At 34.7% G+C, this 144,179-nt stretch overlaps 1 protein-coding gene across 1 annotated transcript; it reads left to right on the top strand.

Moving 5' to 3' along the window:
* The first annotated feature begins 58,244 nt into the window (after positions 1–58,244).
* LOC149065723 (lachesin-like) lies at positions 58,245–109,810 on the top strand. The gene is made up of 9 exons (XM_089253904.1): positions 58,245–58,633; positions 100,970–101,082; positions 101,290–101,497; positions 103,208–103,363; positions 103,487–103,618; positions 103,990–104,280; positions 107,412–107,477; positions 108,113–108,208; positions 109,331–109,810. Exons 1-9 carry the CDS (start codon positions 58,561–58,563, stop codon positions 109,480–109,482), a joined length of 1,287 nt encoding a protein of 428 aa, XP_089110030.1. The 5' UTR covers positions 58,245–58,560; the 3' UTR covers positions 109,483–109,810.
* The last annotated feature ends 34,369 nt before the right edge of the window (positions 109,811–144,179 follow it).

The following is a 144,179-nucleotide window of genomic DNA, read 5'->3' as shown; positions in this document are numbered from 1 at the left end:
GCATTTATACTGTTTTTTCCCAACTTTTCCCCATTTTTTTTAAATTCAAAAATACCTTAGTAAGTATTGCACTTAGAAACGTGGAATTTCTTGTGTGTTACCTCAGTAGAGATTAATTGATTTGTTAATTAAGTTATTAAATAAATATTAATTGAAACTGAAATTTTAATATTAATTTTTTTAATTTTGAATGAGATTTTTTTTTAAAAATGGCATAAAAGAAATATTTTTGTTGAAGAAAGTGTGCGTGCGAAAACACTTTACTTCATGTTTCTTACTTCACGCATAAGACCAAAATTTACATGCTTATGGAACATGCATAGCGAAGAACCGACGTCACGACGAATTGACACCGCGACAGATTTCTACCACCACAATGGCCAATATCACCGATATGGCCGGAGTTGATGTTTGGTGAAGTAGTCTAGAACTCTTTGGTGAAGTAGTATTCATATTGAAGTATAATGTCGAAGATTCCACTCAATGTAAATGAGTTGTAGTTGAGGTGCCCATAAAGAAAAGTGGACTCATCGCCGTCCATTTTTGAGCAAAAAAAAACACATTTACCGGCAGGGGATGTCTCGAAAATCATTAAAAAAGAGTTAGGGAATAGCCATTGGCTATATCGATGACACTGACATTATACGTTCACTCAAGGATGGCGGATAAGTTAGCCTAGTATTTCGATGAGGTCTAGCTTTTTAGTAATTTCATGAAAAATAGTCATAGAAACGGAAGCAAAAGTGTCAAGAAAGTATTGTTATATCTGAGTTTATTCCGTTTATATCAAGCAAGTCCGTTTATATTTAAGCAAAGCTCATTAACATTATTCACTACATGAATCAACCGGAACCTTCGATTATTACTGACGTCACAGCCATGGTAGCTTCAAACGATATTCACGGTATTTCATTGCATTTAAAACTTGATTTTTTTCCAACATATAGATATTTTTCTTTCATTATTCAAGTTCTTAAAAAGAAATATTGAATTGTACTGATGATGAAGGAAGAGAAAGAGAAAGAGACAGAAAAAAAAAATGGAAACGATTGTATTAAACTAATGTTTGGTCTTTTGTCGTTTTGGTCTATCTGCAACAGCCGAGAAGTTAATCTGTCTCGTGAACTTCCAGTGAGTTGCTGCTGTTTCGCTTACCGCATCAGAGCATCATCATCATTTTCAGCCATCCGTGAATGCAACCAGCAGAATAAGGAAACCTTGCGTGAACCATTCGTCTAATATCTTTCATTCACAGGAAAGCGTTGTATGAGCTTCTTTCGATTCCTATATACGTTGAAGCAAGCTTTCACTGACGGCACAGGAAATAGAGAAAGCTCGATAAAGAAACTTCCCCTACGGCCATCTCCGATAAAATCAGCCACCTTCTTCTATCTATATAAAATGTCGGCTAATCCACTTTCATATTAATGCATTATTCCATATATCGGAAAATGTAAGCTTTCTCACTCGTAAATTATAATATTTTGTCTGGTTTCAACCATTATTTGTCCATAAATTATGTATCGAAAATTATAATAATACATGTGGTACACCTATTTTGTTTTTCAATTTGAATAATATTTGGGATTCGATAAAAGTGTGAAAAAATACAGGGTGGTTCCAAATTCATGGGACCAACTGTAAGAGTCGATGTATAAGACACCTAAACAAGCATTTCTTATCATAAAATGTGGGGTCGATTCGCAATAGTAAAGGTGGTAGAGGATTTTTTTAATCAGTGCACAAAAGCATTTCACCAAAAGAAAATATGTTTTTCTGAATTATTTGCTGCGATATGCGCTATTAATCATTCGAGGGCGCAGAAATTGTAATGTTGTAGGCTTCCTCGTAGTACAGCCTGGGTTACGCAAAATCTACCACGAGAAACGTTTTGGCATTTTCTTTTTACTTTTTTAAGTGAGTAATCTCTCGTTCACGGCGCTGTTGTAGTGTCACAAATATGAACATGCCGTATTTTTATAACATTTTCATCATCTATAAGCTGAAAAATGGATTAAATCCAAGAAATATAGTTGTTAAATGATAATAATAATAATTTGAAGCATTTTATACTAGGATTTTTTTTAACTTGTTTTACATATTTTTTTATGTTGCAGTTATATTAGTAATAACGAAGTCCATGACTTCTAGAAGCTACACTTAATTCAAATTAAAACAAAAGTAATTCGATAATAATAATAAACAAAAATAATTAGGGGAGGTAGAAAACACAAAAACAAAACAGAATCACATAGAAATGTATGATCGGAAACTCCGACCTGATCAGCTGGAGGATCAACGAAGACGCAGAAATAACATGACACTCGATAACCTCGAGGTTGTCTAGTGACTATAATTAAACTGACAACTCGACAACCCCGAGGTTGATACCACTCGTTGATACTGAGTCAAATATGTCGGTATTATTTTTTTTTTGGTGAAATGATGTTGTGCACTCCCAAAAAACACCTTCTACCATGTTTGCTATTGTGATTCGACTATGTATTCTATGATCAAATATGCTTGTTTAGGTGTCTTAAATTATCGATTAAAGTTTGTCTAAAGAATTTATAGAATCACCGCGTGTATTGTAATATGTACCTATATTTGGATGTTGCAGTTTAAGCTATTGGGGTATGGAATTTGAGAGAATACCCCTTGATATATATATATATATATATATTTTTTTTTTTTTTTTTTTTGTGGAAATAAATGTTAATCTTTCAGTGGTTTTGCTAATGGAAGCAGCTAAAGCAATTTTGGGCATGGTTCATGATAGTAGTCTTTATCGGCTCGTGTTGAATTTCCCAAGTTCATATGTTACGATATTGTAACCAAGAAACTTCACATGTGTACAAGAACAATGGAAGATGGTCTCACATCAATATTGATTCCAGATCAGTTGCCAGTAAGTGAGGATTACTGCAGTATGAATTTGTTACTTTGAAGGAAAAGAAAGAATCCCCGAGCCATTTTTTGGAGGCCCTACCTACTACTGCTACACCACACATGCACCCCGCCCACCAATTTGGATACAATGATTGTTCTTTTCAACTCTACGATCAAAACTTTAATATACATCTGTTGTTCGGAATCCTCATTGCAATTATGCAATTGATGATATTGAAATTATACAAAATTCACTTATGTGACATTTGTATTTTAAGAAATTTAGAGCATATGATATCACAATTTCAACAACTTTCCTCCGACAAACTTTTTTAATTACCAGTCTCCAAAGGAGAAGAAATTTTATTCTTTTGAAATTTTTCTGGCAGTTACTTAATGGTAATAGATTGTTCTTTTCTGTTATCTAAAATATAATTCTTGGTCACACGGTACAACACAAGGTCAAATAAATTATTTCATATAACTCACTTTAGGACATCGATTGGTCTTTCTTGTGCTATAAACAGATTTTGTATTTTGTATAATAGTTTACCTGACGAATTTGATATATTTACAACACCTATTGGTAAATTCAAAGAGCTTCTTCTCCCCGATTGATCAGCGATATTTTCTTCTTTAAATGATGATTTCTTGTATATGACTTAAAATATTTCGGTTTTCTGGTTTATTTATTTTTTGTTACATTTTCAATCGTCGTGTGTTTTTATTTATTTATTTTCATTTTTAATTGATCCGCTGATTTTATACAGACCTTCATTTTAGGGTTGTTTTCTGTAGCTTGGTATATATTTAAATAAATTAAAGACAAATTAATGCAAAATAAATTACACAGGGTGGTTCTAAATAAACTGACCTACTCAGACGTATGTAGCGCCCATTCTAATGGAGGTATTCTGGTGAAACTTGGTATATAGGATATATGGAATATGGGGAAGAGAAAGATTTAATAAAAAATAGTTCAGTTTTATACCACCAGGAGAAAAAATGGCGATCTTTTATCGGAGTCATTTTTTCCCATGGTCCAAATAACGTATATGCCAAGTTTCAATGAAATACGTGCACCACAACGGGCTCTGCATATAGTATATTGGAGTAGTGTCAGTAAATTAAGCTGAGTAGGGTCAGTTTAATTATAGTGACATTGTCGACCTATGTAGCGCTTGTTGTGATGGACATATTTCATTGAAACTTGGTGTATACGTTATCTGGACAATGAGAAAAAAATGTCTCTGATAACAGAGTGCCACTTTTTCACCTGGTGGTCAAAAAGTGAACTACTTTTATTGAATCTTTCTTTTCACAAGGCAACAGGTTCCATTTACTTTGCATTTATTTGTCTTCGATAACGTTGTAAATATAATTTTTCCCAGAAGAAACGGCATCTGGTTTATACAAATGATCATGGATGAGACATGAGTCATGAAACGGTTTCAATCTGGTTGATGTGATGATAATGTAATCATAATAATGGAGGTATATAAATAGTAACTAAGAATAGCGAGAAACCCGAATCTTATCAATCTTACGTGGTTCAAGTTTCTTTTCTAAATCAAAAGATTTTAGCTGCTGAAGAAATCAGCCTTATGATGGTCAACTAGTGCAAGTTCCTTTCGATACAAATAAATGAAAGATAAGATGTCACGAAATTGAAATAAGCTTTACTTCTCAGCAGCAGAACGCAATACCACAGCTAGAGTACATTCCAAATTATACATTTTTAGATTTTTCAGCCTTTTATTGAAAAATTATCCGTTCGGATTCTTTTTTCAAGTATTCATTATGTGTTTGATGAAATTGAAAATTCAAGTGTGAATAAATAATCTCATTTTCGTTAGATTCGAAACATTTCGTATACGGCTTCGAGATTTCTTCAAGATATATACAGATAAAAATGAAAATAATAATTTGCTAATACATAACTAGATTATCGAGCTGTTCATATCCATAGGCTTTCGAAAAGAAAAATTTCTAAATGTCGATAAGCAAGGAAATGAATTTCTGTGATGTTTCACTCACACTAAAGTCTCTCGCCTCTTAATTCAATCAAGATGGCAAGCGAGTTTGGCTAAATGAAACGTTAAGTTCTCGATATCAGAAATCATCCAAAGTCAGTAATTACTTTATTCTGAAATCATATATATATTTCGTATTTTCGGAAATTTTGAAGGAAAATGTAAATGAGTTTGGTTTATTTCATTCTTCGTGGAAGGGAGAAATATATTTTATCTCCAGGGAGATATAAGAATAGGATATATGAAAAATTTGGAATATGTAAGTTTTTTGTTCTTTCAGTTAAGTAACAAAGTATCTAATATCTGTATGAAATTTTTATATAATGTGTCTTTTATATCTTTTCTCAGGGATAAAATGAAGCAAACCATTTATCGATTATGAAATTTCATTTTTATTCTTTTACATTGAGAAACTGTCCTGTTTATACAAATAAATCTAATGAAATTAGTTCATTTATACAGGATCATTCTAAGTTCATGGGATAAACTTTAAGAGATGAAACAAGACACAAGCAATTATTTTTGGTCATAGAATGTGTGATTGAATCGCAATAACAATGACGGTAGAGGGTTTTTTAATGAATGCACAATAGCACTTCACCAAAAGAAAATATCATATTTTCTCGACGTCTTTGCTGCGATATGTGCTATCAATCATTCGAGGGTACGTATGCACTTTCGGATTAGATTGGAAATTTGTTTTTTTTATTGGTGCAAGGACCATCAAGGTTATGCTGCGCCAAACAATGATCAAGCACTATAATGAATTGTGGTAGAATTTGTGTTTCCCAGGTAGCACCATGAGAGAGCCTACCGCATTAGAATACCCTGCACCCTTGAATGGTTGATTGCATTTATTGCAGCAAATCCATCAGAAAAATGTGATATTTGCTGTTGGCGAAGTGTTGTTGTGCACCCTCTAAAGCCACCCTCTATCACCTTTGCTATTGAGATTGAACCACACATTCTATGACCAAAAATGCTTGTTTAGGAGTCTAATATTACCTCTTAAAGTTTTTCCTATGAATTTAGAAATTACCCTGTATAGAAATTTTGAAAGTATTATTTTCGCATCCAAAATGAAAGAGTATCTTTCAAGTTGATATTAGCCTCAATTTTTTCTATGTATATGATCATAGTTTGTCGTTGTAACGTCTTCATTACTATGTATAGTAAATACCTGTTGAAATGTGTTATAATGAATGTTGAAAGTAGAATTACGAGAGATACAGAGATTTACGTCGTGAATCGTTCAAAATCTCGTGTTTTCTTTCCAAACCGTTTAACACTTGAGTTTAGATGCAACAGAATAACGCGTTCGGAACATATAATGAATAAGCTATAAATATTACATGTCCGCTATTACGAATGCGGAAAGCATCATCAGGAACTTACGCACTCGAACATTCTCACAAGGTAGTTGATAATAACATTAGTAGACGGAAATTTAGTGTCCTGGGCAAAATGTCAAGAAATTCTCAAGGTACCTTCAGCAAGTAGAAATATTTTAAACTGCATTCCAGCAGCCATAAAAGTTGTAGACAGAGTATGAATGTGAATCCCCCGAAGCATCAGCTACGGCTCATTCCCCAATGCAAGCACTTGTTAATCTCGGCAGCTCATCTTCATTAATAAAACGTGGTGCACAGCAAATGCGCAGAAGCAGCTGCAAATATGTTGGAATTCCACTTTGCCAAGTGAGAGTGCATAATGCAGATTAATAACGCTGTTATCAGGATACACCTCATAAATTCATGCAGAACGTCGAGCTTCAAATCAGCGTGAAACTCCATATGTATGTAAACACGATGAAAAATATTTACTTGTATAGAAATTCTATGCCGACAAAAAAAGTGTGTTCTAAAAATATTTATGCACATATTATTGATACAGAAGCAATCAACGTGATGAAGTATTGCAATAAACTAGGGCTGGGAATTGATTAAAATTTTTAACTGATTAATCAAAACATTTTGATCGATTAATCGAATTTTAATCGAATATTTTTCGTAACTATATAAAATATTAAATGATGATTAAAAATTGTTTCTATTCATTTCATACACCTATTCGTTAGTTTTAAACAAATATAAGGATAAATTAAAAGCAATCACACACAAGGCTGCCCGCATGAAGCCGAACGCTATTTGTCGAAATTTGGAGTTTCGTCACTTGGATCTTGTCATTTAAATTAGTTATTTTAGATTAATTTTTGAAAACTGATTTCGAAACTACTTCCAATCTTAATATTGTTGCTTCTTTTTTTTAGAAATTCTTGCCGGAAAGTATTTGTTGGAAGAGGAGGTGATGCTTCCCAAATACAAAGGCCACAACAGGCAAACTGGCCAACGAAGTGGCTGAAAAAAATTTCTGCAAAAATATGGATGTCAAAAATACATACGGAATACCGAAAACTGTTGTTTTCACTGGGGGAGACAATAAATTTTGGTCTTGTCTTCTGAAACGAACATCAAACTCAATTTGAAACTGAAATTTCTGTATCACGAAATATAATTAAATCGACATGTATTCCCTAATGCTAATAAATTTTATTAAATAAATTGATTCAAATATTTTTAAATATTGTCACTCATCTGAAATTCTATGTCTGACTGACTTACTGACTGAAATGGGACTTTGTGGGAAGTAACGGGCGTCTTAGAAATGCACCCCTGTTCGCTCCGTAAAGGGCACGGCTCCGTACGAGCTGGGGTCTCTAATTGGAAATTTTGGCTGAGAGAAATTTGAGTTGGATGTGAAGTGAAAAAGAGTATGAGTGTAAGTGTTGTGTGTGGGAAAAATGTTATGTATATGAACATAACATAGAAACATAATTTGAGACATCAAAAATCGGTTTCGTCAAATGAATCAAGCTAAATCACAAACTTTTTCTGCAAACTTTAATAGAATTTTAATCGCATTGATAGAATCAATTAATTTTCAACTAAAATTTTTAACTGCGAGTAACCATTGATTCCATTAACCGACGCGATTAATCGATTAATCGGAACAGCCCTACAATAAATGCATCAAACTGCTTCTTTTATATTCGTTTATTCAGAAAAATGGTCAAAACAGAAGTTGTCAAACGAAAGTATATAATAAGTTCTCCCACTAAAAAAAATGTTATAAGAAAACTGTATGAAATAAAAGATGTAAGGGGTAACTGTAGATTATATGTGTGTGTGTGTGTGTACAGTAATTTCCTGCGTATAATCGGTGGATTATACTCTTAGAAAACAAAAAAAATTTCTCAGTGCGGATCATATTTGCCGCGTCTTATCAGCAGCTATTAATTGCTTCTTCTGAGAGATTGGGATAGAAACAAATACTTTTCCCCTACACGAATACAAAGATATGTACATATATAGGGTGGCAACTATCGACCGTCCAATAATTACATACGTGATCCCTTGGGAAAAACTAATGCAGAAAAGTGTTTTTCATTTTTGATCGGGACGAATATTAAGTGAGTTATAAGATTTTGAAATTTTGTGGCGTGTCATTTTTTAACGGTCAGTTATGTGCCAAACTCCGAACGAAAGTGCATTTCCCCGCCAGCAGAGAGTTGTCACTTTTTGCAAATTAACTGAAATATTCATTCCCATTATAAGGCAAGTTCGGCCTTCTTCTTTCACGATTGGCGCTTTTTCTCTCCGTGTAGTGTGATATTATAACCTTGTTATTACGTATTAGCTTCGTCCCCTATGTTGGCAAATTTATAACCAGATTTTTAAAGTGTTAGCCAAATGAGATCTGTTTGAAAGTTTCTTTAGCCAAATCAAAACTTTTTTGCCAAAATGTGGCAATTTGTTTACCTTCAATATCAAGTCAAATTTTTTAAGGGAAGGTGCATACAGTGCGTACGTGTTTACTACGAGATCGTTATTTTACGTTGTCGTTTTAATCAGATTACATATTGATCAATAAAACGGTAATATTTTTTGAGGTTTTTTTAACTTTCATCGAAACTTTTACGCGTAGAAGGCTTCAATGAAGGATGTAAACATAGTAGCTTGATGAATGTGTGAATGGTGGAAAAAGTAAAATAATAACAACGATTTCAATCGGAAACTTTTAATCAAACTTATTATGTTATGAATTGACCTATTCGAAATATTTTTTTTGGTTTTGGATTTTTTCTATTGACTACACTACTCGATACTGATTTTGTTCTAAAAAAATTTCAGTGATATTAGGGTGCTATTGGGGCACTGATTCCGAATCCGACATTGGTTTTATCAGATCGGCTCTAGTTTTTGGGATGAAGTGAAGGTTGAATTTCAAGGGTAATACCATAAGCCAGGTGGTAAACTTTAGGGGTGGGGTGATCGATGTGATCACCGTCCCCCTAAGCAAAACGCGATAATTCATGAAATTTTCATAACTTTTATATGATAATATTGCATTTTCAATATATCCGTTGAAAATTACCTGTACAAACGTTTATGATTAAATAAAAAAATTCAAAAGAACTTCGATTAAAAAATAGAAAAAACCAGTATATTTTTTTCCAAAAATTCGGGACGGAGAAAAAACAGAAGACTATTCCAGAAAATACGGGACAAAATAAAGGTTGTATGGTCACCCTATTCACACTGTATAACTCATTTTATTTATTATTATTATTAATGTAATGATATGTTAAATAAGATAGGAAAGAGTAAATAAAAAGTTGAAAGAAAAATTTCCAAGCAAAAATTAGTGGCTGCGATAGACTTCAACCGCTCATCTATATCCCGCTATGAAAGTCAAAACTATGTCAAAGGACCAACATTTCTGGTTGACATAATTTTTTGACATAATTTGATTTTCTTCTGATAAAATTATTCAAAATGCCCTTCACCGCCTCTGACATGGACTTCTTCGAATCATTCCACATTAACAAAAACTCAAACCAGTTGGTCAACGACCTCACTAGCACACCACCCTTCTCAAAAATCTGGCAACAGTTCCTACAATAATTATTTTTTCTCCATAGCATCACAATCGCGGTCTCGTTTGTGATTGGCTCCGCCATTTTTCTTTTCTTTCCTCCTCGTTTGCTCTAGTTGCCGGTTCATTTTGAATTCGACTTTTTGTCTATAACAGCGAGCAACTCTCGCTATAAGCAGTATTTTCACTGTTCTTTATTTGCTACTGATGAAGGAACTTCGTATAGTTTCGAAACGCGTTTAGCCGTGATTTGTTTTTGCAATTTTGGGTCTACACACGTTGGTCTTTCCCTAGTATTATTTTTAGCATTTCCAAAAACGCCAAGTTATACGTTTGGTGAATTTGGCAGGATTTTGAAGTGACGTCATCAATTTTTATAGCGTTATAACTCATTAATTATGGGTCAGATCAAAAAACTGAAAACAATTTTTTAATATTTGTTTTTTAAGGATTCACGTGTGTAATTATTGAGTCGTCGGTAGTTACCACCCTGTACAAACATGTATGCAATATGCAAACATTATATACGTATACAAACATACAATACACACACTACTGAGGAAATTAAATGTCCTTTCAGCAGGTCTATAAGAGTTACTTAGTGATAATGTGTTGAGAAACACCCTTATTATTGCGGTTTGTACAAGTTGGTTATTGTTTCAGAGAGAAAGTATATAGGCCTATATATATATATTTAATTTTTATATTACTGAAACAAAGGAAATATATATACGGATGAGTTGTTATATTGCGTTGTTGTATTATTGCTATAATATATATTCTAGACTGTGTTTATTGAAAATATAAAGATATTGTTATTGGGTCTTATGTTTTAATTTGTATGACTGATTGATGATATAGATTCCTTATTTTTGCAACGGTAGGCCTATATCTATAACTCTTTCCATCTTATTTTCAAGAATAATTGATAAAAAATAATGTTTTGAAGATTTAAACATAGCGTGTAGACATGAGTAGAAAAATTGATATTTTTTCTATAAAAACGCGACGAACATGCAGTTATTTATTACCAATAAATAAAACTTTCACGTGACTGAATGTACGCAGAAAATTACGGCACAAAGCATGATGAAATGAGTGCACAAAAGCGTGATGAATAGAAAATATGTATAAACAGAAATACATGAACAGAACATTAAAATAAAATAATTAAAAAAATGGAAAAGAAAATATTCGGATGTAAGCAAATACGGTAGTTTGAATCCAATCAATTTATGCCTTAAAACATTTAATATTTTGTGAAAAAATCACATATCCAACAAATAATTTGCTTAATGAAAAACTACGAAATTGTTTTATTCGCATTTTTTCAAATAATTGTCAGGATATACAACAGATGCGTCTTTCTTTTCAGTGATAAAAAACTAACCATAGGTTAAATGAAATTTTATAACCTCATATTTTGTGCCGCAGTATTTTTGGAGATGGCTGAAATATGTGTCTAGAGTATGATGATATAGAGCAGGCTACTGAAAGGAGCAATTTTCTTTGATAAAACCCTCTCTTTTGGAGAACGTATGAGAAATTGCAGGCATCTGGGTTTCATGAAAAGCTCAGCTTTGTCTTCTCTAAAAGTTGCCGAAAAGGTTTTTAGTACCTGACAAAACATGATATAAAACGGGGAGATGCTATACTACTATTATTTAGACAAAGACGAAAAGGGATACAACAAACAAGAGCCATCACATCTCTGTTGGCTTGATGATAATACGCATCTCAAATATAGAAAACGGAGCTATTTCTAGCATGAAATTGTTGTTTGTTTTTTCTTCGACATAAAAGAACTCACCGAATTCCTCCAGAAAAAATGATCCAAAGTAATAGTTAATTAAATTGAAACATAAAAAACAAGGTACGATTAATTCTAATAATACCAGTAAAGCTTTATATACAGGGTGTCCTGCAAGTCCTAATGCGACCTATATATCATCTAGCGTTCGTTGTACAGGTATGGTTTCAACTTAAGAAATGCTCAAAATGTGTTCACAAATCACCCTCTTCCTGATTTGAGAGTTAAAATACAGTGTGTCACAAATATATGTATATATATATATATATATATATATATAAATTTTTATATGGACACTCTGTCGTAAAAAACCCAATTAAAAAGTTGTTGCTCTGTCTCTTTTGAGGCCAATAAAAAAATTCCACGCTTCGCCATTACAATATTCGTCGAGATATTTGAATTCAAAAATAGGATATAGGTTGAGGAAAGAACTGCATGAACTAACAGACAACGCTTCTGTCCATCATTTATGCTGTTCTTTCTTAAATTTTCTCCGATTTTTTAATTCAAACATCTCAGTGAATATTGCAGTTAGAAACGTGGAATTGTTCTGTTGGCCTCAGTAGAGACAGAGCAACAGTTTTACAATTGGGTTGTTTAGGTTAGGGTGTCTATATAAAAATTTATGTTTTTATTTTGTCACACACTATATTTTCACTCTCGAAACAGGTACAGAGCAATTGTTAAACACATTTTGAGTATTTTTCAACTGGAACTATAACTACATGACGAACGGCGGATGAGATAAAAGCCGCATTGTAGGACTTTAAGGAACCCTGTATAAGCGCTAATTTATTTACTTGAAAAACGTGGCTGGAATTACGACTTAGAACAATTTAGAACATCACCAGCATAAAAAAATTAAATGTATTACTAAAGCTTTTTTTCATTGACTCAAATAATTTCATTACGCTGCGTTTATCAGAAAAAAACAACAACAAATCATGTATTTGTATTTGTATTTGTATTTGTATATGAGCAATTTTTAGATATAAAAATCTTGTGTAAAAATATATTGGCAAAAATATGAATCCGTCAACATTTTTCTTCACGGGATTAAGGAATGTGTTGAAAAAAAAAAAAATGCGATGCCTTTGTGTGTTATTGATTTATTTTTTCATTCGTAAAAAATAAACCTATTTTTCTTCTCCTTATAGATGTTGAAAATAAACAAAATCAGCACGGACAGTATTTTTTTGTTCTGTGAAAAGAAAAAGACCAAAGTTCTGAAAACGCTGAAAAAATATATGTTTGAATTTTACCAAAGGGATAAAGTTGAAGAGTGGGATAGAAAAGATGCAAATTCGCCTACTGCCTCGAAAGAGAAAAGAGTACAGAAAACGAAATTTTGAGAGAGTTGCGCAAGCAAGATGTTTTCTGTCCACTCTGCTTGAAATAGATTTGAGAAATAAGAGAACGCACACACACACACACAGGCAAAAAGAAATAACAATTTACGCAACCATTTCCACGTACCGACACAGAAAATAAAACCGGATGGATGTGCGATAGCGAAAATTGCCGCTACCTTGTCTTATATACATATCGATAAGATTATAAAAATAAAAAACATGCTATACTGAAAAATGCCACATAATTCGTAACAGCAGAGCAGTCGGATATCATGCAATTTTTACTGTATAACGCGGGATCTATTCGTTGTGTATATATTTTTAGAACGATCTTCAATTTCAAAGAAAATACGGGTCCTAAATCTCAAACTTCAGTAGGGTTTGTTCATTGAATCATATGGTTGGTGTGAAATATCACACTAAAACCGTTTTTGTGTGAGCATCGACATTTGATTATAATCAATTACCACACTGTGACATGAAAAAAACCGTTTTCTTTATTCTAGGGTAAAAGTTGTGAGTTCTGTGTTTGCTCGGCCTGAATAATTATGTGTGTGTGAATATGATGATTATTCCCCTCAAACTTTGCTTTTGTGGTGAGGAGATCAATATTTGTGAATTGGTCATTTGATATTGACTGATTGGAATATCGAAATGACAAAAATAGAACTTCTCACGCTGATAATAATTTTAAAAACTGTAAATAACTTTTAGAATATACAGTCCGTCTCAAAAGTTTAGACAATATAGATTTTTTTTTTAAACTGCGGAATGGATATGGTTTCAAATTTTGATTTCCCTTTTTTTGCTTGTGATCAGATTGCAAAAACCTACTTTAAACTTCGTTTATTGTCGAGGAGGATGAGTTTTGGATATTTTAAACTCAAAATTTTGAAAAATAGCTGTCTCAAAAGTTTAGAAAAACTTCTGATTACATGCAAATTTCGAAGATTGCGTCTATATGGCGTATTAGAGACGTAATAGTATAAAAATAGAAAGCTATCGGATTGGTTTTCATAAAAGAAAATTGCCGAAGTCGTCGCATATTTTGTACGATGAAATGCTTCGAGTACTTCATTTGAAAGCAAAATGATAGACTGTAAAAAGCATTGCTATTGAGCAAGTCGAAATGGAGTTTCTGACGTGTATTGGCCCAACATGTATCCAAAAAGCCAAAACCTAGTTATGTAGGCAATGCAGTAAAAGTTTACGCGGAAACAAAACCGTTGGAAGATTGTCTTCAACGCAAAAAATTACCTTGTGTTTAAATTATGAAAGATTCTGGAGTGACATTTTTAACAAATACAGATCAGAGAAGCTTGTATTTGATTCATAACAGTGGTTAGAAAATTGCCTGTCACCAAGAAGCACCAAAGAGATATGGAGAAGAGAGACTGGAATGGGCATGAAATCATGTTTTATAGAGACAAATAGCTTATTTATCATATTTAGGGGCTATCATATTGGTAGGCATCATATTTAGTGGTACAAAAAGAATAAAACTCACATGTTCCAGACAGTTGTTTTCAGCAGACAGTAAGGTGGAGCTTCGATGATGGTATGGGCAGCATTTGCTTTAACTTTCAAAATTCGTCGTGAAAACAGTGATGCTTCAAGGAGATCCTCGAAAACAATTTGGTACTGTTTGGAGAAGATTTAGGAGAACCAAACTTGACATTTCCACTTTATAACGTGTCTATTAAAAGATCTGCTGCCACAAAAAAGCTCTTTAATCGCAAAAATGTATTGGTTTTAGACTGGCCATCGATGAGTCCTGACTTGAATCATATTAGGAATGTATGGGGGGCGTACTTACGATAAATGTGTTCGTAAATGAAATACAGTATTTTCTACTGTTGGTGACTTAAAGAGCTCTATGAGGGAGCATAGTACAGTTTTGATATTGAAACTCTACGGAATTTAATTAGATCCATGGCGGATAGTGTGTTTGAGGTTGTTAGAAAAAAATGGGATGTCCATATTAGCTATTAAAAGCCTGTAACTTTTGTAAATCTGAATTTTCTTTAAACTTTTAAGACAGCCATTTTTGTATCTTTGACACTATAAATATTATAAATGTTCTTTCGTATAATTTTGTTGCTATAAATGCAGAAATGCTTCAGGTATTATCCACTAAAACATTAATTTTACTCACCGTAATTTTTCTTGTTATTTTAAAGAAAGTGCATCATCCAAACTTTTTAGATTGACTGTAAGTCACGTATCCAGACGTTTCACAGAAAATAAAACATGAATTAAAATGAAATTTTAAATTTAAAAAATAATGGAACTTTTTCCATCATTGTTCCTATATGCACTTCATATTCCCCTTTTTGCTCCCAAAAATAATTGCCAGGATAATTTCGATGTGTATTGTCTTATATAGATGCTCCAATTTGAGAACTCTTGTGGGTGAAGGCGCTCTTTTGGGAAAGCACCCATTCTGTTTTTAAATTTTTCGAGATGAGCTTGGAGAATGCTGTGTGCCAATTGGTGGAACATTGGATATTCTATTTTTGTACAGATTTTTATATTTTTCTACAAGCTCAAGATGATTTTTGATCTAGCGGTTACCTAAAAACCTGCTAAGCATGCGAGCAGTTCTCTCTAGCTTCTTTATCGGTCGTTGACATTTTTGGGAAGTTCTTTGTATTCCACATTCTTCACTGTAATTGCAGTACATATGACGCATAGCATCATCCACGCTCATCTCGAAAAATTCGACGAAGGCATTGGTACCTACCCATACGAGCACCTTCACCAAAGAATTCTTGACTTGGAGCATCTAGTACATAAGAGAGAACACATTGAAAATATCTTGGCAATTAGTTTCGGGAGCAAAAAAGGGGAATATGAAGTGTATATGGGAACAACGATGAGAGATAAGTTCCATTATTTTTTAGATTTAAAGTTTTATTTTAACTCAAATTTTATTTTCTGATAATGCCTAGAATACGTGACATATATTATTTTAAGTTTTTCAAGTTATTATCAGTGCGAAAAGTCTTTTTTTGTCATTTTCAATATTCCTGTCACATAATCAGAGACTGGTAAATGACCAATTTAGAAATATCGATCCCCTCACCACAAAAACAAAGTTTAGAGCAAAAAAAATGATGTATTTAGTCTTTTTTTAGTCGTAAAAGTCAATGGGAAATGTGGTCTGCTAACCAAGAACAAAAATCTTGTTGCATGGTGCTATCGAACACGGAAAATCAAAGTTGTTGAACTTTATGTTATACTAATGTAAATGAAGGAAATTTAATAAGCTGGAATTTAAAAATACATGATGGACGAGAAGCTCTGGACACATTTTACAAGTACGGTTTGCACTAAAATACTTGTCGTGGACTTCAAGTACTTATCATGGCCTTGGAGTTTTTCTTTGATGAATTAAAAAAATACGTTCAAAGTTTTCAGCTCACAGGTTTGCTGTGAAATGCAAAACTCGACATAACACATAAAATGCAACACAAGCAGCGCATAATTAAAGCTTATGACTATTTGCGTTGCATAAAACTATCATATTTGAATATGAGCACCATTTTTAGCTCGGTCTATATTTAAACGGATGAAAGGGTGAAATATGGTAGTTTTATGTAACGCAAATTGTCATAAACATTAATTATGCACTGTTTGTGTTGTATTTATGTGATACGAGATTTTCGTTTTACAGTGCTACCTGGGAGTGAAATTCGTGTATGTGAACTTTCTTTTAATTCATAAAAAAAACTGTAATAAGTATTTTAGTGCAAGGCACACTTTTTACATAATTCGGTTGATTTTTTATTAATTTTTTAAATGTGTCCAGGGTTCTTCGTTCACCCTGCATATACAAGATGCGTATTAAAAATACACATAGTCTACAAAGATTATATTTTTTAACCAATACAATTTATACTTAATCACAAACTGGTAAGGCAAAACTAATTTATAACAACTAACAGTGAACTAAATTATTTCTCAAAAGAGTTTAAAGGGTCCCATACGTTTTAACATAAGTGTTCAATTCATGAAATGATGAAAAAGATTGAGATTTTTTTATTGTCTCAATCTTATTGAAAAGTGAACTTTAAATTTTTAAATCCCAAAACCAAAAAAATAAATAAATATGTATATATTTTTTTATAAACCAATTATTTGTGAAAGGATCTCAAATCCTTTTTTCATTTTATGAACTGAACATTTTTCAAAATTTTGAATAGATTTTTTTTCAATTACATTGATGTCATACTATTCCATCATGCGCGCAAGGTGTTAATAATGCATTTTGTTTTTAAATTAGCAAAATTTTGAGTGTTAGAGATATGCAAAATATTTTACTAGCATGGAATAGCATATGCAATACGTGTGCCAAGTTTGAAATAAATCAAGGGTTATATAAATAGTATTTTTAATTATATTTCAATTTTTCACCATGTAAAAAGGTACGAGACCTCTTTACGTTTATTGTAATTCAGAAACAGAAGTATCAAAGAAAAGTGAATGTATAGATTTCGTAAAACCGTCAATTGAGAAGTACACTAAAGATAGTCATTTACTAACCATCACATAAAACACCTTTTAACTCACTAATGCGACGCATCAAACATGGATAAAGTTGTAAAATCCCGACATTTTATGACATTTTCAAAAATACTCTGCATAGATTTAGCGCGATAACTCTAGCTATTCAAAATATAAATGTATGAATAAAAAATTTCATAACTAGGACAAATTCCTCCGCAATTTTTTCACTAACATCGTAGCCCCTCAGAAAATGACGATATTTTGACTCAATGCAGATAAATTACCTTGAGAGAGAGAGAGAGAAGGAGAGCATTATCCGACAGAACAAAAAAAATCAAATATGATGGAAAGGAAAACAAAAATGAGAAATAAGAAAAATATAAGTAAAAATAGAAGATTCCTCCGATATCCGGAAACATTAAAGAAGCAAATAGAGATTAAGCAAAAAAAAAAAACCAGCATATGGAGAAAAAAAAAAGGACGTGGATGGAAATAAATATCGTTAAAAGCATGAACAAACATGAAAATCCACTTCAAAGTATTTTAGTAAAATTACATACAGCCGGAGCTTCCCACTGCCCTAGTCATGCATGCATTTATATACTCCAAATACATACACAAGAAGCCAAGCATCGAAGAAATTCGATGTCATCGATAATAAACAGAGGGCATAGATTATTCAGAAGCTAAGAGAAACGTCGTCTTCACCGCGATGTCATTCATCAAGTACAGCGCTTTCTTTTTTCTTTCTTATACCTTTTCTTTTTCCTACAGAGCAATTCCGACGAGTAAAAATACCCGAACTCAGCCATTTGTTTCCACCGAGTCTAAATATTTGTCGTTCCGTTTTCCATGGGCGGCTCGAGCTTAGTTGCCGCCCTTAAAGAAGACTTTTGCGGGAGGCTGACAGGGCTTTACCATAGGGGACCATGAAAAATAACCCGATTTTTTTTTTGCAGTACAAAGACGCATGCATTTGTTTAACAATCAGAACCACACGTCCCGATTTAAAAAAATATATATATTGTCCTGGTTTTTGGTTTGGCATCATTTTACTGTTCTTAATTGTGCCAAATTTCTCAATTCACATTATAGCTGTTGTTGTTCATCATTGAGTCATCATTATTGACACTTATCCTGCAAAGAGGAAGTATATAACGAGGTGACTTATTAAAAGAAATATTTACAAAGGGGCGTTTCTGGTACGCCAAGGACGAGACTATTAAAAAGTCGAATTCTTAATTTGCCTTCATCTGACTGTTCCAGAAATGTTACTAGATTGAGACATTAAACGCCCACTTCCCTCACATTCTTGTTTCTGGTATTACTGTCCCAGGATCTGTCTTACTCTCAGGTTTTCTCAAGATCTGTGTCGGCAAGTTATGGCTCAAAAGCATGTTGTCATGTGCAGAGGTACATTTACAGGGGGACTTAGCCCATGGCTCTAAATTTGAGAAATGAGTTTCCATGAAAATTTGTATAAGGAGGGAAGGGCAAAGAAATTTGCAAAACTATGAACCCGCCTGTTCCCCGAGAGCAAGAGAACAAGGTTGGTGATTGACGAAACGAGTGGCCTAAAGTTTGCAAGCATGTTTGTATCCGAAAGAGGGGTCTAGAGAGTTTGCAAGATGTGAGTGACCAAACGAGTAATCTAGAGCGTTTGGAACCAATGAGTGACCAAAAAAGTGTGCATGTGAGTGACCGAAACAGTGTGCAAGCATGTGAGTGACAAAAAAAAAAAAGAACTACAGAATAAGGGACCAGATCGGTGAGCGACAAAAAGAGTGACCTAGAGAGCAAGGGATCAGGTTAAGAGGGAAAGACTGACGAAAAACGTAACTAAAAACAGAGGCACGTTTACATGCTAAACGGGCTGTAGCCCGGCAAATTTATAAAACAATTGGTCAAGAAAATTTGACTAGAATAAGAAAAGGGTGAAAAAATTTTGTAGCCCACAAGTCAGTTTAACCATAAATCCATCTCTGATCATGTGAATTTTTAGTATGTGAAGTTTTAAAAGAAAAAATTGGTGTCTAAAGTCTATGATGCCACCCCTTACAACCTGCCGTCCGGATGTACCGCACCCCTTGCACCCTCGCTTGAGCTCCATTTTCTATTATTAGTTTAAAATAACCCTAAATATGAATGTGGTTGTAACACTTTAGAATTTGAAACGTGGCTAAAAAATTGTCTTATATATGTGGAAAGAAATGTACTGTAACAACATTTATAAAATTTAAAATTTAAAATATCAGTAGATTAAAATGAGAAAAATCATTGTCAAATTGTTGAGCGAAGACGTTTTCGTTCCTAAATTTTAAATTTTAACACAGAAAAATGCGCGAATACGCATGTCTAATATGTGTATTACACTGCTCAAAACGATTAGGGGAAATGCTGGTTTTTATTTAATTGTGATTTTTAAGCATTTTAATTGATAAAATATTGACAAAGAACATTGATAGGTATTCACAAAGTGTTGTGTCACAAGAGTTAATCATCAACTAAATTTTAATAAATTTAAATAAATAAATAATACATATACCCTCATTGTTTGAGCAGTGTAATACGTCTAATACGTATAAACTTATCAATTTTACATTAGTTTTTTTTATTGTATGCAAATAAATTTTGAAATTGTTTTTTTTTTAGTTTTAAGCAAATCAATTTTACAGTAATTTTCTGAATTTAATGCAAATCAATTTTAAATAATTTTTTTCATTTTACGCAAATTCATTTTAAATTATTTTTTTAATTTTATGCAAATAAGCTTTGATTAATTCATAGAATTTTATGCCAATCAATTCTGTATTAAATTTATTCCCTAGTAATTTCTGATTTCTGGTATCCAATAATTAACAATCGGATGTGAACAAAAATTATAAGCGTATTGGTTGTTGATGCGAGTATAAAAAAATAGAAGGGTTTGCTGTTGGAAAGACGTAGCTCCAGTTTCATGACATTTTGGAATTAAAATAACTTAAAATTTATTATTTTCAAAAATTTCAGACTAAAGCTTGGAGCTACATTATTCTCACATCAATCTGAAGAAATTTTTAATCTTAAGCATGATAAAATGAAACTCGAATCACTTAAAATTTGAAGCAACATCCTTATTGCGCCAAATTCTCAATTGCTATGAATCAATTGTTACCTGTGACTCTGCTCCAAAAATATATATTTATGATTAGAAACTCGTTGTTGAGCTTGGATAAACTTCTGCCTGGAGATTTTCAATTCTGAAAATTAATATCGACACACACACACACACAGGAGATGCCGAGCAACAACTTTCTAGTTGTAAGTTGGAGGGCAGGAAGACCATATGGAGGTTTAGATCTTTTTGTTTTGTGACGCACTGGGTTTTCGCTCTCGGGACTGGAGCAGGGTAGTTTTTGATCGCCATTTTTGAGCATTTTGTGGATTGGAATTATACGTTTACGACGGATGGTTGATGGGATTAGGGCAGCATTAACACTTACAGGACACCCTACATATTGTTGAATTTCTTTTTGGTGATATATGATTTTATGTTGTGCATCTTGGTTATATTTGACATCCATATCTTTTATGGACACAATTTTTTCAGCCCCCTCGTTAGGCAATTTGCCTGTTGTGGTGCCTATTTGTAGTTCTACATTAAATATAATAAGAAATGCCCCCATATACCTTGTTACATACTTAGTCATAAATTTTATACAAACAAATCTTGACTTAAATAAGTTTTGTACTAGTATTGTACACCCACGCTGAGTTGGCCTCTGGCTACGTCATGAAATACCACGCGATGGGCGATTCCATTTATCTTCTTTCGGTAAAAAGGTCGCAGGGTAAACGAGCAGGTTGGTATTTTCAGTTGGCGTCTTTAGCGCTATTTTTTAGAGAGTCAATTGAATATGATGATTCCCCCCCCCTTGTTTATCCAACCATCCTCAATAAATAACTTCAGTACAAAATTCCTCGGTAAAAAAAAATTTCTGGGTGTTATTTTCTATTCTCACTTAAAATGGGACTACCATATAAATACCTAAAGTATTAAATTGAGATAGGCAACGGGCGTCATTGCTAACTTATCTTCTGGCATTCAGTGAAAATTAAACTCTTCCTTTGCAATGCTCTTATACTTCCTACACTCACTTACTGTCACTTGACTTGGGGTCGCACATCTTCCGGAAACCTAAATAACCTAGCTATCATTCAGAGACGCTTCCTGAGATCTATTCCTGCCCCTACCACACATCCTTTCACACTACTAAGATCCTTCCTATTCATATACTTCACAATTATTTCCTTTCAATTTTAATGTTTAAGGCAATAAAATTGCACATGTTCTCAGATATTATACAACTGACTTCCATTAATCCCGAATATAATACCCGTACACGTAATGTACTTTACTAAGTTGTAGCTCTAGCACTAATATGCTACTCACCAATATTAATTCTACAGGCCCACGCTGCCTGGAATATGCTGCCTACCTCTTTAAGAGAAATCAATAGCCTACGCACGTTTAAGACCCATTTTAAAATCTATTTATCACTACAGTCATAAGTGATTTGTTATATTTTGCTGAACAATTTTTTTTCATGATTCATATTGTCATTTCTTTTGTTATTCTGATTGCAATAGCCTGATGTTATATGTAGTTTTCTTTGTGGTAAATTAATTTCATTTTTTCGCATCATAAATAGCATCAATTTATGTTGTTTTTTTCGGACGTTTTCGTTTTATCTTTCCCCATTGTACTTGGCAACACCCACGGAGCTCGTCAGGTCAACTATATGCCCTATTCTCCGTGGTTCGACTGTACATCGACAGTATAATAAATTTGTATTATATTGTTTAATGCTCTTTGCCTGTATCAATAATTATATCAGTTTTACAATGCTTTGCAAATTTTTTCGTGTACGGAAATAAAATTGAAATTGAAATTTATGCTAAGATTCTTTGTGTAACCACAACCACGCGTCATTATCTAAGAATTGAAAAGGATATATATATATATATGATCCAGTTACTATTATATTTTCTTATAGTAAAATTATAAGTTTTTCCGATATAGATATTGTTTTTTTACAGACCTGCCAGAAAATATTAATGGAGAGATAACACTGTAACGCGACAATCAATGAGCAGAAAGGACTAATGTGTTACGGTCAGTTTTGGTAGTAGCCTACTGTTAACTGTAGCTACCACATATGTTTTGTAGAAGAACAACATACAAAAAGGATGTCGGGAGGACAAAAAAAAAAAGAGAGAGAGAAGGCTATTTATTCGCTATCTGAAAGTACTTTCATCAGCTTGAGGTCAAGGGAAACTGAGTGCGACTAACCATCGGTGAAATCTCCAACTAATGGCTCCAGTTAACCTCGATATCGGCAAACCATTTAGAAGAAAACCAACCGTTCGCAGGTCATTTGTTTTATTGTTGTTAACAGCAGCGTCAAAGCTGATCCGTCCACACACACACAAAAAATCACATAAGTACGAAAAAAAAGAATAATAACAGAACATGGCAAACGACATTGATAAGGAGACAAAAACATAGTTCTATACCTTAATCGTCACCACATAGTTTGTCTCGTCTTTTATGCCCTGCACTAATAGTTTCTCCCACGTCTAAAAGGCAGTTGTTTCGTCCGTTTTTATCGCGTCCATTGTGATTAATCCATTACATCAGGGACAAGACAAAGAAAACAAAACAAAGAGATTGAGAAAGTATTATACCATCCTTCCATATACATTTGTGACCAGCGACCGCACCATTCATCAATGTCGATGGCATCCTATCAGTTGGCCACTAACAACACAAAAAAGACACTCATCTCTGTTACGTCTTTTTATTTTTCGGTTAAGAGTTCAAGAATTTACGGAATGCTAAAAACTAAGAACCAATAATAACAGACAATTGTTAATTTATGAATCTTATAAATATGGGGGGTGGGGGGAGAATTTAATCCTGTGTATGGTACTGTGTATATTTGAATATACATTAGAAATACAGTTATAAAAAAAAATCCATGATACTGTTTCTTTCCTCAACTTTTTTTGGTATTTGGGAAAGCACATATTTTTAAATGCTATTTTGGTACAGAATACGGCTATATAAGTACAATATATATTTTTTAAATCTAGAAAAAGTTGATTCCTTTGCCGGTATCATTTTTCGAGAGCTTCTGAAATTTTGCGTGTTCAGAGATTTACAAAATCGCGCAAAACTCAGGGGATTGGGAATAAAATTCAAAGTAAAACCTATTCAACTTTGCTAAGGCCGGGATTACACTATCAAATTTTGAAAACTCTCTTTTTTTTAAATCAGTTGTTTTAGGTTAGTTCAGTGGTTCTCAAACTTTTGTCATCGACGGCTCTCTTTTGCCCAATTTGTGGTTCATTTGCGGCTCCCGAGAAAAGTTTCATGGATATTATGGGTTATATAAAATAGGTATATGGTTATATAAAATAACCACTTCAAAGAATAAATAGGCATACAAATCAATATCCCCAGCTTGCCGCGACGCACCTGAAAAAGATTGGTGACCCTCTTAGGAGCAGCGAGACGCACACTTTGAGAAACACTGGGATAGTCACTGATTTCGAAAGTAATTTCGATTTTCATACTGTTACTTTTTACACTTGAAACTGCTCTCAAAGTGTGGAGGAGACAGCTGATATTTTCCAAATAAGAAAAGTGCTGTCACAGTGGAAAAAAAAAATATTTTGGTCTTGTCTCAAAACTTCCACGAAACTTGATTTGAAATTGAAATCATTAGTTTTTGTTGAATCGACTCTTGTATTTAATCATGTCAAAATATTTGGTCAAAATATTGATTCAAAATTTTTAGATATGGACGCTTCTCTGAAGTATTATGCATAGAAACATAATTTGAGACATCTAGTCGGTTTAGTCAAATTATAAACTTTTAATAAAAACTTGAATCGAATTTTGATTGAATTGATCGAGTTGATTATCTCAGCTAAAATTTATAGTTGTGATTAAGAACTGACCGATTAACCGTCCCGATTAAACGAAAAATCGGGACCAGCCCTGATTATTTCAAACAACTCTTTAAGCTGTTTTTGAAATTTTCGGGATACGCATTATAACTGCCACATTGGAAGTTGCGAAAACTTCCACAAAAATTGCCACCTTTTTCAAGAAGAATTTCTTTTCCGATTGCAAGCTGATAACTCCTTTGAAGAAAATTGAGTGGGACCATCTCTTTTATTTATCTCACTATATACCGGGTGCCCTGTAAGTGCTAATCGGTCTTTATCTCATCAACCGTCCATCGCAGAAGTATGATTCTAATTTATAAAACGCTCAAAAGGTGTCCAAAAATTACCCTGTACCAGTTTCGAGAGTGAAAATACAGTGTGTTACGAAATAAAAAAATCCAAATTTGTATGCGGTCCCCTTGTCCTCCAACTTCCATTTAGAGAGTTGTTGCCCCTTGTCTCCTGAGGCCAACAGAAAGAACAGCAAAAGATGACGGACAACGCTCTTTTCCCTCATTTATGCTCTCCTTTCCCAACTTTTCCCCCATTTTTGAATTCGAATATCTCAGCGAATATTAGAAACCTAGAAACCTGGAATATTTTTAGTTGACCTCAGAAGATACAGGGCAATACCTTTCAAATTGGAAGTTAGAAGACTGGGGGAACAGTATAAAAATTTAAATGTTTTATTTTGTGACAAACTGTATTTTCACTCTCAAAACTGGTACGGAGTCATTTCTGGACACATTTTGAGCTTTTTTTTCATTGGTAGCATACCTCTACGACGGACGGTTAATGAGACAAAGGTCACATTACACTTACAGGACACCCTGTGTATTTTATATACGTTTATAAATTCTAGGAAGAGAGAAATACTTTTTTTTGGGGGTAACTCTATATATCAGCTCAGTGTTATCAACGCTGAGCGTATATTTACTGTGCTGAAAGAAGGGGGGGGGGGTAAACACAGTCTCTCTTTTTCTCTATCCTTCTGTTATCTGACTTTGAACAAAAGCTGACTCCGTCCACTGGCAATTAATCGATTGAAGGGGGGGGGGGTTATGAAAACACATGTTTGACTGTAAAAACTACTGCAACGCGTTTTTAGAAGCCGGGTTGACTGAAATAAAGCAGATCAAGTTTCGCGGGATATCTCAGGATTACCTCTGAAAGGGTTAAAAATATGATAATAGCATCTATTTACACCCGTTTTGTAAAGAAAAAAAATTTCTCGCTACGTTTTTGTAGGGGCTGAACCATAGAAGGTTAATAAATTTATTTTCTAAGAATTCCATCATTTTGAAAAGAAATGGCTAAAATATTCTGCATCTAGTTCTTATCAATCACTATCTCGTTCTTATGCCATGACAAGCGTATTTGATTCGAAGGGAACGAGAACTACACTACATCATTCATGACTGAGTAGCCTATATGTTCCATCGACAGATGCGATTACTGATCTCAAGTTCGCATGACAAGCATGTTCAATGGAAACTTCCGCATACGGATATACTGAGTCAATGGGAAAAATCAGAAGCTTTTTTCTATTTAATGTCTTAAATCAAGAGCAACTCAACCTTTGGAGAGTGCGGGCCACCTCGTGGATTTAGAAATGTGTCGTGGGCCACTTGAGTTACTTGGGAATGCGCCCCAAGTCACTCAGATGATCTGAAAGTGTGACGCGGGCCGTTTGAGTGATCTGCAAGTGTGACGCGGGCCGTTTGAGTGATCTGCAAGTGTGACGCGGGCCGTTTGAGTGATCTGCAAGTGTGTCGCAGGCAATTTAGGTGATCTGGAAATGCACATCGAGCCACTTGAATGATCTGGAAATGAACATCGAGCCACTTGAATGATCTGGAAATGAACATCGAGCCACTTGAATGATCTGGAAATGAACATCGAGCCACTTGAATGATCTGGAAATGAACATCGAGCCACTTGAATGATCTGGAAATGAACATCGAGCCACTTGAATGATCTGGAAATGAACATCGAGCCACTTGAATGATCTGGAAATGAACATCGAGCCACTTGAATGATCTGGAAATGAACATCGAGTGACCTAAGTGGTTTGGAGATGTGCCGCGGGCCGCCTAATTCATCTCAAATCATGCGGCGGGTCACTTTGCGGGTTTATTTGAAGTTAAATGAAATGAACGGAACCAATTGAGTGAACGCCGAAGCTCAAATGATCTGGAAATGCATCACGGGCAATTTAAATGATCTGATAATCTCTCGTGGGCCACATGAGTGGTCCACATCAGGATGACTCCGAGGGCCACATTTGGCTCGCGAGCCATGGGTTGAGCGTTTATGTCTTAAATTATCTGTAGAAAAAACGCATAAATGGTATTTATCAAAGAACAATAATCATCAACATATTGCTTCATTCTTTCATTACATTTGGGAAATACGTAAAAAAAAAAAAAAAAAATCAACTATTTTAAAAAATGATCATTTCCCACTATTCAAAGAAAAATTATTCCTTTCGGTTTTGAACCGAAAGTATTTGAATCGGATATTTATTGAGATTTAAATTTGAAAATTTTTTTATAAGCTCACTGAGAATTCAATCTTTTTTTTGTTCACTGCTTAATCACATGCACTTTTCATGTTAAAAAAAGAAGAAAAAAAGCAAGAAACTGTTTATATATATATATATAGTCTTAAGATTTCTTTCCTGAATTTAATTAAAAGCTTTCATCGCTTTCGGCTGCGTAATTGTTTCCGAGCTACAAAACTAATTTGAATTCGAATTCAAAATTAAAGAAAACGAAACATTTTTTTTTCCCCCCAACTTTCATTAAGAAAGTTCTAGAAAATACCTTCTGTCTCGCCAACTTCTAATCTCACAGTGTATTCTAAAATACGATCAAACGGCAATATGAAATCCATAATATTGAAAAAAAAAATGCGTGTTATAGTATTTTCGAAAAAGTATCAAAATTATTCATTCATTATGATAACGCAAGAAAAAATTAAAAACCTCACAGCGAATCGATTCACCAGCGATTCCATTACTGATATTTGTTTTATTATAATAAAAATTTTGATATAATTAATTTCAGTATAAATAATTCATAAATAATGGAATAATAGCGTTATGATTCGAGTAAAAAATTAATATTATATTAGATCAAAATCTGATAGTGTGTTTAATTCGACAAAGATGTTGACCATTAATTAATACAGGGTGGGCAAAAAGTATGTATAAACTTTAAAAATTCATAAAAACCGGAAAAAAATAACCGAAATAGAAAACGGTTTGCAGGGTTAGCATCGCTAGGTCACGGGAATTTTTTTAAGACAGCGAAAAAAAATAACTAAAAAACTGCCGATAGATGGCGCTGGTACGAGCGACTTCGTTGGAAATATGCAAATGAGACGGTTATAAGGACTTGCGCTCCTAATCCACAATCAGTTTACCGTTGTAAACCGTGTATGTGAACAAGGATGCTGAGTGCGAAGGATAAAGCTTCGTTGGTGAAGTTGTTTTATGTGAACTTGTAGTGATGGTCACTTGGAACACATATTGCTGTAATAAACGAGGCATTCTGTTTGTTATTTGCGTACCTTTCTGTGACTTGTGTACGTCAGCGCCACTTATCGACTGTTTTTTTTTTTGTTTTTTTTTTTCTTTGTCAAAAAATTCCCGTGACCTAGCGATGCTAATCCTGCAAAAACCGTTTTTTATTTCCGTTATTTTTCCGGTATTTATGAATTTTTAAAGTTTCCACGGACTTTTTGCCCACCCTGTATTTAAAATAATACTATACATGTTGTAAGAGTAATATTTTCATATAGTAATAGATTTGTTATGAATTTCAGAAAAGATTTAATTATTATTTACGTTTCTCTAGTCTAGTTGATGGGGAGAAAACATGTTGTTTTCAACTTTCATCAAGAAAGTTCTGGGAACACCTTTTGTGTCTCGCAAATTCCTAACCTCACTGTTTCATGTACATTATGCTCTTTCTCAATTATCCATGGCAATGAATAGATCTACATTAAAGCACGTTTCAACGATATCATTAACATATTCAAATCTATCACATGATTTATATATGTTTATATTCTCTCTCTCTCTCTCTCTCTCAGAAGACTGAACCTATTTTTGTCATAACAAATCGGTACGCTGCCATAAAAGCATGCTATCACAAACACAAACTTAAGGAATAACTATATTAGACATGAAAATTCTTAATTGGGTTCCAATGCGTATGTTTTACTATCCAAATCAAGTGACAGGTACTAGAAACTAGGACAATTTAAAACTAACTTAAATTAATAATTCGGTTTGAATTTATTCATAATGCCACGACGCATCGAAGAGCATATACCATGGCTCATGTCCAATTAGTTGCTACTTGGTTTAAAATAATGAACCAGTTCTCAGAATCTCTTATTGTATGTGCTTGTGTGTAATAACTATATCTTCAACATGAAATACAGCTTGAACCTCATCAAAATTACAATTAAATCTTTTGCTTTCATACTAATTCTACTTCAGCAAATTGTTACCAAAATCTAAAATACGATTAAACGGCAATAGGAATAATAACATCGAAAAAAATTGGGTGTTAGTATTTTCATTTCGTAATGTGTATAATTTCATAAAGATGTTAACCATTACGATGTACTAGTATGTTATAGGAGTAATATTTTTATCTATTAATACATCTGTTAGAAATTTGAGAGATGATTTGATTATTTTTTACGTTTTTTTAATGTCTAGTGATCAGGGCCGCTACTAGATGCTTGGTCACCTGGGGCAAGCGCGCATTTTGACGCCCCCTTGTAATGTTGAAGGAGAGGTTTCAGAATGAAATTTGCGCCCCCCTCGGGTCTAGCGCCCGGGGCATGAGACCCGCCTGCTCCCCCCTAGTTGCGGCCCTGCAAGTGATAGGAAAGGAATATGAAGAGTACGAGTTATCTTTTGATAAGATTTTTTTTTTCATGGTTTTCTTTGATTACAAATGAAAAGAAATAAAAATCACTCAAATATGTATAAAAGTACTTTTTTTTTAAATTAAATTTTAACGAAATGACATGATATGACTAATTTTAGCAAGAAGAATTTGGAATATATGCGTGGATGATTATTTTCGGAAACATGTGTTAACATTAAAAGCTTCCTATCATAATTATTTTATAAAAGCCTGCCAGTCATTGCAAAAAACTGAACTTCTAACATTATTTGCCTCTGTACATTGAATAATTTTTTTTACTCTCACCTGACTTTTAATTGAAATAAGAAAATTCGTTTGTGTGTGTGAAATCTCTCTAATTTGCACTAAAATCAAAATTTTTTGATCAAATTTTTTTTATTATAAAACAAATATTTATATTTGATTTTTTTATGTATAATGACTTTAAAGAAATTACGTGTTAGTATTTCGAAGAAAAGTATCAAAACTATTCATTCATTATGATAACGCTAAGAAAGATTAAAAACATCATAGCGAATCGATTCACCAGCAATTACATTACTGATGTTTATTTCATGTAACAAAAATTAATATACTGAACTTCAATTAAATAATTCATAAATCATGGAATCATGCTGTAAAGATTCCAGCAAAACAAAAAAAATTAATATTATTATTAGATCAAAATCTCGTAATGTATTCAATTTCATAATGATGTTAACCATTAATATTTAAAATAAAACGATACACGTTATAAGAGTAATATTTTTATGACGGTAATAGATGTGTTAAAAATTTCAGAAATGCATTAATTATTTTCTACGTTTTTCTAATGTCTAATGATGGGAATCGAATATGAATAGTACGCGTTACCTTTTGATGAGATTATTATTTCATAGCTTTCTTTTTAAGTACGAGCGAAAAGAAATAAAAATTACGCAAACATATGTAAAAATACGTTTTTTCCTTAGCTTTTTAATTAAATTGCAAACAAATTGCTTTTTTCTGTGACATGATGTGACTTGCGTAATTTTAGCAAGAAGTACTCGGAAGATACGCGTGGAAGACGGGAATTCCTGTAAAAGTTGAACTTCAAAGGAAAGTGGCGGTAGCAATGTTTTTCAAAGACACACAGGGCCTTGGTGTCTATTTTTAGAATCATGTATTAATATTAAAAGCTTTTTATCATTATTATTTTACAAAAGCGTAGCAGGCAATGTAGAAAAAATTCAACGGATAACATTATTTATCTCTGTTACCATTGAAACATTATTTTACTCTTACTTGACTTTTAATTGACATAAGAAAGTTCGTACGTAAAATCTCCCCAAAAGTTGGACTAAAATCAAAATTTTTTTAATCAATTTGTTTTTATTAAAAATAAAATATTTATATTTGATTTTGTTTATGTTTTTTCTGATAAAATGAAAATAATTTTTTTCTCAATTTTGTTATTTCCCGATGTCTTTTGCTACCACAAAATACTAATTGGAATCTTCATTTAAAATTGATATAGCTTATGTGTATCCGAGTAACAATTTGTTGAAGCGAAAGGAGTTTAAAAGCAAAAGATTTAATGGAATTTTGATTAAGTTCAAGCTGTCTTCCGTGTTGAAGATATACCTATTACACTATACACACAAATACATGCAGTAAGACAGAGATTCTGAGAACTGCTTTATTATTTTAAACCAAGCAGTAATTGAGCGGACATGAGCCATGGTATATGCTCATCGATGCGCCGTGGCACATTATCAATAAATAAAAACCGAATTATTAATTTACGTTTGTTTTAAATTGTCCTAGTTTCTATTAGCTGTCACTTGTGCTTTGGATAGTAAAATCCATGCACTAGAACCTAATTAAGAATTTTCATGTCTAATATAGTAATTCTTTAAGTTGGTCTTTGCAATAACATGCTATTATAATAGCGCACCGATTTGCTATGACATGTTCAGTTTTCCCCAGATGAGAGAGAGAGAGAGAAAAAGAGTGAGTGTGTGTACGAAATGCGAAATGATTCGAATCTTGAATCGAAATGATGCATCATGTGTATTTGTTTGTTAGATTTTGTAAAAAAGATCATTGTACACCACTTAGGTACAAAAGTATATGAGATATACAGTCAAACACGGTTATAACGACATCGAAGCTTATTCGAAGTTTTGCAGTTATAACGGCGTTATTACAGCCAAATTTGATGTTCTAGACGCATTTCAAATAGAAAAATATTATGATCAGATTTAATCAAATATAAAAATGAAGTTTTTATTTTACTACAATTAGGTTGTCCATATTTTATCGAGGAAAAATAAGGTAAATTGGGATCATAAATAAACATATAACTTGGCTAGTTCTTTCAAAATATGTTGCCAATTAACAGCGAAATTAACAAATATTTCCTATAAATAACTTTTTGAGGGAAATAAAGTTTTACTGTGTAATTCTCTGCAAAGAATCAAAAATTATTTTACTGAAATAATAAAGCTGTTTCATGACAAATTTGCGAGAGAGAGAGATGAATACTTATAATTTTATTTATATATAAATTTAAATGCAAACTATTCATTCCCGAGGAATTTTCTAAGAATTTCATGGGAAGAGAAAGCAAAATGACGATAAATGTGTAGTTATATCCGAGGTCGCTGCATTTTTATCGACGTTTTAAGCAAGGTTCATTGCTTATAACGAGAGATAGAATTATTGCTACTTCTGCATGGAAATCCGCCGAGGCCATCAAATATAGACGTTATAGCCGAGGCCATCAAATATTGACGTTATAGCCGAGGTAAAGGTTACAACCAAGGTCGTTATAACCGAGTTTAGCTGTATATACATGAATATATTGCCTGAAGGCTTGATAAAAATAGTTTTGGTGAATTGCCGAGTGCAATTTTAGTTTCCATCTCTGTTAAAACTTAGTTGGAGAAGTGTTGTAACTTGAATCAATTCTACATTTTTCAAAAAATCTGTGAAACTGCGCATTGGCAACAAAATCGTATTTTTCGCATCAAAAAGTCCAAGTCAATTCGTCCGAAGTTGCTCTGGCTGACACAAAAATGACAGGTTAATATAAGTGCGAATATAAAATAAAGAAACAGAATTTATATACAGGATGTCCTGTAAGTGCTAATGCTGCCTTTATTTCATCAACAGTCTGTCGTAGAGGTATGATTCCAATTTAAAAAATGCTCAAAAGGCGTTCAAAAATTACACTGTACTAGTTTTGAGAGCCGAAATGCAGCGTGTCACAAAATAAAAACAATCTACATTTTTATACGGTCCCCTTGTCTTCTAACTTCCAATTAGAAAGGAAAGTTGTTGCCCTGTATCTTTCGAGGCCAAAGGGATAAAAATTCGTGTTTCTAAGTGCAATATTTGTTAAGATATTTGAATTCAAAAATTAAAGAAAAGTTATGAAAGAACGCAAAAATCTCTCTCTAACGGACAACGCTTCTTTCCCTCATTTATGCTGTCCTTTCCCACTTTTTCGCCGACATTTGAATTCAAAATCTCAGCGAATCTTAGATACTTCAAATTTTTTTGTTTGCTTCAGGAGAGACATGGTAACGATTTTCTAATCGTAAGACAGAGGGACCGTAAAAAAAAATTAAATTTCTTATTTTGTGACACTGTATTTTCACTCCCAAAACTTGTACAGGGTAATTTGTGAACGCTTTTCGAGCATTTTTTTAAATTGGAATCATACCTCTACGACGGACGGTGGATAAGATAAATGCCGCATTATCACTGACAGGGCACCCTGTATATATATGAATCATTGAAGAGAATAATATTAGTTCTTTTTCAAATCAAAATTCTTTTTATGCTGATTTTTAGTTATTCACATTCCATGTAGTTATAAATAAATTTCATTAATTATAATTAAAGTTTGAAGAATCCCTCTTCTTGTTTCTTAAACATAAACTAATTCAAACATATGCCATGTTTATTTTTATTCAAATATATTCAAATGACTTCAGGATTTTATAACATCATAAACAATTCAGTTTAGTTAAAAATCAGTAAAATAAAATTCGTTCAGCAATTCGTTCAAAAACGTTCAGCAACTCCAAACATATAAATTTTTCAAAATTAAACTAAAACAAACGAAGTAAAGCAATTTTATTCTTTCCAATTAAAATGAAGTTAATTTTAATTTCTTTCTATTTTGTATGTCTCCTGTACGTTGAGATAATTTTAACGAAATAATCCGATACTTTGCTGATATTGACTCTTGAAATTGACATGGTTAAAAAACGACAATAAGATATATTTATATAAGCATAGATATTTCTACATTCTTAAGAGTGTGTGTGTGTGTGTTGTTGATATTTTTTTTTATCTGTGTACAGAACGCAAAACTAAAGCTTCACTTATCGTTCGTCGCCACTCATTGCGACAGGATTACAAGAGAAATAACAAACGTATTATGTATGTGCTTCAGGTAATTTAAGAGTAAAAATAAATTTTTATCACGCTCAGCAATAACTGAACAAAATTTCGCTTCCTTTATCGTGTTTCCTTAGAAAATTAAATCCAAACAACCTGTGTGTGCCACATTTGTTTTCTTAACGTTGTTCGAGGGTACTTGTGACCCTGCACTCTTTATAAAACTGGTCATATATATATCCGTTGTCCAAATTTCTATTCAAAACACCACGAATTTTCTCTCAAGTTGTTTTCTTTATCTTCCGTCAATTTGGAATATAATCTCGCGAAAGTTAAGTTTAGTAACAAAAAAAAATATGTATAAGCACCATTTTGTCGGCATGATAATAAATTTTCTTGCTCGGTTCCTTTTTAAAGCTTTTTATGAAACATATAAAAGAAAATAATGTTAATATCCTCAATTTATAAATTTTTTAGCATTTCCGGAAATTAATTTCTTTGTGCAATTTAGGCATATTGATTTCAATCATGATATATTATATGTTAGCTTCCAAGGAATGGCCGCGGTCTCAAGCAATACATTCCGGGCTTTTTCAAACGATAATAAAATGAACTTTATTGAACTTGGTACATTCAAAATGCGTAATCTCAATACCACTGCTTACTACGCCATTCCTCAATCAATCAATGCTGCTACTGTCTTACTGTTCGATTTACGTTCCCCAAAACTTGCTCGTTGCTCGGGCAAAAAGTCACGATACATTTTTTTCATTTTCAGCAGCTGCTCAATAGCTTCCTACACGCGGTCATCCTGACCTGCAATCGTCCCGATTGCCTCACAGTACTGGTCCTTACGTGTTAATATCTTCGGATTACGTCTTGGTAAGACGGACTCATCTTCAACTGAAATATCTTCATCATCGGATTCTGACTCACACCTCCAGGCCTTGAGTTGGCCTACAAGCGCTGTTGTCGGGTACAGATGACCTTTCATCGTTGACCCTAATCCAGTCACCCGATACGTGTCGTTCGTAACACAGCTGCAACAGTCATCGGTCCTCGATACTTCTGTTGAGTCTTCGTCGGTTGTCCCATGGGTCTTGGACTTCTCTTCATAACAACAACCTCACCTGGTTCGAACACTATTGTAGCACATCTGCGCTTATCGAAGCTGTTTTTCATCTTTCTTAGATTCTCTACGATTATATCTCGAGATTCTTTTCGTACTTCCTCTGGATTCGTCTCACTAGTTATTCTCTTCATCTGCTAACCGTCTCAGCAATCCACCATAATATCCATACAATATCTCGAATAAAACACCATTCGATGAACTGATCACGGAAACTTCCGTTCCGTCCTCTTAACACATACTCTCGTAATTCTTTTCCTTCATCTTTTATTCCTTTTCCGCCTTATCACCCTTCTCTCTTTCTTGTTTTCCATCTCTCGCAAGCTTTTCTCTGCTCGTCCTTCGACTTACATTGTTTGTTTTTCCGTGTCCATCGTGTCAACGGATCATCCTTCCGAACAAAGTTCTTAATGGATTTTCTGAACAAACTAGTCAATCCCAGACATTTACCCAGTTCATGCACATTATCAGGAATCGGAAAGTCATTGACAGCCTTCAACTTTCTTGGACCTGGCTGAATGCCTTCTGCATTGACAACGAATCCTAAGAACTCCAGCTCTCTTTTCCCGAATTCTCATTTCGTCAACTTCAGCGTCACCCTGGCTGTCCTCAGTCTGTCAAATACTTCTCTAATTCACTCCATTATATTTGTCCAATCCTTTGCTTGTCTCAAGATATCATCGAGATAGCACAAGACCTTCGTGTTCATGAGTGGACCCAACATTTGACACATCAGTCTTTGAAATTCCTCCGGTACCGTTGCTAACCCGAATATCATACGTTCAAACTGTCCTGTTTCATCTGCAGTGATGAATGCTGTTTTCAACTTCGCTTCTTCCGTTAGCAGTATCTGCAAGTATCCATGAGCTAGATCCAATGTCATAAACACTTTTCACCTGGCCAAATTTTCTAGTAAATCATCGATACGTGGAAAGGGGAATTTTCCTTTCACTGTCTGATTGTTCAATCGCGGTGTCGGTTCCCGCCTGTCTCCTTATTTACCAATAATACTGGACTAGTATACGGTGACCTAGTTTATGTGACTATCCCATTACCTTTACATTCTTTCACAATATCACTGATTGCCGTTCTCTCAGACCAACTTGCTCTATACGGTGGTAGACAAATAGGCTTGCTTCCTTATACTTCCTGTCCATGTTAGTCAACGCTGTACATCCAAGTTCCCAATAGAAAATGTAAAAACTTCTCTATACACATTCACCAATGTTCAAACTTAACGCTTTCTTTCTTTCCCAGTTGAATCGTTGAACTTTATCTCATCTAGACGAATTTTTCGTCTTTTACGTCCTCGTCTTTCACACGTAGTAGAACCTGCATTGGCGAACTTCTTATTGCGAAACTGTGACTCATCATGCAGTTCAACCTTCAACACCACACTTGACAGTTGCGCAGGACACTTCAATGTCCCTTGATCCTATAACGACCTCACTTACGCAACAGTTTGTCGAAAGTCTTACTACTTGATCCACTGGAACTTTTAAATTCTCACGTAGCTCATCACACGCAAAAGAGTTTCTGATTTCAGAGTTTCCTATAGTTACGTCCGATTCTTTTGGTTCCCTCAAGCTCAGTTCATCAACAACGCTTGATGCACGACCGATACACTGTCCTTCATGAAACTTCCCACCATGTTCCCCTCTTTCAAAATCGGAACATTCGTTTTCCCCTTCATGACTTCCAGCAAGACATCTGTATTTCCCTCTCTTCCTTTCATCAATACTAGTCCATCCTCGATGTCATCTTGGTATCAATGACATCCATTGTCCACTTCTTCTGGATTCATGGTCATCAGCTCTATCCTTTCATTCTCAGCTCCGATATTTTCTCGAACACGTGACAACTCACTTGCGTGCCACACGTGAAATCTCCCTTCACTCCCGTCAAACTCGATTTCCGGAGGCATCAGATAGATCCGTCCAACTATCAAGGCATACGATTGTACATTATCATCGACGACCAACACATCCACAACTGACTTTGCACCATCCACTTCCAAATCCACGTTAAGTTTCCCAAGTACAACTGCTGATGGCTTCACCAAATCTCCATAACCGAACTCAGTGCAATCTGCCTACCGGGTTGTGTGATAAATAAATAAATAAAATTCTTTCGATTTTGGCAGATACTTGAGCTCCAGCTCCTATACTACAGATTTCTTCAACAACGTCACACTACTTACAGTGTCGATTGTCGATCAACATTAAATGAGACGTCCGTCATTGATCCTGACATTTTTGATACGGTTCCCTTCATAATAATCAGCATAACCAGTTGCTGGCAAATTCACTTTGTTTGTTCAATCTGATCGCAATGTTTCTGAATATGTCCGGAGAATTTTTCATGCGTGAAAGTATTGGAAGTATTTCTGTACAACCAACGGTTCACCAGTAATTTACGGTTCTTGCTATTTTAGCTATGCACCCTGTATACCTAAATTATACAAAGTGATTAATTGCCCAAGAGTGTTGGCATAATTTATACATTGAGAACATTAACATTATTTTATTTTACTATGACCGGGATTACACTATAAAAGTTTGATAAAACCCCTTTTATAAAACTTGAAAAATCCAGCCAATAAAGCTCATAGGTTACATTCGAGCAAATGCAATGCATAATCTTACTGGTTGAATTTTTCAAAATTTATAAAAGAACTTTTAGAAAACTTTTATAGTGTAATACCGGCCTAAGATTCGAAATATGTTTTATAGAAAACTTTAAAAAAAGAAACGAGCAATAAAGTTTATTATGTTTCTCTTCTCTCTAATTGCTATTATTACTATTTTACCACCAAAACATAAAACAATGCTAGAAACATTACTAGAAGCGACAATCGCTTTTGTTGTCCAGTATGGAATACCTACATCAAATATCTGAAACAACGTTTAGGAACGAAAAGAAAAAAATAAATTGCATGAACCAAACACATTATTGTAGATTATATTTCATTAATGCAAAATTTGCCTGATGCTGAACAAGAGTAAACATGAAATGTAATTCATTGTATATAAACATAAAAAAAGGTATATTTTGTATATACAGAGCCACCCTTAGGGGTGTGCAATAGGTGCGATTGTGCCGGGCCCCGCATTTTCGGGGACCCCCACAATCACGGTAGTAATAATTTCTTTCATAAATTCTGAATTCCCACCATTTCTGGAATTCTGAACTTTTTCATCATATTTGGAATTCTGAACTTTTTCATCATATTTGGAATTCTGAACTTTTTCATCATATTTGGAATTCTGAACTTTTTCATCATATTTGGAATTCTGAACTTTTTCATCATATTTGGAATTCTGAACTTTTTCATCATATTTGGAATTCTGAATTTTCATCAGTTCTGGAATTCTGAATTATTTAAATTGTACAAATCATTCTTAAAATTTTCATCAATTCTGAAATTATTTATTTCATTTATTCTACATTTTCATGGACGCTGGAATTATTTTTTCAATGTATTTTCAGGATTTCTCCATGGATTAGAATTATTATTTTTATTTATTCTTTCATTTTCTGAATTTCCGATTCTCCTCCCCACAGAACATATAAAATCGGCACTATAAGGGGCACCGAAATTAATAAGATGCTTCTGGCCCCGCTATTAATTTCGCACTGGGCACCGCGTCTGGTAAGGGCGACCCTGTGTAAATAGATAGTATTTTCTGATCGAAATCAATGTATCTAAATTATGCAAAGAAATGGATTTTCAAAAATGCAACTAAATACAGAAATTGGGGATATTCACATTATTTTCTCTTTTATTAAGATTGCAAATATATTTCATAGAAAGCGTACGAAAAGATCCAAGCAAGAAAGTTTATATTTTTAGATTTCACGCATGTGAAAGTTGTTTCTATGTCTTCCTTGAGACCAACAAAAAGACCAACGTTTCTAAGTGCAATTATTACAGCAATATTAGCTGAGATATTTGATCTGTAAGATCGGAAAAAAAAATTGGAGGGAGAAAAACTAGATAAAGGGGGGTAAAACGCGTTTTGACCGAATTTATGCTGTTTTTTTCCCCAAATATTCAACGTTTTTTTAATCTACAATAATGTATTTGGCTGATGTGATTTGTTACGGTTTTATACCAAACCTAGGTTTAAAGATTTGCTGTAGGTAATATGTACTTGGCACATAAAGTAATTGTCGTGGTATTAACCCTTTTAGTAATATTTCTAGCATTATTTTATGTTTTGGTAGTAATAAAAAAAGGTAGAGCAATAGTAGTTAGAGAATAAGAAAAAGCTTTCATTGATCAATGATTGCGCATACGTGCGTAGTAAGAACGTTCACTTAAGCTGCTCACGTTTCGTCTCGACTATTAATGGCAGAATCAATGGCGATGAAGACTCGTTAACAGTAACACCTACAACTATTACATAGCATTTCCAAGTTCGTAGCATCAGATATCTGCTTCCGTTAGCGCTGGCTTTGTTACACACTTTTCTTATCACAAAGATACATCATTACACGTACTTTTTTGATAATTTTAAGGATTTAAGGGTCCTCCTAAATTTTCACACGGTACAAAAATTTCTTATGTAGAGAAATTATTAAAAATATTATTTTCCATTGATTTATTTCACATTTTTACCACATATATTTGATTCCGTATTGCTATGTCAGTACAAAATTTTGCATATCTCTAATACATAATTTTTTAAAAATTTGTAAAAAAATTCTTCATTAAAACAGTTGCACACATGATAAACTAGCATGAAATCAATGTAATACAAATATACAAATACAAATATACAAATACAAATATGCAAATACAAATATGCAAATACAAATATACAAATACAAATATACAAATACAAATACAACACCACAACAGGCAAAATGCCCAACGAGGTGGCTGAGAAAAAGATGCCCATAACAAATATGAATGTCATATATTTCAAAAATACAGCAACCCAATTAAAAATGTAATTAACAAAAATTGTAAACAATATATACACATGATAAAATATTATACAATGCCCATAAAGAATACTTATGGTTGTCTTATTCTAAGTATGGATAGCTTCTCGATTTACCCCAACATGTTTATTGTATTTCTTTTTAAACGTGTCAATTGTGTTACAATTTACTACCTCCGGGGGTAAGCTATTCCATTTATTAACAACCTTATTAGAGAAAAATACCCTGCGACACCATAACCTTGCATTGTCTCTCACCAATCGATACTGGTGTCCCCTTGTAAAAGCAGTCGATTGGCGGTGTACTAAAAGTTCATGGTCCATCCTATCCGTCCCATTGAAAATTTTGAACACTTCAATCATATCTCCTCGATACCTGCGTTCATCCAATGTAAACATATTCAAAAAATGAAGTCTCTCTTCATAACTCAAGCCCCGTGTGCCAATAAGGACACGCGTAGCTCTTCTCTGCACCCCTTCAACCAAGTCTATGTCCCTCTGTAGGTATGGTCTCCAAAACCTTACAGCATACTCCAGTCCAGGACGAACTAAGCCTCGAAAAAGCGGAAGAATGAATTTAGGAGAACGCGAAGAGACCTTTTTGAAAATAAGACCAAGCATTCTATTCGCTTTTTTGACCACCGCTGAAACAATGTCAGAAAGTAATTGAATAAAAAATGATTCAAAATAAAGAAAACTGTTCAGTTAACAAAATGATGAAAAAATAAAGAAAAAAACCGATAAGAAAAGAAATATCTCAGCGAATAGTGCACAAGTTGGAGGACGGGGGGGGGGGGTGTTACTGTATAAAAACATAAATTTGTAACTTTTTTTATCAATATTCTTTCTTCCCGTTTGAACGGCATTTAAGATGATGGGTGATTGAATCCTTTTTTTTTTCTAATTGAAAGTTGCCTCTAAAGCCAACGGTTTAGGAAATACCCATTGGACAACGATAACAGTGGACGCCCTGTATAATTAATATCGTTGTGATGGTTTGAAAATATCGTCAAAAAATATCGCTATATAACAGACGTCTTCAAACTTTTTCCATTCGCGAACGTTGCCTGTACCCATCATCAAAAGAAGAGCACCCTTACGGCAAGTTTAACACACGAACGCATGAAATGACGATGATTTCAATCCTTGAATGTAATTCATCGAAGGTGTTTCATTCAGAACGTTAATCAAGAGTGCTTGTGAGCACGAAATCGTACACGAGCACACATCGAGCTCTCTGGGTACTTCAGAGATCTCCGTGGGCTCGGGACCAACGGGTTGAAAATGCCTGTGAGAATGCTTTATTGAAGTAAAGGACGTCGTTGTATCGGAGAGGAGGGGGGTAAAAATTAGACTACAGGCAATTGCATGTAAAATTTGGAAAAAAAAACACTGTAGAGGGATTTATCGTTATATCAAATACCGTTGTAGCGAGGTTTCACTGTATTTATTAAATTTACACACAAATGACGCTTAGGTTTTATTCATATCGCCGGTAAATTTATCAAAACATTGATGCGTGTTAAATTCATTCAGTTACCGAGATGATTGGCGATTATGCATGATTGACCGATTTATCACATTTACATCACAAAAAATGATGTTAGCGCCGTGCTATGTATTAATTTTCTGTATTCTCTCTATTACAGCATTTCTCAATCCAAGGAACAATAAAATGTCTGAAACAATTCGACGGACCACTTGCGTCCCGTATTACAGGACATTTCTGTATTTTTAGTTGTGCCGAAATGTCCCGTATTTTCAACGATGCTTACTTAAATTTGTAACGTTTACTAAAATCGTGAATAAACGGCGATTTAATAACTTATTATGATAATTATAGCTGTAAATACAAATATTCATCATATTTGTCAGGTTCAATGTTTTTCCCAATTTTTCAGCGCTTTTAACGACAATAAGAGATTTCGTCGACTTATTGCAACGATTTTGATGGCAATTGGTGACGTCCAGTATTTTACCGTATTTAAGAGATATCAGTTCCCCTCATTTTTCTAAATGAAATATGACCATCTAATAATCATTTGAATGTATTTTTCGTGAAATAAATTTTTGTTTATTGCGATTTGCAGCAGTCCTTTATTTCCCTACCCTTCACCCATTTTTGCAGTAATTACACAGCATGTCGTAAATTTTATCTTTTGACTATAATTAGTACTGTCTCGTATTTAGGATCACAATTTTCAAAATTTTCCTTGACGATATAAGGTGAACCTGAAAATGAAGTTACATTTTTTTATTTGAACTCATATGGATATTATCAATATCAAGTACAACAAGTTAATAATTCAGTTAGAATCAAATTATAAAGTTTGTCCGCGGACCACCTATACCATCGTCGTGGACCTGAGTTGGTCCACAGACTATTAGGTTGAGAAACACTCTACTCTGTTTTTTTTTTTAAATTTAATTTTATTATTATCATTCATATGTATCATGTACATCTCGAAGAACAAATAAAATCACCAAGTGTTCATACAATCCATACTGATGATCATAGATGAAAAGGATACAATTCATTTCATGCACATAATTCACACAAATATAATACAATTCATCACGTATAAATGAAACGGTTGTTATATTGTTAGAATTTATTAGAAGATATATGAAGATGACAATTTTTTCTATTTGGAAAGAAACAAATAAATAAATAAAAACAAATGGAAAAATTTGGCGTAGAATATTAATACTTTTAATATGGGCAAACAGGAGTGTTAGTTTTAATAAATATTATATCAGTAAAAATAATATTATAAAAAATAAATTTGTATTATATTAATATAATATCATCTTTGATATTATTTACATCATTGATATTATTTCAGAATTAGAGCGAAAAATATATGCCAAATAAACAACAAGACGTCAGATACGATATTTTAAAAATATTGTTCAATATTAGTAATGGAAAGTACGAATTTTTTCAACAATGAAGGAGTATTCAATTTTTTCATTTTGGATTTCAATAGGTAAGCTATTATATTGCTTTGGGGTGTTTAAATAAAATATTTTTATTCGGTTTAGTAATAACTGGAATTTGATTTCATCCTATGGGATTAACGGCATTGCGTTTATTGCACTGAAATCGGTTTTTGTGAACTTCAATGCAGATTTTATAAAAATAAAAATGTCTGATGCATATAAGATGTTATGATATTATAATAGTTATTCATCATTAATGGCATTTCGAAAGAGAAAAACAAATTGGATGTTTCCGATTCCATTGAAAAAGAAAAAAAAAAACGGGAAGGTTTGAAAAATCCACTCTAAATAACTCTAAACCGGGTAAATGTTAGCCTCATAAAAATAAAGTAAGAAGTTTATTGTAGATCTCATAGATATATATTATACCTTTCTTTCTTCGGTCAAACCGAGATTAGAAGAAATCCGTAGTATTTCTCAAGTGATATTTTTTTCCTCGGGGACAACCGTGGATCAGTTCTAATCTCGCTTCAACTAAACTACAATCAAAGCACTTAAGAAAAGGTAAGGGACATTGGCCAGAGAATAAGAAAGAGGGAAACAGAAAAAAAAAATCCCCCAAAAAATGTTGAAAAGTAAGAGAAACGTGTAGGTTCCAGAAAAGTCAGAAAGAAAAGGCAAGAAAAGAACTCAAGAGGAAGAGGAATCGAATCCAAACTCCTTGTTCCTCAGCTGCCTTATAGTGATTGGACGGTTGAAGTTTCAGTACTTCTCCGATAAGGTTATCCGAAGGATTTCTAAAGATTTCAAGATGGGACCAAGAAAAAAAAAATAGAAAAGAACTCATTCTCTCTCTACTCCTTCAATATCGTACGTATCAAACGAGAAACATCATTGTATCAGGGAGAATTTTTCACATATTTCTAGAATGTTACAGTGATTCAATTTACCGAGAAAAAATTTGTTGCGTCCTCAAGACTTTAATGCACTGTCGATTTTTTTCCCTTCTGGTGGAATATGTCCTAAGTAGAGCTTTTTATACTTGTGAGTATAGAAGAGTATGAAGTATGTAGAGTAGGGGTCTTCAATTTTTCAGACAATTACAGGCCAAATTCTAACATTCCATGATGCCCGCGGGCTACTACACTGAGGTGTACATTCAGAATGGTATTGTGGAATCCAGATCCAGTTGTACAATAGTGTCTTGCCCAACGGATTGCCCAACAACTAAGTGAAAACAAGGGCCCGAACAATTGAAAATTTTCATTTATTCAGACTTATTACCTATTTATTCTTCTACCTATTCTGAAATTGTTTGTCACTACATCTAAAGTTATATTTCTCATCAATTCTGAAGTAATTTGTTTGACTAATTCTGAAATTTCTTTCAAAATTTCAAATTTGAAAATATTTCTATCACTAAAAAATTCTGAAATTTCTTTCAAAATTTAAAATTTAAAAATATTTCTATCGCTAAAAAATTCTGAAATTATTTTCCACTGATTCTGAAATTATTTGTCACTAAAATTCTGAAATTATTTGTCACTAATTCTGAAATTATTTGTCACTAATTCTGAAATTATTTGTCACTAATTCTGAAATTATTTGTCACTAATTCTGAAATTATTTGTCACTAATTCTGAAATTATTTGTCACTAATTCTGAAATTATTTGTCACTAATTAGTTTACTAATTGACGTTTTTATAAATTAAGGACGGGATGGAAACTTTCATTTTATATGTTTCGCCATTTCATGAATATTTTACATTATAGCTGATATTTTTTGGCATGTATATATTTTTTTAATTTTAGAATCACCGTAGGATTTTCATTCCAACGCGAGCCAAATGTGGCCCTCAGTGTCATCTGATGTGGCCCGCTTAGTACCATAAAGGTGGTACCATAAAGGTACTAAGTGGCACATTTCAGGTCACTTAAGTGACCAGCGGTGTAGTTCCACCTCACTTTAGTGGCCCGCGGCACATTTCTAGATCACTGGAATGAACCGTGGTACATTTACAGATAAATTTTCCCTTTTTGAAGGGGCGCTAAGTACTTCGATTCCCCCCTCGCCCCTGAACTTCAAGTTATCCATCTGTCTATTTCTGCTTCAAAAAATGCTTAATTAAAGCTGTGGAATTTCTTCAATATACTTTAAGGGCCCATAATCCATTTTAAACATCCTAAACTATATGAATTTATGCAGTTGAATATTAAAAGACAATAAGGAGACATTAATTTTCATGCTTGAGGAGATATAAAAAGTTGAAATCACTGTTGTTGCATGGATATCCAACTCAAAAGTACGCGTCCGGCTAATTAATTTATATTTATTTTTCTTGCCTTCGTATCTATAAGCGAACTCAATATTTCAAGAATCGAGAATTCAATACAATTTTTAAAATTATTGATGTGGCGGAAAACCCCACTAAATTTCCACATTTCTACAGTAAAATCGGCAATTTTAACACTGATTTCTATGGGGATTATTCTTTGCCTGACCCTCCAAGTGACGCTGATGATGATTCTGCCTTATTACTGGGAGAATTGAAAAAGTGGCAAACCATTATAAAGAGGCATAACCTATTATACATGTAATGGCAGCATTAAAGAAGTGACAAACCATTGTAAAAGCATATACACGCATTGTCTGAAACGCATTGCTAGGGAACCACGGTAACCAAAGTAAACGTTCCGAAAGTGATTGTTGAGTCCCCAAAAACTATTGTTGTCGGACAGTTTTTTACCCATTTCAGGCATTTACCCAGATCGGACAAACTTTTAAAGTAGCTATCGTTCAAGTCGGGTCCCCATTTGGTATATATGCAAAATTTGGAAACGATCGATCTAAAATTGTAGATTAGTATAGAGAACACACACAACACAGACAGAAATTCAGTTTTATATATATATATATATATATATACAAAGATAGATTAAAAATATTGAAAAAGTTTTAATTTATAAACACACAATTCTGAATTATATATCAAATTGATCGCGATAGTAAATTTAATTTAATTTTAGTCCTAAAAGAAATATTTTGTTGGAAAATTTCACGGACGTGAAAAGAAAATGTTTTTCGTTGTTATGTTTCCTTGCAGAATAAAATTCAAAACATAACCATAAGGAGATAGAAAAGAAAACCCCTTCCGTTTTTTTTTAAATTTACACTTTAATTGAAAGTTCATGTCGATTTTTACCCCCTTAAGAATCGTTCTTGATATATTCTAGCTTTATTCCTTTCTCAGAAAACAAGCTATATCGTGTGAAAAGAAGGTGAAACAACACGTATAATATAAATTTTTTTTCTCTTGTTTCATAAGGGTTTTGAGAGGAAAAACTAAAGTGAATGGAATTTAAAGTTACGTTTTGGTTGGAATATTTTCATTTTTATCATCCGAAAGTGTAGCGAATGTTTCTTTATAAATAAAAATATATTTTTAAATATTTTTTCCCCACCAAAAATAAAGTAAACAGAAAATCGAACTCGTGATCAAAACTTTTCTTGTATTCGCCGACATTTCGTAAAATATTTTTACAAGTTATTGTTTTTTATTATTATTATTATTATTATTATTACTATTACTTTTTGGAAGGAGTTAAAAGGCACTACCTATGCCTTAACGCTGTAGGCGAAAACTGGAGAGAAAAATATAAAAATAAAAATAACAATAAAATAGTATAACAGCAACAAAATGAAAAAAAAAAATAAAAATAACAATGGTATTGTTTTGGTGAAGAAAAAAATATTTTTCGTTTATGTTCGATGTTTGCTGGGAAAATAGGAAAAAGGATGATTTGTATTCCGCGGACTTTCGGAATTTTATTTTCCGTCTGTTTCTCTCGGGATATATTGTGGCTTGAAGAATATATATAAGACGCAGTGGAGCCAAGATTGTGGATTGTGGTGAACGTTACACCAATTCTTATTGTCCTTCTGTCGAGGTAGTTTCATTTTTGTTTTGTTTTCTTAGTTTTGTGTATAAGAACACATTGAAACCGAGAATTCTTGACAACTGGAATCCCATTAAATCAACTTTGATTCATAGAATGTATTTTATATTTTTCTAAAAATAAAGATTTTTACCGTTATGTTTGTTCTTCGAAGAAAAATATTAGTCGGACTCTTTATCATCTAATTTAGTGCTTTAAAATGAATCCGCAACGGGAATTATCAGATGCAGAGGAAATATCTTATCCGTCTTTTCAATGGAATGATGATTACTCACACGATACTGAGAGATAATGTATTCTGGAGATGTTTGAATAAATGGGGATTGGTGCACGATCTTGGCTTCCTATGCTTTCCTATGGGGGAAAAACCCCTGCCTTTAAGGAACATTTACAAATTTTCTAATCGCTTTAAGCCATCAATTTTTTATCTCAAATTCTGTGAATACTTTTATGCAATTTAACGAGAGATTTTAGGATTTTAGATATTGGTTATTACTTTTTTTCGTATTGTGATTTCTTCAACATGTAATTTCTTCAAAAATTACCAAAATTTACCCATATTTTGTACCATTGAAACTTTTCAAAACATTTTAATAAGAAATCATTTCGCCAGTGCTGAATGACACACAAAGCTTCAAGACATTCGAAGCAAGTGGTGTTTTAATAAAATGTTCCTTATCTAACAAAAAACATTGTTTTGAGAGCGTTCTAATAGAAAATATATTTGCACATGTAACGCCTTCCGGCGGTTTGTATTAATATATACAAAACTACTAATAATATAATTAATATATAAAAATACTTCTGAAGCAAGTAAAACAAAAAGTCAAACGCAGTCAGACGCAGGACATTTTATAATATTTAAAAACTTAAAAACATGTTATCATGTCAAATTTTCTTTCACCAACCCTCTTAAATTTATTTTGATGTTCTACATCTTTTCTCAAAGTTTTTATATTTAGAACTGGGAAAACCACCCCTTCTAATTAATAGAATTTAATTTAATTTTAGAATTTAAGAATCATATTCCGATTATTTTCCTTTATTAGAAAACAGCAGATCGAAGTTTTTGCTGTGATTAAAGATCAAATATAGAAAAATAAGCAAGTATGTATTTCTGATATGGTATGGACTTTAATAATACGGCTGATGTTTAGTTAATTAATTATCATTTTTTACGAATAGTTTTTGAGATGAATTATTTGTTTGTTTTGAGGCTTAATGAGCAACTTTCAAGTATTTTTTCCTATTTTTTTAGTATAATAATTGAAAAAGAAGATAGGACTAGCCTTGAAAATGAAACTCTTTGTCTTAATATGCATAATTTGTCTTCTGTAGGAAAACCGAAAATAATAAGTACAAGTAATTAAATTTCCCGCATAAAAATATATGTTTTTGCTTGGTTCTCCATTAATCATTTATAAGAATGTTCATTTTGAAAAGAAATATCGGTGTAGCTGCAAATAATTAGTAAGACATTAAACCTTAGAATAAACCCCATTAGGTGCGTTTGTCTTGTTGCAATGAACGTATAAAAAGTTAATTATGTTTTTTTAGAAATTTAAAAGTGCGTGATTTAATACATGATTATATGATACAGCATGCTTGACTCATACGAATAGTTTGTCGCCGTCGATAGTACTACGCTGGTAGAATGTAATAATTTGCGAATGTTCCCTCTCATGGCTCCTGAATGGGATGGAATCGCTGTCAGGGGCAACAAAAGGTAGGGGCGGAGCAGTAGTTACTTAAGCAGCCAATTAATTATTTTAAATAATAGATTTAAAGAGGAGCTCGTATGTAATTGCAGGAAACGGCGATCAAAGATAGCACGTTTCGCGATAGCAGCTACAAGAACAACACGCGTTATCGGCGAGAAGCTAGTGATGGGTTGCCGAGACCTCTTCACGGGACGAACTATTCATTTTGTGCTGCTGGTTTGCGTAAAAAGCACTTCAAAATACATTGATGCACAATGTAATTAAGGGATCAATCGAGCAAGATTTATTACTCTCGTACAAATACTTCGTAAGCGAACGAAAGAACAGCTTGTGCTCCGCGAATTGGTATTCCAAAGTTGATTTCCGATTTTACGAGAATTCCCAGTGCTCACTTCCTTACCGAAGAAAAGATGCTGATTACACAAACGGGTAAATATACAAAATCGAAAAACAAATTAACAGCAATTCTCTTAAATGTTTTTGGTCCCTCAGTACTTTAGTTCGCAACTTGAGCTTTTCTGGAGAACGAATAGGAAAAAGCAGAATATATACAAAATGTGCAAATTCCACACTCTTAAATCAAAGTAAAAATGAATAAATGTAATGATATTAAAAGAGTTCACTGAAGTCACTTATCATATTTGTTGGACGTGCCGAGATAAAACTGACGGAATACTTGTGTGGATGCACTCAATTTTTACTAATAAGGTTCTATATTTAGAAATAATTTAATTATGGTGTTAAAATGAAAATTCGATAATCATTGCATATCTCGCGCGATGAATTTTGATTATTTCTGGTACCATCTCTTGACGCTGTTTATTCGGTATGTCCGCGGTATAGAGACTAACGCTCAATGCTTTCAATTTAAAATTTTGTCATACTCTGCACACTAACGAAAACCCCTAACTCACAATTAGTTTTTCCTATTCTTTTTTCTTTTGTAATAGTGAACCAATAACTGTGCAGTGATTCTCTTCGGGGTTATATTCATTTTAGATCATAGATGAAGGTTACATGCATTTCAGTGGATGATGCGATAGATGATATTACCGAATATAGAGATTACCCACAACACTCTTTGTAAAGTGGACTCTGCATCATACGAAAATAGGCGTCATATACACGCTCGCATTATTTTCTTACGGTTTTGTTTGCATTTTCTCAAGGTTAATATTATTACATTTTAATTCTTATTTCGCTGCAGTTTTGTATTTTCGTTTGACTGCGTCCAATTTGGCTCGATATAAAACTCGGCCTGTAATATATGTTTTGAATCGCATTTTACTCAGCTAGATGAGCTCACTGATTTAGCTAGCCTGAGTATGAACTGAACCTTAGGTTTTGGCGCCCGCATGATACTATTAAACCGCACATGCAGCTCGTAATTATTTCTCTGAGAAACTGCTAACAAATTGATGCAAGTTGGAATATGCCCTATACATGTTGTGTACCACTTCACGTTTGTTTCTGAGGAACGCGTGTCACATGTTCTAAAAGTACTGCCATCCGTTTTCCAAAGCAACCAACTCGGCAATTGATTTTGCCTGTATCGGGCACTACTACACGCAAATTTCAAATGTTGTTCGTCTTATTGCTCTCTGTGGAGAGACTTTTTTCGAATGGGAGATTCACTCGAATTTGCACCTTGAAATTTGGAAATCACAGAAAAACAAACTTCAGCTAATCCCGTCTTTGCTATGTTCAAAAAAGCTGCTGCGAAAAGTGTCCCAAAGCAGCTGTCGACTGTGCGTATCCGTAAATCTGGTAGAAATCTTGGGGGGAAAAATCAGAGCAATCTCCTATCGACGAAGCAGCCTTTTCATTACTTGGCATGTATGGCTCTCTGAGTGTTAGCTATTATTTTTTGATAACTTTAGCGCAGTGCGTAAATATCAACTGTTTTCGATTCAGAAAGTTTATGATCGAAAGTAACGAAATTCTTCAAATTCTTTCGTGGCATGATCGAAATAATATATTTCCAGCGTTTGTGTGCTTTGTTAATTGCATTTTTAATTGGGTCGCTATATATTTTTTGGAAATATATGACATCCATATTTTTATGGGCATCTTTTTCTCAGCCACCTCGTTGGGCATTTTGCCTGTTGTGGTGTTGTATTTGTATAGCTATTCATTAAAAATCCCAAATTTCCTTTCAATATTTCAATTCTGGTTTTGAAACGAAGTTAAATACCTGTGGTATTTTTTAATGTTTCACTTTGTTATAAAACTCTCGTAAAAAAAGTTATTTCATTTGTTAAAAATTAAATAAAGTGAAGAATAACTCGATTTCGCATACTACTATCATTTTTTATCAAGACGCCAAAAAAGTCGATTTTCCGGTATAAAAAAAACTCATATATTTCACGTTAAAACAGACCTTTGACTATTTTCTGTCTTTTCAAAATATTCCAAGAAAATTTTTGCTCCTTTTAACGTTTTTTTATAATTTCTCAAACGGCCTTCAGGAAAAATTACTGAAGCTTAGCATGGCATATTACCCTCAGATATTTCATGAATATTTTCGAATTCTATATTTTAGAGTCTCCGTTGTGTTTCCATCTTTCGAATGAAATATGAGTTTACGTATTTTCGAACATTCGATCAAATTGTCAAGTTTCTCTAAGAGCAGTTCGTTTCTTTTCCTACTGTAATGTTTTGTTGAGCTGTTCATATCATATTTTATCCACGTTCTTCTGTTACCAGCGAGTATACTTCCAAAAGATTATAAAAACAAAAAGAGAAAACTGTGAGAATCCAACAGCATCTTTCGTTTTATTTTATTTTTTCTTAGCCGTTTGTTTGTTCAACGTTATTGCCGTCAGGAACAATCGCTTCTTACACCAGATCTTGTGCTCTCAATGGAACGGCATCTGGAAACTAGCACCTTAGAAACGGACGGATGACCCATGTGAATTTTTGTTTTGGACAGACTCGGATATCCTTTCAGCATATTTATATGCCATGCACGAACTGCATGCGATATGTGATGTCTCTATACGTGTTTTTTTGTGAGTTTACGATTTCAAAGGGTTTTTTTTTTCATTTTATTTTTGTTTGTATACTTTTCTTCTGAAATGGTTTTTGTGAGATATTTCCGGAATTTCACATTTTATCTTATATGTGAAAGAAACATTTTGCTGCGATAGCTTGTGAGATTAGGCTCCGGAAGATCAACTCAATTTAGTTCATTTCATCAGTAAATCCATAAATGCATTTAAAGATAAATAATATTATTGGTGATTTTTTTAGAATATCACATATATATAGAAAAATATTGAGTTATAGATTGAACTATAGTTTTCCCGATTGCCTTTCTAAATCGTACGATAGTGTAGTTTTATTTTAGATTTCAAAATGGTCAAATTTGTGTGACAGAATCTGAAAAGATTACGTGTGTTAGAAAGCAGTGCGAGCAGCAACGGACTAGGAAAGGGCATAAAAAGGTATAGTCGCACCGGACCGCAGGATATTAGAAGTAAAACGAGATTTGAATGCATTTTGACTCCGTATTTAAACTGAAGAGCCAAAAAAACTGGTACAGGCATGCGTATGCAAATAAATAGATATGGAACCAATCAGAGTAAGGCGCTGCGGTCGGCAACGCCTATATAACACAACAGGTGTCTGGCATAGTTGTTAGATCGGTTACTGCTGCTACAATGGCAGGTTATCGAGATTTAAATGAGTTTGAACGTGGTGTTATAGTCGGCCCACGAGAGATGGGACATAGCATCTCCGAGGTAGCGATGAAATTTGGATTTTCACGTACGACCATTTCACGAGTGTACCGTGAATATCGGGAATCCGGTAAAAAATTAAATCTACGACATCGCTGCGGCCGGAAAAAGATCATGCAAGAACGGGACTGACGAGAATCATTAAACGTGACAGACGTGCAACCCTTCCGCAAATTGCTGCAGATTTCAATGCTGGGCCATCAACAAGTGTCAGCGTGCAAACCATTCAACGAAACATCATCGATATGGGCTTTCGGAGCCGAAGGCCCACTCGTGTACCCTTGATGACTGCACGACACAAAGCTTTACGCCTCGCCTGGGCCCGACAACACCGACATTGGACTGTTGAGGACTGGAAACACGTTGCCTGGTCTGACGAGTCTCGGTTCCAATTGCTTCGAGCTGATGGACGTGTACGGGTATGGAGACAACCTCATGAATCCATGGACCCTACATGTCAACAGGGTACTGTTCAAGCTGGTGGAGGCTCTGTGATGGTATGGGGCGTGTGCAGTTGGCGTGATATGGGAACCCTGATACGTCTAGATACGACTCTGACAGGTGACAGGTACGTAAGCATCCTGTCTGATCACCTGCACCCATTCATGTCCATTGTGCATTCCGACGGACTTGGACAATTTCAGCAGAACAATGCGACACCCCACACGTCCAGAATTGCTACAAAGTGGCTCCAGGAACACTCTTCTGACTTTAGACACTTCCGCTGGCCACCTAAATCCCCAGACATGAACATTATTGAACAAATCTGGGATGCCTTGCAACGTGCTGTTCAGAAGAGATCTTCACCCCCTCTTACTCCTACGGATTTATGGACAGCCCTGCAGGATTCATGGTGTCAATTACCTCCAGCACTACTTCAGACATTAGTCGAGTCCATGCCACGTCGTGTTGTGGCACTTCTGCGGGCTCGCGGGGGCCCTACACCATATTAGGCAGGTGTGCCAGTTTTTTTGGCTCTTCACTGTATTATTGACTTTGCTTAACCTTCTCGGTGGCATTTATGCGATACCTCGCCTAACTTGATGTTTTGTATTTCGGTAATTACGAGATACAGTAGACCATTATGTCCCAAAGCGGGCAATGGAAAGGTCCAGGGAGGCGATAGAAGATACGGGGTACAACATAGAATCCTGTGGGTTTGCTTCAGTTGGGGGGGGGGGCGATGAGAGAAAAACTTTTTCTGAAGAAGGACGCGATGGAACAAAAAGTCTCGGAAACTATGCAGTAGACGCTCGTTTTTACGAACCCATAGGGACGTAAAAAATAGTTCGTAAATAGAAAAGATGGTTATACAAAAATACAAATATAAATACAACGCCACAACAGACAAAATGCCCAACGAGGTGTCTGATTAAAGGAATAGTGTATTGATTGGGACCAGAACATTGACACCAACTCTGGCCATATCGCTATATTGCAATTTACTGCCATCAATATATTGGAATATATAATGTATTGGAATATTATATATGGGTTGGAAATGAAGGCGCAATCCATCAGTGGTAGCCTTAAGCTAGGGAAAATATCTTATCTATATCCTCCCCCGGGTTTGAATCTGGGGCCGTGACGGCAACCTTCACGGTGGTAGACAAGCATCTTACCTCCACGCCACTCGCGCGCAAGCTACAGGACTGTAGCCAGAAATTTCTTCCTTAAGGAAACAACTTGTATTTCGGGGGAGGACAGAACCTATAGCACAATAGACTTAAACATGTGATTCCACATGTGTCAATCATTTGATCTATCATAATTTCTTTCTTAGCTGAGGGTATCATACACAAGCTATTAGTGGAGCTTATTTTATATTTTAGTTGCTTATTTTAATGTTCAAAGTGAGTGATTTCTGGTTCATAGTGTCGTTTTAGTGTCAGTAGTGTGCACATGTGTGTGGGATTTCGGTAATTCACTATGATTATTCTTACGTTGATTAGTGATAAACAAATATGAGTCGTTCTGCGATTGGCAGGCCAGTCTGGACATGGGCTCACCAGAACCCGCTAAAGATGTTCCTGAACAAAGATATAAAATCATAAAACGCGACAGGTATACCATATTCTATGGCCAAGAGCGAATTCAGGCCGATATTTCGTGAGAGAGAATTGATGGAAGTAAAGGGCATACGATGAATAAACGTTCCATATTTTATGGGAAAGTAGAACGATTATTTTCCTTTGTCTTTTTGGGTCTTGGGGGGAAGGTATCCCACACCTCTGTATCCACGCTTGTTTTTGGCCCACGAACGGTTTCCACATCGCACTTCTTTCTGGTAATAACGAAGTCAACGCTTCTAAAAGTCACAGCTTATTTAATTGAAACCAAAAAGACAACTAAAAATTATTAGAAAGCTCAATGGGTAATTGAAATTATCTGTGTCGAGAGTTGGCTTTCACTCAACCAAATAAAATGTAATTAACGTTCGTATTTAAACTGAAATGGACTCGAGAAAAGTATTCTTTGTATAGTTACCTGATCAAAAATAATGAAATTTCTTATTTTAAATTTTTAAATGAAGCAAAGAAATGAATATGCAAATACTAATGACAGTGATGAAAAAGATAATTTTGTAAATAATTCAGTAAAATGGGCAGTAAAACGATTGCAAACTATCGTAATTAGCAAGGCAGCAAAGTGGGCTTACTAGGTTCTGTCAGAGCAATGACGTCACGCATTACGTCAGCTGGTACTGACTCCGGCGCGTCATGAGACATCATTTGTTATATAGTCCTGTTCAGTAAGCACTTACCGGAAGTCCCCTCCATGCTGAAGATGAATACAAAAGTATAACATGACTTTCTGTCGAGAGAAGGATTTCCGACCCAACTTGATCGGTAATATATTACTGCATGGGTATGTGACTGGAGTTGGTTGGTGATCTGTGTAAAGTGTAAGAAAAGTTTATCCTCCCTATTCTCCGTCCTCCTGACTATGGCCTTACTCAGTGTCTTGATTCCATTTCTTTTATACAGAATGATATATATTTTAATATTTAAAAAAAATTGTGTCCACATTTCACCAATGATCGAGTAATTAATTAGTCATTAATCGAATGTGCGTGACCTATGAATAAACAAAAATTATAGAGCCACAAAATGCTTTCGCCTGAACCTGAATACGGAAATTCAGATCTCTCATGGATGTTTGAAACTGGAGTTATGAAGAAATACAACCATCGATCATGTAACATAACAGCATAAAAGAGAGATACATAAAAATTGTCTCATAAAAATGATCTAAGCTTTCATCAACATTCAGACTGGGATCCATGAACAAGTATTATATATATAAACCTCGCAGCAGTACTAATCAATGGAGACTCTGGGCTTTTTGATGTTCGCGTGAACTTTTCGTGAAGAAGAAAAGAAGCAATATATCCTGTATACATATATATTATTCATGGATTATTTCGCAGCTAGGATTGTCACGTGCATATAATAATAATACGATCTCTCGTTCGGCAAAGAAAAACGAACAACGTAGATGCATCTTTTTCATGTTCTTTCGGAAAAGACTTGGAAGAAAGAAGAACAATCATCAGATAGATCTATTGCATCCCTGTTACCATGGCGACAACTCAAACTTCTTTCACGTGCTCCTATAAAAGAACGCCGTCTCGCGTTATTTTGTCTCTGACACAGGTAGCCAATTTGGCGAATTATCTGAAATACTTTTACTTTACCATTTATGGAGTTTTTTCGGGTGCATTTTAAAAATGTTCATCTACATCTCTAAAAAAAAGATAACATTTATGGCTTCTCAGATACTGTCAAAAATCAATAATGTGGCTTTCCACTCATTCAAGACACTGATTGAAATATTAAAAAACAATTAAACTAAAGTCAATGTTTTTTGTTTTGTTTTTTCTGAAGTAGCATCGTCAAGATATGAATGTCAACATCGGATACGGCTGATTCAAAGATATTTGTAGATGTTCATAATTTAATGAATCCAAGTAGTATGTAGACGACAATTTAAGTAAGTCCACGACATTTTCCAAAATTAATATTAATCCAGACAATTCGCGTATGAGTGCACATTCTACAGTAAAATGTTTGCCACGATTAAGAATTTTATTTAAAAAAAATTAAAGAAATTAGTTCAAAGCTTCACGTACAGATGAATGTACTGAGATCATATGTATCTGGTTAAAATTCAGTACATATAACCACAAAGAAGGCCAGTTATTAAGATTCTGTAACAATCCGTGTTGGCAAATACATAAACTGGAAATTAAATAGCGTTTAGATGTGGCTGAAGCTGCATTGAAATGTGTTAAAATTAAGTGGAAAAGAGAAAGATGTTGAACTAATTTGTACTATAAATGCTTGTACAAAATTTATGCTGCTGCTGTTTACGTGTACTACGGTATAAAGGCATGTTTACAAGAAATTTTGAATATTCTTTTATTCCTACTTTTTTTTTACCATAACAAGCATTTTACTGCCCACCGCATTCTCATACGCTGATTTGCCAGTTTCATATTAATTTTTGAAATATGTCGTGTACTTTTGGACCATCCTGTATTTGTTAACATTTCCGCGGCTTAGTATAAATCATTAAACTTCTTGTAAAATATCATGTCTTTTTTTAAAGAGCAGGCTTTCTTCTGATTTTCAGCAAGTGCAAAGAAGTATAGGGAAGTAAAATGTTCCATATTGAGAAATTAACTTTACAAAATATCAAGGCTTCTCACAATGCTCAAATGAGAGGTTCCAAAGAAGGCGAGATATCTCGTCAAAATGTTAGGGAGGGTTAATGATACGACATTGTATAATAATGACAAACTATATAAAAACTCGATAAAAAATAGTCACATACAATTGAAAATATTGGAAACAGAACCAAAAAATTAAAATCTTAGCATTCTATATAAGCCCAATATTTTTAAACCTTTTTCAGCCTATGGTCCTCTTTGGACCGTATTTTTTTTCCTTCTCTCCCCCGTTTTATCCAGGGCCCCTACCTCATTCAAAAAGAGACCTTTTCTACTAATAATAAGCAAAAAAAAAAAAATGTATGAATAAAAATAAAATTGATCTCTGAAACCCTGAGCCAAGCACTGATCCAGAAGCGGAGGGATGAGGTGATCATCCGAATATTGGAAAAACTGGTCTGGTGAAATACGGGACGATTCAATCAACCTACGCAATGAATCATTCTACCCTGGATCCACATCTATGTTAAGATAGTACTGGTCCTATGAACAGTTCTGCTGGATTCTGAAAGTTGTCACATATATTTTTTCCTACAATATTTCACTTGAAAGTTATACTTCTCTAAGCTCTTTGTGGTGCCTTTCACCACTTGTCGTGGCTCCCCCGTCATTTAGTTTTCACCTGTGGCCCTTAGAATATCAAAGAACCGCAAGGGCTTATGTGCAGGTTGAGAACCACTGTTCTAACCAATTGGTAATTTGTTTTGTTTTTTTTGTCTACGTGTGTGTGTTCCAAACCGAAGAGAAACGCAATAATATTGTTGGTTATACAACCATAATAGTACTATACACGATAACTACATTATTTTCCTTTTATATACCAAAACAGGTATTTTTAGTAACTTTTTTTTAGGTAGATACAGAAAATAACCACTTGGATAAGGCAATGACTAAAATGCGTACCACCACTTTATTCTTCGAATTGCTCACCACCACCCGGAGGTTGAAAGGAACAATCGCGAAAAAGAAAGCAACCCTACCCCCCCGAAGCAATTTTCGAGTTGGGGTTGAAGCCCCAAAAGAGTGAGCAATATAATCGCCCTTTCCTTTCCTCTCTCTCACCGCGCGTCCATCACTAAACCTGTTATCATGATCATCATCATGATCATCCATCCCGACGAGGAAGGATGGAGCCGCGCGCGCGGCGAGTGTGGGCGTGTTGTGGCAGCCAGCACAAGTCCTCTGACAACCTCTCAGCCGATCTCGCCAATAAAGACAGGAAACCAACAGGAATTCTAAGAGATGGGGGTGTGACGGCCGGCCACACTGTGTGTATGGTTATCGCGTGTTGTATTGTTTTGCATGTGACAGTGCGACAATGATGATGATGATGATCATCATCATCACCATAAAATTCTAAGAAAAGATGTTTTCTTTTTCCCGATCGATAATTCATGTTCTCGAACAATGACCAACGTTAAGACAACGCTGAGAAAACGTATTTTTCTTCAAGAGAAGGTAAACATCAAAAACTGTATTCTTACCTACTGACAAAAAAAAATATATATAAAACAAGAATATATCCACAGGTACTCTCTCTGACAATGTGTCTTCAGATATTAATTCTCGTTCTCAGTGGATATCTATGTTTCCAAGTCGAATCCACGCAAGCGAAAAGTAAGATTTTCTTCCTTATGATAATTATTGATATTAATTATTACGACTGATGATATAATACGACTGGGATTTTTATTTTATTGTATGATTTAAAAATATATCCTCTTTTAAATGTCTGTTGTTCAAGAGCGTGAAAAGTAAGATGTGGAATTTATTTCGAATGAGTTTATCGAACGTGTCTCGTTTGAACATATAATTGGCTAACATGCAATAACCACGTGCTAAAATCTCCTTTCCTCCTCGACCTTGCTGCGCAGGGTACGTATCTATCTATATATATCTATATATATATGTGTGTGTGTGCGTATGTAATGTGGCCCGTTATTGGAGCTTGGCTATAAGGTATCAGTTTTAATTAATGGGAAAACCTTTTGCGTCGGGTCATATTCAACGGGACACAAACGCGACTTGTTGATGTCCTTACACAAGAATTTAGTCTGAATTGATTTATTATTTTTACAGTTCACAGACAGAAAATTTATCATGAACTAATTATGAATGGAATAACATTTATTAATGAAACTCAGACTGATATTCAACCTGTGGAGCAGAATCATATACTGTAATGTGAAGTTCATTCTTCATTTACAGTAGAACTTGGTTAATTCGAACTTTCACGAACTCTCTTTGAGCTTTCTATTTTAATGTTATGTTAAATTTTTTTCTTTAATTTAAACGTTTTCGAATTTTTTGGATAATTCGAAGTTGGAGGGAAAAAATCATGATTTTTGTATGAGCAAATTTAGTTTGAAAAATTCTATATGAAGAAAGGCTTTTTGTTTTTCTCGATCAAGTTGTGAAAAACAACATATTTATAAAGACTAATAAAAGTTTGAAAATTCTGTTTTTTTCTACTCTTGTTTTGTTAATTTAATGCCCATTTTAACATTGTTCAGCTGGGTGCATCGAGACTATGTACTACTTAATGCCGATTATGCTTTTCAACCTAATGGATCAAGATGTAGCATTCAAAATTCCAATCTTTTTGTTGTCATTAAGAGTACAGAAAGTGACGGAAAGTTGAGATTGGAATTCGTTAATAAAAGTATAAAAGTAAATTTCCTTGATAGCATAAGAATACTAAGCAAAATTTGGGACACAGTTTCATAACGGATGATCATGAACACTTTTCTGTAAATCAGGCTTTCAACATGGTCTAGAAATTCTACAGTGATACTGATTCCAGAATAGTGAAATAATGTAGCAGCTAAGATCAATTATTATAGTTATAAATTATTAAAATTTGAGGAACAGTTTCGTAACTGATAATAAAATTTCTAGTTTTCTAGTAAATTTATATTGTAGTTATTTTATTTAAAAAAGCTATTCAGCCCCCCCCCCCATCCCTTCCCAACTAGAGGGTTTGTGAGCTTTCTTAATCATTTATCTATGGGCGGAACTTTAAAGTACCAGGTTAGAAGATAATTGCTTGAGAAGCAGTATCGTTTTTACTTTTTGTCTTTAAAGAGAACTAAAATGACCTATACCAAATAATTTACATAATAATTATTTATTATTTATCATTGTATTTATATTTTTATTCTACATTCATATTTATATATATTATATTTTACATTTTTATATTTATATATATTATATTTTACATTTTTATATTTATATATATTATATTTTACATTTTTATATTTATTTATTATAATTTTCTTCTTATTCTACTTTTCATAATGTAGTCGATAAAAGATAAGATAATTTGAGAAACTAAGATGCAAAAAATGAGATGATTATTTTCTTATGATAATTTTTGAAATAAGATATCATCATAATAATAAGGTGATAATAAGTGCATTTTGATAGTGAAATATATAGAAATATACAGCCAGTTTATATAAAAGGGATTTAAATTTCCCATAGCTGTATACCTTACGGCAGGATTTCTTGACCTTTTTCAGCAGTGACCCAAAATCAACACCAAGATCAGATTCGTGATCCATAAGACTGTTCGAAATTAGTGAAACAAGTGAAGCAATAAGTGCGTTATATAACAGGACTGTAAGTGAATTTGTACAACTCATCTATGTGAAGCCCGAACCAAGTTTCAGTTCCAGCTCTTCCGGCTCTTGAGATCCTGGCTGTTAGTATATTTTAATTTATTACCCATCTCGGAAGCCACTGCGAATCAAGTTTGGGTCGTGACCATAGCTCAAGAATCCCTGGCTATAAGTTGTATGACCCATCAACCGATAGGTTGAGAACCCCTGTTATACTATATTTCTAATACTGTACTATATGTGCAGAATTTAAGCCTTTAATGCATCACGTAGTTCAGTGTTTCCCAACCTCTGGTCAGCGGACTCTTGAGGCGGACCATTTTCATTCACTACCTTTCCATGAATGACGCATCAAATGCTGTGAAATTATTATTTATTACATCAATTTTTCATTATATGGAAATTTACACAAAACGATACAGTTTGGATTTTATGGGAGGGGCTCAAAATTGTTCTTCATTGCAGGAGGGTCAGCGGAAAAGTTTCCTTTACTATAAGGGATCCGCTCCACCAAAAGGAAAGATTGAAAACACTGATGTAGTTAATGAGCTAAAATCGATTGATAACCGATTACTGTTTAAAGAATTCTCTTGCCTTGGAAATTGACGAAAAATTTTGAACTTTGAAAGTGGTAAATTTTAGATTAAAAACAAGATGCATGCATTGAAGGATTAAATAACTGTTAATGAGTTAAGAATTTTTGTTTGAGTACACTTGGAGAGAAATTGAACTCTTTTCAAATGCGCCTCACTTGAATAATAGCCAACATTTTGCTGAAGAAATCCAGAATTCGACTCACTCATCTTGCATTTCAATGCATCTTCCTTGAGATAACATACTGAAGTTGTATTCTAATTTAACGCTTTGAATCTCAGAGTTCCAGCGTTGAATGTTAATGCAGTTTATATGCTTGGTACAATACAGATAGTGGGAACATTAACTCTCGGGTTAACGACATCGTAATCAATATTGACGTAAGAGACTTACTTCCTCAAGAATTCGTACAAGATGAGAGACCCCCTCCCCGCGGCTACTATCCAACTATGTGGTTAATGAAAGACCAAAATTGCATAAGGTAGCGTATAACAATGATATGCATGCTCATCTTATGCATAAGAGAACAGCAAACCACTGAAAGACTCGCAAAACTCTTAATTATTCTTCTCGTATTTCTTCCGATTCATGCACTAATCTGCATGGAAATTCTAGGATATTCACCGACTTCAAATGCTCTAAAAACACAATACCTTCATGAATATCCCCGGGTCGTCTTTAGAAGTAAGAATTTTGTGGTAATTTAAATAAAGTCATGGTACGTAACGCAAAGCTACAAGAAAGTTAAGCGTTAACATTCCTTGTTTAAAGTAACTATGGCATAATCCAATCTACTTAATAGAATGACATTAATTTAAACTGTATTTAACCTGTAACTTCTCTGGATTTTTTTAATGCTCTACAACTACAATAAAGACAATCTTTACATACCACGTGGTAAATCAATATACTGTATACTCCAAAAGCACAGTATGAATGGTTGTGTGTGATTGGACGATCAGTATTACGTGCCAGGTGAGTGGTTTAAAAGAGGAAGTACAGATTTCGCGCGTCCAAATGCTGAAGTCATCGCAATATACCAAGGTACAGGTTTATAGAGCATGTAAACTCAAAGGTAAGAGTGGTTAACGGAATACTAAATGGTCCAAACCAATCATTTACCATGCGCGAGCAAGTACTTTAAATTATGAGCCAAAGCCACTTCGGGGAAGGCCACGTACAATTACTGCGACTAGACACAGGTGGATTGATCATTTGATCATTTTCGTCGCACCACGTTCATTTGCTGCACACGAGGGCTAATTTTAGACCGAGACCTACAATTTATTGCCGATTCCAAGCGGCAGGCTTGTTTTTTTATACTCATTCGAGATGTTGGTGCTCTAACCCCTCGATGGGGGACTCCCTGCGGTAGCAATTTTTTCTGTGATCATGTCAGCGTTTCTGTTGTACCCCTGTAGCAGGAAAGTTTTCTGACAAGGACGAACCGGGTATCGAACTCGCGACACCTCTAAACATCCTTTGGTACTTTAGGCGAGTATTTTATCGACCTGGGCTACCGCGCCTACAGGCGGATTGTAAGAAGTGCATCTAATGTCTTCGCGTCGAATAAAAAGCAGCATTGATCACAAAATTGTGTTTCAATAATTAATCACCGAATCAAAAGTGGATAGAAATCCACATGATTTTGAAGAAATGATGACTCTGCCTAAAATCAACCCATATAAATGATAGATTAAACTGTGCTAGCAAGTACGCGTATTATGGGGACAAATGATTACGCGATTTGAGTAAGGAAAAACAAAAGTGAAGTTTAGATGTTCCTGATGACTATAGAAAGTATTAGCATGACCTACGGAAAAATTGGAGGACAGTCGGCAGCTTTGTTTTGCTTTTCTCTATTCTCCCCCCCCCCCCCCACGCAGAGCGTGGTTGCGATCGCAGCGTCATAGCCTTCGTTATACAAAATCTAAGAGGCGGAACTCGACTCGTTGAAGTACCGACCATCCGTGGGTTCTCACAACCTTTACGTTCGTTTAACGTATGCTTGGCTCACGATTTAATATTTCATGACATCCGTACACATTAATGGAAAATTTCAGCAAACCACTCAAGAACAAGCTCATTGCACGCGGAAGTAGAAGCACATTTATAAATGCAGACATTTATCTAGTAGGAAAGTATGTGATATATGATACAGATATTTATCTAGTAGGGGGGTTATTTTAACTCTATCAGGCCACAACAATGGGAAGCAATGTCAATCGTTTGCTGGGCTGAAAACAGCTATAAAGTAAAAAAAAAGCTAGAACTCCTTGGATCCAGAAATTTTCCAAAATCTTGAATTGTCCATGGAAAAGAGGCTTTTAGAAGTGATCTAATGCCGATATCTATATAAATATGAGAGCATTTTTGTGAGTGATATAGGTTATTTGGAGACATTTTTTTTTCGATTGTGCCTGAACTCAGAGCTGGAACTAGTGGGAGGAAGGGGGCATTTTCCCCGGGTGGCAAAATTTAGGAGGCGGCAGTTTTAGGTGGGAACAAAGAACACCGTTATAAAATTATCGAATTTTAAATTTGTTGGGTGGCAAAATCATGTTATCCCCAGGCGGAAGAAATTATATTTACGGCCCTGCCTGAATTTTAGGCGCACTTGTTTTTTACACATGGTTCTGTTCAACCAGTGTAAATATTATTTTTTTTAAATTCGATTGCTATGTGCTTATTAATTTCTTTAAATAAACTCGAAAGTAATTTTCCCCCTTTCCTTCATCTAGTTCTGCGTTCATTGCAATTTTCTTACTGTACCTAAACTCAGGGCCGCCTTAAGAGTACTATAGGCCCTACGTGGAAAATTTTCGAAAAATTTCAACCAGTTTTCATTTCTGTGAGGCGGGAACACAATGGGCCCCCGGGTGGGCTCGTGAGTTAAGACGGCACTGCCTAAATTTTTGAACCACAGTTTAATACGATCACTATAATACCAACTATTTACATGCGAGTTATTTCATTTGGTTGTAGAATAACAAGTTTCATACATTATACATTGTCCTGCTGTTTCCAGAAACGTAATATACATTATACAAGGTGTTTATAACTAAGGTTCCCGTACTCTAAGTAATTTTTCTCAAAATCTACTTATCCGAATAAAGCCAAATTTTCAGGATATCTTAATGAGACCATGGGGAAATTTTTGTGCAATAGATTTCCTGGATCAGGTCTCGACCGACGACATAATAACCAACCTTAATGGCCCCACAATTAATTAAAATAGTATCTTCCGTTTTTTCGTGACATTTGTAATTTTCGTTTTTTTTTGTTTGACTGACGTCCCATACACAATCTTCCAAGCGTATTTACTGGAACTTATTTATTATTTTGCCCATGCAAATAGTTTTATACTTACTAATTTTTATTTTGTGTTCATATTTATACAGGGTGGGCATAAAGTCCGTAGAAACTTTAAAAATGAATAAAAACCGGAAAAATAACCGAAATAAAAAACGGTTTGCACGGTTCACATCGCTAGGTCACGGGAATTTTTTAAGACAGGAAAAAAACCCCTCAAAAATAGCCGAAAGGTGGCGCTGGTACGAGCGACTTGGGTGGAAATATGCAAATGAGACGTTTATAAGAACTTGCTCTCCTAATTCACAACCAGTCCACCGTTGTAAACCGTGTAGGTGGACCTGCTGCACTCTGCCGTTGCTGGATGTGTGACTCGCGTACAATGTGTTATCCCCTGTGGTGGTGGTGGTCATGTGGAACACATACTCCTGTAGTAAACGATTTGGAGGCATTCTGTTCGTTATTTGCGTATCTTTTCTTTGACTTGTGTATGTCAGCGCCACGTATCGGCTATTTTTTTAATTATTTTTTTCTTGTCTTAAAAAAATTCCCTTGACCTAGTGATGCAAACCGTTTTTTATTTCGGTTATTTTTCCGGTTTTCATGAATTTTGAAAGTTTCTACGGATTTTTTGCCCACCCTGTATCTTGTTTTTTCTAATTTATACTTTTTAATTCATGTTTTTAGTATTCTCGAAGCCCTATTGTTATTGCCACTATATTTGTGTTACCATGGGTCCATGCACTCAAAGATTTTGATTAATTGAGTGATTGATTTGTGAGATTTATGCAATAAAAAAATAGGTCAATTTCGACCACCAGTTGAAAAAGTGGCACTTTTTATAACAATTTTCTTTTTCCCCAAGGTTCATATAGCATATATGGCAAGTTTCAATGGAATACGTCCGCCAGAATGTGCGCTGCATATTTCGGCAGCAGTGCCGGTATACTAAAACTATTCGGACCTATGTAGCACCCGTTCTGATGGACGTATTCTTTGAAGCTTGGCATATGCATATACGCTATATGGACCACGGGGGAAAAAAGGAAAATGCAATAAAAAAGTGTCACTTTTTCAAGTGGTGGTCTAAAATCGAACTATTTTTGTATTGCATAAATCTCTTTCCCATGGTCTCGTTAAGATATCCTGAAAGTTTGGCTGCATTCGGATAAGTTACTTTTTGATTAAAACTATACTCAGAGTACGGGGAATTTAATTGTAAAAACACCCTGTATATATTTTATTCCACTTCAATAGATTGTTTTACATCACTACTATGTGTACTATTTGAGGAGGGGATGAGATATTATTATTTATGGAACTCATCGTATATATAAATTAACAACAACTATATTATCTAACCTCATACAGGCAACCACTGAGTACTGATCGAGAATTGAGTACTCAGCCATATCCAAGTGGGTCGTTCCCAAGCAAGTGCAGCTTTCAGCACTTATAATAGCAGCAATACGTCTTTGTGTTATAATATGCTAAAACAAGAGGCATTGTACAGCTCTATCACCGTATTTCGACACAGCCCAACAACCAAACTCAACTGATCAGTAATCAAATCTGTGTCGAACCGATAAGCTATTAAGAGATAATTAGTTTGGCGGTAGGTTATGACAAATGTGACTATCTTGTTTGCATTAGATCGCGTTAATTTAATTTATCGGTGATATATGGTAAGCAACATGGTCCCAATGGTCTGAAAATGTTTATGTGTCTCGAAGTATGAAGTCACTTGTTTTGTTTCAGTAAAAGATTATAACTATAAGTTATTTCTGGGCATAGAAATAATTCAGAGAAATAATTACGGAGGAAGAAACATGATTTGTTTTTACTTAGACATAACATGTGATGAATTTATTACATCCGTGTTTATCATTTGTTTCTAGTAATTCCCGGAAGAAAGTATAACAACCCAGTCGTTTTATTATCAATTGTGATATTTAAATAAAATATTATGTGATGTATTTTTTCGAAGGGGGTAAGTAAGGATTCAGCAAAACAAAATTCTATGTATATGTTTGATCTTTTATTCTGTGGCACTACAAAAATGTGTATACGCCATTATATACAATCTATGTTATACAATGTAATATAAATTGGCATCATGTAATTACATTAAAAATAGGAACATCGAAGAGAACATTTTTATTGTGAATGACTTAAATTCCATTTTAAGAATAGAAGAAAAAGCCATCCTGCATAGCAATTTAATAAAAAGCCTATGTATAAATGGTTATTAATTTTATACCCATAGTTTCATGTTTCGATTATGTAATTAAAGAACGGCTATATATAGTGTTTACACACCAGGCGGAATCAAATATTATACACATATTTTCATGGGTTTATATTGTTGCTAAAAAGGTAGGTTTACTCATTTCTCAAATGAAAATGGCGATGGATACCATAATCTCGTTCAATTTATGTAAGTACAATATATATGTTACGGTGAGTGTGATAAATCAGTGATTATTCATAATCGCAGGTTATTATGCATAATCATTAGTCATCTCGGCAAGTTTGACAAATTTTCTTACATTTATCACTTTTGATGAATATGCATAATTCCCGAATGAAGTTGGTAAGTATGATAAATATGGGAAATATATTTTTTGTTATGCGGAAATATTACTCGAATTCAACCACTTGTCGGTATCTCCCGTACGTGATGGGTACACTCAACGCGTTCTGTAGCAGAAAGCCTACGCGCAAAGCTTTGACGTCACTGAAGTCGTACAATTCACCTATTGTCATTGAATATAATGCAAAAAAAAGGTAACGATTTCGCATACGTCAGACTGCTATATTCAATGGCTACAGGTGAAATGGACGACTTCAGTGACGTCAAAGCTCCGCGGGGAGGCTTTCTGCTATAAAAGGTGTTGCGTACACTGCACGTATTTTGCCATAAAAATTAAATGAAAATAAGTGTTACAAGAATAAATTATTACTAGTTTTGTAATGTTAGCTTTCTTGATATTTATCAACACTTTTTAAACATAATCACCATCACTGATCGAACCCATCATCACAGACTTTGAAATTTAAGCAAAATGTCAGGTAAATTTGAGCAATTCTTTGACGTTCATCATATTCACCAATACGAGCTGGGAATTATACATAATTACCGGTAAATATGACAAATTCTAACTTGCCCAAATAGTCGGTGATTATGCATCATCGGATTTATCACATTTACCGGAACATATATAACTCATTCACTTTTCTTATTAAAAATATTTAAAATATGAATTAAATCTATAAAAGCGATTTATTGCGTTAAAGAAAAATATATCACATCATACTATAAATTAATTAATCAGAACCAAATTGAAGTATGTTTTGTATAGTTTTATATTATTAGTTCGATGACTTATTTATTTATAGCCCCTGATAGAGATATTAATTATCCAAATTTCTATCATAAACATAAAAATATCAAGAATCTGAAAAAAAATTGTCGTATCTAATTAATTTTAGTTACTCCAGAACAAGAATATGTAAATTAATGCTCTATATGTTCAAACGTATTCGCACTCAATAATCTAGAAACATTAATTAATTTTCTTCCGGGAAATAGCTGTTATGTTACATGGTTGGACAATAAAGCCGATTACATCTCACACGAAATACACGTATATAATCAATTTCATTCACCAAATTAATAAATTCTCTGGTTACACTGTTTCCCGTTAATTGGCTCCATTGGCAATAATTAAGTAGTTCATGAAAGGTGTGGTTAGAAGTTTCGTGTATCGATAGTTGATGGTTACCATAATCAGAACGACGAGAAAATAAGCGTAATTGGAAATTCAAATCGAAATTAGTACCCGGTAATATTATAAAGAAAAATTTAATAACGTTTATTAATAAATATTATATTGATATTGAGATTGTAATATAATCATGTTATTCTATAATGGTAATATATCAAAGCTACGAACAAAAACGTTTTGAGAGTTATTTCTTATCTCAATCCCCCCGACCGTGACCGTATAACGTGTGTAGCCATACGTCATTTCATTGAGCACAGTTAATTTTTTATTTGTTATTGTTTTTTTGTTTAAATACAGTGAAACGTCGATATAAAGTTGTAAGAATTTCGACTAGGAAGAGCAAGGGTTGGAGGAAGAGACGTTCACCGCGTAGTAAAAGAGGAGGAGGATATGGAGAAAAAATGACCGGAGGGGTTCTGACATGGGGGGTACGGAAGTGATGATGATCCCTCCGCAGAAGAGGGAAAGAAAAAAAATAGAGAAACGGACCAATCAGCAGATAGTGAAAATTAGCAGATCGAGCTGAAAACAAACTGGATTGTTCGAGTCACTCACCTCGTTGACTGGCCTCTTTCTCTTCTTTGTCTCGCTGCTCGAGTATATGAGGTGTAGAACAAAACAATACAATTGTTTGTTTTTTTTCGTCGCTAGTCCTTATTATGCATGCTCGTACCTCATGGTTGCCTGACTATATGCTCAGTTCAGTTACCATCGCAGTGTCAGGTTTTGATACCAAATTGATGACATTTCGCTTGGTGAGATTTCACTATTGCTGTACAGCACCCTTCGAAATAAAACCGTAATTTCGAATACTTCTGCATATAGTCACAGAGATGTAAACACACACCGGTTTGGAATCAACGGCTAAATTTTTTCTTCCTATATACGGTTATAATTTTATTCCAAAAATGCCAACAGAAAGCAACTAGGTAATCACAAAGCATATCAGAGGCTGAGATAAACGCATGGAAAACAAAACTTTGCTAGCCATTTATTGATGATAGTTGGCCTAGTGTACTCGTTTTCAGTCTGAATGGAATAAATACACAGTAGTCAAAATTTACTCTAACTTGTTTGGACGTATTTACAATTTAACTAACCGATGCATGTTTAGAACGATACGTGTTTCGGAGTGGTTTTTATATGAACAATTTCGAGCCTTTTATTAGTTATCTGGAAAGAGTGTTTGAGTGTTTGTAATATGTACTATATATTATGTATAATAATATACGCAATCAGGGCTGGCGCAAGGCATGAGGAGGCTGCCTAGGGCATCATGTTTGCAGGGTCGGCATTTTTTACGACAGATTTTCAATGACGATGTTTTCACTCTCGCAGATTTTTACGCATTGAAATCATTTTGAGGGCAAAGCGCAAGTGAGTAAATGAGAGCTCTCAAATATATTCAATACTTTTGAAATGTTATCCAACTCTTTGCTTTTGAATGCCTAATTCTATCTCAATACACCTCTTTTCCTGCACTTCTAAAAAGTGCCGCTGGTCTCTACACAAGGGCCAGACTACTTCTTTTCCAGTTGCACCTATTTTTCGGGAAGGTTCGAAATCGCTTGAGTGCATATGGTTATTATGGTCATGATCTCTACAGAAGCTGGTTTCTGAAATTAGATTCAATCTCTTCTTTGTAAAGGAGCTTTTTACTCTTTACCAACATTTTACCAGTTGACTTCCTTTTGTTGAATCCCTCAACAAGTTTGGATTTCTTGTTCATTTCCGACAAATGCCCTTTCGACCAACACCCTACTACAGATAGGCCCATCTCTAGTGTGGTGCTATTTCGGCTCAGGAATGTCTCGACTGCTCGTTTTCGTATACCAACGGTCCTCAAAGTGAACATCGTGGCTCTACGGGGCGTCGCCAACTTTTGTCAAGGGCATCGATATGAGCTTACGATATTCATTCGTGCTTGTTCGTTGCTTTGAAGTGGTTATTAGACTATTCCAGGAAGCAATGGATAAAGGTTTCCTAGGGCAAGGGTGCCATGTGTGACGAAAGTTTGAAAACCACTGTTGTAAACCTGTATGTGACATTGATGTTTGCCTATTTAGTGCTGTGGAGTGTTTTTTTAGACTATTATGGAGAGCTGCGGATGAACGTTGTCATGGCAAGGGAGTCACGGACGGCACAAGTATGAGAACTTCAGCCCTAAGTCATCAGTGTGACCCATTCTCTCCAGGGAGTGAATGTGCGATTCACTGTATTCACAGTGTGTGATTCACACTTTTGGAGCCAGTATTAGACTCAAAAAAAGAAAACTCTTTTCAGATTGCCCTCTCCAAAGGGCGGTAAAAAATTATTCACCTCAGGCGGCAAAATTTCTAAGACCGGGTCTGTATGTAATAATAATTGTCGATGGTGCTTTTCGGCCCATTCCATCCTCAATTGCTGTGACATGCACATTGTATGCAATTTCATGCATTTTCCGTGCAAGTTCCTATCAAACATGTGAAAATTGGTTGTGTGGCTTTCATAGCACTTCTGGGCATTGGGAATTTCCAGTTTTTTCACGGTTCAACGCAGGCGCCACCTAGTTCTAACAGGAGAAAATAGCGTCTCGCAAGTCTCCAGCCTCAGAACCAGTTTCCAATCTGAAAAACGTATTCCTCCAGGTGATTTGGTTTCCAATCAGTGAACCGAGAGACTTTCTCTCATGACGACGAGCAATAAACGCCCCTTTTCACCAACGTGTATTTTACTTGGAATTATGAATTCAGAATTGCAACCAAGGAGATATATTCTTAGATTCATTTTTTTTCGATAGTTTCCATATGAATTGATAAAATCAGTATTTTGCAACGAGAGCATAGAAATCGGGAATTAATTTCCGAAAAAAAAACTTTCCGACACACATCATTTTCAGCGTATTAAATAAGTTTCCTCGTTAGACAAGTCTCTGGTATAATAGCATTAGAGCTCATTTTTCCAGGAATCTGCTGATAACAGGATTTTTTTTTCCTAGTATTAAATACTGAAAAATTTTCGCAGATAAAAATATGTTATGAATTTAATAGGTGAAGGTAGGTGTCTCTCCCTTTTTTTTTTTACTATTGGAAACACATCGGTAAATTACCATCGGCGACGTAAGTCGAAATACGCGAGGTGTGATTCGCTGTTAAATACCTTGTCACAGACGTTTCTGTATTTGAACAGCGTGTCACAGATTATAGCTTCCGTTGAACGGGAATTACGGTCTTTCAGGAAGGGAAATACCAAGCGTGCGCTCTCCGTAGACACAATAATTTACTCGTCTCTCAACGTTCCCGATTACTGGAATTCGGATAGAAATCGGGGAGGGAAAAGTAATATATCAAGACAATATCGGCCATGCGTAAAATCGTTGACTTAGAGTAATAAATGACTCCTGATGCGGAAATTGGGTTCGAGCATCAAGCTTCTTCTCCCCGACCGACGACTATGATGACTCAGCAAAGTGATCGGGAGAGCCGCTTCCTGCTGCCTCTTGCTTGGGGTCCCCGCTTAAACAAAACGGTCCACTGCAATCCTTTTTGAAATATCACTCCATATGCCAGCGTCAGGGTAGATAACTAGATGGCTCATATACGGGGTCCCGGATGTATATCAGGAATCCGTTTTCCAGTACATTCTTCGATTGTGATGTTTTGGTGGGGGGGGGGGGCGGTCCTCCTACACGTTTGGGTTTATGTATCTAGTTAGATGTTTTGGCAGATACAATAAGCCCTCTGCGGAATAGAAACTCAGTTCTGTCAACAATTATTGTATTTTAATTGGGTCCCAAAAAGAGAAAGGTTTTTTATACATGGATAATTTATAGATAGAAATCATTACTCAATTCCTTGTGATTTACGATAAAAGTGACTCTGATGATGATTATTAGAGCCTGGAAGTTCGAGCAAAACGGCATAAATGCCTTTTTTTGCCTATTTTTAAACCTTTTGTAAGAATGTATTTTTTAAATTTTTCTTGCCGTAAATGCATATTTCGACATTGTTCCACGTTTGTCCTTGAATCTTGGAGGCTTTATTCTGTGAAAGTCAAATATTTTATTTAAACATTATAGTCATTTTTTGGACCCTTAATATCTCGATTTTCACTAATTTTTCCCTTAACAAAGAAATCAACTTAACAAAATATCTGGGATAACCGTTAAAATAGCTTTATCAATGCTAAAATAAGAGGCTTTCAAAGAGATGAGATACTCGGCAATGTGCCTCTTAAAGGTTTGAAACTGTAAAATCCTTCATTAGCGATGAAATATGTATGTCGGAGAAATATTTATGTTTTTTTGGATTCCATAGAACATCTCGTGACTATCAAAGTCATTGAGAACTAGAACGTATCATTCCAGCTGTTTACTCTTTTGATTATTATATCAGTTACATTTTGTACTCAGAAACATCCTATGATAATTTAGGAGAACCATTGTGTTGTTAAAACACTGCATAGTTATCACTAATTTATTTATTCTCACATGCATTAAAAAATAATTTCATATTCACAATAAATAAATGTTTTACCCAAATCAGGCAAACTATTAGTAGAGATGTTTCTGTGTTAAAAATCGCCATATACTGCGAATAAACACGTACAAGATTCTTACATTATAAGAAAAAATAGCGTTTAATCACGTCGGATGATACACCAGTTAATACGTCGAATGCGGCTCAACTCTGCTAAGCTTGTAAGCTGCCTCTGGTAATATCGTATTATTCTGTTTTGTTTACTGGAGTCAGAAGTCCAAGAACGCAGTCATCGTGAAAAAGAAATGAGTCCCTGTCTTATGTATCAGTATTCTCTTATAAGCACAAAAAGTCTTTATCGAACGCGGAAGACTAACTATAATCCTGCATCACAATCTAGAGATCGTTCGCTTCCTTTCCCTCACTTCAGATAATCTGATAAAAGAAATAGCGACACTACGTAAATTTTATACCAATACCTACATTGTTTGTGTGCATTTTGCAGAGCCGTATTAGATTATATAAGATGAATATTAACTATATCAAACTCTCTGAATGCTTTGTAAATAATACCAAAGATAGCAGATATGAGCAAAGTGTCAAAATATTTTATTTATAAAAACCATGAGATACGGAGTGGTTGCTATCGAACAGCCCAATAATTACACACGTGATTTCTTTTGAAAAACTAATATGGAAAAGTGATTTTTTCATTTTAGGATCAGACGAATAATAAAGGAATTAGTATGACGTTTTGAAATTTTATGACGTGTCAGTTTTCTAATGGCCAGTTACGCACCAAAAACCCAACGAAAAAAAAACTTCCCCATGTGCAGCGGGTTGATGCTAATTCAAAATGAACTGAATGCCCTTTAGAAGCCGAATTGAGTTCTTTTCTTTGACGATGAGTGTTTTTTCCTTTTCGTGTAGAGTTATGTTAATCATGTCGTTACGTGTAACCTTCGCCCCACTATATTGTCAAATTTATCACCAGATTTGTAAAGCGTTCGCCTAACGATCTATTGGAAAAATTATTTTCTCAAAATTAACAGTTTTTTGCCAAAAAAGGAGGTAATTTTCTTTCCTTCACTGTTAATTCAATTTTTTTGATAGAAAGGGCAAGGAAAAAAAACTGGTTTGCACAGATTTAGCTCTCTTGATTACTCTCATGGTTATAACATTGCCATCAGCTTAAAAACGCCGAGTTATACGTTTGGTGCACATTCGGTGAATTTGGCAGAATTATAAAGTGACGTCATCAACTTTTAATGAGTTATAACTCATTAATTATTGATCAAATCAGAAAACTGAAAACACTTTTCGTTATTAGTTTTTCATAAGGAATCACATGTGTAATTAGTAGGCGGTCGATATAGTATCCACCCTGTATAAGTCATTCGTAGACGCAATCAACTTGTACTAGTAATTGATTTATTTCAACCACGATATATTTGAACTTGTAGAGAGGCACAAATGACATAAGCAGTCATAGAATCGAGACAGTATACACGTCAAACTTTGAAAAGATATCATTCATAATCCTTGTGAGAAAATTAATCAACCCTTTTCGAATGCTTTGTGAACAGTACGAGCAATAGCAGTAGGACACTTTATCTATAAAAACATGATATAAACAATATTTTACATACCTCAGCGCGAGGGCGACAAAAACTTGAAAAGTAACACGAATAAAATAAGCAATCGTAGAATCCAGGAATTATACACACCGACTTCAAAAAGTATTCATAATCGTTGTGAGAAAACTAATCAACAATACGAGAATGTTTGGTAAACCTCCACTTGTGACCCGAAGACCAGAAACCTATCACCGGACTTTCCCGTCACCGAGATCTCTTCCAGCTTGATTTTTATGGCAGAGCCTCAATACCAGTGACAGGAGACCAAACAAAATGCCAGATAATTTTATCTTTCATTCTTAAGAAGGTCTCTTCACGTTCTCCTAAAGTCATTCTTCCGCTTTTTCGAGGCTTAGTTCGTCCTGGACTGGAGTATTCTGTAAAATTTGGAGACCATACCTACAGAGGGACATGGACTTGGTTGAAGCTGTGCAGAGAAGAGCTACGTGTGTCCTTGTTGGCAAAAATACTTCATTTTTGGAATTTGTTTACATTGGAAGAACGCAGGTGCCGGGGAGATATGATCGATGTGTTCAAAATTGTCAACGGGACGGATAGGATGGAACATGAGTTATTAATACGCTGCCTTTATTATTATTATTATTATCGACTGCTTTGACAACGGGAAACCAGTATGGATTGGCAAGGGGCAATTCTAGGTCGTGGTGTCGCAGGGAATTTTTATCTAATAGGGTTGTTAATAAATGGAATAGCTTACTCCCAGGGGGTTGTATATTCTAACACAATTGACACGCTTAAAAATAAATATATATATTATAATATATATATATATATATAAAAATCGAGAAGTCATCTATACTTAGATAAAACCACCATAAATATGTTTTATGGACATTGTATTATCCTTATACGTTTTATCATGCATAGATCATCTTTAGCTTTTATAATTGTATTTTTCATTGGGGGGCTGCTGTGTTTTTGAAATATATGACATCCATATTTGTTATGGGCATCTTTTTCTCAGCCACCTCGTTGGGAATTTTGTTTGTTATGGCCTTGTATTTGTATTTATCATGTTTTTGTTTGGAATTAAATCACATTTCTTATTTTTGTGTATAACACAAGATTTCAAAAAAATGTCAGATATTTGATGTGGTCAGTTTTTGATTCTTCTAATTCAACGGATAATATTGATACACTCATTTGTTAGCTTATAACATCAAGTTCATCACATTCCATTTTTGTTTAGAGTTGATTTTTTTTCATGTTCTTGATGGTATAAAACAGGATTGTACAACATGTCAGATATTCGAAGTGATTAATTTTTTATCTTGTAAGTCACGAACAGTGTTTATGAATTAATTTGATGGCTTCTAACATCGAGAAAGTTATCACTTTTAGATTAGAGTTCATTTATTTCAAATTCTTGTATATTCTTCAAATTCTTATATAAAACAGGATAAACACATGAGATATTCAAAGTGATTTAATTTTTTATCTTGTTCATTAACAAACGTTGTTACTGCATTGATTTCTTGGTTTACAAATGCACAATCTTATCGCTTTTTGTTCAGAATTGATTTATTTGATATTCTGGCTTATAAAACAGGATTAAACAACATTTCAGATATTCGACGTGATTGATTTTCTATCTTTTAATTCACAAACAATGTGGATGCGTACATTTGATGGCTTATAACATCGGCGTCACATTATTAAGTTATAACTACGTATATGGCTCGGTAATAAACTATAGTCTTTTCTATCGGCAGATACTTATGACCTCATGGAAAATCCTCTTTTCTTCTTGAAGACTTTTTCATGAGTAAGTTCTTTTTTTTTTGCAAAAAATAGGATTTTTTTCCTTTTATAAATCTTTTCCCGTTTTTTTTTCCGGGTTGGGGGGGGGGTTAAAGTTTCTTTCCTTATATTTTCTGCGCAGCATCTTCGAGAAACGTCATTCATTCTTACTGTTGAGGAACAAAATGTTCCAATGGTAGCCGCATCATGTGAAGAAATCCTTAGGTTTTCTTCTTCTTCAATCCCTTCTGTGATTTAAGTCGTGACAAAAGTTTGTAGCTCTCCTACGTTTGCTACTTCTCAAGAAGACTTTTATTTCTCAGAGGAATTTAGAGCCGTGGTTTCGCAGTGAAATGCCGATGTATGCACTGGATTCGCTCGTGAATTTGCCGCTTTCTTGCTTTGAACATAAATCCCGTAGGTGGACAAAATTCTCAACTACTTGTTTTTATGTGTACATATATATTCAGATAAAATAGGAAAATAAAAAAATATATATATATTTAGAGTTAGTGTTTAAACAAGAAACGATCTGTACGACATCGGCTATTTTGGTAGGAAAGGAAACAACGCAAGGGAGCAATGAGTAAATCGCCGTCGTGTTAGCGTGCAATTTAGTATTTGTGTACACGAGCTTTGATTCCGGCACTGAACAACATAATGAAGTGATGCCTTTCAAAAATGAAGTGATGCCTTTTTGTTGATTTCGTAATTTTAATTTCAAAGCATTGAATGGGGGATTTTTCTTTCAAGTAATTTAAATTTACATAAATCATTTCATCATTTTTATTGCCGACCGTTTTATGCACACGAGGTTGCACATTAATAAGACTCGACATACAGTTTCAAGCAAGTCTGAAGAATTACTTTTCCATAGCTGCCAAGACCCCTATATCCTACAGAAAGTTCTAAGCCATAATGTTTGGTGGGCCTCTTCTGCACATGATAATCTGTTTTCAAGAATATTTACAGTGTGAAAAATTATGGGAAAAGATCTATCCCAGAATCTTTGCCCAATCAGCTTCCCTGTTGTAGGTACCATGATTCCAACTCACAGGAATTTGAACCTATGCTTGTCGAATCTGAACCTTATGTGCCACCCATTCGGCTACAGTGTGACCAACCACATGAATAATATAACTATACCGGTTGCACAGTTAACAACATTCGTCGCATTTTACTGGTGAACCACATCGATCTTAGAGGCATACTTCGGATAAAAAACGGTACCCAAATAACGTGTAGAACTCAGCTACGCCATTTGTGTTGCAAAGGGTTTGTTTAATTATTAAAAGATAAAAATTAATATTTTATACAGACACTCTTTACTCAAAACCTAGTCAGAAAGTTGTTTCCTTGCCTCTTTTGATGGCAACAAAAACAATTCCACGTTTCTAAATGCAATATTCACTGAGATATTTGAGTTCAAAACACGGAAAAAGTTGGGGGAAAACAGCTTACATGAGGAGATAAAAGCATTTTCCGTTAGTTTTTACCACTTTTCTGCATTTTTCAAATTCAAATATCTCAGTGAATATCGCACTTGGAAACGTGGAATTTTTTTTGTTGGCATCAGTAAAGACAGTGCATCAACTTTAAAACTGGGTTTTTGAGCACAGGGTGTCCGTATAAAAAGTTACTGTTGTTATTTAAATAACCATACAACCCCTTGAAACATGAATGGCGTATCTGAGTTCTGCATGTTATTTTGGATACTTTTGTAATTGCAAGTATGCCTCTCTAATATCAACGGTTCGCCACTAAAACGCGGTCCGAGCCGTTCGCCATGTACCCTGTATAGGCCGAACCTATTTACTCGCATGGGTGAACGGGGCTTATGTCATGGCCCAAAAAATGATTAAAATATCTTTTTTCTTCTTGTTATTGAGTTCTTGAATCGTTTTTGTGAATTTTTTCAATCGTGTTTGTGAAATTAAACACTGCGGTAATTTTAAAATATTCAAATGCAGTAGAATATTTCAGAATCTATTTTGATAGCATTTATACATAATTATGTGTGTGTGTTACATTAGAATATTGCGTAACAATTATTCGTTTAAGAACGGTAAAATGTGGGACTGCGTTTCACTTTTGCTTTTGGCCCCAACTTTTGATAAACGATCTCAACTCACGCAGCATAATTATACAGGGTGATTCAAAACTCAACGTACAAACTTTTAGGGCAGGTAGAAAACACAAAAACAAAACAGCATTACATAAGAATGTATGACCGGAAACCCGGAGGATAAACGAAGGTGCAGAAATGACAAGCGAATAATGGGTGGAAATACTTTTTATTTAGCGATACGTTACACGAGGACGGTACGTCAGTACGTGTACACTTGTTGTGAAAGTTAACGTGTACTGTCCTCGTGTAAAGTATCGCTAAATAAAGAGTTTTTCCACCCATTATTGGCTTCTCATTTCTGCATCTTCGTTTATCTTCCAGCTGATCGGGTTAAGGTTTCCGGTCATACATTCCTATGTGATTTTGTTTTTTGTTTCTGTGTTTTCTACCTCCTTTAAAAGTTCGTACTTTGAACTGTGAATCACCCTGTATATTTGAAAAGTTTAAAACATTTTTCAAAAGGTAAAATATCTAACAAAAGTATTTATTCAGTATTGCCGAAAAATATCCAATACCAGATCTTTCAATGCTTCATTTATCCCACTTTTGGATAAAATTTGAGGATGTAATGCTCTCAAAGTATTGATGGAAGTTAAAGAAATGAAATTCCACACTGTGTGTGTGTGTGTGATGGTCAGACGGAGATGGAACCTTAAGAAATGGAACACGAGAAAATTTATTATCGAGGTCATACGTCAGAGACTCAAGAGAGATATCTCTGATAAAGAATAATGGAAACTGATTCAATCCGGAGATAGCTACACAATTTACAATGGTGATTGAAGTGACCTTGTTGATACGAATACCAGACTGCTTGTCTGTTCCAAAGAAAGTAATGATAATGCTTCTTGAATTTCTAGCATCTAGACCCAAAGCTAATTCGAAATGCTAGCTAAAATATTGTTTGTCTCATCAATTGAGTAAAAAGTTCCGAGTTTCTTGTCGGAAAATGTGAAATCGGAAAGGAAAATGAACCAAAAAAAACAATCCAATGGCAAATACTGAAAACATCAACGAGATCATTTCTTTCAAAGCAATATTTATTTTGATTCGTTCAGAAGCGTAACAAGACCTATATGCTGCTACTAAGTGTCAATTTCTACAAGATCTATGATTATATGCGTTTGCGTTGTGGGCGTGTAGTTTTGATGCATGACTGTAAGTGATACGACTTGACAAGGAACGTCATTCATTAATTATATCCTCTGAGCTTGGTTGAGGTTATAAAGCTTGATGGAGGTGCATATGATAATAAAGGTTGTCACATATGACGATCATTATGAATTTCAGATATTCCTAATTGCCTAAGGCACTTTATACTAACTTGAATAGCACTAATGTAACCATCATACATTTAAAAAAAAACGAGATTGTTAAAAACTTTTCGCGAAAGTGAAGGACGTCCAAATGACCCCGTATTCACAAGAAAAACATGATTCACAACAACGTTACCCAAGGTGATGGGAGTCACTATTCATGAATGCTCCAAGTAAAGAAAAGTATTTCATTTTTGTACTAGACCATATTTACACACAATATACAAAATTCCGGTTATCTCTGGAATGGATCTTACAACATTTCTGCTGTCAAGTATGCATCATTACTTAATAGCAAGCGGCATTGGCATACCCCATTGGGCCAAGATTATAGTGTTATTTTGCAGGAAAAACGTACCATTCCTCTTCAGAAGAAGAAAAGTGAACCCCCCATCCCCGAGAAATCCTACGTACGCCTATGGAAGCGAGAGAGTTATACGCATTATTATTATTCAGCAACAGCGGTTCTTACTTCAAGGTTCATTTCAGAGGTAATGTAGTTTGCGGACAGTTTGGCTCTCTGAGGGTCCGTTTCAGAATCGGAGGATCCTAATCGCCCATGTGAAGTGATGGTAATGAACAGTGTCTCCCATCACTAAAAAAATAGCCTTGTTTTTCCAATGTGAATTTGGTCAAGCTTTTTTTTTGGGGGGGGGGGGGTTGTGATACATTTTGAAGTTTTAATGTCTTCCCTCAACATTTTAACTTGTAATTTCGAATCACCCTGTACACCAACTCATCTCAATATCCCTTGTTCCCTTAATCCTTTATTAGAGAAAAGTCTCAGTTTCAGCAAAAATTTAGAAAGTAAAAGAGAAAGTAACGTTGTCTAATTTCACAAAATTCCTTATTTATGAATGAGAAAACAAAAGAAAAAGCGTTCTTGTTCAGTTTCTTCTCATTTCCATCCTTCTGCTCATGTTGTTCATCAAAACTTATTTTGTTTCGAAAAAAATAACAAAAAAAAAACAGGGAAGGGCTTTTCTGCAATAATAACAAACACTAAGCTCTTGAATGCGAAGAAAACATCGCTTATAAGTAACATCTTGAACATTAGAATAAAAGAAAATATGCAAGGATATATTTCCTTTGCATATTCAGCAGTTTTACATTGTTTTTCTCATTGACTTTCTTCAACAATACTGCAGTTTTAAAAGTGCCGAAAGATTCAGGTTTTGTAGATTCGAAACGAAATAGGGCACGCGCACACTTCATAATAAAAAAAGGAAAGGGAACAGAATGGCGACAAAAAATGATACCATTCTTCGTAAAAAAAAAAAAAAAAAAGAGAATAGTAATAAAATAAAATAGAAAAATAGAATGGGAAAACGAATAGCAATGTATTTTGTATCTGGGTGTTTTCTGCCGTCGTAAGGCTTTTTATCTGGTGACGGGTGAGTGAGTTTATTCTGCTGGCGTACGCATAAATTACTTACCGACAAGGCAAATTTTCGGCTCTCTTTTCTCACCGAAACGGTGATAAAAAAAAACGACACGCCAGAGTAAAGAAAAAATTGATCTCAGTTCCACTGCAAACAATATAAAAAAATACTAAAGGAGCTGGAAAAATAAAATATAAGAGAGTTTTAAAAAATTCAAACTGAGAGCAAAAGCTAAGACAAACATTCAGTCAAGGCTGAAAACTGAAACGTTGCAGATGAGCCGAGACAAAGCATCAGTGAAAAATTCACATAACGAGACCTTCATTTTGATGCATCATCATCACCATGTTAGACTTTCTTTACGTGAACATGATCTTATTCCTTTGCTGTCTGTATATATTTGTAAACTTTGTTTTCTTCTGTAAAGAATACTCATCTGTTATATTCGTAAGCGTCGAAATTTACGAGAGAAACATTTTAAGAGTCATTGATGAGGCTAATTTTTCGATATTTTCAGTTTTGCGATTGATTTATAAATGTGTTTGCATTAGCCGACGTTCTAGCTCATCTCACGAGTGCTCCATGTGATTGAGATCCGGAACAGACCAAGCTAATTCTCCAACATCTTTATAAATAGGCTAGCTTTGCACGACTCGTGCCTTGTAGACACGAATTGACTCGTGTTGGAATGAAATAACTCCCTAAAGGCGGGAACACACTATATTGACGTGACCTGTAACTACTGGCACGGGATCATATTAGACATTATATGGTGTGTGCACTGGTCTGATGTTTTAAGAGGTGCATTAAGACATGATGACGAATTTGTGAAATCTTATTCGTGGAAATTCTGCGACGTGGAATTCCCACGTCACTGAATTTCCCCGAATCAGAATTTAGCACATCTCTGGCCTGACGGGAATTCACGTCACGTCAGTGTGGTGTGTTTCAGTCTTTACGCCATCAGTCGAAGTGTAGTCAATGTGTGTGTTTGTCGTGATATGAGAGTCATGGATGTGAGACGTGTTTTTGGATGACCTTGATGTGTAAGACGAAGGAACGACTGCATTAATCGTTGCAGTAAAGTGTTCGAGAAGAATGTGCATGCATCCCATACAGGGCCACCTTTACCATGCATGGGGCCCATCACGAAAATAATAGCTGGGCCCCTTAGCCCCGATTTTTTTCTCTTCTGTGTGAGAGAGAGGAATCGAAAATTCATAAAATGAAAATCATGGAAATTCGAAATAAATGCAAGGAATTTTTTTTTTTCAGAATTGGTGAAAATATAGAATAATAGAAATGTAGTGAAACCTCGCTACAGCGTTACTCGATACAACGATAAATCCCTTTACAACAATATTTTTTCCAAGTCTTGCTCAGAAATGTCTATATTCGAATGTTAAACTGCTGCTTCTCGATATTTTAATAATCCCTCTACAGCGATATTTTCCCCAGGTCCGCAGAATATCATCGAGGTTTCATTGTAATTCCAGAACTGATGAAAATTCAGAAATTATTCAAAAATCAGTTCGAGATATGGTGGAAATTCAGAATTATTTCTTTCTAAATGAAAATGCAGATTTCCAGAATTTATGAAATAAACTAGTGCTACCGTAAAAGCGGGTCCCCGAAACGCAGGGCCCGGTGAAACCGCACTTATCCCACACCCTTAAGGGCGGCCCTGATGCTCATAAATGCAGATCGACAGCTGTCTGGCGAGCAAACGCCTTCTATAGCAGAAATCCTCCGCGCGAAGCTTTGACGTCACTGAAGTCGCCCATTTCCCCTGTAGCCATTGGATATAGCAGGCCGACGTTTGCGATTTAGACTTGTCGGGATTTTGACCCAGACCCGTTGGTAGGATCATACAACAGAGAATTTGACCGGACATGTTCGATAAGTTCCTCTTTCATCGTCGAAACGCGAACAAAAAACAAAATTGATCAAAACGCGAACGAAGCAAAAAAAAAAAAAACAAGAAAAACAAATATGGCATCTTCACATGCCATTGACGAAAATCTGCAAGGTTTGCTTTGTTTTTTACACCTAATGAGGCGTGTTACGGCGGATTTCATAATCCGACACATTCCTACGTCACGTCGGCACAGTGTGAACGTACCTACGGAAGACTCATAGATGTAATTTATATCGCACGCATTTCTACGTGGTCCCACGTCACGTCACCACCACCAGACCAACCGTGAACCCCGCTCTGTCCCACTAGGAGATATAAGCTGGTCCGTCTCAGGAGACGTGGGCCACGGTGGAAAAATCCAATGACATCCAAGACCAGCAAACCACCCACACCAAGCCATAAACCAACCAACAGCAGGATCCCTCACGTCACGTCAGAGTAGTGTGCACGGATTTTTGCGTTCTACGTCAGATTACATCACAAACTTTACCACGCCACGTCAGCACAGTGTGAACGTCTCTACAGAAGACTCATTGGTGGAACTTTATATCACACACATTAATGTGTGGTATCCCGCCACGTCAGCGTAGTGTGTTTCAACCTTAAGATGGAGGTAAAGGCGTCATCCTGGAGCTTTATGACAGTACCAACGGCTAAGAATTGGATTCCAATTTAATAAGAACTAGCCCTCACACACACAATACTGTGATAATTAAATTTGTACTCAGAATATAGCCACCGTGTCTAGTTTTTTCCCAGGAAACAATATAATCTTTGACTCACAGAAAGAATTCGACTCTATAATGTTTCCTATACTAAACTTTAATATGTCTCTGTAAGTAGCATTTTTTCAGCATTCTCCAAACATACACTCACTTAGAATACTGCCAGACAGCGTTGCTTGATTCGTCGCTTCACAACGGATGCCAGTATGCGCATGGCTCCACTTTCGTCGACATTTAATATATCTCTCGCTGACAATAAATAAAATGATATTACGTGTCTTGACACAGCACATTAGAGCGTAATTCCTCTTGGTCGGAATGCCTAGGATGCCTAGGTAAAAATCTCAACTAGGAATATGATTCATGATGTGTGAGAAATACTAGTCGTAAACCTGAGAATGAATGCGTTTAATACACATAATATATATACAATTTATATTAAGAATAGTAGGTTAAAGCTTGATGTTTTTAAATTTTTAGTTGGTAAAATGAAAAAAAAAACAAATCTCACTTATATAAGTAAATATATATATATATACTATATATAAAAGAGATGATCGGTGAGATATTTGAAATCACCAGCGGAAATTGTTCACAAAATCATCTCACCAAAAATTAGCAGATAAGAAAATTTTTGGCGTCTTTTCTCCCCGCCCTAAGAAAATTCAATGGTGGTGATTGCCACCAGCAGAAAATAAAGCGTCAATCTGTAAACTTTAATTAAGAAACTAGAAGAAGCAATAAAACTTCAGACTTACTCAAAGGAAGGAAATTATGAAGAGATGCTAATTTTTTATTTTTGTTATTTATATTTATTTTGTTTTTAGAAATTGCGTATCGGATTTCAAAGCGAGAAAATTTTCCAGCAAATCTCATTAAAGTTCTGTGATGCAGCAAAGGGCATATCTCACGCTTGATAGGGCTTGCATATCTAGGAGTCCCAAAAATCTAATTACTCCACAGTTCTTCCCCCCAGAAACAAAAATCGAAACATAAAACTTTGAAGTAATGGGAAATAAATCGCTTAAAGAGTATCTTCAACAGCAGGTCTTATTTCACAAGAGGTGGAATTCGTTGGAGGGAAGTTTGGAGTTAGTATAGCAATGTCCTATCCATACACACAACCAACCAACCACTCTGTTCTCTCCACTCGAAAACTCCACCGCTTTCATTCAAAAATAATGATCAAGGAAGGTGCGGCCAATTTGCGAAAAATAACTGAATAAGAGAACAGGATGAGAAAGAAAAAAAAAGAGATGAACACGACATCAAACTCCCCTATTTATAATAAAAGATAAAAATTTTATCATTTTCCTCCCAAAAACATAAAGTAAAGAAGTGAACCAATTTACCGCCGCTGTTGTTAATGGAATGAACGGAAAATTATTTTTCCTGTCGAATTTTTCATTCCGCATCATTTCCATTTTCAAAACTGACGTGTATTGTCTTTACCAATTCTATGAATTCATGCTACGGAAGTAAAATAATCCTGTTGACAGGAGTCAAATAAACCGAGAGGGAACAAACACGTCAGAAAAATTTAATAAGCTATGTATAAAAAAAATCAATTGCGATAAGAACAGAGATATTTAGATAACTGTATTAAAAATTTATGTCCTATACATTGGGATATTTAGAATAGTTTATTTTGGCAACAATTATTCATAGTCAAAAACTGTTGTTAAGTCGCCATTTCATGAAATTAACCTGCTTATTAGGTCAGAGGATAAATTTGGCTTTAAAAATAAGTAAAATTGACATTTTGAGTTTTACATATTCAGTCTTGTTATTTCGTTGTATGTCAATTATTCTGCTTATGTACGCAATCGCATCGATTTCTCAAAGCAACCAGTTACAGCAAATTTTATTTCATGGTTGTTAACGTGAAAGACTGAGCATTTATCATTGACTAATGATGTTTTACACGAAAACAGTGTAACTACCGTACTTAATATATCATCCATATATAATCCTTAATATATCACCATATGTTCTGCCAACCCGCCTTTGCAGGCATACGGCAAGGTAAGTTCGACGCAGCGATCGTAATTTTACACCGATACAAGCAAACAACACTCCCGACAATATACTGAGCTTAAAAAAAAGTTAACAAAAACATACAAAACTTCAAAGTAAACATATGAAAATGAAGTAAATTGTTAAATAAAAACACAAAACATTGAGACTAAAATTAAAAGTAAAAACGCTAAACATATAAGATTAAAAGCAAAATGAAGGATATATATATATATATATATAATATACATATTAAAAACCAAAAAACGTTAAAACTTAGAAATTGAAATATAAATCTTCTAAGCATACAAAGCTTTAAAAAAACAGACATAAAAATTGACAGATTAAAACGCAATAACATATAAGACTTAGAATTGAATTTAAAAGTTAAAAGAACAAAAAAAGGCGAATAAAATATAGAATATGAAATCAAGACGGTTCGAAGACTGTGAATTCTGAATATGCACAACATACATATATGGTATTTCGACGCACATACAAAGACATACGATCATTAATATATTGATCGATCATATTCTATAGTTATGTGAATGTCTATAGTCAAATCAACACTAATCTAACCAATCAATCTAAACCAAGAAACTCGGAAAATTGCGGTTGTCATCGTACTTATTATAGTTATCTGTATCTTGCAGCTTTTATGTAAGCTTTAATGTTATATATGTATGCTTGGTTAGTAGCTGAGATGTTAATAACTTCTTGCTAGTTCAGCGGAGCGCACATACATCTATAAACATCTAAGCATAAACTATGTGCGTATATGTACAGACATCTCAGCTATCTGTCAAACGAAACACCAGAAAGCTGAAGAAAAAGAGATAGCATCAGTGATTTATTAATGTGCGGTAAAACAAGAAGAGATAACATGCCTATAATCTGTCAAGCCAACCACGCGTATACAGCATCAGAAGCTGTGAGATAGATCGCGTACGCACATCGGGTACTGTAAATACTAGGTTTTCATGTAAAACACCATCTATTAATAATAAGTGCGCAGTCTTTGGTGTTAATAAATATAGTCAGAAAGTTGCTACGACTTGTCGATTCGTGAAATGAATTTTCGTTATCGGATTAGACTCAAGATCAATCATTCAAAGACTCATTTGATTGATTGATCAAATCAAGCCATATCGTTGAAGATAACTTGGACCGTACATTTTTGCTTCAGTGGATTGGAGACGGTGGGTGTGTTTGGACCTCAATGCTTTGTTAAACGAAAAATGATTTTTAGTTTTCTGTTATCCATTAGCGTGTCTCACATTAGTTTTAAAACACCCATATACTAATTTAATATAAAAGAAAATGAATATCTGAAGTTTTGAATTTCATTTGTTTGATGGAACTTTTTCAACAATCGATTCCATAAGCCTCACAAACTCAATAAAAGTAGATAAAAGTGGAAAATTTTTTGGGAAATATAATTCATTTTCTGTTTCCAGTTTTGAAAAATCGAGAGAGAAAGATAAAATAAGAGAGGGGAAAAAAATGTGGCCCTTTCATTTTTCCTTGTTAGAATTCAGTGATGGCTACTCATGCGTCATAGATCTTGACGAGTCCTAAGCGTGAAATGGTGGTAACCTTATAGAAGAAGTAAGGACCCCGCAGTCGTAATTCGATTACGTGGTCCGCGTCATTCCTTCACTCGTCTATTTATCCTCCCTTTTCCTGATAAAGGAAAAAAAATCACGAGGGAGATTATTAACCGGAAAAAAAAAGATCCGGATCCGAGCGCCCTCGGGCTGAGGCTCAATAGCTGAATAACGGCAGGAAACAGTTTTTATTGAAGGAATGGAACACGTGGTGAAATTCGATTTTGTTCCCTCGTGGACCCTATAGGTTGTTTCTATATATATATTTTTTTTTTGTTCAGGATGCTCCTTCACCAGGTTTATGAGAGTTTCCTTTTTCCAGGGTAAGTGCTTTTTTCTCCGAGGGTATATGGTTGCAAAAGGATATTACGCATCATGGTTTCGGTGTTCGAAAACTGGACCTCGTATTTATTTTATCACGTGAACGCACAAACCTATCCTCATGAAAATACATGAGAGGTTTATCTCACATGATTCTCAAGCGTTTGAATTATTTCATCAATTTTTAGGAAACCTGCTTTAAAACATAACTTATTTTCATGTTGAAAGAGTACGTACCTAAGAGTTCCGCTCGTATGAGACACTGGTTGACCTCTAGAATTTTTGATAAAAACTGGTTGACATCTAGAATTTTACATCAACGCTTAAAGCGCTGCATGGAGAGCTGTGGTAATGTCTTCTGGTCATTATCCTTATAGCTGCTTGTGATTTGATGCATCCTCGTCCTGTGGACACTGCGAACATAAAACAAGAAGGAAAAAGGTTATCAACGGATAGGCACGAACGATTCTAGAGCAGTTCGTCCTAAGTTCGTGACACATTTAAACTTTGGTTCAGAAGCGATTCACAAATGTTCAGTTCGCTAAAGAGTACGCACCCCATCAGTTGCCACACCGTTTTGGCATCAATGCGTCACGGGCGACTAATGGCTTGACGCCAGCTGGATAGGTCACAACAAGAGACACGAGGTTACAACGAGCAACGTTTTCGAAATTGACGTTCCATCACAATTTATTCATTCTCATAGTCGGTTTTTTAATCACGACGCAACCCAATATCTAGTTTACGAAAAGCGGATTTCCCTGATGGTATAAATACAATGCCATCAGTGGCTCCTGGATCGTTGTTCTGCCTCTACGTGTTCTCGTTGATGTAAGCAAGGAGTGATGGTAATGTAATGATTTCAAGATATATAGCGAAGAGTTCTACAACGTATCTTCGTAAATATTTTGCAAAATGATATTCTCGTGGCTATATAACGGCAGAATGATCAAGATAATTTCATTTTTCAGAAACAAAATGGAACCTATCGTGCTTTTAAATGAGATGCAATCTTATGTGACGAAAACAATCATTACTATCCTAATAAAGATGATTCATTTCAAAATTGTGTTAAAACACTATTGATGCTAACACGAAGTAACTGCGATGTAAGATTTTCTAATTACGAGCATTGATCATTACGTGAATGAAATACGCTTGAAGGAGGAAATAAATTATTAGCCGATAAGTAAAAATTCATTGATAAAGCACCCTTTTAGGGAAGAGGAATATCCTTTATATCCGCGTTGTTAAACTATATCCGCTTCTTTATTTATTTAAGTCGAAAACAAGTAAGCTTTTGGAAGCATAGAATCATCTCTTAGTCTTCAATTACCAAGCTCATCAGCGGTAAACACTTTAATTAAATTCTACATGACGGTAGTTGAAATTCGTACGAAGTTAGGAAATGAAGAAAAAAACATTTTACGCTGAGCATGTTAACAATCTTAGAAAGAACTAAAAGAAAAAGGAAAAGGTTTTGATAACCTACACATTCAAGATTGTGTCCTGTTGGGGTCTGCTGTCTTGTTTTACGGTCATCTAAACAGATCAGGTACGAGTATAAATTGCGAAGACATAAAATATGTATGTTTTATATGTATAAGTTATTCGAAATATGCATTCCCCTTGTTGTTTACGTATTCTCTATTATATATTCAATAAAATGAAATTAGCAAACCTCACGGTTGAAAAGATAAGGATAATACTTTGTGGAATGTATGTTATGCTTGGCTTCTTAAACTTTAAGATAACCGAAATGATCACGCTTACATTAGAATCACATTGTTCTTTGCTTACGGGGAGAATTCGGAGAATTCATACGGATATGAAGACGAAGCTGCTGACTCATTAGATGCGCGACTACATAAGTTTCATTGTTATGTAGTTTGTCTTTTTTGCGAGGAGTGTTTCATTGCATTTCACTTTTCAAAAACTTCCTGTGCTATTATTAACGGGAGACTCGCGACGATATTTGCGTTCAACGTCAAAATAGTTATCCAAAATAACGGCTTTCTTACCTGTTTCGTAATGCATTTCGCTTTCCCAGCACTGATTTCCGAGAGAATATTTTCCTCTGCCTTCCTTACCAACGTGGGCAATAAATTCCAAAGAAGTTTGTCTGCTCGAATAGCGGTAAAAATATAATGTGAAGATAAAAGTAGATACGTCTTGCTTTTTTTTTCTTTTGTGTTCATCGTGGTTACCTTTTATTCAGTGTGAGCTTCTCGTCCAATTTCCTTCGATATCTACGTATTGTTTGGGCACTTCCATTAAGTCCGAAGTCATTTGGAAGCCCGTTTCTTACGAGTAAAGTAGAGCCGTAGAAACCACTTCTTATTGATCCCCATTCTTCCTGTACTGATCTCCAAATACATTTACGCCAGGATAAGCTCTTAGAAGTGTTCTTTAGCTAGGATTAAGACTCTCCACTTATTCCACACCAAACTCACAGGTACACCCACCTTCGCAGAGGTACATGGGAAGGCAACACCCAAGTTCGAAAATTTTCGTGTATTCATGAATGGAGTGCCCCTGAAGTTTATTAGCGAAGTCAAAGTTGAGCTTGATAGCTCTGTATTCTAATTTATTATACAACCACTAGTCCAGCAGTTCTCAACCGGTGCTCCGTGGAGCCCTCGGGGCTCCTTGTGCACTCTCCAGGGGCTCCGCAGCCGCTCTAGGAAAATAAATAAAAAGGAAACACTAAAATTAAAAAAAATAATTATAAATATTTTTAAATAGTAAAAATAAATCAGTAACTTTAATGAATAATTAAAAATGGGCTTACAGGGCTCCGCCATGGAATTTTTTTACTAAAAAGGGCTTCGCTAGTCAAAAAAGGTTGAGAACCGCTGCACTAGTCTATGATCTGAAAAATCCATCTTTTCAAAAGTTAATGTGATAAATAAAAGACAATAAACGTTATAGCAATTGCTTTTAATAAAATCTATTCCTAAGTACATTTCCAGCCGACAAAAAAATCATTTCTCTGAAATATAAATTGTTCACAACTCAAGCATAGTGTCATCCGCAATTCCGTAAAATAACTAAATCTGTTGTTTGGAATGGAATATATATATATATATATATATATAAATCAGGGTTTATAGTGGAAAAAAAAAATTCAGGCTTCAGGTTCCAGCCAGATTTTTTATAAGTCAAGCACTTTCTTCCCAAGGAAAAAGTCCAAAATCAATTTTTCCACCCGACTTTTCAAGATTTCCGTGATTTTTTCCCTGGTAGTAGACACAATGAATGGTTTTTGAAATGAATTCAGAAAATTTTGTGTCCCTCATGTTCCAATTCAATCACACATAAAAAAAATTTTAGGCGCCAATTCCATTTTTTAGTCGCCATGGTGACCTGGCTCTTGGAATTTTTCAGTCCCTGGAATAGACAGTTTTTATTTCTCTAGTTTTTAAATATTTTTCGAATCCATCTCGCCTAAATTGTAGTCTGTTCTAGTTTCTAATATTTTTATTTAATTATACCGAGTGAAAACTGAAAATAACTCGTAAAAGCATTTAGAAACTCTTAAAAAACCTGCATAAACCAATAGACAAGCACATTTTACGCTCATATACTGCTCTTTCCCTTATTTTCATCTCGGTATGTATACGGTCCCTAGTAAAATGAATGACACTGCCAAGATGGGCACGTAATTTGAATACTTTTAGTAATTATAAAAGTATATTTCTATAGCCAACGGTTTACGAGTTATTTGAGGTGAAACGGACTTTTACCGTCTCAGTATATACCCTGTATATACAAATTACGATGGTGGTACATGAATGTTTGAATCGTGCAACTTGATGTATCTCATATTCTTTACATGCGCAAGTTAACTGCAATGCACAGTGAAATAATTTCTTCCGCCATTCTAAATCCTCAAAACCATAGAATTTAGCAACAAAATTAATCCTTAAGAAGGCAAAAGATGTTCTTCCTTATTCGCTTTAATACACAAAGGAGATCGACTAATGCTGATAATAGAAACTACAGAATACTTCAGGGGATGGTAGTTTTTGATCTTACCAACCGTTTCGTATTTTTAGAATACCATTTTTCATGTATTTAGTCGAGACGTCATCGCGATCTGTCGCAGTGCTATGAGGACACCAAACGAGGAAATTTCTTCAGCATCACTAAACCCAGCTGTTATCGAACTTCCAAAAAGTCACCTGTCTTAGATTTAGAACTGCATTAACCTAGCGATGGATAGTGTAATGGATTTCCTAGCGATGAAGGAAGAAAAAAACTAAAAAACTTTCAAAAAGTGGACGGGGATTCAGCCTCGGTATCTATAGCGCACTTGCAAGATTAAAATTGTTTGGCAAATTGGTAAAGGGAATGTGAGGACGAAAATAGAGAGGAAATGGATCGCAAATGACTTCGGTTAATAGGTAGTACCTCGGTTATAACTGCTGTGAGACGAGGTATTGATTAAAAATAAATCTCGAGGATTATAGTCGGTTTCGGTATGTTCAAGTTTGTGATGTCTTTTTCGGTTTCGTCTAACTACGATCAGACGTTTACATGCATTTTCATCCGCCTTCAATTCTACGGCATATGAATATATGAGATATGGAAGGAAAGAAAAATATCTTGAAGTGAATTTATATATTGGCGATGTAGTATTTGTTGAAAAACATGGAGCATCGTGAGTGAAAATAGTACCGTCATTGCTGCCGTGAAAAAATGTTTGAAATAGATAATTCTTATTCATGAAGAAATGTATTGTATTGATAATTGTATTATATTGATGCAAGATAAGACTAGCGTTCATGCAGTCAATCGCTGTTACACCATATCACAATGAAATGACCCGTTTGGTGAGTAAATAAATGAAAACTGCACCAAGAATACCACCTATTTAGACTTTCGACTGTCGAATCTTTAAACTGATGCATGTGTTTAGTCTCAATGGCGATTATTTCATGATTGTACTGGAAATGACTTAATTCAACTACTGTTAGATAATTGACCATTAATTTTTCTAAATGATAATGAATGCATTGATGTCCCGTTTTTGTCTGGAAATATGTTCAGCTTTCGCAGCTTGTATGAAATTGCTATTGGCCAATTACAAGCAGTTTTTATCAATTTGGATCACTTTCTCATCCGTTTGACTGCATGGTTTTTGTTCAAGCAGCCAAAGTGATACAATTAATGGAAAGCCAATGGGAACCCTGAGTAACAGTATCTCTCAACATATGGTCCGCGGATCAGAAGTGATTTGTGAAGATGTGTCAGGTAAGCCTCAAGTGGATTTGAAAAAAATTTTTTTTTTCAATGTAAGTTATTCAATTGTAAGCAACTGATATATGAAAAATAATACATAAGGTAAAATTAAAAAAATTAGGCTCGTATATATACAGGGTGATCACTTAATTCCTCTTGCCACACTTTACTGGCAAACCGTTTATCTTAGAAGAATACTTCCTATTAGAAAAATTATCCAAATAACTTGTATAGAACTCAGATATACGTCATTCATGTTGTAAGGGGTTTTGTATGATTATTAAAATGAAAAAATATCTTTTTATATGGACACCCTGTCCTCAAAAACTCAATTAGAAAGTTGTTGCCCTGTCTCTTCTGACGCCAACAGAAAATATTCCACGTTTCCAAGTGCCATATCCGCAGAGATATTAAAATTCAAAATCGGAGAAAAAAGTTGGGGAAAAACAGCATAAATAAAATTGAAAAAGTGTTGTCCGTTAGTTTTTGCTGTTCTTTCCCAACTTTCTTCCGGGTTTTGTAAATATTGCATTAAATATCTCAGTAAATATTGCATTTAGAAACGTGGAAGTCTTTTGTTGGCCTCAGAGGAGACAGGGCTTATAACTTTCTAATTGCGTTTTTGAGGGTACTAGGGTGAGGCATACAGAGTGTCCGCAGAAACGTTAATTTTTTTTTTAATTTTAATAACTTGCAACATGAATGACATATCTGAGTTCAACGCGTTATTTGGATAATTTTCCTAAGTGGAAGTATGGCTCTAGGATGAACGGTGCGCTAGTAAAATGCCGTTACGGGAATTAAGTAATCACCCTGTATATTACTACTTAACTGTGCATGCATCTCGTCGTAAACATTTGTTTCCCAGATCATCATACATTCATAAGGATGATATAATTTCTAACGAACGAACTCGCATTTACCAGTGAATTAGTGATCTGACAAATTATTTCAATAATTTAGTGGTCATTGGGTTCAAAAATGTTTATAAACGCTGCTATATAAGATCCACCGTAAACGAATGAATGATCAGCGAACATACATAATTTTATCAAAATATAAACCGAATTCATTCACCAAAATGATTTCAAATCATACTTTAATAAAAAAAACTGCTTTTACAGTCAATTCTATTAGGAGGACAATGAAACTGTTTTCCTTGTAAAATAATGTGTAGAGATGGTCTCTCTCTCTGTCTCTTTCTTTCCATGAGACCAATCGTTGCATAAAAATAGGGAGAGCGAGGTCTCTTTTGCCCCCCTAAAAAGCAAGGGAATTACAAATTCCGAACCCTCGGGCCAGCAACTTGTGAAAGTTCTCATCGGCTATTTTCAGCGAAGAATAACCCATACGTGTGTCAGGGAAGAAGAACCAGTACAGCTGTTACACCGCCATGAAACTCGGTTATTTTCGTAGCATAACGTCTTACTCTATGCAAATCGTAACAATTTGCCGCACCTGGTGCACGGTGAAAGCGTTGCAAAACGTGCCTGCGATCATTTTAGTCTGCCTAAACTGTTATGTCTTCACTTGTTCTGCGCTTATTAATATTCCTTTTTTGCTCCTGTGATACAGTAATACTAAAAATATTCTGTGTTGCAACAGAGCAACTTATGCATGCATTTTTTATACATGCATATCAGGTTTCGTTTGGTTTTAGTTTATGTAGCATTTTTGAGAGGATTGGTAACAAGAATTTGTTTTTGAAGTCTCCTATATGTGTAAAAATAATGTAGTGTACCATGTTCATATTTAATTAGCCACCTGGGTGTTTAATGCTCATATTCATATTCATAATTTTTAAATTTTATTAGAGCTCGCGGAAAAATTGCCGAAGAAAACAAAAGCATCTTCTACATATTTCAAATGCGCATAGCAGCATTTATTATTTTTTCATTGTAGTTAAAATTGCATTATATTTGTTTTCAGTTTTTTCCCTTAGAATAAAGTTAATATAAGTATCATCCTACACAGAAAACGCTTCAACTTAAATGAAATTTATGATACAGGGTAGTCCAAAAATCCTGACAAGGATTTGAAAAAAATATTTTAAAAAAGCTATTGCTCACCTTAAAGTGACGCGGAAGATGTCAAGCCGTCCATAGCATTTCTTGCCATATTATTTGTAACATGGGTGTTACAAAGAATGGAAGTAAAATGGATGGAAGAAAGAAAAAAACTTAGCCTGATGTCACTAAAGTTTTTTTAATTGAATTTGTGAATTTTTTTCATTTTTTCATATCTGTACTTGCATAAAATTCTGAGTGGTCTAGAAGTCTTGATCAGTTTTAAAAAATATTCAAAAACTGTTGAAGATAGAAACAAACGACTTAAAGCATTTAAAAGAGAAGGTTTCAGAGTATTTTTTATTTCCACTCATTTTACGTTCATACTTACTTCCATTTTTTATAACACCCATGCTACAAATAACATAGCAAGAAATACTATACATAGGCTTGCCATCCTCCGCGTCAGTAACGGTGCGCACGTAGAAATTTTGTAGTAATTTGAGAAAAAACTTGGAAACTTTTTCTTTCAAATGTTTCAGATCGTTCGTCTCTATCTATAATAGTTTTTTTTTGAAATATTCTTTTTCAAACCATGTCAGGACTTCTGGACAATCCTGAATCTTAACTTAATACTTGAATGCAACATAATAAAGTAAAATTTAATAATGATGTCTCGATGGATACAAGTATTATTTTTTTGTCGATGTTAACGTATACGCTAGTATCGTATTAAAGTTTGATGACCATAAATTTTTGATAAATTCTATTTATGTACGTAATGTAAAAATACGTACTATATAAATTCTTCGTAAATAATTAACTTGATTTTAGAATTGAGTAGTTTTAAAGTCAGAATATCTATTCATCCGGTAGAGAATTTTAAATAAGTATTTAATTGCAAGACTTGACTTGGAAGTGAAGTTTTAGCTAGAGGTGATATTTCGAAACTTTGCATCATTCTGTTGTACCTGAATAATGTAATACAACGTCAAAACATACAGCACAGGATTCGTATACGAAATAGACTTGGTAAATATCGCCGGAAGAAAGTTTGGGATATCGTATTATCACTTTATTCGAACAGCAAATTCAGTTACATGTGAGAAATAGTCGATTTTATTCTAGGAAATCTGAAAATTCAGGTTTGTATGTGAACTGAAGGAAAAAGGAAACATTTTTTTTACACATTTGTGCTTCGAGTAAAATAATAATAAAAATCTGCTGACACATTTCCTATTACGAAATATATCCATGTTTTTCTTGTTCTCGCAAAGATTTTACGTATCTGTAAAGGTGAAAGTGAATTCTCGGATGATTCTAGATAATTTTTTTTTGCTTTTAAGACTTGATTTTCTTAAAAGCGCATTCAAAATCATTTGTAATTTGATACGTTCTATGAAATATTAGTTAATTTGTCATCAAGAATCACATGAAAACATTCGTTAGCAATGAATAAGATATACAGTCAGAAATGAATAATTCGAAATTTAAATACAAATACGAATAACTATATATCACAAAAAAATCAAAAATTCTAAATAATTATAATAATTTGTTGAATGCTATCACTACTATGCCAGTTTTTTTGTTGTTGTGGCAATTAGTGTTCGCATAAAACGTGAACGATCATCCAAAAATTATAAATTTTTACCCAAGCTCTACTGAAGAGAATGTGGGATCAGAAAAAAAATCTGGATGATACGACTTCATTCCAAAAAAAAAAAAACACATTAAAACACATTCTTACAAAAAAAAAACCGCATTATTTAGTGAAAATCAATGGTCATTGCGCGGAGAAAAACTGGATATGTGGTGAATTCTTTCTTTCGTTTGTCTCCAAACATAGAAAGGAACAAGGCCGATAAGCAATAAGATCCGTTTGTATCCCTTTACAAAAGACATTTCTGAACAGCATCGAGTTTTTTAATGAATTTTCTTCCATATCGCGTCAATGCCCCCCCCCCCCCCCTAAATAAAAAAAAAAGTAAAAAAAAGAAATTAAAGAGAGAAACATAGAAAAGTGCGAATAAGAAAGGTTTCCGAACAACTATACCTAATAATCAGCCCAATTTCCGTTGCTTCTATTACGAAGCCGAAACGGTTCTGGTTTTACCCACAGCCAAAAAGCCCTCTTTTCCCTTCAACTAAACTCCTTTCAATAAAGCCCGAATTGCAAATTTATACGTCTCCGTTGGAGCAGAATTTTCAATTATGTCAGAGGCGGAAGTTTTATGAAGCCAAACAAGGAAAGATAAAAAAAAAAAAATAAAAGAAAGAGGAGAGAGATATCGAAAGAGAATAAGATAGAGATAGAGATAGTGAGTGCGAGAGAGAGGACTGTTGTCATTCTGCTGACTTAGTGCTTGTAATTTCTTTCCAAGACCAAGTATTTGCTTGTTGGAAGGGAAACAATGTTCGGGGAGCTGTTTGGCTCCGGGCTATACAACGGCACAGCGAGCTAAACAAATACCAAACTCAAGCATAGTGAGTAATGGAGTTGAGAAAGATATTTCCCCTCCTTTTCCACTGAAATTCATGTGATCATTTATTTTTCGGCCATGAGAGGAAACTGAAGTATTCCACTACGACTTCTGCACTTTCTCATTGTTATTTGTTCCTCTGCATGTTTGAGAAAAAAATTCAATACTTGGCTAGTTTGTTCCCTAATAATCATACATTTGCGTCAAAAATCCTGTTAATATATTTTAGAAAAACAATCATGCGAATTTGAATCTTTTTAGAGCTTAAGGTTATTGCAATACAAGACTTAGTTACAGGAATTTTATTTTGAATCCCCTATCAACGGTGCCACGAGTTACAAGTGCAATTGGTTCCTAAAAGTCACTCATACCAGAAAAAAAAAATTCTCATTCAAATATCTTCAATTCATTAGGCTAGTGATTCATAAAATTTCCTCAACCGTGGCTTCATCCATCTTCATCTATATAGCTCCCAGAATAATCTAACAAAAACCCTGCAAAGCACCAAACACTCACATATGACTATCGCCAGCTCACCACGATACCCCTGACAACTGTGAGCGATGCCCTTAGGAGCTGCGATTCATACTTCGAGAAGCACTGCGTTAAGTACTTCCCACACGAACATGCTGATGTTGCGTTGATACCAGAAGACTCAGTATTCAGACGACCCAACAAGTGTATTTCTATGGCGCCACTCGAATGAGGGTATCAGAGCATCGGCTACTGGAATACCTACTTCACCAGTGACTTAGCATGCTAGTCTCCTCGTTACTCCAGTATCGTGACTGAAATGTTTCTTCATATTCTTTTACACATGCAGATGACGCGCACCCGCTCTCACGCTTATTTTTTTTTGCGTGGAATTTCCTCAATTTTAGTTAGTTGAAAGTGTGAAGATGTCTCTTCGTATCTTTTTCACTCTAATAAATGGTCACATTTTTAATAAATGTTTCATCTATCTTCTCACTATGTATTATTGACAAATATACTTGAGATCGTGTGAAGGTAAAGAACTAAACAATGCGTCATTTTGTTTCGGTCTCCTGGGTTCTGAAGTGTTTTTAGTAGCACCATGTGACGGAAAACGAGCAACTTAAGTCGTCGTTCAATCAAGCAGTCTCTTGATTTTCAGGGTTTGGGTATTATCGTGTGGGAAGAGTCTTACACAGCCCCGCGATGTATAATTCCGTGGTTCAATACGATATGTTCTAGCAAAATTCGAGTAGTTTTGTTTTGAAGATAAATGCAACACGGTATAGTCCGTCAATTACTGCCAGTTCCAAATTGTTCAAAGCACTCAAGCTTTAATGTATTGAATGAGCTTCTAAGAGTTTGTAATTTGAAATACTTTCAGTTCTACTCGTTACTCGTATTTAATTGTACGTCAAGACATTCACACTGCTATGTTTTTGATGTCGGGTCACATACGAGTGATCGGATTCGTATACGAATTAGTAACGTGAGAACGTCAAGCTATTTATTGAGGAATAAATATCTGTCTGTATGAGAAAAATATGTCATTCTATACTTAAAGGGACCGCCTTGTGTCTTGAAAAAAGAATTTGAAGAAAATAACTTATTACTAAGTACACGTATGTGAAATATTACTAAGAATTCCTTCCGTTTTTCCACGAGTGTAAGGAATTTAAGGAATTCGGCTGTTTTTTTTCAGTCTTTTATATTATCAATTGTTAGATTGAGATCAAAAGAAAATATTCTCACTCCTTTTTTCTTTGTACAAAACCCATTTGGTACAAATATATATGGATTTATAAATTGAACTGAATACATTCATGACAAAAGAAAATTCCCAAGATAAAATGTATTGTTGTCAGAAACCCTGGTCAATCTGTATCAATTATTTTAAACCTTTGAAAGATGCATAAGGTTCAAAGAGCGAACGAATCAATATGAAGATAGATGAGATTGTTTGAGCCATTGAATTCATCTCCGGTATCTAAACAATTATATTTTTGCTGGCCAATAAATAAAGCTCAGTATTTGGTCAGCAAAAAATAGTGAAATCTTAGAATGGGCGATGTTATTGCGCTTTTAGTTTGGGAGGAGAGCTGAGGCTTTATTTTATTTATTTATAGATCGGGTAAACGCAGTAATGGCGAGGAGATTCGTCTGATATTATCACCAGCAGAAACCTGACAGCTTTCTCTGATAACCGATTCCCCAGAGAGTTCCTCAGATGCTACTTTTCAAGTTAAGTGACATTGCTCTTGGCTGTCGAATTACGTGTTCTTGTTAAGATTGTTACTGTTCTGAATAACCGTCTCTTTTTCTTTTCTATACGAACTTACTACGGATATTCACAGAGACGATTCTTGCATCGCGTAATACTTTAATAGGGTATGAATTTAAATAACAAATAAGAAAAAACAATTGGAATTATGTCCTATGAAAAACTCCCCAAAAAAGTGTTTATATTTTTACCTATAATTTTAACAAATAAGGAAACGTCTTTTAGTATATACATTACATATTTCTAATGCAAACAACTTGTAGAATTTTAATAAGTATTTCAACATGATTTTTTTTTTCTAAAAATCTGTAAATTTTCTAAAGAGAGAATTTATGTGGTTTCAATAGTGAGACAAAATTAAAGTTCATGGATAGTCGTGGGAATGTGTAAATTAAAATATATACAGTAATCCCCTCCCCCTACGCTACCCCGAGTTGCGCAATTTCGGAGTGACGAAATTTTCTGTGAAAAACTCACAGAAAATTATGAAATTCAAGCATAGTCACGGGATTATTACTGTGATAGTAGAGATTATTAAATGAAATCAAATAAAGAATTGTTTTATTCGATCAGAACATTACATGTAATGAAATTAAACTGATTTTTGAGCGTCTGCAGTATGTAAAGATGAAAACTTTGCCGGAAATGGAAATTGAATCCCAAGGAAAACTATAGAAATGGAATCCCAAGGGGAAACACTATAGAAATGGAATCCGAGAGAGAGAAAACATGTTTGATATCTATTATTTTTACAGAGAAGGTAACAATTTTATACCTAATGAAATTCGAGAAGACATGTTTGATATCTACTATTTTTACAGAGAAGGTAACAATTTATCTTCTCTGTCCTGTTATACCTAAGTCCAATTTAAAAGATAAGTTGTTTAATGTATGGTTCTTTGATGACAAAACACCTGGTCTGCAACTTTCAGTTAACCTCATATCACTTGTGAAAGTTGTTTTCTTGCCTCCAAACTCGAAGCTCAATTCTTTTGATCGGCCAAGATGTTATTAAAACATTCAAAGCGTTTAATACATGATTTTTATTTGCCCAGATTTTAGCAAAATAGTCTGTTTTACCGGACTGGATTGCAGTCACAACGCAAGTTAGATCTTATGAAGCCGTAGAAGAGAACCATAGCATTATAGTCATAGTAAGAAAGAGAAAGACAGGTGTTTTTCTTAAAATTTGGTCCCAATTAACCAATATTCATATGTATTTCTATGCAAAACTGTACCCCGACTTACGCGGTTGTCGCCGGTCTATTGCGTAAAATGCATTGCGTAACTTCGGGGTATTACTGTAATTAAAACATTCAATCTATAATATTTGCATTCGATGTCATTAATAGTTGCTGGTTTCGTTTGATAATTTTAGGTCCATCCATTGGTATAGATCCAAGTTTCGCAGAGCCTATTCCGAATATCACGATAGCAGCTGGACGCACAGTTACTCTACCTTGCGTTGTTGATGACCTACAAAATTACAAGGTGAGCAAAGCACAATTTATATAAAATGACTCAGCACGTATGTATATTTTCATATCTCTTACCTTGGACAACCTCTCGAATAGTGAAATTGCTCGAAAAATGAATTTTATACGCTATGTGAATTGAATCCGGTAAAGTTTTTTTATTTTTTATTTTGAAAGCTTATATAAATATTGAAACTTTTTCGTATTCTCTCGATTATTTCAGGTAGCATGGATACATACCGACCGCCATGCTCTTCTTACTCTCCATGACCGTGTAATAACACGTAATCAACGTTACTCGGTTAGTCACAACAGTTTTCGCACATGGTGGTTGCATATAACAGATGTCGAGGAAGCTGATAAGGGCAAATTCATGTGTCAAATAAATACCTCACCCATGAAAAGTCAAGTCGGATATCTTACAGTCGTAGGTCAGCCATATATTTCATAATTATGCAAAATATCAACTTTTATTGTGAGCAGCATAGCACGAGTAAAAGTCATTTCTCCGATTAAATAACCAAATTATACTAATTAATGTACCTCTCTCAGTACCAGTTGAGTGAATAACTGGTTAAATATATAGCTGTTGTATATATATGATTTCTAAGATTTGTTACTAAATATACTGCTACCTATAAATTAAGGACAGCTATAAAATGAAAATTAATTATTAGAGCAATAATGACGCAGTTTATAAGATGCAGGTAAGTGAGTTTAAGTGATTAGAATTAGCTTAAGCATTAACAGACATATGAAGTATATGTTACTGTTTGCTTGACAATCATGTGAATTTTTGTCACAAGACAGCAAAACATTTATGGAACGATGATGAAAGCTGAAGCGATACAATGTAGAAATAGTTAACTTTCTTCAGTTTAACTATAAATAGCAGCAACTTACCTCAATAACATAGAATATATATCTAGGAGATCGTGGTGGAGCGCAATTATCCATCATGCAGCACATGAAACCATGTTATGGCGTTAAAACACACAGCAATAGTAAGATTTACCTCAAGATTTTCTGACAATTCCCTACCCCGAATTTCATTGTGTAGTGAGTAATAGAAATACAAACAGAAGACGCAACAGGGAAATTGCCCAACGAGGTGGCTGAAAAAATCGTGCCCATAAAAATATGTATGAAAATATATACTGAGTATATATACTGAAAATATATCCATAAAAAATGGACATATACAGGATGATTCGGAAAAGATGGGGGGGGGGGAAAGCAATGCGTTGGCGGGATAATGGCGCACTTTAGTAATACTGAAAAAGCAGACATGCATTTCATTTATGGAGCTTCATGGGAAGTACCACAGAGGCAGCACGAATATACGGTGAGCGTTTTCCCCACAGGCTGTTGTCCAATCCGAAAACAATTGCGCTTTTGCATCGTCAGCTGTGTGAAACAGGATCCTTTCTTGCTTCCCTGTACGATGCAGGTCCACGTCTTTTATTCATTGTGACGGAGATTTGCATACGGTTTCTTCTTCTTTCCCAGGTTACATTTGCATGCATGGTGTTCTTTTTATGTCGATAAATTTCGACAGGAATGCCGTTTTAACGTTTGCGGAGCGGCCGACAATTGTTTGTATTGGTGTATACTATCACCTCTTAAAGTTTTTCCCATCTTTTCTGAATCACCATGTATACCAGCTAAACTTTAACAAGGCACAATAGTTCACGTGGTATGATCATGTTGCTTCAGTCTAGACAAAGGAAAAAAATTATGTGTTTTGTTTTTGTTGCAATATTTTCACCCGTGTATTTTATGTAAATTTGTTCTTTTACGCTCTCAAAGTTCTATCGAGTTTTATTTTATAATAACACATTCATCTTATAGACCTCTGAAAAAATTGTTATTTTCCTTAAAAACTAAACTCTCCTTTAATTTACAGACATCAACGTATTGTCGGATAAAAGAAAACAAAAATTTTTTTTATTGAAATGTACATCTATATTTAAAATTCAGCATCTAAATCCTATAGAAGAGATACAATCGATCTATTTTTAGTTTGAGACGAAAATTGCACAATCCAATGCTGTATAAAAACAAACTCTGTTTCAGAAGTTTTTAGCGCAATTAACTTGATAATGGATTTAGTCTCGATATATCTCTATCTCTGTCTTTAGTTCCACCCAAAATAAATGAAGCCATTACTAGTTCAGACACTGACGTGCGAGAAGGAAATGACATTAGCTTAAGATGTGGAGCATCCGGATCTCCAACACCGAAGATCACTTGGAGAAGAGAAGACCAAAGAGACATTCCCGATGGTTTCAATTTAGGCGAGCATATCTTAACTTCAAATTATATATGATCGTCACAAAAACCAACATAAATATTCAACATCTATATTTTAAGGATGCCATTTCATCCTAATAAATAATTATATGCTTCTATTTATACAGGTTCATCCTCGTCTGAAGGCGAGTATCTGAACATAAGTAAGGCAAGCAGATTGCATATGGGTGCTTACTTGTGCATAGCATCAAATGGTGTACAGCCATCGGTCAGCAAACGAATTATGCTGAACGTTAACTGTAAGTGAAATTTATAAGTCAATGAATTTAATTTATATAATAGTTTTTCAATATTTATTCACAGGTTCCAGAGTAAGTCCGTGTTGAAATAAAGTTGATATCTTTCTTCTATCTCTTACTTCATTTCCCAGCTAGACTGACAAGTAACTTTCAAATTTCATCACTAAGGATGCCGTCATTGTTTCCAATGTCGTCTCCCCCTTATGTCAGAAACTTGAACATGTAAATTTTAACGGGTTTTTTTTTCTTTTTACTATTGATGGTCTAAACACAGTTAGACATCCCTGTTTTTTCAGCAATCAAAGAGATAAGGTTATTTCGGATTCAGTTCAAAATGTTTGCTCACGCATGTCTGGTTTTTTTTCCAACAGTTGCACCAATGATATGGATCCCGAACCAACTTGTTGGAGCTTCTCTAGGAACGGATGTCGTCCTAACATGTAATTTAGAAAGTCATCCCAAGTCAGTAACATATTGGACAAAGGATGATGGTGTCATGATAATTTCAAACACGAAATATGATTCTTTACTTGAAACTTCTGGTCTATACAAAACTCGAATGGAACTTCGGATACGAAATCTTTCGCCGAACGATTATGGATCGTACACATGCGTAGCCAAGAATTCCCTTGGAGAAACAGAAGGCAGAATAAAATTATATGGTCAGTTTATATTATTTTGTTCTCTTTTCAATGTTTGATATAATACGCTTTGATACCTCCTTGAGATGGGAAGCGGGGTGCGTCCGGTCCTTCAATGTTTGTTATTTCAGAATAAAAAGTATGGTAATATGCAGTCAAGTCACTACCTCCGATGTTTCACATGAACTGCGTGTAACGAAATAGTAGGCAAGAGTCGCGAGTTGGATGCGAATTTAAAGTGGGACGCATTCTAAAAATGAATCAGTCTTCACTGTTACAGGTGTGTTACACACAATGTATTTATCAGATTTTTGAAAAAGAGAAGTCTTTGCCGACTGATACTTGTGCAATCTACTGTCTAAATGAATGAGGGAGCTACCAGACTTGTCTCTAAAATGTCATCGCAGCAAAACTCTGCCATGTATGGTGCTCTGAAGCAGATGGATAGTTACTGCACCTTTGGTGAGGGAATTAATTCGGTATGAACACGATTTTAATTTACCAGACGGTATCATAATTCGATTTCTTCTGATTAGAAAAGTTTTGCCTCTACAAGAACGGTAATGCGGCATAACATCATGGGCGGAGATACGGGGGGGGGGGCGTCAAAGGTGGAGTCGACTGATCTAATGTATATATGTATATATGAATTGTCATCATCATCGTGACCCCCAGCAATAGTGACCGTGCCCCCCCCAGACTTAAAAGTCTATCTCCGTTTATGATTAACATGTAACTCTGAAATGTCTGAGTATTATAGAAAAAGCATGACCTTGACTTAAAAACATTTATCTGGTCCCTCAATACTCCAGAATTGAAACAAATCGAGTAAGTTCCACCCAAATCGTGATAATCATGTTCTGTTTATAAATTTTCCGCTGGTCCAGTTTCAACAGCTGATTCAGTCTGGTAAGAACCTACGATGTAGATAAATACAACAACCTTTCAGCATGTTAATTATGTCACTTCTAGACTATCTTGTTGCCTCCCGGACTTTTCTGGATATAAATTATGGTCGCATTCCAATTAGGAAAAATATCCAAATAACGTGGATCACAGATAGGTCATTAATATTGCAAGGTATTTCATATAGTTATTGGAATATAAAAATTAACTTTTTATACGGTCAACCTGTAGTCAAAAACCCAATCGAAAAGTTGTCACCCTGTCTCTCTTGAGGCCAAAAAAAAATTCTACGTTTCTAAGTGCAATATTCATTGATATATTTGAATTTGATAATTCGCAGAAACTTTTGGAAAGAACAGCATAATAAGCTTGTCCGATAGTTTATGCTGTTTTTGCTCAACTTTTCTCCGTTTTTTAAATTCAATTATCTCAATGAATATTGCACGTGGAGTTTTTTTTTTCGCCTCAAGAGAAACAGAGCAAAAATTTTCTCATTGGGTTTTTAGGAAAGGTTATCTGTATAAAAGATTAGACTTTTTTATTTTACTAACTCTGCAACTCCTTGCAATATGAATGACGTATCTGAGATCTACACCTTATTTGGATACTTTTTTGAGTTAGAAGTATGCCTCTAAAATCTACGGTTTGCTAGTAAAGTGCGTCCAAGGAACTTTCCTTAGCACCCTGTATATAAGCACTCTCTCACTACGGTAATTTCGGCTATGATAATTTAATTTAAACTATGATATATATAAATAATTTATTTAAACAATATCAAGCAGTGATTGGCGTTTGATTAGCGTTTTATTTTTTATACATTTTACATGCTCAAATTATTTTTAATATATTTCTTTTGTGTGTGATTGCATAATTAAAGTATAATGCAGGAAATAATAGTTATATACACTGAAGAGACAAGAAAACTGGTAACCTGCCTAATATCGTGTAGGGCCCCCGCGAGCCCGCAGAAGTGCCGCAACACGACGTGGCATGGACTCGACTAATGTCTGAAGTAGTGCTGGAGGTAATTGACACCATGAATCCTGCAGGGCTGTCCATAAATCCGTAGGAGTAAGAGGGGGTGGAGATCTCTTCTGAACATCACGTTGCAAGGCATCCCAGATATGTTCAATAATGTTCATGTCTGGGGATTTAGGTGGCCAGCGGAAGTGTCTAAAGTCAGAAGAGTGTTCTTGGAGCCACTTTGTAGCAATTCTGGACGTGTGGGGTGTCGCATTGTTCTGCTGAAATTGTCCAAGTCCGTCGGAATGCACAATGGACATGAATGGGTGCAGGTGATCAGATAGGAAGTTTACGTACCTGTCAGAGTCGTATCTAGACGTATCAGGGGTCCCATATCACGCCAACTGCACACGCCCCATACCATCACAGAGCCTCCACCAGCTTGAACAGTCCCCTGTTGACATGTAGGGTCCATGGATTCATGAGGTTCTCTCCATACCCGTGCACGTCCATCAGCTCGAAGCAATTGGAACCGAGACTCGTCAGACCAGGCAACGTGTTTCCAGTCCTCAACAGTCCAATGTCGGTGTTGTCGGGCCCAGGCGAGGCGTAAAGCTTTGTGTCGTGCAGTCATCAAGGGTACACGAGTGGGCCTTCGGCTCCGAAAGCCCATATCGATGATGTTTCGTTGAATGGTTCTCACGCTGACACTTGTTGATGGCCCAGCATTGAAATCTGCAGCAATTTGCGGAAGGGTTGCACGTCTGTCACGTTTAATGATTCTCGTGAGTCGTCGTTGGTCCCGTTCTTGCATGATCTTTTTCCGGCCGCAGCGATGTCGTAGATTTAATTTTTTACCGGATTCCCGATATTCACGGTACACTCGTGAAATGGTCGTACGTGAAAATCCAAATTTCATCGCTACCTCGGAGATGCTATGTCCCATCTCTCGTGCGCCGACTATAACACCACGTTCAAACTCACTTAAATCTCGATAACCTGCCATTGTAGCAGCAGTAACCGATCTAACAACTATGCCAGACACTTGTTGTGTTATATAGGCGTTGCCGACCGCAGCGCCGTACTCTGATTGGTTCCATATCTCTTTATTTGCATACGCATGCCTGAACCAGTTTTTTTGGCTCTTCAGTTTATATATATATACACACACACATATACAATAATAATAAAAATGTTGTTGCTTTCAACAAGATTATTGCAAAACTTTTGGTAATAACCAGTTACTGAGAAAAATATGAGATATATTTCGATTTACATTTTAGAAATACCAAGGCCAACAACTACAGCAACTACTCCGAATTATGTCAGCAAATCGAGCAAGACGGATGGTACGTATATTTTATAAATTAATTTATTCCCTATTTGAACGCAACATTCTATTGAGTATTTAGAACTTGATCATCATTTGACTATTTTCAATACTCGTGATGGTGAAAAGGTAAACAAATATTCATATCATTCTTACAAAATGATATTTCTGAAGTAATATGCGGGATATATATATTTTTTTCCTAAAAAACCTATAGAATTTAAAATAATTAAAACATACTGGATCTAAAAGAGCATAAACACTTAATTTATTACATCTCAGCCTCAATGATTTTGAATATAATTTTTTATTCCTGTCAATCCTAGTATTTAAATCAGCCTGATTCCATTTAAAGATATACTTTTTTAACAGCCAAATGTGGAAGCATTTCTGAATATTGTTTGACTCCCTTCCTTTAAAATAATGTAATAATAATGTGTAATGTTCTTCTGTTTACTTTCCCTTCAAAAATTCCCCGAGTTTGATCAGATATTTATCTTCAAAGAATAAGAGCTAAGAATAAATTTCAGACCTCTTTGTATTCATATTTCCGATCTCAATTTCAATAAAGAATTTCTCGGAAACATATGCGCATTTTGATATTTTTATGCATTTGGCATTCGATTGCTATCATTTCTTCCTTTTTGACGGCAGGATCGAGAAAAATAGAGCAGTCGATTGAATTGAACAAGAAAGGAGATCCAGGCGGAGCTACTTCATCTGCTGTTGATCACGGGTTCAGGAAACAAGGTGAGATTCTACATCAACTTTTTGCACATTAAAAATAAGAACAAAACTTCTGGTATGCCATATATTACAGTATTGCTCATAAATCTTAATACTAGACTATTTTATTCGTCTGCGGAATTCGAATCGAAATGTGCATCGCATTAACCGGACAGCTGAGTTCGGTTACTGTTCTCATTAGTTTAAATATTTTATAAAAACAATGTTTCTCACGAGGTTTGTACCAGGTAATTGTTGTATTTACTGTTGAGTTCATTGAAGGAAACACTTATTTCTGGATATTATGCCGAGGAGAACTCGGAAATAAAAGTGTACTGGCATCCGCTAAGGATCGAACCCAATCCTCTTGCAAACCGAATAACCGCACTATCCTGTATACACCACACAGGGCTATATAGTAAGGGTTGTTTCATCTCTGATGTTTCAAACCGACCATTTTAATAAGTTTGAAAAATTTTGCAAATTTGTCACATTTACCGATGATTTGAATAACTCCTAGCTCCTATTGGTATAAATATGATAACTCGTCAGTAAATTACTCAATTTTACCGGACATTTTTCTCAAACTTCAGTCTCGGATGATGGATTCGATCGGTGTGTGTGTGTGATGTTGATTTAAAAATGTTGATAAATATGGAGGAAGCTAACGTTACAAAACACATAATAATTCATAGGTTTTTATCCTTATACCACTTATATTAATTTAATTTAATTTTCATGGCCAAATGTGTGTAGTGCACCCATCACATAAGGGAGATACTGATAAGTGTTTGAATTCAAGTGATATTTCCGCATGATTTCTTCCATATTTATCACTTACCAGCGTCATTCGGGAATTACGTATAATCACCGGTAAAAGTGATAAGTGTAAGAAAAATTTTCAAACTTACCGAGACGATTGGCGATTATGCATAAGAACCGGTTATTTATCCCATTTACCGTAACATGTATATCAGACAAACTTTTACGCGGGGATACAAGTGGACACAATATATTTTGATTTTCATTTCGGAAGTTTTGTTGAATTTGCATTTGAAAAATACTGAATAATACTTTTGTCCAAATTAAAAAATAATAATAATGTATCTTAATTTTTTCGCACTATTCGTCGATTCTTTGTTACAGGAACGGAAACGGAACCAGAAGAAATCGAAGAAGGCAAGTCTTCATCTGGATCGAGTTATTTGAGGCCAAATCCCATGGACTGTCCGATGTTTCTGATCATTCTAGCAGCTGCAATCAAAGAGATGATGGGCATGGAGTTTTGTCGAACTTAAAAAAACAATCCATCTTTTTATATCAAGAAGACTACTTTCGATTGCGTGTCTCATAGTTGCATGTTGCACGCGAAATATGAATCGAAATTTATGAATGATGTGAAAAATCGTGCGTTGTTTGTTCTATATGATTATCCTGTGAAATTTACTGAGAAAATCAGTCGAAAAAATGTCTGAAAACAAACACATTTTTTTTCTACGGAATGAGTTGAGTATTTGTATGATTGAAATGAAGAAATGTTTACGGGGAAAGCTATTTTACGTATGTCTCATGGATGCCTATTATTAAGAAAATTAAATGCTTAAGCGTAATAAAGAAGGTACCGGTAACGAGATTCGGATCACTCAATTATAATCCCTGATTCTTTTTGATGGAACACAACCTGCCCCCATATCCTACTTGGGCATACGTGTTATGGTCATCATCTTCATGACAGTGTCACCCCGCTTATTTCATTTGAGTGATCTCATTTGATCGCTATGATTGAAATCGAAACCCCCCTGAATGACATCACAAGTAATGACAATGAAGTAAAAATCAGTGACAAATGCGAAATAATTATAGGTACATATAGGGTGTCCCACAAAAGACACCCAGATTTGAAGTGGAACTACTCGGAAACGGTGATCGATAGATGAATAAAACAAGTAGTATGTATATATATACATTTTTTTTGCCGCTGTGGTGGTCGAGTGGTCATAGTGACAGACTCACGTCGTGAGGTCCCGGGTTCAAACTCCACCGTCGCCACAGCGGTGGTCGGCTAGAGTTGGTGTTCTGTGGTTCCCAACTTCAAGGCGCGAATTCGAGCCGAGATCTCCCCTTAAAAGGTTTCGCCACAGAGAGCAACAGACCTACAAACAGTAAGAATGTAATTCGATCATAACACATCAATCACTTCACTTCTGAAATATAGATGACAGCACCGAAAAATCAAACAACACTACATACGCACTCAGACTGTTAGGTACACATCCGGCACAAGCCACTAGGTAGTAAATCGCCCATAGATGGTTATAGACCTGAGTTGTGCTCGGTTTGAAAGAAGTTATGGATATATTTTGAAAACCACAAAAATCTGATACAGGAGTTTCATAATTAGTCGCAAATTTTGCCGACAGGTGGCGCTGCGCAATGAAGTCGCAGTACGGAGTCCGAGAAATATAAAATGTCCTTTGCAAGCAGCCGTTGCAATCACATCACAATCGATTCAAAATGTGCATATTTCGCAGCATAGAGAGGGTACAAACGAAGAATGAAATTTCAGTCACCCTCTGTAGTGTCTCAAAGGAAATAAACGCACGTGCCTCACTGATGATATCTTGCAGCTCGCCCACAGTGTTGCAGGATTGTTCCGGAAAACAGTCCTTCAATTCATCGCTGAGAAACTAGTCGCAGTCAGGTTAGTATGTAGACTAGTCCATGCCTGTTCAAATGAATGTGGAATACAAATACAAATACAACGCCACAACAGGCAAATTGCCCAACGAGGTGGCTGACTTAAGAACATCATGGATCCCCGAGCCATTTTTTGGAGGCCCTACCTACTACTGCTACACCACACATGCACCCCCCCCCCCGCGGAACCCCCCAACGAATCTGTATATGCGGGAATGTGCGTGTACGTGTAGTGCAACCTGACGTAAAGTTTGTTTCTGTGTAATGCTTGTTATGTGTAGTGCTGTCATCTGCCCCCAGTTTTTCTAACTATGAGTGAAGTGTTATGGTTGAATGATTAACCGTTGTAGGACTGTTGCTCTCTGTGGCGAGACTTTTTAACGGGGAGATCTGCTCGCATTTGCGCCTTGAAGTTGGGAACCACAGAAAACCAACTTCAGCCGACCACCACTGTGGGGTTCGAACCCGGATCCTCGCATCACGAGTCCGGCACTTTAACCACTCGACCACCACAGCGGCGTTCAATGCAATAATTCCATTCCCGAAGTGATTTTCAAGAAAGGCAAAAACATTTGTGGTACGGTGTGGTTGGGCCTCATCTTGCATGAACCATGAAAAGTTTCGTTGATCCTCTAACCCAGGTCACAAATTCTTCCAAAACTGTAACATACCGTTCTGGAAATGATCATTTGCGCCATCTCTGTGCTGCTAAAGAGAGAAAGGTGCACATTTTGAATCGATTGTGATTTGATTGCAATGATTGCTTGCAAAGGACAGCTCATAGCCTATCTCTAAGACTTTGTACGCACCTCCAGTGTGCATGCAGTGTCACCTTCCGGCACCATTTGTAAGTAATTTCACAACTGCTGTATCAGATTTTTTACGGTTTTCAAAATGGACATACCACTTGCTTAACTCTTCTATCGATCACCGTCTCTGAGTTATTTCATTTTAAATCACAGAGTCCTTTGTGGGACACCCTTTAACACACAACGTCAAAAATTAATATTAAAACAAAGAAAACAACTTGATCGAACAAACCTTAGAGAAAGAGAGAGAGATACGAGATTTAAGAAAGTTCTACTAAATCTCTCTCAATTAGTAAAAATATTATTATACAATATATGAACGCAAGTGACGCGTTTATGCGCAGGCACAAGAGTTATTCATGGAAATCAAATTAATGTTTCTACACATAAACAGAAACCCAATTTGCACATTTGTCATGCATGGACGAACGCTAGCTCATGTGTTATTTATACGTCTGAATTCTTATAATGGTGATTCTTTGTAATTGTGATCAGATGTCACCAAAGATATATTGGTTGGGCTATACCTGCTGCCAGATCGACTCGTTGTATTTTTCTAGAAGAGGTATTACCGAAATCTCTTCAGTTGCCGTTCAAAATCCACTGTAATTTTAGCTTCGTGGGGAACCAGTACATATTTCAGCAGTAACGGTACAATCACGAAGGTTCCAATTTCGGGATATGGTAGATTGGCAGTTGGTCATTCGTTTGGCCAGCCAGAGATCGGCCAATATTCGTCCAGTCTCGATTTCTTCTCATGAGGACATCAGGTTCTTTATTACGAGAATTTGCCAAGTACTAGAATTTTAGTTGCGGCTGTAACGGCTCTAAAAATAAATGACATATTCGTGAATGTGACTATTACTTTATTGAAAGTGCTAGTCACGTATAACCATTGCTGATCACGTCTGAGAATTTACTGTATTTTAAAAATACTTGTGTAGACAATAAATTAAAAAAAATTAAATAAAAATTTATATTTCTTCAAAAAGTCCTTACGTATGCGCGTAGATCTGTCACTCGTCTTCATACATTGCTATAAAACTACTATTTTTTTAAATTAGAATTCTCAGTCATCACTTGAAATTTGTCTGTGTGAGTTCAGAATCAACATGTATAAACAACTTCAATGTTTTACACATCGTTTGTGTTTTATATATCTCTAAATGAATTTTGTTTTTAATTTGTCTTCTTAATAATCAATAATAACTCCTCTTTAATAATCACTGAGATGGATAAAGAGTGAGGAAAAATAATAGCAATTCTGATTAACGTATCAGACTTGAAAAAAACTTTGTTTTCGAATCTATTGGCATTTTAAAGAGTAACGTATAAATATATATATAATAATAATTTCAAAGAAATTTTCAGTCCTAAAAACTGCGTGAAATTTTTAGCCATGAATATAATGTAAATTCATTGGATGAATTTTTTTTTCAAAAAATAAAAATAGAGCAAAATGATTTTCAAAAAAATTCTGAATGGGAGCAAAATTAAGACAAAGGTTGAGTTATAGATTTGATTCACTGAAAAGAATGAAATCGTATTATACTGTATATATATATAAAAATGCCATTTTTATTTTATCTTGTCTCATGCAGTACATCAAAAAAATAAAAAATACAGTGTTAAGTTATCTTGTCAAACTACACTCAGTGACCAAAAAAAAATGAGGAACACCCCTCACTCACTCAAACTTCGACTGGCTCGTGCAGCACGTACGCTGAAGTAATAAACCGGATTTGCTGATAAAAAGCTTTCTCCTGGTCAGAAGCACAAGTTAATGTTGCAATTTGCCTCTTCATGGAAAAAACAAGAGATTTTAGTACGTGGCATGATTGTGGGCGCCAGAAGGGGCGGCTCCAGTATCTCCAAAGCCGCTAACTTTCTTGGCTTTTCTCGTACAACAGTATCTCGAGTCTTCAAAGAATGGCAGCCAAGCGAAAAAACTTCCAGTGGAAAGCGTAATAGTGCGCGGAAATCGCTTGTGAACGAAAGCGGTGCTAGGCGACTGACACGCATTGTGTACAGGAACAGAAGAGCCACAACGCAACAAATTGCAGCACAATACAACTTGGGACCATCGCAAAGCATATCCGTACTCTCTGCAAGAAGGATCTTAAAACGAATTGGGGTTTTAATACCCGAAGACCGACAAGAATCCATTCGATTTCGCTACAAAACAGAAGAATACGGCTTTTGTGGGCTAGAGGAAGCTGAAATCGGACACTTGATGAATGGAAGAAGGTTGTCTGGTCTGACGAGTCAAGATATCTTCGCCATGACGTTGATGGTAGGATCCGTGTATGGTACAAGCAGCACGAAGCCATGGATCCGGCATGCTACATGGTGACTGTTCAAGCAGCTGGTGGCCGAATCATGGTCGGGGGAGCATTTTCCAGGTATGCCCCTGGTTCCTTATTTCCGTTGGAAACATCCGTAAATTCCTGCACCTATCTCCATATCGTTGCTGACAACGTGCATCCGTTTATGGTCATGTTTCCTGATGATGATGGCCATTTCCAGCAGGACAATGCCCCCCCCCCCCCTGAAGGGGCTGGAATGGGTTTGAGAAACATGATTCAGAGTTTCAATTGCTTTAAGGGGGACACCCCCTTAATGTCCCCCTTGGGTTGAGATCCCACCCGATCTCAACCCAATTGAGCATTTGTGCAACGAAGTTGAAAGGTTTGTTAAAAGCTCCAAAACACCATCTTCTCTAAAAGCAACTTGTAGAGTCTATAGTTAGAAAAATGTCTGCTGTCAGAAAATCCAGAGGAGATCCCACACGATATTAGTGTAAGTTTCCTAATTTTTTGGCCACTGGGTGTATATTTATATAAACATGAACTGATTGAGCATGGATTGTATGTTCTCAAGCTGTGTTTTGTGTGTGTACATTTTTTTTTATATATTTAAAACTGGCATTATATCAGATGCGGATCGTGTTGCGGAAGATTTTGTTGTTGATAAAGTACGGGAGGGCTATAGATACGTATATATTATTTCTTATTCTTCATTTTCTTGTTTTCGCTCAGTAACGTCCATGTACTGACTCGTGCCTCCGATGGTGAGCATTTTGAAGAAATGAAAGAGATCAATAAAGTAAATTGGAATTGAAGATACGACTTTATTTTTATCTATCTACGTGGATTTAATACTCCTCCTTCATTCGAAAGTGCATGCACATACAGATGGGGGCTTCAAAAAAAATGACTTAAACTATATACTGTAGATGTGGTAGAATAAACACTAAGGCATTTTCTTTTTGTCATGGGATGTACGGTCGGAGAAATGAAACTTAAATAGATACAAATAAGAAGGCCACAACAAGCAAATTGCCCAACGAGATGATGCCTGACAAAAAGATGTCAGTAAAACAAATATGGTTGTCAAATATAACTAAAAAATACAGCAACCCAATATAAAAACATATGTGACGAAAGAAAAAGACTAATAATTAATAATATACAATACACTGCCCATAAAATAAGATTATGGTTGTCTTATCTGAGTATCGATAACTTCTCGATTTATCCCAATATGTTTATTGTACTTCATTTTAAACGTGTCAGTTGTGTTAGAATTCAGACCTCTCGGGGTAAGCAATTCCATTTATTCATATCCCTGTTGGAGAAAAATTCCGTGTGACACCACAACCTGGTGTTGTCTCCTACCAACGATACGGGTGTCCCCTTGTCGAAACACTCGATTGACGGTGTATGGTCCATCTTATCCATCCCGTTGAAAATTTCAAACACTTCGATCGTATACCCCCGAGACAACTGCGTTCCTACAATGTAAACATATTCAGGAAATCAATATAGTGTCATTATGTTCTAACAAGAGCACGCGTAGTTCTTCTCTGCAACCCGTCAGCCAAGTCAATGACCATCTGTAAGTATGGTCTCCAAAACCTTACGGCATACTCCAGTCGAGGACGAACTAAATCCCGGAAAAAAGGAAGAATAACTTTGGGAGAAGACGAGAAGAGAGAGCCACAAGCACCCTCTTCGCTAAGATAAAAGTGCCACCATTCTCTTCATAGGCCTACATCGTGATTCATTGCTTCAAAAGAAGAGTGCCAAATTTTAAGACTTGGTAGAACTCACTGCTATAATCATTTTATGTCGTGGGATGTATAGTCGGAAACGAAAGATGAAGATAGTATAAGTCGCCGCGAGCACCTGTTTAACATGAAATTGACGTTTTATGTGTCCTTTAGTGCCGTTCTTATCCAGCCACGCATCTTATAAGTAAAAATCATTGCCTTACTGCGTTCTACCACCTCTTCAAATTTGGATTCAAAATCTTTTTTGAACCGTCCTAAAATAAGTTTAATATAAAATGTTGAAAATTCAGTATTTAGTCATAATGTTTGAGTTATTCTAAACAAAAAAACCTCATTATTCTCGTCGCTGAAAGCAATTATTCAAAAATACCGACACGATAAAATTCAATAAAATTCAATATCCCTTTTTCGGAAAAAAATTCTTTAACATTTATTATTAAATTGCATTGCTTTAAAAGCACTGTATTTCCATTCAAAAACACTACAAGTACAATACAACAATTCGGTACTATCAGCAAAATGTTATATGAGCAAAAAAAAAAAAAAAATGAATGTGTGCACAGAATACACAGAAATCTAGTAGAGTTCTCATATACAAATATTCTATACAACGAAATTTTTTTTTAAAGAATTTTCGCTATTTTCGTTATTCATTGTGATTCATAACTCATGGGGTAAACATTAAAGGGTGACAGAGCACACTGTAATAACATTTTTATAGAAATGTATGGGCGCAATAACGCGTTAAGGCACAAACACAAGAAATATTGAATGAATGGAAACAAAATTGTTTGCTTACAGCATCTTTGACAATGGCTTTTTTACAGCAATGATTACAATAATTGCTCAAGAGTGCGTCCAACAACAATAATATATGCTTGACAGTGTCAATAGAAAGGTTTTTGCTTTCTATCTCTCTGCTTCAAGTTAAATTTTGAGATCTATGAAGTAATGTTTCTACATCTAAAAGTATACAGGGCTTTCCACGAAAGTCATAACCCTTCACTGGCATAGTGGGGTCATTTTGACCCCACGTATTCTAAATGGCCCCACGACGCCAGTTACACAAATAATTTTTACAACGCCAGTTAAGGGTTAAAAGGAATAAGAATTCTAAGGTTATATATTAATGAAATTAAAGTATGAAAAAAAAGTGTCAGAAAATGCATTGAAAAAAAACAAATTAAAATGTCCATACTGCCACTAATCTAAAAAAATGTCAAAGGATAAGTTTTGCTTCTTTCTCTACTGTACTAAAAGTTTACCCTGTAGAATTCGAGCAAGTCCCAAAGTGATTACAGAGATGGTCATATAAAATATCAGAATGGAAGAACTCGAACTATCGGTAACTGAATGCATAAAAAAAATCACTGAAATATTACAAAAACAACGCCACAACAGGTAAAATGCCCAACGAGGTGGCTGAAAAAATTCAATTAATACAAATTATAAACACTATATACACATGATAAAATATTATACAACGGCCATAAAGAATACTTATGGTTGTCTTATTCTAAGTATGGATAGCCTCTCGATTTACCCCAACATGTTTATCATATTTCTTTTTAAACGTGTCAATTGTGTTACAATTTACTACCTCCGGGGGTAAGCTATTCCATTTATTAACAACCCTATTAGAGAAAAATTCCCTGCGACACCATAACCTCGCATTGTCCCTTACCAATCGAAACTGGTGTCCCCTTGAAAAAGCAGTCGATTGACGGTGTACTAATAATTCATGGTCTATCCTATCCATCCCGCTGAAAATTTTGAGCACTTTGATCATGTCTCCCTGACACCTGCGTTCATCCTATAAAATAGAAAATCCTTTATAATAGCGAGAATCTTGTGTATACTTTGGATGTCTTGAAAATTTTTGCCACGATTATTTTAGCATGTGGCGAAAAGAAAAAAATATAATCACCGCCTTTACAGCAAACAGTAAATCTTTTCAATATTTCTTAAAAAAATTATAAATTTACATATTCCTGATTTAGAGCAGTATAAAAATTGAATTTTTTAATTTTTTTTTCAATTATTATTTACACAGATGACACTTAACAGCTAATTCTAACTCTTTTTCATGGTATTCTTTTCAAATTTTGAAATAAACCGTAGAAATTTTACTCCTTTCAGACATCCTGCGCAAAACAACCGGTATATATTAGTAAATATGCATAAGCATTTTCATATTTGTTCTCAAGCTATTTCGAGGCGAAAATAGTTACATATTAATATCAACGCAAACGTTTTATTCCATTAGTTAATGAATTTCGATAAATTACTTTAGAATTTGATTGGTTTTCAAATGACACGTTTCCTATGCTTTAAAGCAAATCGGTTTAATACTTTAGAATTTATCAATCTTAGAATCTGAACTAAATTAATTTAGAGTTTAGTTTAAAATGTAACAAATTTATTGTGCATATACTAATTTTTTAATCCATACAGGATTAGGTTCGAAGATTTTCATGTATGAATAGTCGAATTCTAATGTCTGTATTCTAACTCCCTTTGAAATTGTAGTATAGTCAACTTGGTTAATTTGAATTTCAAAGAGTCACTGGAAAAAGAGTTCGAATTAATAAATTAATCTATCTTGGATTACAAACTGCAAATTAATCATCGACATTCACATAGGATAATAATTATCAATCACGAAATTTTTTTTTTCAACATCGGTTACGAAACTGTTTTCCAATTTTTAATAATTTATAATTATAATATAATTTATATTAACTTTGCTATATCATTCCACTGTTCTGGAATCGGAATCATTGAAGAATTTCTTGACCACGTTCAAAGCCAAATTTACGGAAACAGTTCATCATCATCCATTAAGAAATTGTTTCCCAAATTTTTTCTTATCATTTTTATCCTACCAAGGAAATATATTTTCATTAACGTATTACACAATCTGAACTTTCCGATACTTTCCATATTCTTAACGACGACATAAAGATTCAGATTTTAAAAGTTACACCTTGATCTATAGTTTGAAAGCATAATCGGTATTAAGTGGTACACAATTGCGATGCACTCCAGCTGAACAATGTTAAAAAAATGGGCATTAAATTATAAAAAAAAGTATAGAAAAAAAACTAAATTTTCAAACTTTTATTAGCCTTTAAACATTTGTTGTTTTACAACTTAAACAAGGAAAAAAACAGTCTGGCTGCTCTTGTACAATTCTTCCAAACTAAATTTGCTCATTCAAAAAAATCGTGATTATTTTTCCTCCAACTTCGAATTACCCGAAAAATGCGAAAAAAGTTTGAATTAAAACAAAATTTAACATAATCAATTATCAGTTATCAATTTTAACATTAAAGTAGATAAAAAATTCCAAAAGGAGTTCGTGAAAATTCGAATTATCGAAAATTCCAATTAACCAAGTTCTACTATATTTCAACAGAGGATCCTATTTTTTTTTTCTTATAGAACTAGATGTCGAACGACAGCGGAAAGTGTATATCGATTGAATTTTGTGGTCCGAGAAAAGTGAATCACGTTTGGCGATGCCATAAACCTAGGCTTATCATGTTACGAGTTTTCACACACACACACACACACAAAGACAACACATTTTTTTATTCTTCTACTACACCGGATTCCACATCAACGTTACTAAAACAAGCCCAGTTATCATTTCCGTGACATAAAAGATTTAAAAAATTTCCAACTGTCGAGGAAGACGATTTTACGCAGAAGCTCTCTTATACGGCAATAAAAAAACCAAAATTGAAAGACTGCGGCAAAAATCACAGTACTCTATGATAAAAAGGGAAATAAATTCCACGAATATGCGTGCATTCTCCATGTATGTAAATGATTTCAATCATCATTCTTCCAAAAATAAAAAATTTAATTTCGGGGGGAAATTCTACCCTTTACGTTTATATTTCCCAGTAGTTCCATTTTCCTGAATTTGCGGGAATTCAATGTGGTCTCAAATTGCAGAGAAACTATTAAATTGCTCGAAAAGGATTCCGTATCAGATGGAGAGCGGATGAATCTGCTTTTCGTGCATCCTCAAGTGAATGGAGGATTTTCGAGATTGGCTGGACGAAAAATAAATATTTCCATCCCTCGTGCAGCTAGAGATGCTAATTAAAGGCTGAGTTTCACGTGAAGGTAATTTAAATGCTAAGTGCGAACAGCTTGCGGTAAAGTTTCCTCTCAGCCATATACCTTTCAAACTATTTAATGATGAAAACTGCCACTTTATCCGTCAATACTTCCGAGAATTTCTCATCTTTTCCCAGTTCAGCCTCAAGCAATAATTTTTCGACTGACTTACAAACTATAGAGACATATCGATATATTTTTTAAGAGTTCGTTGTTATATTACATGCTTGAATATCTTACAAGGAGAAGAAGAAACGATAGAATGCTTGAATATCTTACAAGGAGAAGAAGAAACGATAGACTCTCGTGTTCGGATTTTTTTTCTATACCCGGGGTTTTGTGTAACTCAAGTCTATAAAAATTGAGTTGGAGTCTGCGTGGATTTTGTTTATTGTTATTTCAGATCAATATTTTACATTTTTTGTACTTTTTTTTTCAATTTCCATTATGCCGGGTGTCTGCAAGTGATTGAAGGGGGTTTCGTGATTGTTTTAGGGATTCGGTATAAGAGATAGATATGTTGATTGTGTTTGATGTTACAAGACAGAGATATCTCAAAGTTTCATTTAATTTTCGTTTGTCGCTGATAGGAGAGATTGTAAAAGCGCTGAATGCTGTGTTGGGAAAGATGATCAACTGCTTTTATGGCTGTCTGGTTCTTCCGATTTTGACCCAGTAGTACACTGTTAGCGGTGCAATCGCAAGAGATGCTCGTCTTCTACCATGAAGGTTACCGTCAAGGTCCATGGGTCCGAATCTGGGGAAGAACATTAGAAACAAGTGCTTTATCTGCCGAGCCTGGAAAGACCACCGATAGATGGCGCCTTCATTACCTACTCAACTCCACTTGTTGAAAATTGCCGTACGGCGATATATGATCGGAGTTGGCGAACGGTAAAAGAGTAGTACGCTGTAAAATATTCTGTTGCTATGTTGAATGATTTTTACTCTTTTATTGATGTACATTTATTATTAAAACAAACGTTCACTTAAGTGATATCCTCCCACTTCTGCAGTTTCTTGTGTACGCTACCGTGCGTTAGGAAAGCATTTTCATTTCATTTCTAGCCATCTGAATGCACCCTATCCTTGCTAGAATTTTTTGGCCCTGGTATCGGAACACCTCGTACAAACTGGTGGAAAATACAGGAAGTCTACAAATGCTTAGAGTAGTTTAAAGACATTACTGTTTACACATATTATTCGACATTCAATCACAAAATTTTACAGTGTATTACTGTGGCCGAATCACAGAAAAACCGGAAGGCCACGACAGCAGTTGATGATCATCATTCCCAACACGACTATATAAAAGAAACTGTGGATTTTTCAGATTTTTCCACACACAATGCAGTATTTTTTCCATCAATATCCTTACCATGTTTTTCAGTGCCTTTCTGAATGAACTATAAACGCTGGTTACTTTACAGCACACCGACTCTGATCATATTGCCATACAGCAATTTACTACCGATCGAGTTGGATCAGAAATGAATGCGCCATTTATCGGTGGTTGCCTCAGGCTCAGTAAGGGTGTTTGCTGGTCAGGATAAAATAAAATCATCTGTTTCGAAAAATACTGAACACATTCAATCATCATTGCAAAACTATATAGAGTATGTACAGAAGTGCAGAAATTAGTTCGTATCACATCACGTGATTGTTGAGATCTAATTTCACATTCACACATGTCTGGAACTACACTAATATTCAAAAGTTAAGCAACAAAATCCAACAGTTGGAGTTTTTATATATCACGGGGTGAAGCAGAGGACACTCTCTGGTGAAATTACAGAGAAAATAGAAAATACAAAATCGAATAACTGGCGTAGAAAAGAATAAATCATACATTGAGCCACAAAAAAACTTCCAGAAGTTCGGCCAATATGGGATATGACCACCTATGCTGGATGCACAAGCTCGACAACGTCGATCCATACCAATAATAAGATTATCAATAAATTGTGTTTTGCGGTATCAGGGTCAATTCAAGCGAAAGACTTGTTCACAAGTCACCGAGGATTTGGGAAGGGTCAGGGAAAACAGTTGAATGTTTTTCATGGATGTCTAATATATTCTCTATTAGGTTCAAGTCAAATGGGTGGCTATTTCATACGAGTCAGTGTTTTAGACTGAACGTAAATGCTTGTTATGATCGAAGTCATAACATATTTTATGTAAATTATATCATTATTGTTTTGGATGGCTATATTGTACATAAAGTGTATGGGTTTCTTTCTTTTTCCCTGCTGGTGAACCACCTCACGGATCGTTCCATTAGATTCCTTTCCATTACCATTCCTTAGATGGACGAGGTCCACTTTTACTCTGAAGGGGTCGGGAAGTCCAAGTTCCTGGAAACTTCTGACTTTCTTTTTTTTTAAAACGATCGCTTCATTTATTTTTTTTTCAATTTTAATAATAACGCGTGATCAGCACGTATTCCCAAGAGATCGTTACGATCTGTCCAGGGTATTTATTAGTGTTAGTAGACATCCATGCCCGTTAGTAGACTTAAGGCCCATTCACCACGCTGATTGGCTCAAAGTCCCGCTCCAGGAGCACTACCTTGTTAGTTTCGCTTCTCTCGGAGGCGATTCTTGATGAGTATGTCGATGTGTGAAGAAATGAAAAATTAGTACTTGAGCAGGACTACGATGTCCGTGATTTGATTATGTATGTTATATAGAATGAAATGGTAGAAAGGCACAACGGAAAAGATGCGGTATAGTTTAATCTTTTGTTCTCTTTTTTTATATTTGTATATATTATGATTATGTAACAAAGGAGTCAAGTAATTCTTTGTTTTCGCGACGCACACGCGATTCATTTTCTTGAAATTTCTATTTAATTTTTTTACATTTTAAGTAACGAGAATTTTAACAGCTCGATAACACAAACCGTGTTAACTTTGACACTATCGTCCATAAACATGGCATCAAGTCCCGTCAAAGAAAGAAATGGTGTAAGTATATGGTGCAAATATGTCATCTCGATAGTCCACTACCGTTTCTGAACCTCTAGTGAAGACATGAAGGTCGATGCTGGTGGCACCGATAGCAGTTTCCGTCCACATCATAATACCGTTACAACAGAGACTTACCAGTTTGTTGCTCAACTTTTGAGCATGAGTGTACCTTCAAAAAGTTCTCTTCCCTGATAAAATGATCAAACTAGTAAAATTCGTTATTTAAATACGTATCTTCCACATTTATATAATATGCACGTTCGTTTTCTGTGATGTATCTGTTTTCTCGCCAAAACTTAATCACACTACACGAGGACACTTCCGAGAAATTAGATTTCCCATGACCCGACTCAGCAAAAATAACTGGATAGTTGAAAGTGCATGTTCTTGTACAATGTTTCAGAAGGTCACTCAGATTTATGCCAAACATCACACGCAGTCATACATTTGTTGTCGAGGGGGAATGGAGGCTAGAAAAACGCGTTCCAGTCAAGAGCCGTATGTGTTGTTATATGGCGAGGCACTCTACTTTTACCACTCAGCAGAAGAGCTTGCGAAGCTAGTCAGTCCATGATGATAACATATTGTCGCCTTAGGAGTAATTATTGTCAAGTTCCCCTGTAGATATAAATTTGATTTAGAAAGAGACCGGGCGGCCTTAAATGTTCTCCGTACTATCTTAGATAGCGAAATCTCTGTGAATGAGGGTCATGCGTCGCATCGGACGCGGCTCTAAAGCTCTTTTATGTCTTACTATACGCCAGCAGCGAGAGGCTGAAACATTCTGCCCCAAAAGTAAAATATATTTCAGGTACCGGTTGCGCCGAATGGGGTTAAGGGGGAAAACTTCGGCTTCTTTCTCTAAAGATGATTTTCGTACTTCTTACTTAGAAGGTGGCATTAAAAATGAAGGTGTCTCGAACATAAGACGCCAGGTTTCCATCACACAAAAATGTGGAATTCGATTTTTAAAAATTTAAAGTGTGAGAACATAAAACTTGCTCGTTTGAACAGGTGATAAATCGAAACATGTTACCGTTTTTTGTTCTTTTTTGGAAATTGAAAGTTTTCACGACATTATTATTCGAGATAACAGCCCATATATTTTTTTAATGACTATTGTAAAATTTTCTATCCTTTCTCGGTAATATAGTTTGGTTGATGTATATTTTCTAAGATTACTTCTTCGATGCTCAAAGTAATGCTTCATAGTGTTTTTTCCATGTAAACATACCGTCACAGACGTTTTCTGCTGAAAAATATCTTGAACGAGAGGGATGTAATTAATTACCATACCGGTAGTTGATCGTGTGTGTGTCTAGAAAGACTTTTTTTGAAATGCAGATAGTAGCTATATTTTTGGTATTTATTTGAAGTACTTCTGCAGGATCTTTTACCACATTCATGATAAATAATTCACACAAATATATGCTTTTGAAGGTAATCGAAATACAAAATATATGTAAGATCTTATTAAATTACTTTGAATGCGCATTTACGGTTCATGCAAATGTTGAACTTGAAACACAGTGAAACTTAGTTATAACGACACCTCGGCTATAACATCAATAATTGGTGCTCCCCGGTTGATTATGATAGACATGATGAACTTTGTTTATAACGCCAATGAAAAATCATCAACTTTTGATGTAACGACATATTTGGCTTTAGTTTTTATGCCATTTTCCTAATGAATTCCTAGACTTATAACAGCACATTAAGACGATGATTGTGTGTGTGTGTGTGTGTGTGTGTGCTGAAAATATGATTAACTACATGTTTGACATTCCGACTAGCTAATTGACACACACAAACATTCCCGTATTTTTCCGTACATTTCCCCATCCCGATTTTCCTTCATAGAAATGTCCCGTTTTTTCAACGAAGCTTACTTTGTTCAGAATTCATAATCATAACTAAAATCAGAGACGAAGTTGATCTGCATAAGTTATAAATTGTGGTATAGTGAAAATGTGACTACAAAAATAAACATTCATCTCACATAATTTCCATGTGTTTCTTTCTTTTGTTTTTGGTGCAATAAAGTTTAAATCAATGCAGATATGCTGCAGCACTTTAATTATCGCCATTTTTAAGCAATATTTGGTAACTTCGCCGACGATTGGCCAGATTTTTGGGAAAATGGGCTATGTATATCCCAATATCCCGTATTTTTCTCGAACAAATATGCTCGTACGAGATATACTGAAAACTGCCGTTTGTGTAGAGCTACTAAACTGTATCAAACCTCTCGCACTCCGAACTAGTGTGAGAGGTTCGAGTCCCCCACAGAGCCAAAGATGAATTTTCCTTTCCAAAAATCACAGTAGCTCTAAATAAACGACCAGTTTTCAGTATATACAGTTTTATTAATATACGGAGAGGATGTATTTTTCTCTACATACATATCGCCATCTGGTGGCTTTGATGTCATTTAAGAGCTATTACCTGATTGCTGTCACCGTCCATCGTACGGTACCACTAAGCATATATATTCTTCTGCGAAGAAATGTTCTATCTGCTTCTATAGGTTAGCGGTAGTGCACTGCTCCGGAATGTAAGAGGGGTGAGTTCGAGTCCCCGCACAAGTGGAGGTGAATTTTTTCTTTCCAAAAATCACAACAATTCTACATTAACAGCCAGTTTACAGTATACCGTGTATTAACAAGTGGAGAGGACATCTTTCTTTACAAATATGCGCATCCTAAAGCCAGGGACACACTCGTGTCAATCCTGACCTAATAGTCATTCGAAAATATTTGAGTAAAATCTTTGCTTTCCTTTGCTGCAATGAAGCAGGAGCAGCCGAGGTTGGCTGCACACTGGCCCAGCCTATCTCAATGTTCATCGGCGAATATTTGCCAATAACAAGAACAGAACCGGTGTTTCCAGAACATTCTTCGTGTTATGACTGTTAGCGGTCTTCGACCAATGTGTGGGCCAGACCAATTGGAAGATGGGAAAGGAAGGCAGCTTCTAAGACTTGGGTTGGAAGCTGGAAGGTAATGGTTGTTCTGTTCGACCAGTCTTCCAATACCTTCCATCCTCCAATATTTAACGACCATTGCCAATAGTGGAGCGGCCACACTACTTGTTCATGACGAACCTTGAAACGTATTGGACCAGCCCTGAGACGAGTGTGGCCCTGCCTTTAACGTCATGCGCTGTATTTGATTACATCTGATTTCATTTTTTACGAAATAAGTATTGAAATGCCGACCTCGGTTATAACGACAAAATGTCGTGGAATCTTCAATGTCGAGTTTCACTGTACTCTTTCCTTCGAAAAGGTACGATTTTAAATTTTCTAAGAGAATATAACCTATATATGATGCATTTCTAGTTTCATTTAGTCTAAAGAGATTATGTTGTTTATCTGTCCGCAATGCATTGGGAAAGAAATTTTTCTGCTTGTTATCTGCTACGAACCTTTGGACAGAAAAGGTAGCTGTCTTCTCCGGGAATCCAACCCAGATCCTCTTGCATACCGGGCAAGTGTGCTTTCTCTTAGATAAAATAAAAGGAAATTGTCATACTTGTAGCTTCTACACGTAATCCGATTTTATTAATTTACAGCATTGCTATCATTCTAAATGATTATATAAAAGAGTGAAAACTATCGGGAAAGCCACAGAAACGGCACTTAATATCTTGATATTTTATGTACCCGGCTTAAATAACTCGAATATCATTGTTGTCATTCGCATCGGGTCCCTTGAAATATTCTACGCAAGTGCTTTCATAGCAGATGTTGCCCAAGAAAATATACAAAAAAAAGGGGTCTTGTGACCTGTCGGCATAAAAACACTGCACCTCACTCTCTCTCTCTCTTCAATCGTTTCTTTTGTTCGTTTTTTTTTTGTTATTCGGCTTATTATTTTGCGCTCAGAAACCAATTTGTACGGCCATTTCTCGATCTATCTTCCGTGTTTGCTCTAGGGATAGTCGGCAAAAAGTGTTTCTTCGGTTCAAAGCGTTGGAAGACGTTTCGACTTTGATATTTTATAGTATTTTGTCGATCTTCTGATCTGCCTCATTTCCATGCCCTTTTATAAATCCTATTACCTGGGATTGTAAGGTTATATGAAAAATAATTTCGGAGTTATTCGATTTCTGAATATATTTATTCCTTTAACATCTTATTCGAACAGAAACTGAACGAAATATACATTCACGAATACTTATTTGATATCTCTTTTTTCGATTTGTCAAAGTAATTTGAGTAATTTCTACTTGCGGTACATTTTCGAAAATATTAGAATAATTTATATGCTTTGAAATAACAAAAACATTAAATGATATTGACATAAAAGTAACTAATATAATTTGCAAAATTGCCTTAGAGCATAGAAAAACCAAATAAACTGTAGTTAAGCGATATAGTTGTGATATCAAAAAGAAGGAAAATAGTACACATATTATCTTTTTAACTGTGTAGGAGCACCCCTGATAACATGACTACTCTATCTCCTTCCATATTTCCTACCAATTCAGTGAATTTAATTATTTGAGCGAAATTTTTTCAATGAGTCTTAAATAGAAATCTCAAGCTGTGGCAATAAGTGATAAATTGAAATACATTAGATTAGAATTTATAGTTGTCTGAAATAAATGTAAAAGACTGCGATAATGATTGTAGTTTCAAAATTCATAATTTAAAATTCAAACATTCACAATTTTTATTTTTATTCAGAAAAACCCTGCCTGGTTCAAAATAAACGCAAACTGATACAATGATACAAACTAAATGATTTGGAATTCAATATATGAATTGGTAAAATCCAATAAAAAGAACTATAATATTGAAGCAATTTATATACCTTGGTTCCTTGTACACGAGAAATATTTTAAAACATTGTTACTTAACCTATGGTCCGCGGTCTAGAGGTCGTCCACAAGCAGACATGAAAATTGAATTATAACTAATAGAAACTTTTAAAATATATATATTGTATGCTACAAATAATATATTCACCTAGATCCAAATAAATACCAATACAAAGACCACAACAGACAAATTGCACAACGAGATGGATGAAAAAAATACCCCTAAAAATATGGATGTGGGAATATAACGAAAATACAGCAATCCAATATAAGAGCATATATCACGAAAAAAATCGATTAATTAATAATATATGATACACTTCCCATAAGAAGATTATGGTTGTCTTATCTAAGAATGAATAGCTTCTCAATTCCTCCCATTATAAGCATCGTATTTATTTTTAAACGTGTCAATTGTGTTACAATTCACGACACCCTGGATTTAAGCTATTCCATTTATTGACAATCCTATTAGAGAAAAATTCCCTGCGACACCACAACCTGGAATTGCCCTTTACTAAACAATACTTGTGACCCTTTGTCGAAGCAATTGATTGACGGTGTAGTAATAACTCATGATCCATCCTATCCATCCCGTTGAAAATTTTAAACATTTCGATCATTTCTTCCCCGACACTTGTGTTCCTCCAATGTAAAAATATTCAAGAAATCAAGTCTTTGTTTATAGCTCAAGCTTTGTGTGCCAACAAGAACACGCGTAGCTCTTCTCTGCACACCTCTCAACCAAGTCTATTTCACTCTATGTAGCTAAGGTCTCCAAAAATTCACTGCGTATTCCAGTCCAGGACGTACTAAGCTTCGGAAAAGTAAAAGAATGACTTTAGGAGAACAACGAAGAGACATTCTTAAGAATGAGAAAATGAAAGCAGACACGTGGTAAGTTTGTGGTCCGTCAAATTGTTTCAGATATATTAGTGGTCCTTGGGTTTAGAAAGGTAGAGAAACGCTATAATAAAAGAAGTTAAAAAAACAAAATATGAAAAATCTTTAAAACATTTAAATGATTATTAATTAATATCAACTCAAATGAATAAAGTTGATTAATTTAAATGTACATCAATTTTGAATGCTGTAAAAATAGACTCTGATAAACACATCTCAAAATATTCAACCCTTTGCAAGACTTGGTAACACGTGTTTGTTCAGCATCGTTATATTTTGTGTTTCTATGTTAAATAAATTCCAAATTCAAAATATTTCTCGGAAATGTTATTGGGTAAAACATGACATCAGTCAGGGCCATTCAGATTTTATTTCCTCATTAAAAGAGAACTTGATAACATTTGTTTTAGTCGTGGAGAATCAAATATCACACAAAGACAGAAACTCTTTCATCTTGTAATTAATTACAGCCGACGTTGTTTCTTTCAATCACCACTAATGTCACCACAGATTCAAACCTTATATGCAGTGGTTTAGTTCGAATTCCTGTCTAAGTAGTGATTTTTGACATTCTTTTAAATACAGGACTTTTAAAATATTTCTGTCTTTTATGTCTCCAAGAAATTTTGTATTTATAGACACAGTGTTTTTGTATTCCAAAATATCTACTACTGTCATCCAATTATGTAGCTTTATATCGAGGAAATTTCATTACGTTATTTCGGATTTGCATAGATCTCATTAAAAAAAATCACGATTCTTGAAATGTTTTTAGTTGCTCATGCATATGCGACTGATTAGTAAGCTGTTTATCTTTGGAAGGTGTCTAAGTTTATCTTATCAGTGATTTCATCAATTTATCAGTTTATTTATTTATTTATTTTTTTGTTTTCAAGAGGAAGTAAAAGAAAAATAATGGAAAAGCTTATATTGTTTGCGAGATTGCAGTCAGTTATGTTTCAACAGAAGGGTGGCGGTATATATCGTCTAGAAAATTGGTTTTTAAATATTTTGATTTTTTTTTTGTTATTTCTTATTTATTTTTTGCGATTTTTATTCTAATGTATTTCTGAATAGAACGTCGCTGCATTTCAACAACAACAGGAAAAAAAAAATCATAAATTGAACTAGAGCTTCAACAGTAAAGTAATTGCATTTTATCCTCTCTTCTCTTCTAGAATCAGTAATGCTTATCTTCAGCAGCTCTCAACGTAATTGCATTTTGAGATATTCTGAAGGATTCCATTCATTTTTTCTCTCGTAAATGTTAAAACATTATTTTCAAATAATTATTAGAAACTTGTGAAAAATACCTTGTAACTAAGTTTTCATACACGCTTCCAGAAATTTCAGTGCTCGTACAGCTTGAAGAATGTCAAACAATATTGTTTGTTGAAATATTATATATACGAGTCATGTACCATATTTTCCTGCGTATAACCCACGGAAGTGAGTTTCAATACTCTGAGAAATATGTCATCATATAGTGTTATAATCTTATAATCCACATATGAAAATTTCATTCGCCAATAATGAAATCTTAACGAAAGAAAGAGCTTCTTGGGTCGCGTTTTTGTGAAAACTTTTCGAATCTATACTTCATTAAAAATTTATTCATTAAATAAAATTGTATTAAAATACACACCTATCTTCTAAAAATTATTTTAAAAATATTTAATTCTATTCTAGCCTCTTAAAAAAGCTTCAGATACTACGCAGTGGTATGTAATCCCTATTATTAAATTCAGATGATTTTTAACGTATAGTCCGTGAATTATACGCAGCAAAATACCGTAATCTCTATACAACCGATCCTCAGATTTTCACGTTACATCACTAATCACTAGATCTTAATCTTTCATCGCCAGTAAAATTCGTTTATCCTCTTCGTATTACAGTATTTACATCTGAAAAATACTGGTCTCGAGATTTTTTCATTTTCACTTGCATTTATATTCATAGTATAAACTCTTTTAACCGACTTAACTGAAACCAAGGATTAGCCGTTCAGAGTAAATCTAGTTAAACCAGGGAGATTTGAACCAGTGAAAAATCAATAACGTGTATATTTTGCACAAACGAATCTGTTAGATATTTACTATTGATTTACCTATTGCATTTCGGATTAGGCTGTGAAATTTCAATTTAAATTTAAAATATTATGATTTATACAAGTTTTATGTTTATAGAGATAATAGGGAATTTCATGCACTAATACAAATTATTAGAGCGAAGATTTCTATGACTTCGCATATTTTTTTTATGGTTTTGAATATTTCGCTATTTTTTTATTCAATAAAATTTTTTTTCATGATTTTCAATCATTTTAAGGTATATCTTCATATTTTTAGTTATATTTTAGCATTTTCAATAAATGTTGGTTTTTTTTCCCTAGTCATCTCATTTTCCACTGAAAGCCTTTTACCAAACGGAGATAAAGAAAGGGTGGATCTTAATAATCAGGAAACCTGTACATACACACACACACATTCCTATTACAAATTAATTCTACCATTTCTTCAAGCTAGAGATAAATTGTTCCGGTATAGACTTGTTGCAAGCTGGTCTTGTACTCAAGGTTGAATAGTGGTCCCTCTATGCCCTTTCTACTGTCCCTCCCCCCAATGATAGTATGACTGTAAATTTATTCATACTCTAATACATTCTGGGCAGGTCAAGTAGATAAAAAAATACCTCAACATTTTCATATCTTCGTTGTTTTCGGACGAAGCCATAGCTGGTGTAGGAACTTCAGGTCTACAAGTCCGTTCTGTTGCATTCGCCTGTATTACTTACTGATTCAGTGATATACATGAGGTAGTAAGTAAACTGAAGAGATTCAGAAACATAATTTCTCTTTAAATAACATTAATTTTATGAATGTTTTTCATTTTCGTTATTTTTTTTAAATTAATTTCATTACGAATAGGTAAAGAACATTTTAGGTCTCTTTTTCTGCTATATAGGGCACATTTTTAGTTTTTTGGGTGTGTATTTGAGTGCGTATAAATAATTTATTTTTGTAGAACATTTTTCACAACTTGTTAGATCATAAAGATCCTAGCCCTACTAACTATTTATCCAAACATATTGTAGTAACGTAACGAGATCACCTACAACAAAGTCAAGAACGCGATTTCTTAAAGCCAGTTAAGGTTCGGATAAGAGCGAATCGAACGTAATAATTTCTTATTTTTCATTCGCTTGCTATAACATGATACGTATCTCCAAAAAAATAACGAGATTCAGTAAACAGAAGAAAAAATTAATAAAAAAAATCATTAGATACGTAATTAAAAAAATTTTCCTACAATGAAAGTGCTATATTTTTCCAGGAAAAACGGGAAATTTCCGAACATGATTTCTTATTGTTATTACCATCATCATAGTGTTCGATATAAAGCAGTTTTTTACCTTGCTTTTCCAATGTATCTCTGTCTTTAGTTAGGTTTTTTTGCCAGGATTGCTTATACTCGGTTAACCAATAGCCATCTACTTTAATGCAGCCATTACAACACTACATCCGTCTGAAACAGACAATTTTGCAGTATTTTTTTTTTTGTTTGTTTTTTTTGCGCCGTGCGGAAGGTATTTTCTTGCAAAAGGTTTTTTTTTATCTCTAGTTTTCCCGAGAAAGAATTATGACGGAGAAAGAAACTGATTTCGATTCCCGTAATTCCTTTTACTGTTTTAGCCATGCATTTGCGCATCTGCTGCCACCATTAAATAAAATGTTGTGTTTTTTTTTTTTCCACCAACACGTTTTTTTTATCTATATATATCTCTAGATATATCTAACAGAAGTAGTTGGTTAAGTGCCCTTAACGGCAATTTGCTTGTTGGGCTCAGGAGGTGGGTACTAATAATACACGAAAAAAACCTCCATTCTAACTGAAATTTACCAGCAGATATGAAAAGGGAAAACAACTTCTTGATATAAAGCAAATGGTTGAAAATAACTTTTTATTCATACATCACTGATCAACGTAAATACTCATCAAGTGATTGGGAAAAACAATTAAAAAAATTAATATCATTCATCAACTGATTGTATGTCTCAACTGGCCCCTTATTCACAATATACTCGATCTAGTGATCATCTTCTACGTTTTACAACAACTACGTGTAGCTAATGAAATAACGCAAGAGTCACGAGCTGGCTTGGTGTCAACATAAGTTTAAATTCGAGCATTTTCAAATGCTCGAAAATCTTCAAAGGTTGAAAAATTTCTCAGCTTAAGAAAAAAGAGTATTTGTTGGTTTCCCAGCCAAGCTCGAAGTTATCTAGAAATAAGTATTTTGTTTAATTTTCTCGTCGTTTAAGTGTACCGTAACTAGACTGATACCTAATACTACTACCGTAACTATACTGAACGTGAATGCTCAAACGTTAGGCAACAAAGTACAAAATGGAAGTATAAGCAAATTTTTTAATAATTTTTTGTTGTTGTTTACACAGATCATAGGATGAAGCAAAGGACACTCTCTGGTGAAATTATAGAGAGAATAGCAAATGCAAAATCGAATAACTGGCACAAAAAGAACACTAATATATTGAATCCCAAAAAGTTGGAGAAGTTTGACCAATATGACCACCTATTCTGGATACACACGCCCGACACAATGTCAATCCATACCAATAATAAGATTATCAATGGTGTTTTGTGTCATCAGGGTCAATTTAAGCAAAATACTTGTTCGCTGCTCACCGAGGCTTTGGAAAGGTTCATGGAGAGAAGTTGAATGTTTTCTTCTAAATGGAATATATTTTCTATTGGGTTCGAGTCAAATGAAATGGGTTGCTATTCCATACAAGTCAGCGTCTCAGACTGAACGTGAATGCTCGACATTACGAACTGTGTTAAATTTTGCATTATCGTCAATAAACATGCCATCAGGTCCCGTGACAGAAAGAAATAGCGCGAGCATATGGTGCAAAGTTGTGATCTAGATAGTGCACTACCGTCTCTGAACCTCTAATGAAGGTCGATGCTGGCACCAATATCAATTTCTGTCCAGATCATCATACCGTTATAATGGAGAATTATCAGTTTGTTGCTTAGCTTTTGAGCATGAGCGTAGACAAATAGCAACACTGCGATTAACTGAAGTAAAGGCAGTGAACACCAAGTTCCGTTGATGTGATAAGTAAGACATCAGCTGAGAAGGCACGTGAAGGCCGACCAACACACGACAAATTTATTCCCTGGCTAAGTGAATCACCTGGTGCTACCAGACTGTTGTCTGCGTACCGATCCCTGTTGTGTATGGTGCTCTAAAGCAGATGTATAGTCACTGCACCCATGGTAACGAAGTTGCTTCACTATAAACGACTTCATTTTGAATTAAAAAGTGTTGCCTACTTCCATGAACATTCCATGCTACATGGAAGAAATGGCTGCTGCCGTATGCAAGGACGAATCATTAATTAATTAATTCAAAGAAAAAACTGCAGTCATTGACGACAGAATAGAAACTTTATACTATATCAGTGTTACTGTCCTAAGAATGTTAATGTGTCATTGCATATGTTTGATGATACTTCTTTTATATAGTTCATGCCAAAAATATCAATTTCTAAAATTTAAACATATCTCTCTCTTTCTTGTATGAAAGTTCTTTGTGATATCGATAATTGGAAATTTTTTCCACTATTTTCACGACTTTTTCCGTATTAAGACAAAACATTTTTCTGGATATTATACCGAGGAGAACTCAGAAAGATATGACTACTGGTCTCCGCCGGAAATTAAACCCAGTCCCCTTGAAAATCGGGCAAGCTTCCGAGTTCACCTCAGCATAATGTTCAGAAAAAAGTCTTTCCTTTATACATTGAGCTGAGAAAAAAATCAAAATCATGTCACACTCGCCCGCTACTACCGCAACCTGGAGCCAATTTGCTGAAGTTAAGGGAAGCTACTGAGCATCTCCTTCATCGCGTCACACCACAGTGCGTAAATAAGGAAAAAGATCATGTCTCCTGTCATGTATTTTGGTGATCCCACACTGGTGTCACAGTGGTGGTCGGCTGAAGTTGGTTTTCTGTGATTCACAACTTCGAGACGTGAATGCGAGCTGATCTCCCCATTAACAAGTCTTGCCGCGGAGAGTAACAGGCCTAGCCTACAGCGGTACAAATATTCAATCATTACACTTCACTCAAAATTTAAAATACAGATTTCAACATTGAAAATCAACACACAGCACTAGATACGCGCTCAGACTGTTAGGTATACACACTTTGCTCCACACTCTGCACGAGCTGACCTGGAAGAGATCGCGACAACGGGATAAGTCCGGTGACAGAGTCTTGGCGTTCATTCATGTGGTGTATACGAATAGCATACTTGTGTGTATGTTCCCGGTTTGTAAGAGGACCGGGTTCGATTTCCGGCAGTGACTAGTAGACATTTTTTTCGAGTTCAATTAGAGCCATAATATCCAGAAAAAGGCTTTTCTAGAGAAAAAAATTTCGGGCTGAAAAAAATCAAAATATCACACACACACACACACATCTTTATCTCTCTCTCTCTCTCTCTCTCTCTATATTAATTTTAATACTTCGTAGTTTTAGCACGTATAACGTATTAAGAAATCTAGGACTTCAATCACCAATATATCTCGACAAATTTCAATTTATATTTTATTTTTATTTTAAAACCAGTTACCAAATTTTAATTAATTTCCTTCAGACAATTCTACTTGTATAACCCCGTACATTTTTCAACAGTAGGTAACTATCAAGTAACAATAAAAAGATTTCAGGTTCAAATCCATCAGAAAACTTGATTATTAGTTCATTAGCGATTAGACGTAACAATCGTTAAATCAGATTTGGTTAGAACAGGTAGGATGTCCCGAAACTATATTAAGTTGCAGTTAGTTAAAACTGTAGATGTGTTATCCTAAATCCTACTCGGTAGGAGAAGCTTCCACAAACTTTCATAATTTTTTCATTTTTGACCAATACTGCCATTATTTTGCCTCGAATGGGGTAATTGTGCCGGAACCGACTAAGTGGAATATATCCAGGGCAACCTGAAAGAGTAACCGTTAACCAAAACTACTGAAACGGATGTTGGAGCACTCACACAGTTACAAAATGTGGGGCCGCCATTATCACATGCGCGCCCCGGTGCGAAAATGGTTACAGGGGCTCCTTGGCGTTGATTTTATCATGTTTATGTGAAAGGGGAACTGACAAAAATTCATGCATTGACACAAAATACATAGAAATGCTGGAAAATATGAAGTTAAGAAAGCTATAATCAATTGTAAATTAACAAAAAATTTAATGAAAATTTTGAATCGATGAAAATTCAGAACTGAAGAAAATTTAAGTTGAGGAAAGAAATAGCTTCAAAACTAATGAAATTTTAGAATTGATGAATTAAAAATTTGAAATAATTGAAAGAAATAATTCCAGAATTGATGAAAGTTTAGAATTTATTAAAGAAAAAAACCAGAATTAATGAAAGGAAAAATCCCAGAATCAATGAAAATCCAAAATTATTGAGAAAAAAAAATCCCAGAATCAATGAAAATCCAAAATTATTGAGAAAAAAAAAATCCGAAATTGATGTAAAGTCATAATGGATAAAAAAATTATTCCAGAATTGATGAGAGAGAGAGAGAAAATTCAGGTTTAAGTGAAGAAAATATATCCCAGAATTGATGAAAATTCAGGTTTAAGTGAAGAAAATATATCCCAGAATTGATGAAAATTCAGGTAAAAGTGAAGAAAAAATCGCAGAATTGATGGGAATTTGAAATTAATTAAAGGACTAGTTTCAAGAATTATATATACAGTACATATGTACACAAGAAATGTTCTATCTCTCAGTATAAAAATGTATAATTTTTCACTTCTATTACATTTTGTACGTGGCCTGGTGCGACCGCACCTGTCGCACACCCCTAAGGACAGCCAGCAGGACAGTGCAACCAAACGTATATTTCCTATTTCTGGACAAACTTAGTTATCTTTAGATTTCAGCTTAAATAAGGTAGGATAAGAGATGCGAAATTAAAAGATTGAAAAGACTTATCAGATGTTGGGGTTAATTAGTAGAATGCTGTCTAATTTGTCAATTGTTGTCACAAGGTAAGAAAGTACTTCTGAAAGTACTTTCTTACCTTTTTCCCCGTATAATTATTTGCAAGAAATTTAGAATACAACGTTTTTGACTGATGTTGATATAGTGCATCAATTGGTGGAAAAAAACCTGTGTAGGTGAAACAAAAGGACCGTGTTTTCTCCCGTAGTTATATGATCGAGTGTCCGAGTCAGCGTTGTTTTCTGGAGCGTATGGTATACTGGAATTAATGTAGCGTGTTAATAAAAGAGAAATTAAGAGCACGAAGGTTTTTCGCTTGCTTTAGCCTTTAACTTCTCGTTAACTGTAGCCGCGAGGTTTGGTTAAAGCGAACTTAATGACTAGGGAGCTTTGGCAAGTGTTACTGACAGGATGATGCAGTGATTGTACTTCGTCTAAGGCTTGTGCGAGTTACGGAACTTTCCTTCAGGCTGCTTGTGCCCAATATACATGGTCGCCTACCCTCTTTCTTGTTTATTGCCTATCTACTAAGTAAAAAACAAAAAGATATCGGTAAACTGAACAAAATTGAGAAATTTTCGACAAAAAAATCTAAATAGGCAAAAATGTTATAATGTATCAGAAAACTTTATTTTGATACTCTTTTGATGCTTTTCTTTGCAACAAACAATGCTTCATTATGTGCATCGTAATATAACCGATTTTTTTTATTAAACATTCATGAACAGTTGAAGCGTACTATTATAACTGTCTTCTTTGTGCATTTTTGTTTATGCACAGGTGATCGATAAAATAATTTCTTATCTAAAACCTAGAAACCATGAAATAAGAGAAGCTTATCAAAATACTTAATCTTTGTTTTTTACCTGAATACTTTTTTTTTTCAATCATACATTCCTGACAAAATCAGTTGTTTCGCATGTTTTATAACTTTGAGGCCATGGTTTCTTTATAATAAAAAAATCTTGGGTAGTTATTAGTCTCAATAAGTTATGTTGCGCAGTCATTTTTATCGCCCTATCGCCAACGTTTGACTGTGTAGGTCTGCATTCAAATGTCGTTTGCGGCAGCTATGCTAGTCAGGCATATCCTTACACAGATGTGTTTAGCCCATTATAATGCATTAAGTAATTGATTTGTAATATTATAAAACTTTACCCTTTTGGACCCGTGCATTATTTTTTTTTTGGAATTTTCAATATTTTTTTGGAATTTTTGATACTCAAAAGATACATTCAAAACATAAATGTCAGCAAATCTTCATTTTTTCAAATTTTCAATTTTTTTTGAGAAAAAAAAAATTCACTTCATTTAAATGTTTTCAGCCAATATGATGTAGGGTATGTTCATATTTGCATGCCAACTGTTTCCAGAATTTAATTGCTAAATTTTATGTAATAAATCAATTATTTTCCCCGGAGAAACTTTCTCCTTGAAAACATCTTGAAACACCCTGAAAGTCAACTTCAAGTGCTTCCCTCTGATGAAAGCCCCCAAAAAGTTCATATTCACCATATTTGTAACTCGAAACTTACAGAATCCTTTAAGGCAGACTTTAATTTTCTGTGGTTGAAAAAAAATTTCTACAGTGAGAAAAAGCAAACTCACATATTTGCGCAGGGTTGAGCGTATTTTGATATATGTATCCCTAAAATTTGAAACTATTTTTCATTATTACATTATGCAATGTATCGCAAATAATAATTTCTGTTTCTCAAAATATTTTATTTTGCGAAAATATGAAAAATATAACATATATGTTGTAGTTAGATTGAAACTAGAATAATCACGAATAGAATTAAAAAATGTGAAAAATATCATTTTTATATATATTTCAGTACATTTAAACTTGCTTTTGAGATGTTTACCTATTCTTTTTCAGTATCTATTCAAAATACTGTATTTCTTTTTTTGGATGCAGCATCATTAACTTAAAACATTCTATTCAAAAAAAGAAAAATAATAGTGGAATAAAAATAAGTGCACGGATATTATTTGTTGTCGAATTCAAAAATTTCCTCAATTTTGAAAAGGGTTTGAAGTTTCGAATTTCAAATCTCTCTGTGATCAATGCTTTTTTTTTGTCAGTGTATTTTATCCTCTCGACGTTATTTTCTGTTTTTCAAATACGATACTTGAATGTTATTTCAAGTAACGTAATATCAAACAATAACAATGTCGACAACAGTATGAGAAAAAAGAAATATCGTGCTGTGTGTAAATATTTTAGGATCCGTCATCCCTCTTTTGATGTTCTTTTCAGAAGAAAAAAAAAAGACAAGTTGAAAAATCATATTTTAGGACACATCTGTGTTATATTTCTATTGTATTTCTTTGTGAAAATACTTCGACATACCGGATGAAATTGTGTAGATATAATCAGATGCAAATCAAAAGAATACCATGCAATGTCTTGTATATTCAATTTATTATTATCATCATGCACCTTTGGTCAAAGAATGCTTTTTTTACCCGCATTGAATTCTAATGAAAATAATGAAAATATCATGAATGAAGTCACATAAATATGCATCAAAGTAATACGTGATCTTGAAATGTTAGTTTTAGGCATGCGAGAAGTTTTCAGTTGACCAGCTGATTAATTTTAAGAAATTCAATTATCTCAATATCATTATGACGTCGATATTGATTTGTCGGATCCATTTCTATTCTCTTGATATCCTTCTTGGGTAAGGATTTTTTTTTTGCACTTTTTCCGCTATATCTAACAAATCAAACACATTTTTACTTGATCGTTCATGTGGCTGCAGATGATGTGGCAGGTTTATACAGATGACGAATGAACCGATGGCAAAATGTGACATGAGTTAACAATTACACTAGGAAAAAATCCTGCGTTTATATATTATTCACCATAAAAAATAATATCACTAGTCATTTATTTCTGTTGTGGAAAAAATGTCAAAAAAATTACAATGGAAAGTATTTCAGAACATTGTTAATAATAAGTGAAAATAACTTATTTTGCTCATTAGGCTTACTACATGAAAATATCATGCATTATTACTTTATTTACTACTTCTAGGCACGTGGTTTGAAACTGTGTCAACTTGCCCAATCAATGTCTTTTTGATTGAATAAATTAGGAAAGTAGGAAAACTTGTAGCTTTAACTAGTAACAAAATAGGAAACAATCGAGTTTTCTCCCCTTTTAGTCGCTGAATATTTTGTCACAAAAAAAAGTAAATAAATAAATAAAATTGCTGAAATTTGTTTTTGTGTCGTATAAGTCACTTCTGCAACAGAATTAATTTCAAACATAAAAATTGAATTCAACGTACTTCGGTCCAGTCCACATACTACGTATCCGTGTAAGTAATTTAATATAGATGTACATTTATTTTCCTATGAAATATGTCAAAAGTACATTCGTACCCACTTCGTATTTTGATGAATATACAGGGTGTCCTGTAAATGCTAATGCTTCCTTTATCTCATCAACCATCCGTCGTAGAGGTATGATTCCAATTTCAAAAATGCTCAAAAAGCGTTCAAAAATTACCCTGTGCCAGTTTTGGGAGTGAAAATACGGTGTGTGTGGCAAAGTAAAAAAATCTAAATTTTTAGATGGTTTTCTTGTCCTTTATCTTCCAAATAGGAAGTTGTTGCCCTGTATCTTCTGATGTCAACAGAAAAAAAATCCGTGTTTCTAAGTGTTCGTGTTTAATATTCTCCAAGATATTTGAATTCAAAAATTGGAGAAAAGTTATGCAAGAACAACAAATACAAACAGACAACGCTCCTTTCCCCTCATTTATGCTGTCCTTAACGAACTTTTCTGATTTTCGAATTCGAATATATTAACGAACATTGCTCTTAGAGACTTGATATATTTTTTGTTGGCCTCAGGTAAGACAGATCAACAACTTTTTAATTGGAAGTTAGAGGACAGGGGTAACGTATAAAAATTTCGATTTTTTTTTTATTTTGTTCACTCACAAAACTGGTACCGGATAATTTTTTAACGCCTTTTGAGCATTTTTGAAATTGAAACTGTACCTCTACGACGGACGGTTGATGAGCTACAGCACTTACAGGACACCCTGTATATTCCAATAAAAGCGTTCAATAGGAATCATTTCGAAATTCAGGCTCATTTCACAATTCAACAGAATTTCTCAATAAAAAGCTTATTAATGGAAATTTCTAATATAGGAATTTGTCAAGTAACATTTCGTTTCAAATTTAGATGCGTTGCACGTGATAAAAAAGAAAACTCTCAGACAAAAGCTTCGTTCTAATTCAGCAAATCACTGATGTATGAGGTGAGAGATGAAATTTCACAATTTCGAAGAATCAAAAAGAAAGATTTCTTAATGGAGATTTTGTGTAAATAACGTAGCTAGAAAATTTAGCATTTCGAAATATTCTTATAAAATCACTCGAGTGGATTTAAAATTTTTTAAAAAAATTCAAGAAAGTTTATTCGAAATATATTGTATTATTTTAAAGGTATGTTATGAAATATCCGAGGGCAGAATACTTGAACAAACCTGACAAGTTCGAGAAAAAGAATGCGAAAACAAAAGTTCCGATTCTTGTGAAAGAAACTGTATTTTTAGAGGATGCCACCTCTAATATTTCAGCATTTCGTAAGTTTAGTTCACATACATTAAACATGAATGCATATGGAATCAATGCCGTCTTCTTCTACCGTTTCCGTCATAGGGTGTATAGAAACCAATACGGAAGATAAAAACGAAAACATTATCAACGTGCGCTCAAAAAACCAATAGTATCCGTTACCTCGCTCAAAAATTCTGGATCCAATTCCTAGTCCTTTCTTTCTCCACCAGATCAATACGTACCATGTTTAAATTTATTATACAGTATTATGTATGCATAGTATTTATTTTAAGAGTTGCATTTGACATTTATTATCATATTTATTTTATTACAAAAAATTAGGATTAAATTGATAAACTGCTTGCGGCAATATCCCGAGTGAACCCTGCCACGGGACGGCATTGTATACAGTTACAAAGGCCACAACAGGCAAAAAAATTTACTTCAAGCCCTGAAATGTGTTTATTTCGCAGTTTAAAATTATTTTAGTCTCACACAAAACGATCTTCTCGTTAAACTTCGTTTATCTCATCACTGGTCCCCTAAAATGGAAAATTCTTGCCAAAAAATGAGTAACGAAAAAGGTGAAAATCGTAAATTTTAAACTTAAATATCCCGGTGAAATAATATATTGAAATAATATATTTTTTTCTTTTTTGACTCATTGAATGAAAGACGAAAATCTTTTACAAACAAATTGTAGGTAAAAGTGACAAATAAAATAATAAAGTATGAAAAATATATGCAAAATAAATGACGTACTGCCAACTGGGATGACTGCCTAGTTTTGAAAAAAAAGTTTTCTGGCGTGTAAAACTTACTTGAGTGACCGTTTGTGGCGCTGCAGTCGCAAAGGTATTTACTTTACATGTAAATGAGGCATACTGAGATTTGGAGGCTTTTTCTGGCAAGTGGTATGTCCAATAAGCCGGTTTTTCAACGAGATTCATTATCAGGAAAAATTTGAAGACGAAACTTTTTCATTTGAGGCCCATCAATTACTATTAGCAAATGTAATGAAGATATTAAAGCAATTGGACAGTTTTGATTTTGTACCTTATAGGAAAATTTTTATTTTAGTGGGCAATGTCATCCAGATTTCATAGGAGATTTGGGGTCACTTTGCCCACTTTCTATACTTGTCATTTCGTCTCAGAGTACCAATTTATAAAGTTATAAATGGATGAAACCTTATAACGTAAACATGAACTAAAACTATTCAATTTCATGAAATCAATTTTCAGCTATCTCAATATTGGATTTAACGTATTTTCTAAAGATAATACGTGCTTGTAGGTTAGAACTATGTCAAGTTGTTTTCTGTGTGTGGTAACTAATACTACAGTGAATTCATAGGTTCGGCCGATGTTTTATCTTCGTTCTCTTCAAAATTCAAATTTGACATTCATTTTTGTGAACGATTATATTCTTATAATAACAAATTTTTCAACTTTCTTGTGTACTTTTCTAATTTATCGTAATGCTTGTTAGACATGGAAGGAAGGAAGAGTCATAATTAGTCATATGTTTTAAAAATAAAATTTTATTGTTTTGGGGCCTTATTTTTGTTGTCATTGTGGTGTTACGGCCCGTGAAGACGATTTTTTGAAAATGTTTTATTCAATTGCAAATCAAACGCAAAAAATTACATGTCAATTGGTTAATTTATCCTTTCAAAATAAGAGAGAGAAGAAACGAATTATATGAATTATAGTGTAAATGTATACAGCAAAGAGAAATTTTGAACCCGATTTTCTCAGATTGCGGTCTTTGAGTTCATCCGCAGGATTAAAAAGAACTTACTGCACTAAACATTCTGGAATTTTGTTGAAAACTTTAGTCGGCATGTGGTAGTAAAATGAACCTCCGATTTAGCAATTAGAGAATCAATATAAATATTTATTAGCTTGAGGCCGAAGCCCGTGAACATACATATAAACAAAGATAAAAAGGGGGGGGGGTGAATTAAGATACGTGCATGTTAACGTGTTAAATAGACACTAGTATACATGACAGCACTAGACACAAAAATACATGAAATTCAAGATGTAAAATAAACAAACTTGACACGGGCCCGTTACAAATGTGAATTTTTAGATTTAACAAAATCGCAGACCTGATCTTGCTTGGTATTCAAAAAACGGTTTAAATCAGAAAGGTAGGGGTTGAGAGATATCAAAAAGAGGTGATCGCGTAGGGAAATTAGCGTCGGGCAGGTACAAAAAAAAGCCCGTGATGCCTTGCCTGTCGCAAAGAGGGCAGTAGTGGTGAAAACGGCTACAACCCAAAACAAAATTACAACAAACCTGTAAACGGGCTAATGTGTATATTTTGTTGTTAAAATTATTGAGGTAGGCAAGATCTATAGAAGGGGTTGGAATTGCTGAGCACAATTTTTTGCGTGAATTTATTCACAAAAATATCAATCACGGATTCCAAGAGAGTCCAAAAGTAGAAAGAAAGCCGTTTTTTGTTCCATGTTACGCAATTCATTTAGAAGAAATTCGGACAGAAAGTTAGAAAGCCGGTATCCCCAGCCTTGTTTTGTGTAGAAACACCATTTAATACAAAGTTTGAGTATATGATTCTGTGGTTATTTATTTTATTCAACAATTTGAAGTACGTTTAAATATATTAAAAGCCACTGGTATCCTCCCGAACTCCATGTAGATTATATGGGAAGTATAAAATAGAATTCAGTTTTGAAGTTTATATATTTTTTAAAATGGCCTCCAAATGGGCCTCCAAAAAATGGCTCGGGGATCCATGATGTTCTTAAGTCAGCCACCTCGTTGGGCAATTTGCCTGTTGTGGCGTTGTATTTGTAAATCTTTTGCATAATAATAATTAAGTTCTATATTTTGCACCCACCTCTCAGCAATTAAATTAGTTTAAAATTTTTCTTACCACCCATTCTTTTTTAGTTAGGAATGGGTAATAGATG

The sequence above is a fragment of the Pholcus phalangioides genome, unplaced genomic scaffold (assembly GCF_987345545.1).
Source record: "Pholcus phalangioides strain wild (caught in Gottingen) unplaced genomic scaffold, Ppha-v1.0 ptg000039l_1, whole genome shotgun sequence".
NCBI classification, from domain to species: Eukaryota; Metazoa; Arthropoda; class Arachnida; order Araneae; family Pholcidae; genus Pholcus; species Pholcus phalangioides.
The sequence above is the reverse complement of the archived record's forward strand: the minus strand, read 5'-3'. Positions and strand labels throughout refer to the sequence as shown.

Excerpts from the sequence above, each read along its gene's own strand:
- LOC149065723 (XM_089253904.1), top strand. The coding sequence starts at position 58,561 with ATGTGTCTTCAGATATTAATTCTCGTTCTCAGTGGATATCTATGTTTC. Across the intron at positions 101,083-101,289 it reads ATGACCTACAAAATTACAAG|GTAGCATGGATACATACCGA; the intron begins GTGAGCAAAGCA and ends CGATTATTTCAG. Across the intron at positions 103,619-103,989 it reads AATTATGCTGAACGTTAACT|TTGCACCAATGATATGGATC; the intron begins GTAAGTGAAATT and ends TTTTTCCAACAG.